Source organism: Mixophyes fleayi, chromosome 8 (genome assembly GCF_038048845.1).
Source record: "Mixophyes fleayi isolate aMixFle1 chromosome 8, aMixFle1.hap1, whole genome shotgun sequence".
Classification (NCBI taxonomy): domain Eukaryota; kingdom Metazoa; phylum Chordata; class Amphibia; order Anura; family Limnodynastidae; genus Mixophyes; species Mixophyes fleayi.
This window is the reverse complement of record NC_134409.1, coordinates 42250481-42394659: the sequence shown is the minus strand read 5'-3', so window position 1 is coordinate 42394659 and position 144179 is coordinate 42250481. Positions and strand designations below refer to the sequence as shown.

The window sequence follows — 144179 nt, the reverse complement described above, 5'->3', positions numbered from 1 at the left end:
ACATGCGCAGACCCTCAGGATGGCGGACGGCCACGGTTCCTGAACACAGGAGAAATGGCACTCACAGTCCGGTGAGTGACAGTGTGCAATAATTGTTATGTTGAATTAAATGCAGTGTGAGGGTATACTTAGCATTCACGGTACATAAATACATATGAATAATATAACAAAAGGAATATTTATTTGACATATATTTTTCAGATTGCTCTGGTCAGAAATAAAATAATGGTAAAAATATGCACATGTTGAAACGAAAAGAGAATCCCGTAATATACATAGGATTCCAATCCGTGCAACTCAGAATACTATGAAAATTGCACAGACACAACTCTTTATCTACTTTGTGGGTGGCTGTGAGTAATACACTTAGGTGTACCAGTCGCAACAGCCCCGTAAGGCAGATAAATCAAAACATAAATAAATTTAAAGAAATGGGTGTGCACTCTTCCACAGAGTTTAATCAACCATAGGGAGGCAGTAGCAAAATTGGGGGGGACAAAACACACCTTTACATGCAAAGCTAGCCCACTACCTCCCCCTGTTCCGCCTATCTAAGGGTAGGTAAGTGCAAGGGGAGATCCGTCTCATTCTGAGTGCAAACTGAGATGGATCGTTGGCTACTGTGCATGCAGTCCAGTTGGTACTTACACATTTCCTGTAGCTGGTGCAAATGTTAATGATTAAAAACATATAGTTAATAAAAACCCAGAACTTGAATTGGCCACATTCGTGTTGGCACACACCTACTGTACATTGCTTATGTTCACCTGCCCTTTACCTCCCCCTTCCTCCCCCTTCCAGTTGTAGGCAGTAGTAAGTGTCATTTGCATTCAGACATTTATTGCATGCAATTGCGTTCATTGGTGTAAAGTCTTCTAAGCATGTGCAGAGCAATTTCAGACAAGATACGGTATGCAAGGAACTTACGTCTGTAGATGAATCAGGCCTTATATGTTTGTCATTAAGAATGCATGCCAAGCAATGTACAATACAAATATAAATAAAATGGAACTGCATGTACAATATAATAATATGGCACTATTCAAGGGTGTCTTATCAATTTAGTGTACCTGCTTACAAGAGAAGTGCTCCAAAATATAGAAAAGGAGAATGGTGGGGGAACATATATGAAATATGCCCTCCCTATTCTCCCCTTGTTACATATGCTTCCCCACCATTCTCCATCTGTCACATATGCTCCCTCTTACATTTTACATAAGTCCTCCATCCCATACACAGGTTCCTACCAGCTGCAGTGTCCCAAAGACAGTAGCTCTGGTCACCACTGCTGCTCCATGTGGGAGAGTGGCAATGACTCCCACTCTGCCCAGGTTGCCAACATGATGGAGTAGCATCGGATATCACACTAGAGTAAGAACTCCTGGTGGTGTGGATAGACTGGACAGATCAGGGCTCCGGACACTCCTCGCCCCATGACCAATAGTTAAAGGGTTGGCATAGGCTCCCATGACTCATTGCCTGTCTGTATTGCACCTTCTCCATCCATCGTGGATACACTGCAGGCACTATATTTATTATGAATACTGTAATCACGGGCCACCATGGAAAACAACAAAGTAGTTGACTCAATCTATTATGCTATAAACACAAAGGCATTCAATAATGCAAAACCTATTATGGTCACAATATCACCGGAGCAGCTGAGTGATACTTTAATGGCAGACACCAGATTCCTTGTTGCCAGAGAAGGTTAGCGCTGCTAAAACAGAGACATGCAGTCTAATAGACCCCTAGTATTCACTAGGGACCCCATAAGAAGATATAAGTTTCCCTTTAGGATGATCTGCAGGTCATGGCCCTCAGAATTGCCCCCCTAGTATGACAAGCTGGTCACAACAAGATGTGGTGCACTGAATCAAAACAGAGAAAATGAGTCAGACTAACCAAGGTCTGGTAGCAAGTTGACATAGAAAAGAGAAATCAGAATCCAGAGTCTGGACAGGTTGAGGTCAGGAATACAGAGACATTTTAAAATGGTGCTAAATCAAGGAGCAAAGGGAGAATCCAACAACAGGGTATGGTACACATACAACTGGCACTCAGGAAAATGCTTGAGTTAGTAGACCTATTGTAACATAGCACAGCACAAATCAGAACCAATATAGATTCAGCCTTAAAGGGAGGCTCAGTATCAGAAGAGGCAGTAGACTATTACAAAGGCCTTTGATAAAGTGCCACACAAGATGTTGGTTTACAAAATAAGGGAACTGGGTTTTTTGAAACAACATTTGTACTTGGATCAAAAACTGGTTAGAGAATATGGAACAGAGAGTTGTGATAAATGGAACATTTTCTAATTGGTCAAAAGTTTTAAGTGGAGTACCTCAAGGTTCCGTGCTGGGGCCGCTCCTTTTTTAATATATTTATTACTGACCTTGGTCATGGTTTAGAGAGTAACGTTTCTATTTTTGCAGATTACACTAAACTCTGTAAGGTAATAAAATCAGAGCAAGATGTAGTTTCTCTACAGGGGGACTTAAATAAACAGGAGGATTGGGCGGCCAAATGGAATATGAGGTTTAACATAGATAAATGTAAGGTTATGCATTTAGAGATCAAAAACTAGAACGCAATCTATAAATTAAATGAAATCAAGCTAGGAGAATCTATAATGGAAAAGGATTTGGGAGTGCTCGTAGACAGTAGACTTAGCAATAGTGCTCAATGTCAAGCAGCAGCTGCAAGGGCAAATAAAGTATTGGCATGCATAAAAAGGGGCATAGATGCAAGGGAAGACAGTGTAATTTTGCCACTGTACAAATCATTGATAAGACCTCATCTTGAATATGCAGTACAGTTCTGGGCACCACGCTATAAACAAGATAATTTGCAACTAGAAAGGGTTCAGAGAAGGGTGACAAAATTGATAAAGGGTATGGAGTCATTAAGTTATGAGGAAAGGTTAGCCAGTTTATGCATGTTTACTTTAGAAAAGAGGCACCTAAGAGGAGATAAGATTACTATGCACAAATACATTAAGGGTCAATGCAGAGAACTTTCATGGGATCTTTTTACCCCAAGAACTATACATAGGACATGTGGTCACCCTGTAAGGTTAGAGGAGAGGAAATTTCACAACCAACAAAGGAAGGAGTTCATTATAATAAGGGCAGTCAAGATATGGAATTCACTGCCAGGGAAGGCTGTGATGGCAGATTCAATAGATATGTTTAAGTAAGGGTTAGACAAGTTATTTGCGGAAAAGTGTATCCAGGGATACGACCGTTAATTAAAATGAAGGATAGTAGTGGATATAGGGTAAAAATAGGACTGCAATTATGAGTCTGGGGGTATTTTCCCAATTGAAACAGATTAGTGGTTGCTTACTCTAGATCAATTTCAAATATAAGTGAAGGATCACAAGAGATCCAAAATAGGTTGAACTTGATGGACTGGTGTCTTTTTTCAACCTCATGAAATATGTTACTATGTTACTATGTTGGTTCTGGACACCACTCTATAAAAAAGATAATTTGGATCTGGAGAGGGTTCAGAGAAGGGCAAAAAAATTGATAAAGGGTATGAAGTCATTAAGTTATGAGAAAAGGTTAGTCAGTTTAGGCATGTTTACTTTAGAAAAGAGGCATCTAAGAGGAGATAAGATTACTATGTACAAATACATTAAGAGTGAATATAGAGAATTTGCATGGGAACTTTTTACCCCAAGGACTATACACAGGACATGCGGTCAACCCCCAGCAAAGGAAGGGTTTTTTTACAGTAAGGGCAGGCTATGGAATTCACTGCCATTGAAGGTTGTGATGGCAGATTCAATAGGAAGGTTTTCGGTTGTCTGAAAATGGTAGAGGAGGTGAAGGGTTGCTTTAACTGATTAAAAGTTTGAGATGCTTTTGAGGACAAAACCTGAGCAGATTTCCAGTGGAGAAATGGTGAGTTAAGCGTAATCAAAAGGCTTGGGGATAAAGTATAAGGAATTGGACACTTTGTACCAAGCTCCCACTTGCAAAAAAGACGGACCATCTACCTGAGAATAGTAGTCTCAACAATTTTACTGCCTTTGAAAGCTGTGGAATACATTGGTTGAAGAGTATCCTGGGTAAAAATATCTAGTCTGCAAACCACGGAAGAAGTGTCAAAGTTCCTGGCTGCCCCAGATCTCAGGAAAGCAGGCAGCAGAATTGATCCTTCAGAAGCATGAAGAATAACTAATGTGGGGAAGCTCTGGCTGAGATTGGTAGAAAAAGAGTAATTAGACAAACTTAGCATGACCTCTCCAGTACCAGCTATTCTTTGGAGTTTCCCAACACCTTAGGCCTAGCTGCAACCGGGTGCATGGCACAATACAAACACAGGTTGTTTTTATACACCCTCTCTTGCTTCTCAAGCGCAACCAAGCTGCATGGGTTTCTCAGGAAGAAGTATCAGCATCTGGAAGTGAGGTGCCAGCATTGTGGTGGAACAGTGAGACTGCTTCTTCACGTGAGCCCTCTTTCTGAATAGGCTATCCATCTTATTGCACAGGGTGATGAGATCGTCCAAGGAAGATGCAAACTCTTGAAAAGCCAGTTCATTTTTGATCCTATTCGACAAACTTTGCTACTAAGTAGCAACCAAGACATCTTTTTGCAATGAAGATCTAAAAAATTGGACCGCGTGTTGATCAACAATCTGGGAATCCTGACAGAGTCGTAAAATGCTGGCAGCAGCAGAGGATACCAAACATGACTTGTCATAGATCCTCTGAAAGGCATAAAAAAGTTCATACTAGTTGTAAAGGAGGGAATCTGTCACTTTAATGACACTATAGATGCCACTGACTGGTATTGGTGCAACTAAACTTGGAGGCACAGAGTGTAACGCACCCCCGGATTTCACCAGGGACCCCCACAAGGAGGTATGGACTTGGCTATGTGAGGCGTGCAGGTCGCGGTTCTCCAAGTTAGTTAACGGTGCAGTGGATAGAGAACAGGGATGGTCGTACAGTCCGGGTCAGATATCAAACAATGGCGCAGTACACAGGGAAGATCCAGATGAAAGGTCAGGGGCAAACCAGGGGTAAGTATCCAAGTGAGCTTAGCAGAACCAAACGCAGGACAAAAGAGAATAGTCAGGAACAAGCCAGGAGTCAGGACCAAACCACAATAACAGGAACAGGGAACAGAAGACAGGAACGCTGGAGCTTATGAACCAATACTCTGGCACCAAAACAGGGTTAGGAGGAGCCTTAAATAGAGGAGAGCAGTCCCTGATAGGTGGCAGATGATTTTGGCGGTCATGTGCATCTAACTCTCTCTCTCACTTACTCTGCACACTAACACTTTATTGTTATCCACATCCAAGAGCAGATTACATGTAAACTGCAATGAGGTTTAGGTTACACTAGATCTAATAGTGTTGTTATAAGAGGAGTTTCAACTGGGACTTACCTTGCACTAGTAAAAGATGTACACATCTATAGGATTATCAGTATCTTCAAAATGACAACAACTTGGCATTAAATGCTGTGTTCCAGTGATCAAAGAGACTGACAGTCAAGTTTCATTAATAGGTGCGAGAACAGTAATTACCACTTTCCATTTCTATTTGCTCAGAGGTATACTGCATGTGGCCCATGCACATTAGATTTCAATAAAATAATTACAGTAGTCTTACTCTAACTTAATCTGCTTTGGAATCACTTCCATCAATTCACTAGTTATGTACACTGCATTATTTATTTATATACTTATTTATTTTTGTAATAAGGGGTTTAGTTACTAGACTCCACCAATAAGGACACAAAAAGAAATTCTGACCTATGTACAGGTTAACTCCTTATTATTGTTTCTATGATAGCACTGCATGATTTGTAAGCATTGAATGACTGCACAGACAATCTAGCTTTTATTCATAGATTCCCAAATTGTCGCTTAAATTCTATCATTGCGTCTGCTAAAGTATCCTATTAATAACTGTACACTATAGTCCTTATTTTAATAAACTTATGAAAGCATCACTACAATCTAAATTGCAACTCAATAAACAATTGTCTTATCTTTAAATTGATTTCTCCGTAACTGCTCAAGTTATAAATCAGTATACTTTAACTGTGCACTGTCAAACGTCTACTACAAGTAAAGGGCATAAGGTAACAAAGTCCATGCCCAAATTGTGATAAGATAGTATATTTATATAAGAATCTCTTCATTTTTTTTTCTTTGGCTCAGTTCCACTGCATAAACACAATGCACTGTAATTACACTTCTGGGTTAGATCCGAATGACTCAACTCAACCATGGTTTTACATAGAAAAGATTGCACAGATTATATAAACACAGATCAGCCACAACCAGGGGCGGATCTAGAAAACTACTGTACCCGGGGCGATTTAGGGGGGGGGGGCGATTTAGGCCCCACCCCTTTCTAACAGTTTAGGCTGTGTTTTAAACACAATCAGAGCAGCCGGGCAGCACACTGTCCCTGACTGTCATGGCTGGACGGACCTGCACATACTGTGCAGCCGTCGGCAGCAAGTGTCTGATAGGGGGGATGATCGCCCCGATCGCCCCCCCCCCCCCCCCCCCTGGATCTGCCACTGGCCACAACATTAAAACCACCTGCCTAACACTGTGTAGGTCCCCCTCTTTCCATGATCCAGTTCAGTCGGTCATGTGCCCATTGTAGACGCTTTCAGTGGTGAGCAGGGGTCAACATGGGCACTGTGAATGGTCTGTGGCTACATAGTCTCTAACGCAGCAAGCTGTGATGTGCTGTGTATTCTGTCACCTTTCTATCTTAGCCAGCTTTAACTTTTTTAGCAATTTGTACAACACTAACTTCTGTGGGATTGGACCAAACAGGCTAGGTTACGTTCCCCATGTGCCTCAATAAGCCTTAGATACCCATGACCCTGGTTCACCAGACCATTTTTGGTAGGTACTAACCAATGCATACCAGGAACTCCCCACAAGACCTATCGTTTTGGAGATTCTCTAACTCAGTCATCTAGATATCACAATCGGGCCCTTGTCAAAGTCCCTCAGATCCTTACAGTTGCCCATTTTCCTGCTTCCAAAACATCAACTTCAAGAACTGACTGTTCACGTGCTGTCTAATATATCCAAACACTTTGACAGGTACCATTGTGATGAGATTATCAATGTTATTCACTTGTCAGAGGTTTTAATGTTATGGCTGCGAGTGTATATATATATATATATATATATATATATATATATATATATAATGTGGAAAGTGCACAATTCTAGTTAAACACACACAAACAACTTCTTGCTTTTTACCTTGTTTTATTTCAGGATGGTAAAGTACTTAACAAGATAAAGATTCCATAAAGTTTCTTGTGACCCTAAACACTAATTGAACAGAAACAGGCGATATTCCCACCTTTCCTTTAAAAGGGAGTTCTCTTCAGCTGCTTCTGTTTGATTACTCTTACTGCAGACAGGCCCTGTACATATGGGAAAAGGCACCTCAAACCATGTAAGTTAAATCGGAATCTATACCATTATTTTGACACACATATGAATTCCACCTGTTTATCATTAAACTAGTAAATGTGTTACTCTGCTTGCATCCTCTCAAGGGTAGGATTATTTGAAATTATCTAAAAAAAATAAAAATTGTCTAAATATATACACCAGCGATTAATACTTTGCTTATTTTTTGGACATACTGATATTATTAAGCAAAATGGTTCATTTTTCTTTATGCAATTTTAATTGTTGATTGTATGTTATGGTATTGATGATTTTGTGTTCTATCGCAGTGACACCAAACAATAATTTACTGTATGTATGAATATTGTTCAGGATTATCAACATTAATAGACCAAAAAGAATGAGAATTAGGTACTATGGGAGTTGGTGTTTTTATACTACGATGTAGAAGAGTCACAATTGTAGTCTAGCAATGCTGATTAACTAATCACACACATATGTGGAGATGTCATGTGATTGGCTTCTAGAAGTTTAAAAAACAGAACTTTTTAAATCTCAACCACAGCTTGAGAAAGATTTTCACAATCGAAACACGTTGGAGGCAGTGGGGGATCTGATACTACAGTGAAGTTACCCCTGGAGTTTCACAGGATTGTGGAGAGGAGCTGCCGGTGTCCTGCTTTTTTATGCTGCAGAGATCTATTTTATCTACACGCTTGTTGTTTTATCAGTGGGGTAAGAGTACATCCACATAAGGATCGGCGACGGCATAGGAATCTGAATAATGAATTGTCTTTTATATGGTTTTATCCAGTTTTATTGCTGGTAATAAGGAACAATTGCTTTTATATAAATATTGAGCTATTTCTTCAAAATATGAATGACATCTATATTATATTAAATTGGGACCTATAATGATGTTGTTTTATGTTTTGATTATTTCTGGTCCGTTTATTGATACAGTCTACACTATGGGGGGTATTCAATTGTTGCTTTTAACGCGCTAAAACAAAAACAAACGAGCGCTCGAAAAATATTAGTTTATACGGTAATATCCGCGTAAATACCATTAATACGGTAGTTTACTCGCTGAAATTTAGCGAGTAATTACCGTATTAACGCTAATATTTTTAGAGCGCTCGTTTTTTTTTTGTTTTAGCACGTTAAAAGCAACAATTGAATACCCCCCCTATGAATTGTTTCTGTTTGATCTTTTACATGTTCTACTGGGTGAAAGAGGAATTCTTACAACAGGAGAGAAAATTTCATCATCCCAAAGAACTTTCTGATTGCTGGAATTTTGATTGTGGACCTTTTTATTGACTTGTTCAAAAAGTTTAATTGATCCAGTTTGTGATAAGACGTGGAAAAAAAAATAAAAAAAATCATAAGCACTATTTACACCTTTTTTGCATTTGTTATATAAACCTTGGTTTATGTTGGATGAAACCCAGTGGTGAAAATTACTGCACATGATAGATGTGCAGGGTAATCTGGTTTCTGGAGTTAGAGCTCTAGTGAAATATGTACTTGATAAGACATGACATGAGAAAGTTATAGTATAAAATCACTTTGCCTGTGTAAAAAATACACAGTATTTGGTTAATAGTTCTATGTGTAGGAGGTAATGTCACAAAAAGTTGTATAAAATAAAGGTATATCACTTTATTATCTAAAATAATGAACCTTTGTTCCTGAACTTTTGCAAACCACTGATATTCATAGAAACTGACTTGTTTTTCTTATCTCTAGACTTAGTTCACAAGCAAACATCTGTCATGATGGATGGACTTAAACCTTTGTCACGCCACCCTCACTTGTGCACGTAAACTTGTTTAACAAAAGTGCTTTAAAATATATTTAGTCCATTATATGTTACTGTTTTTATAACACCCTTTTCCCTCGCTATATGACAGCTTTGTTTTTTTGTGATGATGTCAGATGGGTTCATTGGGCGCAAATTTTTTTCTAGCTGGGAAAGCGCTAGCATTCATTAAGCTCAATTGCCTTTGCGGTGACAGGTTGAAGTGAAAAGTAAAAACGTCTCCCCATTACACAAGAGTAATTAAGCTCTGAAGACGCTGAATACAAAATTGTCTAAGCTGAATTCCTTCCATGTAACAGAGGAAGAATTATCTCCCTTCATTTGAATGTGCCACCATGGGAGAGTGATCACCATGAACACTAGCACTTAGTAGGTGGAAAAGTGCTAGAACGCAAAGCGTCTGTCTTACACAAAGCTTAAATTAAAGGCAGGGGCATAGTGGGAACTTAAAGTTGCTCTAGAAAGAAATCTGAAAATGTCCTCATGCAAGCGGGGCCAAAACAAATTAGAAGAGGGTTAGCACATTGCTACCCTCATAGACAACTGTGGTAAACGGAGCCAATGCCAGAGCTGACAATTATAGAATTGCAGTGGTACAAATATCGCTGAGATCAGGGGCTGGCTGGCCTGGGAGGCAGGTTGTCAACTGCCCACTGGGCCGATCCTTTAGTGGGCTGCCTTCAGTTGTGTCACTGGTCTCCCTGCATTTTTTTTCCTTTAAAATCTCAACATCGAGGCTACAATATATACTTGAGATTCTTGTTAAATAGACTTCCTCATGCAAATGCAATCTTTCATCCAGTGGAAAAAGCCCTATTTATTTATTCATTAAAGGGAGATGGAGAATGGAGGGCATGCAGAGGTGGGAGCAGGGATGCACCGGTGCACAACTAGAGGCTGTGCTGCCAGTGTCAGTGGCCCTGCGCTGCCTCCTTGAGGCAACAGGCAGAGTGCGATCCAGACTTCAGAGGGGTCAAAAAATGTAATTTTGACATCATGTGATATCATGGTTGGGGAATTTCTGGTAAGGTCTATAGCCAATCCACCCCTCACTAAAGGTATAAAGAATACATTTATTATCAATGTTATTGTTGTTATACCTGTGCATGTATGTAGATCCATATAAATCCATAGCATGGAATGGTGGGTATGCTTGGAACAGATAGCTTACAGCCTTTGTCACTAACTGTGGTTAGCCATAGCCTACAAGTCAAGCTTGGTCAACTCCTTGACTGACTTTTTTGTGTTTGTATCCATTTCAGATCACGACAATAATCCAACAATTGACCTCCTTTTTGTATTGTGGATTTTAAACTAAACTATAAAACATATCAGATGAATATTTTATTTTTAGATTGATTGCCTACAGATAAGGTATGTGACATTAGTCTGTTTATTAAAATGGTTAAATGTGTTAGCTGTAGAAGAAAAACTCTAAATAATGTAAAACCTTTAAATTAAACACAACAGAATCATACAGTGTGGTCTCCGCTATGAAGATGCCACGTAATGGTACTAGCACCATTTTTAAAATGACATACCTAATATAGAATTGTTTGAATATTCATTCTGGATTACAAAATGTCTAGCAGCCATGATTGTACTTATATGCTACAATTCTAATTAAGCTAAGTTTTGCAAGAAGTGAAAAGGTTTATGACTTTCTTGCCTCCTGCTTCTCAGGAATGTACCCTTTGCAAGGCTAGTACAGACTTCCCCAGTGATTGTTTAGAATCATAGATAAGAGAAGTTATCTCTTCATACATTAGAGATAGGGCCTATCCTTGACTTATTGCAACAAGGGAGGCACATTCTCTAATTGAGGAGGCACATGTAATAACGTAATTAATAGTTATTCAATCTGTGTAAAACATACGTGCAAATGTATTATCATTATCCTCTGATCTGTCTTAGACCAGTTGGTCAGTGTACACGCAAATTAATAAACTTGACTATATTTCATTATCATATCGTCAGACTCCTTCTTTGAAACAGCTACGACAAGGGGTGAATTCCAAGCTCTGAGGCTCTCTCTACATTCAAGGAGCTCGGTGGTGAGGGTTTGCTCTGTTTGTCTAGAACTAACTAAATAGGTCATTTCTACTCCTATTTATGTCACAGTTGAGCCTTTTAGTCACATTCAGTCAGGTAAACCAAACTACATTTTTCCCCATCACAATTTTTGCTTGGAAAGATATACTTTTGTAAAACTTCACAGCTTTGTTGTTGGATAGATTAGCTCAAAACTCTCAGCTACAAAAAATAATAATGAAGAGGCAAAGCATATAATCTGGAAAATAAGATCAACTTTAGTATAAGGTGTTGCCTTGTGTACTGTATATACTTGGTTTTTAAATTAGAAATCCTGTGTGACCTTTTGCCTGTCCCTTGTTGAATGGTTTGTGTTTTGAAACTGCTCAATGATATACTTCAGTTTTAGGCTGACTTGCATTGTCTGATTCAACAGAAATCTGATGACTTACAAACTGTTAAATCTATTCTCGATTCCAGTAGGAAGGGAAGGTACAACATCAAATGAGTTTCTTATTTTTAGCCTATTTAAGTAGCACTGATGTATTATTAACTTTAATTTGTTGTCAAAGGGTGAAGAAGTGTTGGTAAAGTCAATGGAGCACTTCTCGAGGTAGAATGAAAAATAATTTCTAGAGTGTTATTTATTATTTTTATTTAATTTTTCATTATTTTTTATTGTATATTTGTAAAAAATAAATCCTTATTTTTTCAGTTCAATATTGGAACAAATCCTTCCTCAGTTTTGCTTTCCAAGAGCTTTTCCTTTGCTTTACGCTGTCAAAAACCAAGTTTACATCATTCATAATATTATTGAAAAATGTGTTCACTTAGAAGTCTGCTCAGTGACATTTGTCATTCATTAAATGTGTGAAATGAGGTGGGTAGTACAGAGTATGGTGAGTAGAATTGAAAGTGTAAATTGCACTATTTCAATCCTTCATAAATAGACCCCTATGCCCATTAATTTCACTTAAATGAAAGCTGTCAACAAAAACAGGCTAACCAGTATCTGTAATGGTGAATTTCTCTTGGGCTTCAGTCCTTAAATCTTGTTGAAGTAAGTGCAAACCTTTGTATTCTCTGGCCAAACCCGGGTGCAATCATACTAAAAAATGATTGCAAGGACTATTTCCATTCATCTCTCATTATAGGACACCCTGATGTTTTAAATATCTGTATTGCAAGTCTGCTTAGTCACAATGGTAAGTGCCTACCCATTCCTTCACTGATTCTGTAAACAGGATTTACTATTCCTCCCTACTGCATCTGTGATTGATTACCCCATGTGAGATGTCACTAGAGTTTATTTATCTTTTCCTGTATAGAATTTTAAAGGACTGAGCTCAGATTAGATTTTGCTTATAAATCTATCCATTTACTATGACCTTAGGCTAAGCACTGTGACTTGAAGGTTTGTTATAATAAATTTTACTTCAAAGAAACTTTTATTATGCTGATGACCTTGTTTACTTGAGATTTTCACTTCTTCTGAATACTTCCCTTATTCTCACGGACTCAAGTGATAACATGCTGGCTACAGAGCATGCATAGCCAGAGAAAGTGAGTGTTCTGTATACAGATTGTTCATAGAGGATTCCCTTTCCAGGTGTCCCTAAATTAACCCTGACTGATTGGTTTTGTTTGAATTTGCTCCTGTCTATTTCCTAGTACTGTTGTGGATCTCTTGGTTTATGACCCTGGCTTGCCTGACCCTCCTCCTCTCTGATTCTACCGTGGATCATCCAGTGCCTCCTGCTTGCTCAACTAAATCTGGACATTCCAGTATCGTGTACCTGCAGCTATCCTATTGTGTCTGGCATCCAGTAACTCCTACTCTTATGCTAAAACAGGTAATCATGGTATCCCGTTCCTGTTATTTCTAAGGACTTGTACTAGCTGTTTTTCATTGGTTGCATCTAATTTATACCCATGTGACCTGTGTGTAAATGAAGACATTGTTTAATTTACACTATTCTCTGTGGTTTTCATATTGGGAATCCTAACAGCCTACCATTGAGGTTTCATCTAGCCAGGCTCAGCTGTCCATTCATCCATGGCACAGGTACATTAGTTTCCTTTTACCCAGCTTCTTTTGCTTGAGGTGTTTGCAAATCCCATGCTCACATAATAAAGCTGTAGCTCTGCCAAGGTCCTAAAGGACCTTATTGTCCTGACTATAATGCCAGCATTATATAAATAATTTTATAGCGATGAGAACATGCTCCAAAAAGAGCTGTGATGCAACTGTCAGAGGGGCTGCCTCAAAGAGGCAGCGCACGGCCAACTACAAGACCCACCACTAACCGCAATTAACTACTTTGGGCCTGATTCAAAGTGAGACGTATGCCAGTTTGTGTAGTTTATCTTTGTGGAGTAAGGGTGTGCAATTGTGCACAGATTCAGACTGGGACATAATCACAAGCACGACTGAAGTAGCAATTTATTTGTAGGCAGCTGTAAGTAGCAGATGATGATGATGATGACGATGAACACCAAAACTTGTGAACCGCTAATTAGAGGTTTATGAATCCTTCACAGATGCTCATTGAGAATGTAGTACCCACTAGCACTACACACTATTTTGTAGTGAAGATTATCATATTTTACCATAATTAAACGTGCATAGACGCAACTTAGTATCACCCCCCTATATGTTTAGTATGGATTCTAAACCTGGCAATCTTTGTTGCAGAGCTGCTGTCAGGATTTAATGCGGCTCAACCGCAGTAGCCCTTTTTCACTGGTATAGGGTTGTTTCCGCTCTAGCAATCCACCCTTCTCTTCCTTCTCACCCCTCTTGGCTAGTTGAGTTTTTGGGCCCTCTTGTTCAGTGGGTGTAAGTGAAATGATATTCATGCAAATGCATACCTGAATTCAAGTTCAAACAGTATGTGGACACAGGTGTAAAGATGGTGTGTTTAAGGGTGGAGTGCAAATCTCAATTGTTACAAAGATTGGGCACCAGACAATCTTTTGAACTAACTAAACAAGTTTATTTACATTCAATCTATCCATCACTTATTTGCACTGCACATAATGTATAGGACAGTTACAGAGAGAAGAGTTTACATTTTAACAAATTTAACTCATTTATTCTCAAAGATGCTATTCTGGTTGGCTTCCAGAGTTCCCCAGCTCTCTGTTATCCAGGTCCTCTTGCGATGATGCATAATTAATGAAGGGCTATTTTGGCTGTTTCTGTAATTCACTGTACTTGTTACCTTGTTTTTCCTCCAGGCACTTCTTGGGTACTCACAAACTAATAGACTTTACTGGTTAACTGTGATCTTACACTGGTTTCAGCTGTAAGGCTCTGTTTGGTTACTCTGTTTTGCCTTTGCCAATTTACTCTTAGCTGTAAACCTGTCTCACTCTCTAGAATCTGCCTTTCTATTATAGTCTGTGACTTTATATTGTTTCCTCACCATTTACTTTTATACTTCAACTACGTTTCTGTACAGGTTTCTGAATTATATATGTTGCTCTGTTGGTTTCCATGTGTATTTCTATATGAATTCCTTGTACTTCTCACTGTCCTGGAAAAACCTTGCAGTGCACATTACAGAAGAATTTATGAAGTGGTATCCAGATGAATGCCTAAGGTATTTCTTCCCCAATTTAGTGTCTTTTTTTTAAAATCTGTAGTCTTCTATCATTGTTTTGTCATGTGTTATTAATGCGTTGTCAATCCTCTCATGTGTCAGTTGTTATGTTTTAATTTTTAGGTCTTAGTTATCTCCATACATGCCAACTTTCAAATCTCAGAAGTCATGTGACAAGGGGTAGGAGGGGACATGGCGATGTCGTCGAGGTACCATAGCCCCGCCCCACTATAAAATGCCAAAATTCATGGTAATGAATAGTGAGAGCAGGGCTTAATGACACAATTAAGCCCCGCCGTTCAATACCGTGATTTTCGGTTAATCCAGGAAGTTTGCTTACTCTTCCAGGAGGACTCCCCGAAATTCAGGAGCCTTCCGGAAATTCCGGGAGAGTAGGCAAGTATGGTTCTCTCTCTTGGCCTTTGACCTTTGTCTCATTTTTCATCTTGATCTGTATTATAACCATTGACTCTGAATATCCACTCCCTTACTATTATCTTGACTTGTTTCTGGCTTAACTTTTGCCACTGATTCCCTTTTCACATTCTATTGCTTACCTGATTCCATCCTCCAACACAGCAAACCAGCCTGTTCAGTATATTAGCTGGTTGGTTCTGTTTTTGATATGGCTTAGTCCTGTACTGATATGTGCTTTTAAACAACCACAAAAAACTGAAAATCTATGAAACCCCTATGCACCAGTGCCATGTTTAAATGTATATTCAGAGAGACAGAGATAAAATCACAAAAGGAGAGCACTGAAAGTAGAAAATGGTGTACAAGCAAATAATAAGTGGGAAGTTTATCTTAATGTGTCTTCTTGATCTCAATGCACCACATTCCCGATGTGGATTACTGGGAAGAAAGGACAAACAGCCCAGACAAACGCTGATATTATAGTATTTCAGAACATCAAATTAAAAGAGGTTTTATTTTCTTTCTTTTTCAAAAATGCATACTTTTAATCTAATCCATGATGTTTGCCTTTACAAGCCCTCGCCGATTTACATTTCTCCTGCAAAGTCTCTGATTTCCAGCAACTTGCAGAAATCAGAACTTGATACTTTTACCCCTTGGTTTGCTATAAGGTTACATATTTGAAGTGCCCTTAATTATTTCCAGTTTGTTAGTGGTACTCTTCTCATAGTCCTCACCTAGCTTGTTGACGGTCTTTCTAAACTCTCCCCCTACTACTTTACTCCTCCTTGCCTTCTCTACACCTTTATTTTCCTCCCTATTTCCACTTTTGTTTGGATTTACCTATTTGTCTTATTATTTTTACATACTATTTTTTATCATTTTGAAAAATGGTGAAAAGTTTGTATCAGTTTATGGTTGTTTCTTCTTTCTTTTTTTCACTGCAACTGTTCAATAAAAACAGTTTGAAATCAAGATCCGGTATCTCCTTGACTGTTGATAAAACACTACCACCTAGTGGCCCATTGGAAGATAAATCTGTTTTACTGGAATAATGCTGCCTCCTGGTAGTCATAAGCAGTAATTTGAGAAGATTAACATGTTTGCTTAAATATTATAAAACCAACAATATATTGGGAGCTGACCCTGGCTATTGACATTTCAGTAATACATCTTAATGCACCCGAGCTAATTTGATATTGGTATAGCTGCTGATTTACATTTGTGCACTGATATCTGTTTAAGTGTTCTGTTGTTTTTACATTAACATTCATTGTTTGCCAGATCTGGAAATAAGATATTTGGTATTGGGACACAAGCTTTAGCTTATTTCCAGTGCTATTTAGGAAATACTAATGTAATTAAAGCTTTCTAAAAAAATAAAAATAAATAAGAGATAGAGAGAGAGAAAGAGAAATGTCATTTTATCCCTCTTTTGAAAGGAAGGGATGTGAACCAGGTAAATCTTACAGATGTCATTAGGATATAACAGCATATGTTGTTAGGTAAGCGCTATTCTGGGGCCCAGGGAGGTTGTAGGATATGGAAAGATACCTTGAGAAACCTTCATCTTTTAGATCAGGGCAAACCCCTTCAACTTCTAGAATGGAAAACCAAATTAAAACCAGGGCATATCTAACAATCCGATAACAACGATAAACCTGATATTTTGGATTCACTGTCAGATATTTCTCCAGTAATATCCACTCCTTCAACAGCAGAGATGATTAAGGGAATCTCTAAAATTTTCATTCCTCTCATTGATAAGACAATACAGGACTTAAGACAATATTTGATTCTGCGCTATCCAAAATTGACTATAATATTGCTAGATTAAATACTTTGGAACAAAATTTCAGTGATGCAAAAGCTCAGGGACATTCACAACAACTATGGTGGATAACCAGGCCAAAACAATACAATCATTGGTAGAAAAGGTAGATGACCTGAAAAACTGTCACCAAAGAAACAAACTTAATTTTGTCAGGATCCCTGAGTCAGTCAAAGGGGATCAATTAATGGAATATCTGAGCTATCTATGCCATATGCATAAACTCTATGGTGATTAGATTGGTCATGAGGGCAGGCACACTTCAAAATTTGCAAGACATCATTCCATCATTTATAGAAATTTTTAGTCCAGTTATAAAATCAAATTAAATGATACAATGGGCTTTGGTACGATATTACATGATCGTGGGTACATACTCTCTAATGCCATATCGTTCCTAACAGTCATTTATCACGTGATTGACATGATAATCGGAGAAATGGTGAGAAATTTAGCAAAATAGCACCTTGTACTTGCCAAGTTCTTGGACTTTAGGGCAAGGGAAAAAATATTGGCCTCTTATCATAAGCTTGTGGTGAGTGAGAGGGGAATCCTAATATTTCAGAATTTTTCAAATGTGTTCTCACAAAATATAAAATTACATAAAAGAAAGGAATTTTCACAGGTATGCTCCTACTTACACAACCATAATAAATATTTTACCTTAATGTGCCCAAATAGGTTGTGGGTCACATAAAATGGCCACATAATGTTTTTCACTGATCAGATCCAGGGAAAAAATAATTTCTCTCTCCTCTAAGACAGTCCAATCACCCCTAAACGATGATTAATAACTGAATAATATCAAAGTTCCTAAAGAGATTGCAGAGATATTTTTTTTTTAATATGAACGTCACCTTGTGCCATTGTAACTTTAGCTTCACATCTGTGCAAACTGCTTTTTAAACAGTATGCAACAGGAATCTAGCCTGAGTTCCATATCAAATGCTGCTCATAGTAGACAGGTGATGCGGTTATTATCTGAATGATATGAGGACATACAGCACTCTTAAACTGTCACTGATGTTAACCCTAAAATGTTATACTATCATCTCTAGTGATATATCTCCAATGATACACCTAAATGGTACTCACAACAGTTCTACTATGAGTTGCATTTGATATGGGAGCAGCATAAGGATCACAACAGTTTAAACAAGGACAATAACATTGAGAAAACAATATGAATTGTTTTTTATTTAATGGCAGCATTGTTTGTCCTCTATCAGTATCTGCCATAGTGGCATAGTGGCAATGTGAAATACAATAGACACAACAAGCAGCATAAATCTTATTGTAAGGAAAGCCCTATGCTGCAGTAGAAGCAGCCCTTATTTATATAAGGGGCACCCATTTTGAAAGTAGAAACAACACTTTTCCCAATATTATTCCAGAATAACAAAACTATAATAGATATGGAGGTATATTTACTAAACTGCGGATTTGAAAAGTGGAGATGTTGCCTATAGCAACCAATCAGATTTTAGCTGTCATTTTGTAGAATGTACTAAATAAATTATAACTAGAATCTGATTGGTTGCTATAAGCAACCTCTCCACTTTTTCAAAAGTGCATTTTAGTATATATAACCCATGGTGATAAATGATAATTGATATATATTTTTATTTTAAAATCAAATGATTGCTATAAACCTCCAGGTGGATAAACATATTCTGTCCAATTGAACAATATTGAACTTAATTGAACTATTAAGAGAGTATTGATTGTTAGTTCGTGAGATATTGTATAAGATCAGTAACCTATAACATGAAAAGGTTTTATACACTCCCTCCCCGTAATAGGTACAATTAATAATTTCCTTTCAAGGATTTACATGGATCTCCTAACGTAATATGGCTGTCTTACAACTGATATGTATTTTGTCAGTATTATATCTGGACAATAAATACACAAGGTATATCTGGAATAATTTAATAAAATTGAAACAATATATGGAACCTAAGGAAAGTGAAAAAACATACCAAATACTATAAGCATTTACTATATGAGTGATCCCATTCGGTCTGAAACAATACAAGGTAGAGGATCATTAAGCAAACTAAAGGTTGTGTCTCTAGATCTCCACTGGTGAAAAGTATAACTATATGTTCAGATGAGGAAATTAAATGGAAATGTATATGACAAGAAAAAAATAAATAAAGACACAAGATCAAATTATATATTATATTCATTAATACAAATATATAATACGATTTATAAAAGTGGATACCAACATATTGGGAAACATGTATCTAATACAATTCAACAGCTGAATACCTGCAGATTTTAATACCCTAGACAATTTTTGCCAGCTGCACCAAAGATTTTTATTTGTATTTTATTAGAACAAAATTTCTACCCTCATCACTTTCTACATATTTTTTATTTCTATTTTTGCTACTTTATAGGCATAGTGAACTTAGGAATGTGAACTTTTTATTTTAGTTATTAATAAAAGTGATTTTAAATGTGAATTTATTGGACTAGAAGTGTCTCCTTTTTTCAACTCTAGGCTTCAAGAAAAATTGGTACCTTCTGTAAAAGGTCAGAGGGGAGGCTATTTTTTTCTATAAAGATCTACAATACACTGTTTATAATACTATCACAGACCAGATGTACTTTCATCATTATAAACCTTAATATTGGACAAACAAATTAAAATGCTCCAGTACCCATATTGGTGGGCTACCCTCAATCACTGCCTTCTGCGGACTTTAATACATTTCTAAATTGCAGGTGGATGGAATTCTTGAATGATAATATTGAGCCCTGGGATAATCCAGTTTTTTTCTGGGAGATATTGAATAAGGAAACGTTGGTTCACATTATTAGTTACATATCTAGAAAAAGGAGGGAGGCCGATGCATGGTACCAGCTGTTACAATAATCCCTAGTTACAAAAAAAATAGAGTTGGAACTCAGAAAGATAAACAAAGGCACTCCAGTCCACTAGTTGGGATTGTATAAATTAAATCATTTTTCCATAACCAGCATATCTTTTCTCATTATTTGGCAAACTCGCCTTTATTAAAGAGATCAAATGTTGGTGAAATATTAAAAATATACACAGAGAAAGTGTGAAAGAAAAGAAATTGTGAATAGTAAAAACAACAGAACCTTTCAGTATTCATCAAAACTTCATTAGCAGTATAGACAAATAGTAATAAGAGAGAGTGTCTAAGTCTTATCGCATTGTAAATACTATCTTCATTATAATTCCAATAAAGATTAGTGAACTCTTTCATACATCAGTATCCTCCATAGTGAATTGGAATGTCTAATTGTGGCAAATCAGTAATAAATGAGCAGGCAATTGCTCATTTTTTTGTATTCATCAGGGGTGTCTGAGTTTATATTTATAATGATCTCGATTTTCATTTCAATTATCAGTCCTATTACTGCAATTTTTAAATATCAGATACAAGGAAATTTGTTATCCTATGATGTGTACTCCTACATATTTGATGTCATGAGTTAAAATACATATTGCCTGTTTGTAGCTGATTTGAATTGATCGTGACAATATGTACTTCAGAAATTATAATAATATTATTCACACAGAATAGTCATACACATTCACACTGAATGCTATTTATTATATGAGAGGATATTTCCTTAGATGTTATAGTTTGTTGCCTCCAATTTACTAAAGTGAAACATGTGTGGCTTGCATTTCCCTAGATAGTTAACTATGGGATTTCAAAGTCCTGCAGGTTGGGGCAATTTTGTTTAATCCTAAGAAATTCTCCCTTGGGAATGTTTCAGATCACTGGAGGATAGTGAAAGCTCCAACTATGTGAAACACTGTTGGTTGCAGTATTTTTACAAAACAAATCAGTTTCTAGTTTCCCATTGGGTCCTTTTTTAATAGTAATATCTAAAAAATTAACGTGGGTTTGACTCATAGAGTATGTCAGCCACATATTGTTAATGTTATCAATCAAAATGTTAATAAAATCTTTGAATGAATTAACATCACTACAGTATACCTCTGCAAGTCATCATTGAATACTGTCTCTTTTTTCCATTGTCCCAAATATAGAGTAAAAGTGGGGGCACAGGCTGCACCCATTACAGTGCCCTGAATTTTCAAATAAAATTTATTTCAGAAGACAAATAAATTACTTTTGAGAACAAAATCATGAAGTTCTATCAAAGTTACCAAATTTGTTATCGTTTTTTGTTTGTAAAAAGTATCTGTGTCCACGCCCACTTTATATCCTATACTGGTATATAGGGATTCCATAACCACAGTAATCATCCCCCAAAATAATTTTTTACAACACTCACTAGCCAATGCATTCCATTTGTATGTGTATATGCCAAGACATGACCCCCTTGGAAGCTACAACCATGCTTGAAACTATTGAATTTTTTTAATTTTATCTCAGACAATATATAATTTAGACTATACAAGGCATAAATATTATATATGGGAAATAAAATGGGAAGAATATTGCTGATGATTTCCAAACCTTGGAAGAAAAAATATCATGCTGATGTCAATTTTTTTCACTCAAAAGCTGAATACAAAAATAAAGAGTCTCATGGAATAAGTCCATGAGTATTATTCAAGTCTTTACAATGATAGACCTATTGGGTACCTCACTGCACTCTCACATTTTGAGAGAAGCTAATCTGCCAAAATTAACATTAAACCAAAGAGAAATACCTTAACAAATATAACCATAAAATAAATTAATAGCACTATTTTAGGCTTGAAATATCATAACTTTCTGGGTCCAGATGGATTGTCTGAGGCATATTTTAATATTTTGCAACACAATATAGCCTCAACTCTTCTAGAACTCTATAAATCCATACATAGAGATAGACAAAATTATCACTTGTTTAATTATGTCTACACAACCTTAATCCCTAAAAAAAATATGATCCCTCAGCTATTGTCCTCTTAGCGTGTCATAATATTACTAAATTTGGACTTTAAAATCTTGTTCAAAATGATGGAAACATAATCTGCAATAGAAGTAGTGACAACCTCTCAAAAAACAATCTCACACAATATGCTGTTGAGCTTAAACACCAACAAGGCATTTCATATTGTACGTTGGCCTCAACTCTTTGCAGTTTTGGAGCATACAATTAATTAAAAATTCTGCATCAATCCCTCCACAACAATCTAGCATTTTGGGAATAAAGAGGAAAAAATAACAATGAAAAAAGACACCCGATCATCATGTCCCCTATAACCATTGTTATTTAACCTCGTATTAGACACAGTTCTTCATATATTACAAAATTAGGCAGAAGTGCAGGAAATACTTGTGGGAAATAAAGAAATTAACATATCTGCTTTTGCCGATGATGTAGTCCAGGTGCAGGTAGGTAGCGGGAGCGTCAGTGGTCTGCGGATAGCAATTTGTACCACTGCAGTGATGGGAAGACTTGTCCAGGTGCAGGTAGGTAGCGGGAGCGTCAGTGGTCTGCGGATAGCAAGTTGTACCACTGCGGTGATGGGAAGACTTGTCCAGGTGCAGGTAGGTATCGGGAGCGTCAGTGGTCTGCGGATAGCAAGTTGTACCACTGCGGTGATGGGAAGACTTGTCCAGGTGCAGGTAGGTGGCGGAATAGCGGGTAGTCTGTAGCGGCAAGTATACCACTGATGAGCAAGGGAGACTTGTCCAAATGCAGGCAAACAGCTGAATAGCGAATAGTCTGTGGCGGGTAAGTTACCACTGATGAGCAGAGCAGGCTTGTCCAGGTGCAGGTATGCAGCTGAATAGCAAATAGTCTGTGGTGGGTACGTTACCACTGATGAGCAGAGCAGGCTTGTCCAGGTGCAGGTATGCAGCGGAATGGCAAGCAGTCTAAAGCGGGTATATTTACCACAGAAGAGCAGATAAGGCTTGTCCAGGTGTAGGCATGCAGCGGAGTATAGGTAGTCTGTAACGGGCAAGTTTACCACGGATGAACAGAGAGGACTTGTCCACAGCAAAACCGATCACACGAGCAGAACACAGGAAACACCTAGGAGTCTCAAGGGAATGAGAACCAAGAACAGGCAACGATACTAAAGACACAAGTGCCTTAAATAGTGAGTGGTGATTGATTCACCAATAGGATTAAAAGCAAGGTTTTAAGTTCAAGAGTCCTGCACATGCGCAATCCAGTCAAGATGGCGGACGGCCGCGGCTTAGGACAGGCGCCGGCAGGAATGAGAGAGAGCCACGTACCAGACCAGAGGCACTAACCGTCCGGTGAGTGACAGTGGTGTTGTCAACAGTGATAGAGAGGTCGGTAAGGAGGAGACTCTTGATGGAGGGAAGACAATGAGTTCAGTTTTGGCCATGTCAAGTTTAAGAAAGTGTAAGGACATCCAGGAGGATATGGCAAAGAGGCAACTGGACACCCGAGAGAGGTTAGGGAAGGGGTGAGATCAAGAGATGAGATATATAGATGAGTGTTGTCGACATAGAGGTGGTACTGGAGGGCGAAGGAACTGATGAGTTCACCCAGGGAGCAGGTGTGCAGAGAAAAGAGCAGAGGGCCAAGGACAGAACCCTGTGGGACTCTTACGGGAAGTATTGATGAGAGGAGTAAGAACCAGAGGGAGATACAGTGAAGGAAGGTGTGGCAAGGTAGGAGGTTAACCATGACGGTGTCAGTAAGGCCAATGGTGTAAAGGGTATGGAGTAGAAGAGGGTGATCCATGATCTCAAAAGCTGCAAAGACATCCAGGAGGATAAGCAGGGAGACGTGACCTCTGGATTTGCCCAAGAGATGATCATTGGTGACTTTTGTTAAGGCAATTTCTGTGGAGTGGAGGAGATGGAAGCTAGATTGGAGAGGATCAAGAAAGGAGTTGTCAAAGAGGTAGATGCTGAAACAGTTGTAGATAAGCTGCTTAGCTATTTTGGAGGCAGAAGGGAGGAGAGAAATGGGGTGGTATTTAGAGAGTGAGGTGGGGACAAGATTGGTTTTCTTTAAGAATGGTGAGACAAGGGAATGTTCAAAGGAAGAGAGGAAAATTCCAGTTGAAAGGGACAGATTAAAGAGATGAGCAAGGTGGGAGCAGGCAGTGGGGAGAGGAAGTGAAGGATGTGAGAGGGGATGGAATCTAGGATTCAGATTCAGGGTGGAGAGGATAATATAGGAGATTTGACTTTGTCAACTCTTGTGGGGCGAAAGGAGCACAAGGGTTTTAGCAGTAGGGGTGGCAGAAGAGTGAGAGAAGGAAGAGATTTCATATCTGAATGCCTCAATTTTGTAGGTGAAAAAGAAAAAGTCAGTTGCAGTAAGCAAGGGAGAGGGTGGAACTGTAGGATAAGGGGATTAACTTGAAATTAAGTCAGTCTACTAAGGAATGAGATTTCCATCAGTAGCTTTCAGCTGTGCATGTGCATTTTTCTAGGAACTGGGTAAATTTGGAGTGAAAAGGATTGGGTTTAGAGTGGCGATGGTTGCCGGAAGAAGCAGGGACAGCAAAGTCAAGAGCGCTGGTGATGGTGTGGTTGTAGATGGAGGTTGTCTGGTTGGGCAGGCCAGGTTGGAAAGAGGGGAGAAGAGAGTTTCAAGCAAAGATGCAAAAATAGCAGGATCAAAAGCATCAAGTTTGCTTTTAGAAAGGGTAGATTGGGCATGGGGAGGGGTGCAGGAGAGGAAGAAAGAGTGAAAGAGAGGAGATAGTGGTCCGAGAGTTGGAGATGTCAAAGAGCACATTGACGGCAGAAGACAAGATCAAGGGAGGGACCGAGATAGTGTGTGGGGGAAGAGGTCCATTGTGAGAAGTTTGATGAATCCTGAGTCTTTGGAGTTGTCGATGGGGATGTTAAAATCACATAGAATGATGGAGGGCAGGTCTGAGGAGAGGTGGTAGATCACTGAAACATGGAGATGCATTGGGTAGAAGAGAAGGATAGAGTGGACTTCAAAGGAGGGGAATGAAAGGGAGGGCCCTGGGCGGATGACACGAAATTCTGTAATAGGAGAATACTACGCCGCCGCTTGCATGGTCATCATGTCTGCTGAAGTTGGTGAAACAAAGGCCCTCATAGGAGAGAATAGGGGTGGAACAGAATTAGTGGAAGAAAGCCAGTCTTCTGTGATGGTAAGAAGGTTGAGAGAGTTGGAGATGAAGAGGTCATGGACAGAGAGTGGTTTGTTGCAGATGAATCTGGAATTCCAGAGTGCACAGGTAAAAAGCAAAGAGGGAAGTGTGGAAATATAGATGACTTTGGCAGGGTTGCTGGTGCGTGGGGGTGGGTTTAATTTTATTATGTATCTGTTTGTTTCATCATTATACAGAAGTAGAAAAATGTCAGTTACCCATATAATAAGAGAGTGAGCAATTATATTACTTTAACATTGGAATCACTCCCAGTTTACTAAAAATTGGCCAGTGTATTACCTCTAACAGTGAAGAATACATTATACTTAGCAGTGACCAACCCATTAGAAAAAGCTTTGCCCAGAGTGTTACAACAGTTAACACATTATATTAGATGGTGACCAGAATATTATACCCAACTGCCACAAGGAAATTACATTCAGAACTGCCCAGAAAATGATACCTACTTGAGCTCAAAGCATTATACCCAACTGTGCTTATATTATACCCAACTGTACCAGAAAGTCATTAAACCCAGTTTTCCCAATGACATTATACCCAGCAGTGCACAAATAATTACATTCAGTTGTGAGCAAGTGCCTAAAATATTATACTATATTGGGGCAGCACGTTGACTTAGTGGTTAGCACTTCTGCCTCACAGCACTGGGGTCATGAGTTCAATTCCCGACCATGGTCTTATCTGTGTGGAGTTTATATGTTCTCCCCGTGTTTGTGTGGGTTTCCTCCGGGTGCTCCGATTTCCTCCCACACTACAAAAACATACTGGTAGGTTAATTGGCTGCTATTAAATTGCCCTTAGTCTCTCGCTCCGTGTGTGTATGTTAGGGGATTTAGATTGTAAACTCCAATAGGGCAGGGACTGTGCAGTGCTGCGGAATTAGTGGCGCTATATAAATAAATAGATGATGATGATACTAGTGAGTTCATTTTTTTATCCAAAGCAAAGGAACAATAAGTATACAAATATAATAATTTTGGCTGTAAAATTACAGCATAAGGTTAAAAAGTCAGAAAGGAAATGTCTTTGGCATGAGCATGCATAAGTGACAGAACTTTCTGTATTATCATAAGAGATACTTATGCCATATAATGCAATAAATAATTCAGATTGAAACACTTGACCTTTAGATAAATTGGATCAGCCTATCCTTTCTTATCAGAGTTAGAAAAACAAGATAGAGAATACAAGTGACATAAGACAAGTTAGAGCAGCTAAGAAAAGTTGTATCACTTTTACATCAAAGCTTGTCACTTTAATATATAGAATTCAAAAAATGTATTACTTGATAATTCATAACACTATATATCTGTTTGGACATGAGACTAACTTGCATTTGTACCCATAGTATTCTATATAATTGCACCATTTAGTTCTCATTTTATCGTGAGTATGCAAGGTGTGTTTGGTCTGATAACAATGATTATATCAAGTCCTATTTCCCAGTGTCGATTTTGCTGTAGAAATCTTTAGCATCTAAGCACATACGCAAATAAAAATCATATCAATTATATAGGTAGTCAGGGTCATTTGCAAAGAGCAGGATGTGTCCAAATATACACAGGTTCTTTAAATGTCCCATTGGGTACGTTATTGTCCATCTACACTTTCATTGTGTGCGGCCATCACAATTTTGAAGCTGGAAATCAAAGTGAAAATTTCAGCACTAGACACAGCCTCCATCACATGTGACTTTCCATTTGTCAATTTAAATGCCAGTTTTTCACCAAAAATATACTGCTATATTATGACATTTATGAAAGTAAAGGTTTCCTTTATGTCAAGTGACAAATTTTTGAATCTCCTTTTCTTAAAATTAGTGTTGTGTATATATTTATAAGCATTGTGCACTATTTAGGTCAAAGCAAGGGGCATAGTCAAAAGAACTGTAAAAGTACTCAATTTCACTACCTAAAATTATGATCTAAATTTCAGGTCCATTTGTGGTTTAAAAAACAGGAACGTCTCAAATGTCTCATTGTACAAAAACAAGATCTTGAAGATTTACGAAGATGAGGTACATAGTCTAGTACATTATTGCACCTTAAGAATTGCGATTAAGAATGACCACTCTCCCCTAATGTCTGTTCCCCTAAACAAAATTCTGAGAATTATGAGAGGTTTGACAAAAAGTAAATCCACTTAAAATCAAGTTACCTTAACTACATATTGTATTTTATTAAATTCGTTTCTCAATTTATTTAAAGATGGGTAGGTTTTGGGACATTTGACATCTCTTGGGTAATAATGTCACAGCAAATAAATCAAACTGTCTCGACGGAAGAAATACCAACACTTATTCTGCCAACATGAAAATGCAGACAGGGTAAATGCCAACTTTTCCATTTGCCCGACAAACAGAAAATGCAGACAGTGTGATTGCCGACATGCAAACAGTCACAATGCCGGCTGCCAGCACATGTTTTTAGGTGTTTTGGGAAGGAGGGAGGGTGGCAGTTTTAACTATTATTACTGTTTTTGTTTTTTTTAACACTCGTTATTGCTTATTTAATACCAGCATTGTGATTGTCTGCATTGTCGCTGTCAGCAATCACACTGTTGGCATTGTTGGAATTTCCTAAGTGTCTGCAAATGGAAATGTCGGCATTTACTTTGTTGGCATTTTCACCATTGGAAATCTGACTGCCATCGAAACTAACGAGACAGGATCCAGTGCACAAATCCATTGTAACAAATAGCTGTTGTTCTACTTGATAAAAGGCCAGGAGAAACATTAATTTATTCATTTAGTCATAATTTAATCTCAATTTGTGCAGTTTGTATTTGTAACAGTGTCACATGAAACAATAATAGTAAAATCACATATTATTGTTTTTAATGTATATGAGTTTACATATGGACAAAAAAATTAACATTGTATACATGCAGCTCAGAGAAGGACTGGATTTGACTATTTTCACATATATTACAAACTTACCTAGCATGCATATGTAGGATGGTGTTTACAATAAGATAAGATAAATGATTATCTATGCAAATTTCTTATCTAATTTATTACAAGCTATTGCCCCACATTATCAGCTATTTTAGTGCAGTGCATAGTTCTAGTGCAACTATAGTTCTGATACATTCCTGAAAAATATACCTATGCAATTGTGAATGTATATAATTCATATAACACAACTTACAGTTTAGGGTTAAATGTTCTTTAACATGGTAACTATGATAACACATAGACAGGGCCAGACTGGCCAGCTGGCAGTTCTTGCAAATGGCTGAAGGGATGATGGCTAGATGCGCCGGTGTAGGAACCGGCAAAAACAGGAGCATGTTGGCCATTATTTTCTGTTATAAACTATCTGTCATACCGGAACCCGGCATGACAGTCTGTGAGCCCAGTAATGGGGCCGACCCTACACTGACTGACTTCCTTGTGGCCGTGGATCCTTTGATCCATCCCCCCTCCCTCCCCTATGAGTTGCCATCTGGCTATCAGTGTCACTGTCACATGGGACGCGCACCACGTGACAGGTGTCGTCCCATGTGTGAAGAGATACTACAGAACGCGCCACGGATCGAACAATATAAGGGGGGGTAGTTTATGTGTGTGACAGTCTGTGACTAGAGTGTGTGTGCTGGAGGGGGGGCAATATATGATTATAATGTGTGTGTGTGTGTGTGTGTGTGTGAGTTTGTGTGTGACAGTGTATGAATATGGTATGTAGTATATGTGTGTGGGCCAGTGTATGACTATAGTGTGTGTGTGTGTGACAGTGTATGAATATAATGTGTGAGGGGGCCAGTATATGAATATAATGTGTGAGGGGGCTAGTATATCAATATAATGTGTGTGGGGACAGCATATAATTATAATGTGTGTGGGGGACAGTATATGATTATAATGTGTGCGGGGGACAGTATATGACTATAATGTGTGTGGGGGACAGTATATGACTATAATATGTGTGGGGGACAGTATATGAATATAATGTGTGTGTGAGAGTTTGAGGGGGACAGTATATGAATAAAATGTGCGAGGGAAGGAGGGTATTCATGTAATGTGATACGTAGAATATTAATCAAATGGTGAATTGCAGGTGGGGGTTTATTATTGGGTGCTATTTTATTTGTGGGGTGATGGTGGGGCTATTTAATTTAATAGTGGGGCCTATCAATTTAATATGGGGTGATTGGATTTTTAATTTAATGCTGGGGTGGTTTGGGAGCTATTAATTGAAAGTAGGGCTAATTGGGGAAAATTAGGTCTATTTATTAAATGTGATTATGAATTATTTGATGCCTGGGATGGTTGTGGGAAATAGTTGTATTTATTAAACGTAAATGCTATTTCATTACTTAATAGAGTTGTTTGGAGGGAGGGAAATATATCTATTTATTAAATGTTTATGCTATTAATTAAATGTTAGGGCTAGTTGGAGGGAAATTGATGTATTTATCAAATGTGAATACTATTATTTTAATTTTGGGGCTGAAGGGAGGCCTAAATTTAAAGCATGGGTGCTATATTGGTATAACACCTGAGCTGGTTGGAGTTTTCTAAATTTCATGTACCAATTTCTTTTTTCCAAATAGGGCCCCCAACATTCCAGGATCCAGACAAACAGCAACTGATCGAAAGACACCAGCAGCCACAAGTGGTGAAAGTGACAAGACAGGTAGGAGAGAGCAGGACAGTCTGGCAACTGCCTGAATTTGGTGGGTGACTGTCCTGCTTAGTCAGGATTTGGTCTGACTTCAAGGACAGTTTGGAGATATGGTCTGTTTCACACTGAACTGCTTGTGAAGGCAGAATTGCGTGCACCTAACAGTAGTGCACACAGTATTGCCTGTGTATTTGTTGAAAATGTGTCTAATAACCATATTACATCATAAGAGACCCCCTGTCTTAAGTGCCCTGGGCCCCTCGAGCCTTATACCAGCTCTGGTTAGCAGGAGAAATCCGATAGTGGCTCCCAGTCCCCAGACAGGACACAGAGCAAGCTGAGGAGTTCTAAGTCTCATGAGATTTATTACTCTCGTGAGACTAAGTGCTTCCTTACTCACTCTACAGGAAGTTCCCACCCTTATGGATGTCAGCAGCATAGATAAGTACAGTGACTAGGTGTGTCGTAATGTGTCTGGGGGGGTGGCGTGAAGTGGATGGGGGGATATGATAAATGTAATGTTTTATTATAATGTATGTATCAACGCCCCATATTACATAGTAACATAGTTGATGAGGTTGAAAAAAGACACCAGTCCATCAAGTTCAACCTATTTTGGATCTCCTGCTATCCCTCACTTATATTTGAAATTGAACCAGAGTAAGCAACCGCCAATCTGTTTCAATTGTGAAAATCCCGCCAGACCCAATATTGCAGTCCTATTTTTACCCTATATCCACTACTATCCTTTATTTTAAGTAACGGTCGTATGCCTGGATACATTTTTCCGCTAAAAATTGTCTCACCCTTTCTTAAACATATCTATTGAATCTGCCATCACAACCTTCCCTGGCAGTGAATTCCATACCTTGACTGCCCTTACTGTAAAGAACCCCTTCCTTTGCTGGTTGTGAAATTTCCTCTCCTCTAACCTTGTGTCCTGTGTATAGTCCTTGGGGTAAAAAGTTCCCATGAAAGTTCTCTGTATTGACCCTTATTGTATTTGTACATAGTAGTCATATCTCCTCTTAGATGCCTCTATTCTAAAGTAAACATGCCTAAACTGGCTAACCTTTCCTTATAACTCAATGACTCTATAACCTTTATTAATTTTGCCATCTTTCTCTAAACCCTTTCTAGTTCCAAATTATCTTTTTTACAGAGTGGTGTCCAGAACTGTACTGAATATTCAAGATGAGGTCTTACCAACGATTTATACAGGGGCACAATTTCACTTTCTTCCCTTGCAACTATACCTCTTTTTATGCATGCCAATACTTTATTTGCCCTTGCAGCTGCTGCTTGACATTGAGCACTATTGCGAAGTCTACTGTCTACGAGCACTCCCAAATCCTTTTCCATTATAGATTCTCCTAAATGAATTCCATTTAATTTATAGATTGCGTTCTTGTTTTTGATCCCTGAATGCATAACCTTACATTTATCTGTGTTAAACCTCATATTCCATTTGGCCGCCCAATCCTCCAGTTTATTTAAGTCCCTCTGTAGAGAAGCTACATCTTGTTTTGATTTTATTACCTTACAGACTTTAGTGTCATCTGCAAAAATAGAAACTTTACTCTCTAAACCATCACCAAGGTCATTAAAAAATATATTAAAAAGGAGTCGCTCCAGCACGGAACCTTGAGGTACTCCACTTAAAACTTTTGACCAATTAGAAAATGTTCCATTTATCACAACTCTCTGTTCACTATTCTCTGACCAGTTTTTGATCCAAGTACAAATGTTGTTTCCTAGACCTAGTTCCCTTATTTTGTAAACCAACCTCTTGTGTGGCACTGTATCAAAGGCCTTTGCAAAATCTAAGTACACCACATCTACTGTGCTGCCCTGGTCTAAGTTTGCACTAACTTCCTTGTAGAAACTAAATAAATTAGTTTGATATGACCTATATGTTAAAGGACCTGTGGTAGCGCCTTACATGCGCACGCTATCCTCTTATTCTGTTCTTAGATACACTCGCTATAAAACTCACACTTTTATGCACTTTTCCTTACACAGTGTTGCCTTACTCAGTCTTTTGACCACACTAAATAACACAAGTTTTACAGAACTATTTATCCAATATTCACTGTATCACAGCAGTACTTCACAGTATATATTCGTTATAAATAATCAATACTCACAACATATGTATGTATTTAAATCAAAGTATTTTACTGTTAACACAGAAAAGCTTGTATTCTTAATTCACACATATATCATAACATTGTTCAACATAACATAGTATATCAATATAACATTAACCCTAGGTTCACCACCGTTATTCCTTACACTATCCTAGCTTTGCATATGTATCCTTAATAAGAATCAGTATTTATAATATTGATTTAACTATCACAGATATCAGACAATAGCTACTCAATTATATGTATATAAATAGTTAAATCCACATTACAAATACACATATAGCTCTATGGATATATATATATATTAATGATACTTATCAAGTCCTTGTATCCTCGGTCCGATTCTTATCTGCAGTGTAGGGAACATTCCTGTAGCATGGAATCCTTTCTTGTAGCTTAGTGTAATATATATATAGTAGTGTGTTGTATTCCTTTAGATCTTTTCTGCAGTGTAGTGTATCCCTATTTGTATAATGTTCCTAGTGTATTGTTCCTAGTGTAATGTTCCTAGTGTAATGTAGAGCTCTTTGTCAAGGGGCAGCAGGCATCCAGAGAGAAAGGGGAGTCACGGGTCTGGACTTTTATAGTCCAGACCTGGAAAATCCCAGCAGCAGCGTGTGTGGTGATTCCCCACAAACATGTGCAGCTTCTTGTGTCCAGGGGTGATGATGTCATCACCCCTGTCTGTTCTCCCCACTGTGTATGTGTCCAACAGTAAAAAGCCAGTGACCCTCCCAGTGTCCCAACACCCTCCTTTGTCTATGGTCAGTTTCAGATAACAGGTTTTGATACCTGAGTTGTGTGTGGGGTTTTACAAACACATGCTAAATAGGTAATGTTGCCATGTGGCTGGGAGGATGGGAGATACTTTGAACCATGCATGAAATGGCTTGAGAATCATATCATAGGAGAAGATTCTTCAACAGCCCCCCTGTTGTCAGAAACCCGACACTACAAGTTAGAAGTTACCTGTCCCTAGATTTGGTGGTGAACTAAAAAAAAAAATAAAGAGAGAGGGAGAGAGAGAGACCTCAATATTTTCAACTCTCTTCCTCAACCTACCAACTATTGAGGAGATAAAAAAAAACCTCTTATGTTATTGGCGCACAACAGGAAAAAACCTCCTAGAGGGGGGAACCATAGTGGAAAAAGAAACACCCTTTCCCCGAGAGTGTGAAGAGCAGGAGAGAAGGAAGGAGAAGAGGAAAAGAGAAAAGGTACAAAGGAATAAAAAAAAACAGACATTCATGTAAAGCAGATCCCATACCCGCAAAGTCCATAATGCCCGCAAAGTCCATAATGCCTAATGTCCATACCCCCCTTTCCTTAATAGTTCATCATTTGTTGTCCTTTAGTCTTCATGTGTTACTAATACCAATATAATGAGAACAATTATAGGATGAATGAGAAAATGATACTTTGGCATCATGTTCCAGCTTGATTGTAGCTTGATTCCCAGAAAATTTCTGCAGTATGTCTTCTTCCTTCCCGAAGTCGAGCAGCCAATTCTTGAGTTCTGAACCAAAACCAAGCAGAATTTTCTGAAGCCTCACAGTAGTATCTGGATGGGTACCTAGTCGGTTCTCTGGGGTCGCTGGTGTTCTACCCATCACCTCCGCTACATCCACACCTACAGTGGGAGAAAGAGTACAATATGCTCCTCTGAGGAGTGTCTCTCTTGGAGCGCTGTTAGTTGCATATACAGTACAAGATGTAATCAGGGTAGGGCTCTAGGATTTTCCTTTCCTTACATTTTGGTTCTCAATGATCAGTTAAAACTTTTTTTTCTTAATTTTATTTTATTTGGAAGGGGAATGATTTCTCAATCTACTCATCTCAATAAGCACAGAAGCACTCTACTAAGTTAAGGAGGCTTGCGTGGTTTTTACTTGATCAACGTGGACCCAGAGAACTTTACGTCTTCTCCGAGAGTCTTTCTTTGTAGTCGTTGGCCTTTGTACTTTTAGCATTGTGTCACCCAGGATTTCAAGGACCTGATATGGTCCCTCCCAGTTTGCATCCCAGGGATCTGCCTTTCGGAATGTCTTGATCATTACCAGACTATCTACTGGAGGCATGAGAGTCTTCCCCTGTAGATAGGGTTTGTTCAGCCGGATGGCTGCGTATGGCAGCAGTTCTTTCAGGTTCTAGACATGCATAAATAACAGCGCATATAACATAATAAAGTGTTCATAGTCACAGTAGTAGGTGCTATGAAATTCAATGTTCAGTGTCACAAGATCATCTAAATGGAAATCCAAATGATCATCGAGTGTGTTCTCATAAGCGTTCACAGGATCCGCCACATGATTCATATATATTCAGGAGACAAGAAAAAACATAGATTCCCCAATGGTGTAGTAATCCAATGTAAAGCATTTATAATACAACGGATAAAATTCACTTACATTTAGTAAGGAGCACAAAGCACATCAGGGTATCTTTACCACACAGCCAAATTCCTGCTGGTGATCTATATCGCAGTCAAAGCTCCGTGTAACTTCCGGGTTTGGTTGTCCCGGTATCCAATCTCAACCCTCATTGGAACCCTACGCGTTTCGTCACTAAGACTTTGTCAGGGGTAATCCAATGAGGGTTGAGCCATACCTTATATAGCATCCTAAGTGGAGTTAAGTTATTACTGGTTATACTATTGCAATGCCGATAACAGATGAAAATAAATCGGTGCCTGGAGAGTTATCAGATACCGCTGTATAGTCAAATGACATTTGTTTCAGATGGGCGTGTATCACTGTATGAAAGCACTACTATATAATCAGCAGCAAAGAGAGTGCAAATGTTAAACTAATGTGGCATGCTTAAATAAAAACAATAAAACAATGTGAAAATTAAATCCCAATGGATCTAATATTAAGAGAATACCAATGTATAATTTAGCATTGTGGGATATATATCTTACATGTAGTCTATGGTTCATGAAAGAAAATTATATTAAAGGAAAGAGATTAATTCAAAATCTGAATTTGACCCCATGGGTGTCAGAGTACTTAGGTTAAAAATCCATATTGCTTCTTCTTGATTAAGTAGTTTGTTAAAATCTCCTCCTCTCCAGGGTTTCTGAACCAATTTGATCCCTAAAAACTTTAAACCCGATGGATCCTGATAATGTACCATTTTAAAATGATTGGATAAATGATGAGTTTCTAATCCGATTCTAATGTTTCTAACATGCTTGTTAATCCTCATTTTCAACTTTCTAAAAGTTCTACCTACATACTGTAAGCCACATGGACAGGTGATTAGATAGATTACTCCCGCACAAGATATGTTCTTTTATGCGGAAAGATTTAGATGAAGTCTGGGAGGTAAATTCAACTATCCCTTTTGTCCCCTTCGGTTTCATGGTGTTACATGCCTTGCATTTGAGGCAGTAGAAAAATCCATTTCTTTGTTTAGCATCCCTTAGCCAGTTAGACTTGTTCTTCTCTGCTCTAGGTAGATGGCTGGTTACCATTTTTTGTTTAAGGTTTGGTGCCTTCCTAAATGTAATGATTGGATTAGTAGGAAGAAATTTTGAAAGAGTTTCATCTTTTTTCAAGAGAGGCCAATGCTTTTTAATGATAGTTTTAATGTCTTTCGCCGACTCTGAAAATTGAGTAATGAATGGAACACAGATGTTATTCACAGATTTGTTTCTTTCTTTATATTTGAGGAGGACTTCTCTAGTGAGAGAGCTGACTTCTTCCATTGTTTTTTCCACCTTGATCTCATTGTGGCCTCTCTCATAAAATCTGGATTTGACAATGTTGTATTCGGGTTGGAACAATTTCTCCTCATCCTCATAAACTGGCCTCGAGGGATATTTTCCAACCAGTTTAGATGATGATGGCTGTTCATAGGTATAAAACTGTTGCAATCTACTGCCTTAAAATGAGTTTGCGTTTCTATCTTGCCGCCCTCAATGAAGATATCCAGATCTAGGAAGGTTCCTTTCTCTTGGCTGGAATTGGTGACAAATTCTAGATTCTTCTCTGGAGTGTCCATACTATCAATGAACTTCTTTAGTGAATCTTCCCCTCCCTTCCAGATAAAAAAGATGTCATCTATAAATCGTTTCCAGAGGACCAAGTTTGACACCAAGCTACGATTAGACCAGATGTTATCCTCCTCCCCTTGGCTCATGAAGAGGTTTGCGTAGTTTGGCGCAAACTTGGTCCCCATAGCTGTTCCTCTTTCTTGTAGATAGTGGAGGTCTTGAAACCAGAAGTTGTTGTGGGTGAGTATAAATTGTGTTCCCTTAATGATAAATTCAATCTGAGCGGACGGGATGTTGGAATCTTTTTCCAGAAAGAATCTTGTACTGTTGATGCCATCTGTATGATTGATGTAGGTATACAGTGTACGCACGTCACTGGTAACCAGAATGAAGTGGTCTTCCCATTGGACCTCACTAAGGAGGTTCAGTATATGCGTGGTATCTCTCAAATATGACTGCTGTAGTTGAACCGTAGTTTGCAAAAACTGGTCAATATATTCAGAAAGTGGAGATGTAAGGGCGTTTTTCCCTGATATAATAGGGCGGCCTTGAGGTTTCTTTGTGTCTTTATGCACCTTTGGAAGATGGTAAAATACTGGCAGGATTGGGTGTGCAACTTTCAAAAACTTATATTCCTTATCAGTTAGAATTCCTTGTTCAAAACCTTCTTTTAATAATATTAAGAGTTCTCTTTGGTAATCTAAAGTAGGGTCTTTTTTCAACACTTTATAAGTGTGTCTGTCTTGTAGAAGGTATATAGATTCAGCTACATACTGCTCTTTATCTAAAATGACCAGGCCCCCTCTCTTATCAGCTGGCTTTATTACAATTGTGTTGTCCTTCGACAAATCTTTTAGTGCTTCTCTTTCTTTATATGATAAATTCATTTTCCTCTTTTTCTCCATATTAAGAGACATGTTTTCATCCTCTATCACCTTATGAAATGCATTGCTGTAATTACCTTTCATGTATGTTGGATAAAAGTTGGAACTTGGTCGAAGACCCGTTTGTACAAGATGGATCACCAGTGCTGATCGAGGTTGTGGTTTTTGAGTCTTTCAAAAAATATTTCTTCTTCAATATTTTTTGAAAGACTCAAAAACCACAACCTCAATGATACTTCTGTGTGCCACCTTCTGCAGGGGGCACACGCTGTAAAACCGGCTTGAGAGCTGGGGCTCTGGGGTACACTTCTGCACACACAAGACACTGTTGTGTGACAATTTCCACTGTCTTTGACATCCCTAACCAGTATAATTTGTCCTTTAAGGGGGACATGAGCTTATCTCGGCCAGGGTGTCCGAGGAGCTGATGGTTGAGTCTTGTCAGCTCTACCTGAAGATGTGCGGGAACAACTGGCAGGGGTTCTGAACCCTCATTGTTCGTATGACACAGGATGCCCTCTTTGATTGACCAGGGATCTTGTGGCATGGTAATGTGGGGTATAAGAAGAGGATCCTTTGCTTGTTCCTCTTCAAATGACATTGGGCTTTCATCCAGAATCTTGTTTCGTATCATAAACTTTATAGGATGATACTTCCTTGTAATCTGGGTCTCTGAAAAACCCAGATAAAGAAGCCAGTTTGGCTGCTTCGTCTGCAGAGCTATTACCCAGGGCAAGGGGATCATTTCCTTTCTGGTGAGCAGGAACTTTAATGATCGCAGCCTCTTCAGGATGCATCATTCCCTATTTCCATAACTCTTTGAGCACTGAAACGTACACCAGGGGTTTATTCTGGCTGTCCACAAATCCGCACCTGTACCAGGTATCCAAGTGTAATGTCAGGGACCCAACTACATATGAGCTGTCGCTATTTATAGTACGTGGTCCCGATGGTTGGGAGTAGTAAGACTTCCTTTACTGCCTCCAATTCTGCCCTTTGTGCTGACAGGTGACCAGGTAATTTAACAAGACTCTGAAGCCCTGTAGTCTTATCCAAGACTGCATATCCTGTCACATATTTCCCATCCGTGTGAGACCGAGACCCATCAACAAAGATGACTCGGTCATCCGGATGTGTTGTTTGTCTAAACAAAGTCATTGTTTCATCATATGACATTTATCCACAATCGTGTTCCGTCCCTGCTGTGTTTAGCAGTTGGGACAATACATATTTGGCCTTGCGACTTACTTGGAGATTGTGTCCACTCAAATCCATTATCCATCTCCCAAACCTCTGTTGAGAGACACCAGGCAGCTTGTCCTGGAGTAGAAGGGTTAATGGAGAGTGTGGGGTCTGTATAGTAGGGGGTCTAAAGCCAACAATATGTTCTGTCACTTTGATAGCATATTCTTAGTGCAGAAAGACAATCTTATTTACCTATAGGTTTAAAGAACAATGAGAAAGGTCAAGCTAAATAAAGTGAAGTGAGATTTGCGATCCCAACAAATAAAACAATGTTGGTTTATGTGGTTTCTTTATCTCAAGGTAGACAATGTTTAATATAAACTTTTTTGCCATATTAGCAAACTGTAAATAAGAGTATAGATCATCACATTGTGTAACAGAAGCTGTTAAAATGTATACAAGCTTGTACTTGTCTGCATAAGGGGACACTTCTCTCTGCTTGAGAGATGTCCGCATCTGATGGGAATGCAATAAAGACTTCATACTTACTTCGAAAATACTTTTTGCTTTATCACCTTGTTCCTGTGGATCAACACTGAAGTAACCATTGTACTGCGGATAATAAGTTATAGCATATCTATGAATAATAACAAATAAAATATATTAGATTCATCAATAAAAGTAGAACAATTTTAAGATTACACTATTTGATTTATCTAAATTAACTTAGATCAATTAACTTTTTTATATAGATATAATTGGTTAATCATTATAGCTTACGGTTTTATTTTCACTTATTTTATTAATTTATTTTTCTAGACGCATATTTTATTATTCACATTCATTCGAATTAGCACACTGAACACTGGCATAATATGACACATATAATATAGTAATATATAACTTTCTATATTTTTTCACTATTTTGACACCCTTTTTTTTTACATACTCCTCACTGATTGCACAGTATAAAGTAAATAATGAAATGATACAAGCATTATTCGCTAATTAATAGTCATAATTAATTGCAGAATATTTAAAAATAATTTGATAAACATAGCACAATTTTAAATGTATGAAATTCAATCTTTAATTATTACACTTAAAATATAATCTACATCAATTGATATAATTTAACCAATACATGTTAATAATAATTTTTGTATAACTTTGTAAACTATCGCAATCCAAAGAATAAGCTTTACCATCTAATTGGAATAAGTTAATTTTGTCATCCTAAGAAGCTTTCTTAATAAAATATATGATTAAATAATTTATACAAGCAAATTTTAGATGTGAAATTGATTGATGCTTTGTCAGAACATGCAATTGACTGCAAAATTTACCTTATAGGAAACATCATATCTTAATGAACATAGGATGATAGACATCACTAAATAGGGCCAAATGTGTTAGTGTGGAAACTATGTTTACTAAGACAAATTAGTGAATGATAAAGGTCTACATAGTGCTGATGTCAAGCAGAGTGTTGAAAAACAGGGACGTTTTGCTTTGATATAATTATAGTTTATAGGCTCAAGACAGCGTAATTTATGATGGGGTAGATAAGCATTATATATATGGGAACAAATAGTGTATAGAGTACATAAAAAATGTATTATGAACAATTTAGGTTGTAATGTAATCTATTATCATGGTGAAATCTCCATGAGGTCAATTAACAAAAGTAATACATGACACGTTCCTATTGTATAATACAAATGCAAAATAATTAAATGTATTTCATTTGTTCATGATATTTCTTAAATTTTGTAGGCACCGGATTTATAATAAATACCAATATTGACATGGCATCGGCACAGATATTCAGGCCACATTTAATTTGTATTGAGAATAATAAGTAGTATGTTGCCATATGAGTCAAGGTGAATGTGGATAGATATGTTGCAATAATGTGTACTTGATGAGTAAATGTAACTATTTTCAGACACAATTGTATCTGTCAAAATGAATAAAGTTACTGATATGATATAATTAATGATACATAGTAACATTTCCATAATAGGACATCAAACATCTCACACCAGTATAAAACTATGGTCACAGTATAGTTCTCTTAACTCTTTTAAGAATTAAAAAATAGAAAAACAGAAATGCAGCAGACATTTATACAAATCTGCCTAATTGCGGACTTCATTAAATTCTGATGACATCAGAACTATGCAATAGAATTAGCGCTGACAGGACAGTTTTATTGATACATAATGCAGATCCATCTTTGCTGTACTGTTAATCAACTGAACATTGTCTAACAAGAGCACAAATTATATTTGGATGGGTATTACAATCCCACGGAGAAGACACTGCCATGGTGGATTGCTAGAATTGGAGATTCTCTATTCAATATAATTATCTCTAGTAGATCTACTAAATCATCTTTAACTATGATTAAATAAATATAAAAATGTTATATGTATAAGAGGAATTTATGGAGAATAAGATTAACATATAATCTATATATATATATGCCTAGTGGCGTGTGTTAGTCTGTCGGTGTGTGTGTGTGTGTGTGTGTGTGTGTGTGTGTGTGTGTGTGTGTGTGTGTGGAAAAAATAAAACCAAGCTGCAGCGCCACCTGCTGGTCGGAGTTATACACTGACCTACTAAATTCTTAGTGTGTGTGGAAAAAAAAATTCAGAAAGGGCTGAAACTTGGTATACTAAGATGTTTTTAATTTGTTAATTTAATTTGTTAATTGTTAAAAGTGTTTATAAAGATTTAAAAAATATATATATATATTTCTTGAAGGAGAAGTGACAGTTGGGAGTGGTTGGTGGTTGCCGGGGGTGACAGTGGGGAGTGGTTGGTGGTTGCCGGGGGTGACAGAGTGAGAGGAGTGTGATACTCAGGACCGCTGAGAGAGATCCCTGTGTCTGGATAGACATCTGGATAGATGTGGCGATAAAGATGAAGGATGAGGCGATGGAGAAAAATGATGAGGTGGTGACATGTGGACAAAACCACGTTAAAAAAGGGCGCTTACGTCAGGAAGTAACGCTCTTCCCCTGAGGAGGCCTGGGCTATGGCCCAAATGCATGACAAGAACCTTTTTAACACCTTAAGTAGCTTGATTTGACTAGAATGCATGAGTATCATGCACGGGTTAACCTGTATCAAATATTAGACCATTTGTCATGGTAGGTGATATTAAGATTTTTAATCACCTATACAAATAGGACCAATAGACACCAGCACTGATATGGGTTAATTATTCACGTTGATCTCACCCAATCAAATATCTTAACAACAAACTACTTGATTGGTCACCCGCACTTTAAAAACCCTGCTGGTAACTTCAAATGGGGATAGCTTAGGGAGTTTAGATGTAGCAAGGAGATCTGAAATCAGCGTGGCATTGGATTGCTGTGAGAAGGAGAGGGGGCTGGAAGGTTGTAAAGGGTAAATAGTATTGTTGGAAAGCTTCTCTGATAACAGCGGGGTCGTGGAGCAGTTGGTTGTTGGAATCCCGGATCGATATAATATTTTTGTGGGTCGCTGTTTTTTTAAAATAAGAAATTTTATTTATGCAACTAAGAAAAGTTCAATTTTATCAAATAGTGAATGGTTTACTTTATAAAACACTCAATATAATTATAGGACTGTGAAGTGCACTAACAGAGTTCCAGTATTACGCTTTCTTTCTTTTTTGTGTGAACTTAATCGATGTTCAAGAGAGAGACAAATGGAAGACAGCATTCAACTCTAAGGATTGGCACTACAAATACCGGATCCTGTCATTTGGCCTGTGCAATGCTCCAGTCGTCTTCCAAACCTACATGAATTCTGACTTTAGGGACCTACTGGAAACATCAGTCCTCATCTACCTGGATGATATAATTATCTTCTTGCACTTGCATGGAACATCACAACCATGTGAGAAATGTACTGCAAAGACTACTCGTCAATCTATTATTTGCCGAAATGGAGAAGTGTCCATTCAACCAGTCCAGTGTGAGCTTCCGGGAACACATCATCTCTGCAAAATGCATAAGAATGGAACCGAGAAGCTCTCTGAAATTCTGTGCTTAATTAACTGTTGCAAAGAGAAATTAAGGCCATCAAGGTCCATGGGGTTCAGCAGCTACTATAGATGTTTTATTCAAAACTTTTCAAGATTGACTAGCTCTATCATGGTCTTAACCAAAAAGGGACCCCCAAGGACATATGGACATTACAGACACAACAGGCTTTTGACACCTTAAAAACCTCCTCACTTCAGCACTCATCCTCTGGTATCCTGACCTCAGTTTTGCCTATATGCTTGAAGCGAATTCATCATAGAGTGGAGTAGGAGCCCTGCTCTTCCAGACTGTTGGACGAAACGGGATCACACTTGACTGAGGACTTTTATTCATCACCCGTTTCTCCCAGTTTAATGTACCTTTTAATCCTTGTCCCAGTCTAGGAATATACACTAAAGCATCAGTGTATTATGTGTATGTTATTTCATGTTATTATGTATATTTTACCATTTCTATTACCTGCAATATTGTATGTATTAGGCATATAAAGACTTTGTAGGGAATTAACAATTATCTCAAATATCCATTGCTATGATGTTATGGCCACCAGTGCAGCATAAACTCATAGAACAGCTAGAATAGGTCTTCACCTTTAGCAGCCGCCTTTCCCATAGAGACTGGTGGTGCTCACAGGTACTCAGATGCCCCCAGCTCTTATGCTCAGAGTAGTATGAGTTTATGCTAACACGGCAGCGCACAGATATAGGAGGTTGCACACGGAGTAGTGGCAGGCCAGAGATCAGCGGACTGGACAGAGCACAAGAGGGTATGTCGGATACAGGCAGTAAGGTCAAGGTCACAGGCACAGGTTCAGGATCCAGGGGCAGGCGGTAAGTCAGGGTCACTAGCAGAGGTTTAGAATCTGGGTACAGGCAATAGATTAGGGTCAGAAGCACAATTTCAGAATCCAGGAACAGGCAAAAGTCATACACGCGTAATCAATCACAGGTTTCAACACCAAAGAGAGGAACAGGAGCAGGCAGCAGTACTGTAACAGGACGCTATAACTGGCAGTGAGGCTCAGTCCTCACTGCCTTAAATAGTACAAGGAGCCAATCAGAACAGAGCCCTACCAGCATCCACAGGAATAGCCTAAATAATTTATTTGCCAATGGCCAATGAGGCTACAGGGTGCCCAGCTAAGAATAATCAGCCAGGTGGCTGCATGGAAAATTACTGGCATACAGCCAGTAAATGAGTAACAGAGCCCCCTAAATCAGCCACTATTGGCTGGGTTACTATAGCTCCTGTGCGCACGTGCCCGGCTATCTGACAGCTGGCCGGGCGCTGCGCGATGTAACTAGCGGTGTCCCGGTTGTTGCCTAGGCAACCAGGACGTCAGGGCCATCATAACGGCGGCCAGGACGCCAGGGACCAGGGGCAGGGAGTCACGGCGGTGTAGTATAGTGGCTGAAATAGCATTGGGAAATGTATTAATATGTATCAATATAAATGTTATTGTATCAAAATGTATCTCAGATTTAGATTGTGTAACGCTGCAGATACAATGTGTCAAATGTTTTAATGTTTCACGCAAGCGTGAAGTGTCATGTTATTCCTTGATGTAATATCGCAAACCTTTGCTAAGTGTATCCAGCCAAATAGTTAATTCAATCAAGTTATTCAATTTTATAATCAAGGTAACAAAGACGGTATGTCTAATAGATAATAATTTAAGTGTCCACTGATAGACCCCTGCTGAAAGGGGTAGCATTGGGACATCTTGACCCTACTCCCTGTGTAGACAGCCATAAATATAAGAAGAGCAGAATGTTAATAGATTAATTTTATCTTAGAGGATCCTGGTGTATATAACAGCAGCATAAAGGACTCTGGGCCAAGCATCGTAGTGCCACCGAAGGAAATATTAACAGGACAGGATCTGTGTGAGCCACTATCCCAGGCTGGGCGAAATAGAAACTGTCTAGCTAAATGGTAGCAGTAATATTGCGAGAGGATATGACTCTGAAGGATACTGAGATTCTTACTTTTAAGTGCTGACTGCAAGAGGCTGCTGGAGGATACACGCTACCATTTACACTGTACCTTGCGTATGCCTTATGAAGTTGTGTTCTCAAAATAAAGCCTAATATTGGATATAATCTGGTATATTCAAATTAGTTGAATCCCACGGAAGGTAACCACCATCACAGATAAGGGTGATTTCCTCGCAATCTGATGACAAGCGTGTCCTCCAACCATGAAATTTATTTTCCTGAAATTTCATCTCTGCTTAGGTCAACTTTAACATGGGAAATCATGAGCTGCTGAGCACCTTCCTGGCTGTTTCCAAGTGGAGGCACATTCTATTGGTGGCCAGTTCTCTATCACTGACCACAGGAACCTTCAGCATTTTCAAGAGGCCAAAAGGTAGGACCCTTGACAGGCATGATGGGTGTTACTTCTAAATGGCTTCAACTTTATTATAACACTTGGACTACTATACCTCATTCCCTACTCTGTGATCAGCCCTTCAATAAAATGGTCAAGTCAACCAGAATAATTTATCTCACCTGTTTGTAGCCTTTATTAAGTCTCTCAGTTCACCAAACCTTTGCAGGAGCAAAGCTTTGTTTTGGATCTCTCTGTTTGTGCTTTGAAGAAGACTTTTTTTGTTGGACTGTACATAATGATTCTACCTTCTCCAATCCAATATCTTGACTTTGGCTTTGTCCATCACTATTCTATCTTGTGCAATCCTAACTTATACCTCACAACCACTCCTCTCAGGACTAAGCTGCTTGGCCAGATGGGGTGTGTATCTAAAAGCTGCCCCAGGCAAGTAGTTCTTTCCTGGTAACTGCCAGCACTGGGACACCCAAACCAGAGGTAAAGAATTTTATATGTTTCCCACTACTTATTAGGTTAAAAGCCTTTAAGCTACGCAGCCTTTTTAATAAATGTGCAAACTGGCTTATCAACTTGACAACCCCTAGTGGACCTATCCAATTATCTACTACCCTCAAGAAAACACAAACTGGGAGGAGGCACTGCATTCGAGAAAATTAGGAAAGAGGTGAGAGTACTTTAACTGTGAAATTTCCCACCCCTCCCTTCTATAGGTGCATTGAGATACCTGGCATTGTAGGTGATCTAACAGAAATAAAGCTATTTATCTTCAATGATATAGGGACATCTGATTACTTGATTTTCTAACATTCTGACATTCATCAGTACGATAATTCAGTCTGGCAGTGAATCAGAATGAATGAGCTGCACTCTCTTTCTACAAAATGCGGAAAATGTGTTATGCGGGAGGGGAGTGGAAGAAATTTGTTACTTTGGGGGCTATATCTTACAGGTGGGAGGAGGAAGGGAAGGACTGCGTTACTACAGTGATGAGAATGGGAATGTGTTACAGGGGTAAGTGGGAAAGAAATATATTTTTACAGAGGTCAGGGGGTGGATGTGTTACTGCAACAGTGAGAATGGAATGTGTTACAAAGGAATGATGGAGTATAAATGTTTCTACAGATGTGAGGAAGGATGGGTTACAACAGAGGGACGTTTTTATGGAGAAGATTTGGGGGTGACTTATTGCTTCTGAACTGATGGGCATGCCCCTACTAGCGCTAGGCATGACTCTTCCTAGGTCGTATAACCATACACAGTATAGCCATGATTCTTCGGCTTTATACACACGTCTATCTCCACAGGGAGTTTTTATCACTTCAAAGTGGTTTCTATTTTCCTGAAGTAAATTCAAAATTATTACTTTTTAATCAAGTTAGATTTCATTACAACCCCTTCAAAGTAGTACAATCTCACAATGTATGCAGAACATTTTGGTCCAAGGTGTTGATGTTGTCCATGATTTTCAGATTAAACACAGTTGACTTTACAACCAAAAAATATAAGACAGACCACTTTTTGTTGGGGTCCCACAAGGCTATGTTCTTGACCCTCAACTTTTCTCACTGTACTCCTCTTGTCTTGGGATACTTATTTACTCATTCGCCTCCAGTGCCACCTCTACACTGATGACACCCAAATCTACCTCTCCTCCCCTGACCTTTCCCCTTATTATCTCTCTATTATTATCTCTCTGTTATCACCATACCTAAAATATAATATGTCCAAAACAGAACTTATCATTTTCCCTCCTCCCAGAGTCAACACCTCCCCTCAAGACTCCTTCACAGTCAATAACATCACAAATTCATCAGTCTATCAAGCCTACTACCTTGGGGTCACACTTGACTCCACCCTCTGCTTTATTCCTCCTATCAAAACTCTCTCCTAATCCTGACACCACATTCTTAGAAATATTTCCAGAATGCATCTTTTTCTTTTCAAAAAAGCTACAAAAACTCTTATCCATTTTCTCATTTCCCACCTTGATCACTGCATCTTCTTGATATGTGGCATTTCCCACACTCATCTATCCCCACCTCATTCAATCATACTGATCTCTCTCTCTCACAGCACCACATCTGCCACACCACTTTGCAAAATCCCTACACTGCCTTCCTGTGTCCTACAAATACAAATCAAATTACTTATCCTTGCCTAAAAAACCCTTAACAACCTCACCCGTTGATATATCTCACATCACATGTCTAAATTCTCTCGCTCTCACTATCTTAGACCTACCTCTGAACTACGCCTCCCCCTATCTTTTGTAACCACCTTCCAATCCCACCTACAAGGCTTCTCCCCTGCTACTACATAGTTTTAAATTTATACAGAGTAAACAAAACCTCCCAGGGACATCTTATTGGCTGGCTTAATGTAAACACAAGAAATCTTAACCCCTAGTGGTAAGTGCCTATTCAGAGATCCAACACATAATTTTAAAAGCCCTCAGCTTACTGCTTCACTTTTTATGCACACTCCACCCAACATTTAAAACCTAACAGGGAGATTAGTCTATAAATTATTAATCTTATTTACATTTATAATTAATGTAATCCATTTTATCATAAATGCTCCCTTTATTTTACATTTTTATAACATTAAGAAACACTAGAAGTGTAACACATGGTAAAACCACTGTGAATTATAGTCACATAAATGTGTTCTGCTAAAAAGCAAACTTCTATCCTCAAACTAGAAATCTAAAAGCTGAGGTGTACTATTATTTTGCACTTATACTAATAATAACACTTTGTTATTGATTAATGTTGATCCCACTGACGTGAACTAAATTAAACCTGGGATCAAGTACAAATCTGCCTTTGAAAACAGTCGGTTGAGGTGATTATTTATTATTATTATTACCATTTATTTATATAGCGCCACTAATTCCGCAGCACTGTACAGAGAACTCACTCACATCAGTCCCTGCCCCATTGGGGCTTATAGTCTAAATTCCCTAATACACAAAGACAGACAGACACACAGAGTAGGGTCAATTTGTTAGCAGCCAATTAACCTACCAGTATGTTTTTTTGCAGTGTGGGAAGAAACCGGAGCACCCGGAGGAAATCCACGCAAACACAGATAAGGCCATGGTCGGGAATAGAACTCGTGACCCCAGTGCTGTAAGGCAGAAGTGCTAACCACAAAGGTACCATGCTGCCTAGGTGATAAAAGGGATTAGAAAACAGAAAATCTCTTTACCAAAATAAAGCCTTCGGACTATAGATTGCAAAAAGGACCCTAGATAACCAACTGAAAACATACTTCTATACATAATCCATTACACACTCCATATATTAAACATCGAAAAGCCTGATCTACTCAAATATGAGCCTGTGTTTATTGTAGGATTTAAAGATTCTCAACAAAATATCAAATGTGTAGTATTTGTGTTTTCCCCGTGTTTGTGCGGGTTTCCTCCTGGTGGTTTGGTTTCCATATGCAGTCTAAAAGCATGGTGGTAGTTTAATTGGCTTCTGACAAAATTAACTCTAGTATTTGTTTGTGTGGTAGATAATTTAGACTGTAAGCTCGAATGGGACAGGGACTGAAGATAATAATTATATATTATCTGTAAAGTGCTGCATAATATGCAGCCATTATATAAAGAGAGGATAACAAATAAAATATATAAATATTAAAACTGAGTACTGGCAAAATCAAAAGAGTATTATTCAATGAGCAATGCTCTTTCTTGGTTGGGCTTCCACCAGCCCGCACAGCAGTAGAGTTGTTTGCTTTAGAAAAAACTTGCCCGGGAGAGAGCATCATGCAAAAACAATGCTGTATAAATTGTTTTCTGGAGCAAGCAAAGTCCCTTCTCAAGAAAGCAACAGCTATGAGAACACTCTCAAATGTAGAGTAATGAAGCATGTATCAGTAATAATTTTATTCAAATATTATAACCTAGTATTTTAATTTTGTTAGATATAATTGTGATTTCCCTTCTGGTTCATGCATCTGTGCCAAACCCAGATGAGACAGCAAAGTACTGAAGGCAGGTTGGGACCATTTGTCTCTTCCCATTAGAAAGATGTACTGTGACCATGGGGACTGCTGTCCTATCTTTGCATCTATGAAGAGGCAGGACTACTCAACCCATGAAAAGATAAAGGTCATCCATGGAAAAAGTATAGGGCTAGAAATGCTCTTGCTGTCACCAATGAACCTTATAACAGAAATGATGTCTCACTGTAACAAATATTAGCCACTGGTGTAAAAAAAAAAATGCAAATGTAAAACATATGTAAAAAAACACATATGAATGCAATGCATTTTCACATGCAATTGATATGTAATACATCTGCGGTTGCGGGCCCTTAGGAGAGTTGGGTACTCAAGTAAAGGGCAAATATAACTGACTACTTTTACTCCTGCCTCAGCATACTTAGACATGAACACATGCAGCAATCATTGCAAATATGTCCTGCCTTCTATTTAAATCAGCAATAAATTACACTTTTTCAATCTTTGCTCCACAATGAAAGAAGGAAATGTAAATCTATACAAACCAAACAAATATTTCAGATAACTAATCATTTCCTTATTGTTCTGCGTCCTTCTTTGTGATAGAGAGTTGTTCTCATATATTTGATTAATGTGTAGCAAAGTTCATGTGATAAGATGTTTATATTGCTCTGGATGAGGTTACTTCATTTTTTTTTGCTAATGCAAGCTGTACAATGGCTGTCCGTAATGTGTTTCTTTTACTATTAATCTTTTCAGTGCTGTATACAAGTAAAGGATCTCTCGTAAAGGTTAACAATGGTGGATATGAAGATATCGTGATTGCAATCAATCCAGACGTGAAGGAGGATATCAGAATTATTGAACAAATCCAGGTAAGACAAAATGCCAGAGAGCAAAGAGAACTTTCTTAAACATGGCTTCATTTATGTGGGAAATAATATCCTTACTTCTTATTACCATTGAAGTTCCAGGAGGTTTCACTACATAAATGAATTGTTGTGCTGAACTATGAATACCTAATAGCATTCTGGTGATTTTGGAAGGTTACAATTACATTACTTACCATACGTTGTTACTAGACTGATTTAGTGCTATTATACAGGAATTATTAGGTATGTATGATATTCCTGGAACAGTGCAGTGTTTCATGACATTATAATGGTATATTTAAGCTAAAATTCCATCCAGGATTCTTACTGTAAAATGTATTAGAAAATGGAAATTCCCTATAGATTTAAAGGCAAATTAAATTCTTAACACTTATTTAAAACTCTATGTAACAGGTTTATATGAAAATGTTAAATGCAATGTATAGTTCAGTTATATACCTTCTTCAATCTTAGATTTTGCTATTAGAATGCTGCCATTGCCTCAAAGTTGGTAGAGCTATGCCACATTACCTCGGATCAAACAGAAATCTATGATAACAGAAATTATATATTTTTTCTTTTATGTGAAATGTGAAAAAAGGGAAATGTTTACGATAGTATATATTATTCATAGCAGGGCAAATGTTTTATTGTGGAACAAACTTTTACAGAAATCTGTCAACATTCAATAAAAGTACAATATGAATGAAAAGCACTATGCTGCCATTAAAGGAAATATCATAGAGGTAATCATCCCATCAATGTATTAAATAAACTTCCAGGTTCGTGTTAATGTTAATAGGCTTTCTCTTCTCTCTATACTTTTTCACAATGCTCTTAGGATATTTTCTATTTTTGGGGAAGGGTAATGACAAATACATTAAACAAAATAAAGTGTTTTTAATTGGTATATATAAATAGATTTATAGTACCATAGAATCATATTTACCTCCCTCTCTCTAACTAGTAATAAATTGTAATCAATAATGCATTGAATTGTAATTAAGCACAGGTAGTAGTAAAGTTGGCACAACCAGCAACAATATTGATCTCACCAAATTGGCCCAACATTGTCATGTATATACCCCAAAGAAGAATGAAAATAAACAATATTTGGATCATATCTAGGTGGCAGATAACCGCAACATTTCTGTGCATGCTGTCATCTGCTAATCACACTAATAGTTTTCATATGAGTCATACACTACCATACAACTAGAGCTATCTAATTTAACCACTAATGTATGTAGTCAAATTGGATACAGATCCTGCTATAGAGCTGACAGCAATTGCATTGCCCTGATTTATTTTTATGTATTATCATGTATTTATATATGGCTAATACAAAAATATAAAATATACTTGATAAGCTTTACAGTTGGGACAGTGTAAAAGGTCCTATAGTTACGCCTTAATTGCGCACGCTATCCTCTTATTCTGTTCTTAGATACATTCTTATAGACTCGTACTTTTATGCACTTTTCCTTAAATAATGTTGCCTTATTAAGTTTTTTAACCACACTAAATAACTCTTAAGCCTCGCAGAATTATTTATCCAATAACCAATGTATCTCCGCGCTACTTCACAATATATATCTGTTATAAATAACCAATACTCACAACATATGTATGTATTCAAGTTAAAGTATTTTACTATTAGCATAGTAAAACTTGCACTCACAGTTCACAAATATACCATAACATTGTGCTGCATAACTTAGTATAACAATATAAAATTAACCCTAGGTTCACCACCATGATTCCCTATACTATTTAACCTTACACTTATTTCTATACATGTGTATCTTTAATAAGAATTAGTAGTGATAATACTGATTAAATTATCCTAGATATCAAACAATAGCTACACAGTTATATGTATACAACTAATTAAATCAACATTACAAACACCTATAGCATTACATATATATTATTATTAATGATACTTATCAAATCCTTGTTTCCTGGATCCAAATCTTTGTCTGTATTGTAGGGAATGTTCCTGTAGTATACAGTCATGGCCAAAAGTTTTGAGAATGACACAAATATTATTTTTCACAAAGTCTGCTGCCTCGGTTTTCATGATGGCAATTTGCATATACTCCAGAACGTCATGAAGAGTGATCAGATGAATTGCAATTAATTTCAAAGTCCCTCTTTGCCATGACAAAGAACTTTAGCCCAAAAACAACATTTCCACTGCATTCCAGCCCCACCACAAAAGGACCAGCTGACATCAGGTCAGTGATTCTCTTGTAAATACAGGTGAGAGAGTTGACAAGGACAAGGCTGGAGATCACTGTGTCATGCTGATTGAGTTAGAATAACAGACTGGAAGCTTTAAAAGGAGGGTGGTTCTTTAAATCATTGTTCTTCCTCTGTTAACCATGGTTACCTGTAATGAAACATGTGCAGTCATCATTGCTTTGCACAAAAAGGGCTTCACAGGCAAGGATATTGCTGCTAGTAAGATTGCACCTAAGTCAACCATTTTTAGGATCATCGAGAACTTCAAGGAGAGAGGTTCAGAAGTTGTGAAGAAGGCTTTAGAGCACCCACAAACGTCTAGCAATTGCTAGGACCATTTCCTAAAGTTAATTCAGCTGTGGGATTAGGGCACCACCAGTGCAGAGCTTGCTCAGGAATGACAGCAGGCAGGTGTGAGTGCATCTGCAAGCATATTGAGGCAAATACTTTTGAAGGATGGCCTGGTGTCAAGAAGGCTAGCAAAGAAGCCACTTCTCTCCAGGAAAAACATCAGGGACAGACTGGTATTCTGCAAAAGGAACAAGGATTGCACTGCTGAGGACTGAGGTAAGGTCATTTTCTCTGATGAATCCCCTTTCAGATTGTTAGGGGCATCTGGAAAAGCTTGCCCAGAGAAGGAAAGTGAATGCTACCATCAGTCCTTTGTTATGCCAACATTAAAGCATCCTGAGACCATTCATTTGTGGGGTTGCCTCTCAGCCAAGGTAGTGGGCTCACTCACAATTTTGCCTAACAACACAGCCATGAATAAAGAATGGTACCAAAACCTCCTCCAAGAGTAACTTCTCCCAAGCATCCAAGAACAGTTTGGTGATGAACAATGTCTTTTCCAGCATGATGGAGCACCTTGCTATAGGGCAAAAGTGATAACTAAGTGGCTTGGGGATTAAAAGATCAAAATTTTGGGTCCATGGCCAGTAAGCTCCCCAGACCTTAATCCCATTGAGAACTTGTGGTCAATCCTCAAGAGGTGGGTGGACAAACAAAAACCCACAAATTCTGACAAACTTCAAGCATTGATTAGGCAAGAATTGGCGGACATCAGGCAGTATGTGACCCAGACGTTGATTATCAGCATGCCAGGGCAAATTGCAGAGGTCTTCAAAAAAAGAGGGTAAACAATGCAAATATTGACTCTTTGTATAAACTTAATGTACTTGACATTAAAAGCCTTTGACACTTTTGAAATGCTTGTAATTTTACTTCAGTATACCATAGCAACATCTGGCAAAATGGTCTAAAAACACTGAAGCAGCAAACTTTGCGAAAACCAAAACTTGTGTCATTTTTAAAACTTTGGCCATCACTGTAGAGTCATTTTCTGTAGTGTAGTGTATCTTTTCTATGGTGTACTGTATTCCTATCCTTTTCTGTAGTGTATATTTTCTGTAGTATAGTGTATTCCTATACTTTTCTGTAGTGTAGTGTATATTTTCTGTAGTATAGTGTATTCCTATATTTTTCTGCAGTGCAGTGTATATTTTCTGTATTATAGTGTATTCCTATACTTTTCTGTAGTGTTCTGTATATTTTCTGTAGTATAGTGTATTCCTATCCATTTCGGTAGTTTGCAATAGAATGTAACCTACATTCTATAGGAAAACAAATTTATATTGATAGAAAAGATCAATGACAATAAGAGAATCATTGTTTGTATGTATCATTTTTCAATTTCTGTACAACTTCAGATAAGCTATTCATGTATTTCAGCCATTGCAGTGCTGGCAATGCTGAATTCTTGAGCCAATGGTAACTTCATGGAAATAGATTTTGCTAAACAAAAAACCATATAGCATTTCAAGAAGGAAAAACTCATGTATTGATGGAGACAGTTGTTGGGTCCCGTCTGAATTCTGCTCCCAGCACACATGAGACAGAACTTATGTCCCCCGATTGTCGAACCATATCATAAGAACGATCTTAATTTTTTCTCATCTCATCAACAAAATTTCTCATATTTTTGTATCTCCCTTGAGTCTCTATCAATAATCCAACCATTAATGGGAATCTCAACCCCAAAGTTTTCAAAATGCTATTAGTGTGATCCCTCTTGTTGTAAAAAAAGAGAATTAGATCTCAGTGTCCCCCTCTGCCATTAAGGAACAATTACCTGTTCAACATTAGATATGTGTGACAAAAAAATAGCTGACAAATTGCCCCCATTGATCATATGATTGTCCGATCAATCTATTATCTAGGGCTGCTATTCCTATTGGTCAGACTTATGAATTAGCTGAACCTGAAATAAAGACACTAAAGACATACCTGGTAGAAAATGAGGCTAAAGGTTTTATTTGTCGTTCAAAATCCCCAGTGGGTGCTCTTATTTCTTTTGTAAAAAATAAAGATTGCTCTTTGCGTCCATAAATTGACTATCAAGAACTAAATAAAGTTACTATAAAGAAGAAACATCCACTTATACTCATTCCAGAGCTATAGGAAAGAGTCTGGATAGCTGCTATTTTCACAAAGCTCGATTTAAGAGAAGTTTACAATTTAATAGGCATCCGACCCGGTGATGAATGGAAGGCAGCCTTTTGAATGAAGTATGGACATTATGTAGTATGAAGTATGGACATTATGAAGTATGGACAGTATGGTCTCATGATGCCTTTTGGTTTATGTAATGCCCCTGCTACATTCCAAAATGTTATAAATGATGTCTTTCAAAATTTGCTTGATCTATTCATTATTGTATATCATGAAGAGATCCTTATTTTTTCAAATTCTTTGCAACAACATCGAGAACATGTTCAAAATATTTTACAATGTCTTCGTACATACCAATTATACATCAAGCTGGATAAATGTGAATTCCATCACACACAGATTAGATTTTTGGGTTACATTATATCCCCTCAAGGACTGTGTATGGATTCCTGAAGTCAGTACTGTGGTAGGTTGGCCCATACCTTAAAATGTTAAATATGTACAACGTTTTATGTGGTTTGCTCATTTTTATCGACGTTTTATAAAGAACTTTTCTGGCATTGCTGCCCACATTACTTAACTAACAAAAAAGGTTTCTTCATATCAATGGTGACCTGCAGCTGAAAAGCTTTTCCCATTTTGAAAGCAAAGTTTACATAAACTACTATATTAATTCATCCTGATCCTACACTTCCATTTGTTTTAGAAACTGACACATCAGATTCAGTTCTAGTAGCCGTAATATCACAAAGAGTAAGAAAAGTTTTCCATGGCTTTCAATTGGCAGGCCATAAAGGAGCACAGAAGCCTAAAACTGTTAGGCCATTTATCCTGGTAGCCAAAGTCTGAAGAGCACTTAACAAAATATGTATCATTTTGTAAAACTTGTGCCAAATTTTAGACTTCTTGTATCTCTCCTTTTGGACTCTTACAACCTTTGCCGATAACAATATGTCCATGGGATTCCATTTCCATGGATTTTATAGTAGACCTTCCTCGATCTAGGAAAATGTCCAATATATTTGTAGTAATTGACATGCTCACTTTATAATATGCCAGGGTACACATATGGCAAAATAAATAGCTTACTTAATTAAAATGGAAGTATTTCATCTGCATGGAGTTCCTATTAATGTGGTGTCAGATCAAGTGGTTCAATTCACATCAAGATTTTGGAAACTGTTTTGTAAATCTTTTGGCATTTGGGGGAACTTGGCCACTGCGTTTCATCCACAGTCAAATGACTAAACAGAGAGAATTTACTATATTCATCTACTAGATTTAGCACTTTCTATGCTAATTTAGGATATTATCCAAATACATCCCCAATCTACCTTGTGACTCTCCAATTACTGCTATTGAAGAGCGACTGATTTTAATGCAAAATAATCTCAAATTATTAAATGAGACATTGAAAATTACCCAACAAAGATATAAACATGATGCTGACCGATCAAAAAGAGCTTCTCCAAGTTTTCCTATCAATGATTAAATATGGTTGTCAACTCAACATTTAAGGATGAAGGTACCATCTACTAAATTGGGTAGCAAGTTTATTGATCCATATAAGATCCTTGCATATAAGATCCTAGCACAGATTAGTTCAGTGACTTTTTAAATTGGACCTTCTTGATTCCATGAAGACATACTCTGTTTTCTATGTAAAATTACTAAAACCTTCAGTTCATAATCCATTTCCTGGTCACTCTTTGCACCCTCCTGAGCAAATTTGTCACAGAATTCACGGGGACAATTGGACTCTTTGCAGTCTGCCTGGTTTGACTTCATCCACCATGAAGGCACAAAGTCTAACGAGATGAAGGTGTTCATCAGGGACCACTGCAAGGAGGTTTGGGCTTTGCTGCTTCATCCAGCAGGTCAAGGTCCTCAGGATGGGTACCAGGTCAGATTTACAGGAGAAGATGTTATAGCTGACAAGGGGTGATCTAGGAATGGATAGACATTACAAGGATACCAGAATTAGCTGAGAAGCAAAAATTACTGGTTACCAGGATCTGTAGAATAGGAACGGATTCAGAATACAAGGATATCAGGATTAGGTGAGAAGCAAGTAGTGACAAATATGAGGATTTGCATTAAAAAAAAAAATCAGATCGAGGATATCAGGATTAGCTGAAAAGCAAATAGTGCTGGGTACCAAGTATCACACATCGGGGATCTTAGTCACACTTATCATCTCCGTGGGTGTCATCTTTCAGCCATCAGAGCTTTTCCTGACCACCTGCGGCATTACTGAGCACTGTATCACCATTTGTAAACAAACAGTTCTTGACTGTTCTGCTGCATGGGTGTGTCCATATTGGATATTTTCATGTGATCTTGTGAAGCCAACCAGACTGCAGCAGCTGCACTCACATGACCTTTGCAGCCAATTGGGACTGTGAGTATCCTATTTAAACCAGCTACTGAGTCCAGACTATTGCCAGAACACCTTTCTTTCTTTTCTTGAAGATAGTCCCCTGACTCCAGACTTCAGTTGTTTCCAGTATTGTTCACAAAATGCTCTGCATTTACTAAATTGCCTGTTTCCCAGCAACTGTTCAGCTTACAAAAAGTGCCTATATTCCTGCAAGTGGTTCAAGTAACTGTTGCTCCTGCATCTCTCAGCAGACTCCTGAAGACATTACTATCTTTCTCAAGTATCTCCATTTCATACTACCAAACACATATGGGTGTCCTACAGCACTTCCATTCCTCAGAATCCTGGTGCTCTTATGTTTTCATCAGTCTTGTAGCTGAGGCTAGCTCTAAGACTCAGAGGGCTCATTTCCAGTTGTGCAAATCTGTGTGTGGGTTACAGGTCAGTGTGCCTGTAGCTAGCTTGCAGTCCCGAGTTCTCCACTCCAGGTCGAGAACTCAGGACTGAGTTTTCAGTAGTGGGTTCCAACTAAGTGTGTCTGGATTCAGCTGTTGGGGCAGAGCTCTCCATGAACTGATCTAGATTCTTACAGCTGCAGATTCCAGTTCCATATTCCGGCACAGACCCCAGTTCAAAGGCTCCTTCCTTTCCGCTAATGCTACTCTGATTCTGGCAGACTATGGAATATATTTCAGCATTCCCGAGATGAGCAGAGGTTTAATCAAGGGCCCCAGTTTCACCTATACAGAACCAAGGGTCCCGATGTGGATCAGCAATAACAAATGACTGTGACATCAGGATTAGATGAATAGACACAGATACATTATACCAGGATATCAGGATTAGCTGAGAAGAAAGTAGCTTCTGGATACCAGAACCAGATGAATAGAGATGGAGGCAGGATACTAGAACTCCAATAGACATGGATAAAGGATTCCAGGATACAGAGGAGCCAAATATTCCAGCAGCTTAGAAGGCTACAGGTTTGCCCCATATTGCCAGAATATGAAGTTTATATAGTCTGAAAGATGAAGGGGCATGTACAACAGTCAGTCAATAATAGACAAACAGATATAGCGCTTCTATACAATGCTGCCCTAATATGACACTGAGGTAACCACTTTCCTCTACAATAGCAATACAAATTAGTCAATGGCTGAATAGGGAAAAGCATAAAAGTCCAAGAGGGCAGCCACCACCGGAATATTAGCGGAGGTATTAGCGCCTGGAGGAGGCGCAATGGAGAAGGCCCATTTTGCGCACCGGACCGTGGTAAGTGAGCCGCTGGGTCCGGCACATGACATAATTCAAGTTGATGATCATGAGAAAGTCATAGTTGAAAAGATCCTTGATGTATTTTTCAAATTCTACTACAATATCTTCTTTTTTTTTAAAATCTATTTATTTTCGGCAACAACAGGAACATAAAGTGAAAAACAATTGGCATTAGATATTCAACTTCTAAATAAAAATGACATTAATTGCATATAATTTATATAGCTAGAAAATAGATTATATACATGTGCTACTAAATATATTCATAGAGTAGGGAGCATTTTCCAAAATAACTTATTGCAATTGTGAAATATAGTAAACCTGTTTCTGACAGGTAATGCCTGGAATCCTGGCTGGGAAAAGTACAATGTTGTTGGATTTTTCTGTATAAATGTAGGAAAGGGGAAGGGAAAGGGGGTGGTAAGGGAAGACAAGATATATGTCCATCTAGGCGGGGTGATCTGGGTAAAAGAGACAACACTTTGGGAGAGAAAAGAAAAGAGAAAAATACTTAAATGTCAAGAAGTGAGAGAGTGGCTCAACTAGTACCAGGTAATGGAGTGTGATAAAATGTGTACCATGAATCCCATGTCTTATGAAAGTTTAAAACCTTATCCTTTAAAAGACTTGTGATGTACTCCATCGACACTATATATCACACTCGAGAGATCACTGCCTGGAGACATGGAGGGGATGAGGATTTCCAATCTGCAACAATTTGTAACCAATTTGTAAGCGAATAGCTGCACAGATGTGTTGTACAAGTTTGTCCCTATGTTTATCAATGGTTTTCACAGGAGAACAAAGCAGCATGACTAGGGGGTCAAGGATTATGTCACTGTCAAGGATCTGAGTAAGTAGCGCAGTCACCTGTCGCCACAAAGTTGAGATGTGAGGGCATTGCCACCAAATATGGTAAAAAGTCCCCACTCCCCCACACCCCGTCTAGCAGAGATTAGACGTGTCCGGATAAAGTCTGTGTAATCGAGTGGGAGCCAGATATCAACATGTGTAAACTTTGAATGCTTTTTCCATGATTGAGGTGTTAATTGATACCTTAGATATCCTGAGCCTCAGCTTAGACCAACCCTCCTTGTCCAAAGTCCTCTGAGTGTCACGCTCCCATGTTGTCTAGAACGGTTCCAAGGTCTCAGAGGTCGGTGATAAGATATCATGGTATATGAGGGACACCAATCCGGCTGAGGTTGACTGCCTGATAGTAATGTTCAAAAATCGGTAGCCCATACCCCCCCCCAGATACAGCCGGTTTGGCTAAGCAGGAGCACTGAAGTCAATGTTTTTTACCGTGCCACACAAATTCTTCATATATCTGTTGTAGGGAGGACAGGAAAGTCCTCGGAACTGAGATCGGGAGCGTTTGAAATAGGTATAAAACTTTGGGGATGACATTCATTTTTATCACGTTTATTTTACCAAACCACAAGATGTATAGGGGATTCTATTTATTTAAATCCCTTTTGGTTGTTTCTAAAAGTGGGATATAGTTAGTTTGGAAAAGTGTGTTGTAATCCTTGGTGATGAATATCCCTTGGTTACGTAGAGATTTGGGGTGCCATTGAAATGCGAATTTAGTCTCGCGTAAGGGCCTCCGACTTAGAGTTATTGATTTTATAATTTGAGACTGAGTCATATTCCACCAGCTCCTTAAGCAAGTTGGGAAGTGAGATTATGGGGTTAGAGAGCGTTAACAAGACATCATCTGCAAATAAGGACAGTTTAAAATGGCAAGGTCCTATTTGAATCCCCAGAATATCTGGATTCCGGCGAATTGCAGCTGCTAGGGGTTCTATACAAAAGACGCAGATTAGAGGCGATAGAGGGCATCCCTGTCTTGTACCGTTTCTTAAGGAGAAGGTGGAAGACAGAAACCCATTGGTCAGTACAGATGAAGAGGGGCGATGATAGACAGCTTGAATAGCGGTGAGAAAGGCTCCTTGGAAGCCAAAGTGTCTAAGTGTGCGGAACATGAAGGACCACAAAAGCCTGTCAAAAGCCTTCTCCGCATCTAGACCTAGGATGACCGAGGAAACATTATTTTTATTGATGTGTGCGATAATGGCTATAGTTCTCCTTGTGTTGTCCAGGGCTTGTCTGGTGGGAACAAAGCCTACCTGGACGGGAAAAATTAAAGATGTTAGGTGGGAGCGTAGACGAGTAGCTAATACTTTGGCTAATAGTTTTATATCCGTGTTGAGAAGTGAGATTGGGTGATAATTGGTGCAACACGTCGGGTCCTTGCTTGGTTTTGGAATTACAACTATAGTAGAACGTGTGGTTTCATTATGGAATGCCCCTCCCTGCATTATGTGGCTATAAATCGAAGTTAGTTGGGGCATTAGTTCTTTTGAAAAGATCTTATAATATGACATCATAAATCCATCAGGGCCTGGGGCATTAGAGCTCTTCTGGGATTTGAGGGCCAATGTTACTTCCTCTTCCATGATCTCGCAGTTGAGGGCAGTTATCTGCTGTGGGGAAAGCATAGCTAGGGAGTATTTATCCAGATAATTGTCTATCGTCTGGGTATCTGGCTCCGGGCTAGACTGTGCAGGGTGGAGGTTGTACAGCGCTTCATAATAGGATCGGAATGTGTTGTTGATAACTCTTGGGTCAAAAGACAAGCTCCTTTTTTATCCCTAATTGAGAAAAATGACCTGCGAGGCGCGTTTTGCCCTAATCCTGTTGGCCAGTATTCTGTCCGCCTTGTCTCCCCGTTCATAAAATGTCTGCTTTAACCATCTAAGTTGGCGTTCCGTTCGCTCTAATGGCATCGTTTGGATCTCTCCTTTGATTTTTTTGTATACTTTGAAATAGAGTGTGGCAATCGGTCTGCTTGTATAGAGTTTCGAGATCTCTGAGTTGGTCAGACAATTTATGGACTGTCAGAGAGCGTTCTTTTTTCCGCCTGGCAGCAAACTGAATAATTTCCCCCTGTATAACTGCCTTATGGGCCTCCCAAATTGCGGGCATAGGGACCTTCAAACCAGTATTTAATGTGAATTACTGTATGATGGAGGCCAAAACGGTCTCCTTAAAGTGGGGTAGTTTAAGGAGCGTCTCATTCAGTTTCCACGAGGTCCGTTCCCGAGGGTTTTGAAGGAGGTTGATCATCAGTGATAGGATGGAGTGGTCAGACCACGTATTTGGTATGATGTTCGCCGAAGTAATGTGCCGAAACATGTGTGCGCAGCTCAGAAACATATCGATACGAGAGTAGGATTTATGTGGGAAGGAATAAAATGTGTAATCCCGGGAGGTTGGATACAGTGCACGCCAGATATCAAAGAGACCAGCATCAGTCACCTGTGTTTGAAGGGTTTTCGTATGGGGTAGTGCCTTGGGGGTAGTTCTGGAAGCCGACTTGGCCAGGGAAGGTGACATAACCGTGTGAAAATCACCTCCCAGGAGAAGCAGCCCTCTGTGAATTTGATGAAGTGGAGAAAAAAGTGGAGAAAAAAGGCTGAATGACCTGTGTTGGGGGCATAGACATTGGCAAATGTGATGTCTAAGTGTCCGATCTTCCCTGTGAGTATGAAGAAGCAACCCTCCAGGTCCTCTTTGGTTTCTGATAAGATGAAGGGAATAGAGCTACGAAACATAATTACCACTCCCTTTTTCTTAGAAGAGTGAGAGGCGTACTACACCGTGGAGAAGCAACGTGAGGACAAGGAGGTGTGGCCTTCAGCATTGAAGTGAGATTCCTGTAAGAAGATAACATCACCGTTAAGATTGTTAATGGTGTTATATAACATAGAACCCCCATTTTTGGGGGGTGTTAAGTCCCTTGACATTTAGTGATAAGACTGTAATTGTCATGACTGGTGTGTAAAAATGTCTTTCTTAAAATAAAGTGAATATATGGAGAAGTGGAGTGTGTTGACAGCTAAGTATGGACAGGTGAAGAGAATGAGATAGGGAAGTACAGAGGGAGAAAAGGAATGAGTGGAATGGGGAAATAGGGTGGAAAGGGCAAGTAGGGGAGGAGTGGAAGATGGGAAAAGGGTGTAGACCAAAACCTCACATCAGAGGGGTGGCCTACAAGGGAAGTGCCTAAAGAGTACAGTAGGAGTAAATTAAGTGGGTAGCACCTATATGATGTATTACTATAGGGCACTAGAGGTGGGAGAGCAGCTAAACAAAGATCATGTATGAAATCTAAAGGGAGCCTGAAGACCTCCCTGAGGTCTAGCTCCTTAACTCCCAAAGTGTGTGGGGGTCAAGGCCTGGACTGAAGTGGTCCCCTGCCTGTCCAAGGTAAAAACAAAATACTAGCGAACAAACACTAACTAGGGGTAGCATAAAAGTGAATTAACAACATGCATTTGACTAGAACATATAGTTGCTTAATCAATCAATATCAAGTAACATGAATTTGTAAACATGAGATAACAATCAAACACAGACCCGGCAGACTGTCCACAATAACTGAAAACAATATGTCCCGCTCACAGATCTTATGCTCAACATTCAAAATATAGCTGTGTTCTGCCTCACTCCTTGCTTTCTGGTGTGGGTGCAGCATATGAGGTCTGAAACAACTGTTGTCTCGGGTGGAAGCAACTGCCGGCAGCAGGCAGTTTGTATGACTGCAGGAGATAGGGGTAACCCTGCAGTATAAAGATATGTGCTGCTGGCGTCATAGAGTGGCAAATGGTGTCGATTTGTTCAATGCGGATCCTCTGGGGTTTGTTTTCTTCACCAGAAGCTGCTTGAGGGGTTAAAATTGCTGCAGGTGAGGGGTTTTATGTACTGGGTATATCAGTATTTTTACCACTGAGCATAATAGAGAAGTCTGACCGTGCGTATAACTGTGAATTCCTGCTTGAGGAGGATAAGCATAAGAGCTCTAGCAATTCACAACAATGATGTGATGTGCAGTGTGTAATTAGGGGAAGGGAGATCCCCAATATTGATATAAAAAAGAAGTTTCTCTGCAGAGCTCCACACAACTATGTTCACACTGAAAGGCATCCAAGCCACGCCCCTACAATATCTTCTTCATTGGCAGAGGTATGGTCAAGAAGATGACTCTTGGCAAAATGCTGAAGATGCTCATGCCCCTCTTTAGGTAAGAACATTTCATGGATAGTATTATGGGACACCTGGTCCTAAGACTGCCAGAGGACGTCATTGAGAAGGAGACATCCTATTATGAATTTGCCCTTAGAAAAGCCTTTTCCATGATGACCAGAAATGTTTCATTAATATTAATCCTTGGATCTCATTTCCTGTTTGGGCCTATAAAAGACACTTCCTTACTGAAGCCTTTGCTTGTGTATTGTGTATGACTCTCATCTAGATGCTTTCACTGAACCTTGCTCCCTTTTATGATTAGGATAGCAATTGTTTGATACGTTCACCAGACCTTTCTCTGCCTTGTAATTATTAACTTTGCTTGTTAGATACTTTAGATATGGATATTAAAATCCTGTTTACTTTTGAATTATCAAGCTATTTGACTTCCATCTGTGATAACAGAAGTGTGACAATGGGTATCATCTGCATGGAGGTGTTGCTGAAACCCAAAAGATCTTGTTATATTTCAAAGAGAACTGGTATATATAAATTAGTGCAGAGGAAGAACTAGGGAATGCAGCATTTGAATAAGTAGTAAGTTGTTGTCAATTGCAGCAGAGAGGTCATGGAGAATTATAAGCAAGTAGAGTCATTTAGATTTTGTAGTCATCAAGTTGATGAACACCTAAGACAGTGCTGTCTCTGTGGAGTGTTGGGAGTAAAGGTCTAAATAAAAAAGGTCTAGAAAGATGTATGAGGAAAGGAAGAGTGTAAGGTGTGTTGGGGGATGGTAGTTGAAAGTAAAGAGGGTAATCTGGGACAGAATTTTTTTTTTTAGAATTGGGGTAAAACATTATGTTTGAATAATTATGGGAAAACAGCAGTGGAAAGAGAGAGTTAACAGTTACTAAAGGCTGGGATGTACACAGGAGAGAGCAAACATCCAGGTTTAAGATTTTGATGTTGTAAACCTTAATAGTAAATTGTTTATCTATAAGATCTATAGGTGCCTATTTATGAATAAGTAGTGATTGCTAGGAACCCCTCTAACCGATACAGCATAACCCGGAGTCTACTCTGCCAGTCAGGTGTTCACTGGAGCCCCTGGTGGTGGGGATAGACTTGACTGCAGACTGACAGAGGGTCGTGAAGTGTGTACCGGCTGGGGAGAACCCAGGCAAGCGAAGTGAAGTCCAGGCAAGGGTCAAGGGCCGGCAGCAGACACCAAATCCAATTAACAAGCCGAGGTCAAGGGTCACGAGCAAACAGGAAGGTCGGTAAACACGCCAGAGGTCGGGGTCACAAGAAACACAGGCAGGGTCCAAATCCAGGCAAGGGGTCATACACGGGCAATCCAACAGAATATCCAAAGGACAGGAGCAAGGAGCAGAGCAGGTCAGCAGACTGGTAACAGAAGCTATAACCAGCAATGAAGCAGCAGACCTCACTGCCTTAAGTACACAGATGGACCAATCAGGGCTTGCCCCTGGATTGTGCACACTTGCAGGCTAATTGCCTGCCATAAAGAAAACCAATCAGGGCTTGGCCCTGACATGCACACTTGCAGGCTAATGTCTGCTAATTCAGCCCACAGGCTGAATCTAATGATTACATACTGCGCGTGCGTGCCCAGATTCCTATACTGCCGGGACGCCAAGGTGATGGCTGGGACTCTGGGGAGCACAGTAAGCGAGCCGCAGCGGCTGTGATACCGCCGCGGCTCGTGACAGTGATAGAGAATATCATTACAATTTATAAAAAAAAAGGCAGCTGCGCATATAGTGGTAATGGTTAATTTACCACTTCACTAGGCCAGACTCTGCTGATATGTCATCATCATCATCATCATAATTTTTTTAGATAGCGCCAGCAAATTCCGCAGCAATTTAAAATTGGGAACAAACATTAATATAACAATACTGGGTAATACATACAGACAGAGAGGTAAGAGAACCCTGCTCACAAGCTTACAATCTATGGGACAATGGGAATTTGAAAAACAAGGGCATGTGCTACATCATATTGCACACTGGGCCAGCTAGAATGCAAAGGTAAAAGTATTGAGTGGGCTGTGTATGTAGCAATGTTGGTCAGAGGGTTGTTGTCTTGTGTTAGCTGTGTAGAGGGTGGTAATAGCGTAACCTAGGGAGATTAAGATGGTGGTTGAGGAATATCATAAGCTTGTCTGAAGAGATGGATTTTCAGAGAACGCTTGAAGGTTTGAAGACTGGAGGAAAGTATTACTGTGCGAGGGGGGGATCTCCACAAAGTGGGTGCAGCCCGAAAAAAGTCCTGTAACTGAGAATGAGAGCATGAGAAGAGAGTGGAAGAGAGATGCAGATCTTGTACAGAACGGAGGTGTCGAGTAGGAAGATATTTTGAGACAAGTAAGTAAATGTATGATTCGTTGAAATATAGGCAAACAATATAGAGACTGACAGAGTGGCTCAGCAGAGGAAGAACAGTTTGCAAGGAAAATCAATCTAGCCGCTGCATGCAAAATAGATTGTAGGGCTTCAAGTCTGACTTTAGGATAACCAGTAAGGAGAGAATTGCAATAGTCGATGCAGGAGATGATGAGTGCATGAATTAAGGTTTTTGCGGTGTCTGGTGTAAGAAATGCATATTCTGGAAATGTTCTTTAGATGTATGTAACATGATTTATATATAGAGTTGATGTGGCGAATAAATGATAGTTGTGAGTCATAGATTACAGCTAGGCAGCGAGCTTGCTGGGTGGGATTTATGGTCATGTTATCACAAGAAATAGAAATGTCAGGCAGGAAGCTTCTGTTTTTGGGTGGGAATATTATTAATTCAGTTTTTGAAAGATTGAGTTTGAGCTGGCGGGAAGACATCAAAGGTGAAATGGCAGAAAGACAGTCAGTAACGTGAGACAACGCAGATGGTGAGAGATCAGGAGAGGATAGATAGATTTGTGTATCATCTGCATAGAGATGATACTGAAATCCAAAGCAGCCTATTAGTTTTCCAAGAGAAGTGGTGCAGATAGAAAATAGCAGAGGACCTAGGACTGAGCCTTGTGGAAATCCAACTGATAAAGGAAGCAGAGCAAAGGTGGATCCAGAGAAATTAACACTGAAAGAGCGATTAGATAGGTAGGATGAGAACCAGGATAGGACAGTGCCTTCAAGACCTAGGGATTGTAGTGTTTGTATGAGGAGAGAGTGGTCAACAGTGTCAAATGCAGCTGAGAGATCCAGGAGAATTAGAAGAGAGTAATGTTTTTTTATTTTTGCTGTTATCAAATCATTGACAACCATGGTCAGCACAGTCTCTGTGGAGTGTTGAGAGCAAAAGCATGACTGAAGAGGATCCATTACGTTGTTTGCTGCATGAAAGTGTGTAAGGCGAGTGTAGGCAATTCTCTCGAGAAGCTTGAAAGGGCATGGGAGTTGAAAGATGGGTCTGAAATTTGCGAGAGTTTGGGTAAGTAGAAAGATATAGATTACAGATTTTAGTTAGACTGGTAATGAGCACAGGAGACAGGGATCTACTAATTTGTGATGGAAGGGGATCAAGAGGACAGGAGGTAGAGTAGAAAGATGAGAAGAGAGTAGAAACTTCCTCTTCATTTGTGGGATCAAATGAAGAGAGAGTGTTAGAGGGTTCTACAAAGGAATTGAGCCGATTGCTTGGCAAGGGAGATGATATAATTTCAAGTCTAATCTTCTCAATTTTGTCCTTGAAATAGGAAGCAAGATCCTGTGCACTGATGGTAGTTGGAGGATTTGGAGTGGGAGGATTGAGAAGAGATTTAAATGTGTTTAAATGTGTTTAAATGTGTTTGGGGTTAGAAGCCTGAGCATAGATGAGAGATTGGAAGTATGTTTGTTTTGCAGTGTCCAGAGCATATCTATAGGAGTGGTAGATACCAGTATATGTGATCATTAGAGGTACAAGATTTACGTCAGTGATGTTCTGCTTTACGAGAAAGTTTTTGTAGAGTTCATGTTACTTTAGTGTGCCATGGTTGGCAACGAAGTCTACGCGGAGTATGTAGTGTTGCTGGAGTCACTTGATCAGGAGCAGTTGCTAGGGTTTGGTGAAAATGCCAGATCAGAGGAGGAGAGTGTAGAAATTGTCGTGAGAAGGTTTTGAAGAGAGGTGGAAAACTGTTGAAGATCAATAGAGTTGATATTCCTGCTGTTGTGAGAAGGCTTGGAAGAGTATGACACTAGGGAGGGTAGGGAACTGGGGGTGAGCGAGTAGCTAATAAGGTGATGATCCAAGAGGGGGAAAGGAGCGTTAATGAAATCAGAAACTTAGCATAATCTAGAGAAAACAAGATCAAGACAGTGGCCATCCTGATGAGTAGCGGATTCAATCCACTGGGAGAGGTCAAGTGAGGAGGTTAGAGAGAGAAGTTTGGAAGCAGCATTGGAACGTGGATTAGAAATAGGGATGCCATTCAGAAAAGTGTTCAAGAAATTATTGGTGCGGTCCAGGGGGACGAAAGATGACAGCAACACGCATAGAGAACGGGTTAAAAATCCTAACAGCATGTACTTCAAAAAATGTGAACGTGAGTGATCTGACATTTGGTAGAACTGTGAACGTGCATTGTGGGGGGATAAGTAGTCCAACCCCCCTCCCCCTCCTTGTCTGCCTTCTGGTCTGAGGATGTGGGTGAAATGGAGACCACCATGTGAAAGGGCTGCAGGTGAGGCAGCATCTGATTGCGTAAGTCATGTTTCTGTTATTGCTAGAAGGTTGAGGCTGTTTGAGAGGAAGGGATCGTGTACAGAGGTAAGTTTGTTATAAACAGAGTGTGCATTCTAAAGGGCACATTTAAAGGACTTTGTAAGAGAGGGGAGACAGGTGATGCATTTGAGATTTGCTGGATTTCTGTAGTGTTCAGATATATGCGTGTGTGAGAATTGAGGGGGACCTGGATTAGGTGATATATCACCAGCTAATCGAAGCAGGGGGGAAGAAAGGTAGGAAAGATGATTGTACGATGGGTGTCTTTTTAGTTTCTGGCGACAGGATGAGGCTGTTAAAGTTATAGAATTTAAATAGGAAAAGAGTGAGTGTTACCTAGAGGCGAGGGAAGTATTGAAGGGACAATGTGGACAGAGGTTTGTGTTGCAGGATGGGTGAGGGATGATATAGTCCTAAAGATATTGCCATGTAAAGAGGGAAAGAAAAATATTTTGGCAAGCATTGGGATTTATGAGTCAAATCACAAAAATGAGGGAATTAAAGGAATTACTTAATTGCAATGTCCTGTGTAATCAGAGAAGTAGTGCAGAGCTAGGCTGTAGCAAATGTAGTTTATTCATGGATGTCTGGATAGTATAGAGTATTGATGTGGGGAGCCATGTGGGGGAGCGGGTGGAATTGTTGAATGGAGAGTAATAAAGAGCAGGTAATGGAGTAGCTGAGTTCTTGTAGAGCCATGAGAGAGAAGAGTGGTTCAAAGTCAGTATCATTTCTTCCTACTTGTGATGGCAGACAAAGCCTTTAGTAGAATTGAAAGTACAATGATGAGATAGGGGACTGAAAGAGCAGTAGCATGGGGAGGGAGTGGCTGAGCAAGTAATACAGCAGGCTGATTAAACAGAGGGGATTTTGCAGGGGAAATAAACTAACAGATAAAACAAACGTTCATTAGCTGAGTAGAAAATAAGTGCAGAGACCAAAAGCAGTCCTCATGTTGCGTGAAGCTTATAGCCAGGGAGAGATGGAAACATCAGGAGTCGAATATGGTTTTACAGGTGAAAACTGACTGTTGTCCTTGTGTAGCTGTGTTAATAGGCAGAACGTTCTTTTCCTGTTTAACTCCGGTATAACTCTGAATTATGCTAGTTACATTTTTTTTACTCTTCTAACTATATACACTAACTATTTAGCCATCACTGGCTTGCAGCCATTCTACAATGAATATATATAGTTTACAAACACATGTGATCAGTAATCTTCAATCAGGCCCTCAATAAACTTCCCCCAACAAAAGCAATAAAAGGTTTAAACAAACAAACAGTGAAAGGACAGCATACCATTAGAAATAAAAATGCACTTTCTTAATTCAGATCAAATTCTGGTGCAATATGGTTGAAATAATTATTTGTTGATTAAAGGGAGGAAGCAGAGATTAGACGCTTCTCATAGCCTGGTATAGAGGTATCAGATAACTAATAAGATGTCCGGTATAACTCCCAATTATGCTAGTTACATTTTTTTACACTTCGAACTTTACACATAGAACTATACACACTAACTATGTAGTCATCACTGACTTGCAGCCATTCTACAATGATATGTGCATACATAAACAGGATTGCATTTCATCTAACCTTAAAAAAAAAAAAAGTGCTATTATTATTATTATTATCTTTAACTTATAATGCGCCACAAAGGGTCCTTAGTGCTGTACATTACATATACATAAAACAGAGAACCAAGGCACAACATGATACAGAAAGAACAAAAATACATACAAACACAGGTAACAAGGTAAAGCACATCAAATTATTTCTGGGTAGGACAGTTAGTGAAAGGGATGGTAGAAATCAGCGATAAGTAGGCCGAAGCTTAAGAAAACAGGGTTAGCGAAGCCAGCCAAGAGGTACAGAGGTTGATGGAATAGTAGAAGGAGCACACAAGGAAAGAGGGCCCTGCTCCTGAGAGCTTACATCCTAAGGGAAAGGGGGAGACACAAACAGGGTGGTACTAACTTGGGAAGAGAGCCAGGACACAGGAGTTAGGAGGAGGGCTGATAGACTTGAATAAAGAAATTAATCTTAAGGGCACGCTGAAGCCTTTGAGAGTAGATGCTAACCTGATGGAACGTGGAAGATCATTCCACAGCAGGGGAGCAGCCCAGGCAAAGTCCTGAAGATGGGAGCGAGACAAGGTGATCAGTGAAGTAGTGAGGCGGTGGTCACAGGCAGAGCGGAGGGGGCGTTTAGGAGTGTAGGTAGATATGAGATTGGAGATGTAGGGAGGGGAAGATTGCTTATGAGCTTTAAAGGTGAGGGTGAGGAGTTTAAATTTAATTCTAGAGGCAGTGAGAACTCTTTGATGCAATAAAAAGCCCTATCAGCAGCAAAAATAACCATTTATAGCAACAGAGCTTTCCACCCTTTGATATATTGGCACCTTAATGTGTGTAGAGTATTTTTTATGCAATTTTGGGTTTGGAGATATGCAAATATTGGTAATAATACAGTGTAACATTTGGTTGCAGTTGATCCTGAGGTTTAATTGAGGGATATTGCTAAAATTTAATTATTTGTCCCGGTTAGATAGTTTAAAGCCTACAAAATTTTTGAATTTGCATCCCCCATAACAGCAATGTAAATGGGGAGGAGTAGTCTTGAGTAACAAGCACTATTATATGTAAATGATAGAAGAAGGCATAGTCAACAACAAATCAAGGCTGTATTTCTACCTCAAACAGACTGTACCACAGGCAAATTGTTGTGGTGTAGTACAGTATTAGGCAGGTTACTCACAACACAAACAATGAACACTGACCAGTTCTGGAAAACTGGAGGGTTCTTTAAACACAAATCAAAGACTTAGTATAACCTCCAGTGACTCTGCTCATCATAAGGCAGTATAAATAGGGTATCAGCATTGGCAGCAGCAGGAAACCTAGAAACATTTCAATGAGACAGGACAAGCAGCAGACATATGGGACACTTCTGGGGGTATATGTATTCTGCTTCGATTTCTGCAAGTTGCCGATATTCGGTGAGTTTGACAGCTATATTTAATATGGTAATGTCTTTAAGAAGCATAATACAATGGGCTCCATAATGTCAAGTATATGTAGCATTCAAGTTAAAACTAACTATTTTTTTTGTTTTCCTTTCTAGAATATGGTAAACGAAGCAACAAGTTATTTATTTCTGGCTACCAGGAAAAGGCTTTTCATAAAAAGCGTTAAAATCCTCATCCCGTCTACTTGGACATCAGTAAATAATTATACAAAACCAACAACAGAAACATATGACACGGTAGGTATTTATAGAAAAGCCACATCTTAATACCTCATCTTGGGCATGTACTGCGGAAGTAATTAAAGAAGATATTCATCTAATAATATTTAACCTTTTCCATGATTTCAGAATTTAAAAACAATTGCTAAAGATTTTGCTTTTCACTTTTTTCTTTTAAAAAAATGCAATTTATTCTGCCCAGACTTACAACTTACCTGTTAAGTCACCGTGCTGTCAATAGTGCAGATGGAGTACATTTTAGTGTACTTTATATGGTGCACTCTTGTGCACATGTCTCAGTACACCTTGTTTACTCCAATGGAGCAAGTGTGATAATAATAATGCTAATTTGTGAGGTAAGTGGGCTAAAGATATTACTCAATAAAGAATACTTCATCTTTATGTTTCACCAACCCTTGCATCCTGTAATGAGACAATATATGTTTAAAGCCAGTGGAGGCCATTTAAGAGGCACATTACAGCTGAGGGATAGTACAAACTCCTCTTTGCTGGAGTTTGATTTTTTGGGAAAGTGAATGTATTTGTGCAGCAGGTTTGTGGCATTTGCAGAAGAGCAAAACCTCTACCCTGGATGATGGGATATATTAACAGGCGTGAGAACATGCAAGTACAAAGTAGGCACACTAGTACACCTATCTTCTTGGAGTAGGGCAAAACAAATTTTCATTTTGCACAGCATTAAAATAAGATAAAGTGGTGGAAATTTAGGAGCGGTTCTTGCATTGCAGATAAATGTACAGTTATTTTCACTTCTTCATAAACACTTGAATTTTGCACCAGCTCAGAGCTACTGGAGATCACATCTTGTTTCTTATACTGGAGTGTACATTGCACAACTCTTTGGCAGATCCAGACAAGCACATTTTTCTGGTGCACGTCCAGCAATGTATGTGATGTCACCTCATTCTCATTATTAAATGAATCTATAAATAATGATTTATTGAGCAGCATTTTAGAAGAAAATGTAAAAAAATCTATTCGCTGAAAAAGAAGGTTCTTTAGTTGCAGCAAATTGTGATTTTATGTCAATAAAAAAATTGATACATATTAAATGTTTGTAATTATATCTCAGTATACCATAGCAACATCTGACAAAAAGGTCTAAAAATATTGAAGCAGCAAACTTTGCGAAAACCAATGCTTGTGTCATTCCCATTTATTGTAAGCTTACGAGCAGGGCCTTCTTACCTCTACACATGTATGTATTGTTTTATTACTGTTTGTTCCCAATTGTAAAGCGCCACTGAATCTGTTGGCGTTATATAAATAAATGTTGATGATGATGATTATTAATCTCAAAACTTTTGGCAATGACTGTACTATTATTCTGCATTGATCATTTTAAATTGATTTTTAGTAGGATGTCTAGTGATTTGAAGTTGATTTGAAGTTTATTTTTTCAAGTGTATTTTAAGTGATTTTATGAAATTTCACACTGTGGTTTCGTAGTGGTTTTATTGTGATTCTATAGTGATTTATCATTGATTTCTCTGATGTCAGTGATAAATCACAAAATGATTTTAATAGTGATTTTAGAGGGGTTTCTAGTGAATTATTTCATAGAGACTACAATTTGATTTCTTAGTGATTTATAGTGATTTGAAATTGATTACAGAGAAATTGCAGCATGCTTTTTAATCATTTCAAAGGGAGCTAATAGTAATTTCACATTACTTTATTAGTGATATTATTGTGATATAATGATTTCAAATATATATCACATTCATTTCAGAAATTGAGTTTATGGCAAATGTATTTTGATTTTAGAGTAATTTAGTATTGAATTGATAATGCTATTTCAGAATGAGTTCATAATTTCTTGAGATTGTTATAGAGATGTTTAGGGAATTCACATGGATTGTAACATGATTTCACATTGAATTATTAAGAAGGGTATTTTATGTTAATTAGGTGATTAGAAATTATTTCACAAATATTTATTTGAATTTTTTAGAGTGATTTTATAATTGGTTGCAGAACAAATGCAGCAAAATCAGATTGATTTTTAGAGTGATTTTAATGGTTTCTCATTAATTTCATATTGTTATAGCTGATTTTTTTTATAATCAGTAAAATTCATAGTGATTTTAGTTTTATTCTCCACTTTCTTTGCAATGATTTCTTAAAAGATTTATTTGATTTAATGTTAATCCTACAAGGACTCTATATATATATATATATATATATATATATTATTTCAAATTTACATTTTCAGGATTTTACAGTATCACTTAGTATGTAAGCTCCTATGAGCAGTGCTCTCTTCCCTTATGTCTCAATTCCATTTTTTCTTCTCCAACGTCACTGTTCTTGCCGTGCCTGGAGCTTTTGCAGTCTTGGTTCTACTTGTTTTGCTCTGTCTTACCCTGTACTGTTTTGGTCTACTGTCTCTTTTTGAATGTGTACGGTGCTGCGGAAACCTTGTGGTACCATATATAAAAAAATGATTTTCTAACAAGATTGATTTTTATGTCATTGTGATTTTATTTTGATTTAAAATTGATTTCATGTTCAGTTTATACTGATTTTATACTGGATTTACAGTGACAGTTTACATATATTTAATATTCATATTATTCTCATTGTGATTGCTAAGGATTTTAGAGATTTTATAATAGTAATACTCATTTATAGTGATTTCATTGTTATGGGACAAATTAAACTGATTTTCATTGATTTCAGAATGCTTTCACAATGATCTAACATTTATTTTATAAGCATTTATTTTTGTATTGATTCCACATTAACCTCCAATTTATTTATCAGTAATTTTATAATTATTTTAATAGTTATTTAGTAGGCTGTTTGAAATACCTTCTATAATGATTTGTAGTGTTTATAACTTAATTCCAAGTTATCTTACAATGATGCGATATTGATATTACAGTTATTTATTTAACTTTATAGTAATATTATTGTGGAGTCATTTTATATAGGTTTTGAATAGTTTGATAATATTTTTATAATTTAAAACTTAGAATTATTTTATATTGAACTCAGGAGTGAATTTAGTGATACAGGTATAATTTATTTTTTATTTATGTTATTTATTCAAGCTGATTTTAAATTGATTCCATCTTTATTTTATTGTATAATTTCCCAGTTGAGTTATTATTTGTCTTCTTTATTTCATCATTATTTTTTGTTGATTTCATAGCAATTTTAGAGTAGCTTAATATTCATTTCACTTTCAATCATCAGTCATTTCACAATGATGTATGTCAGTGATATCAGTAAAAATACTTTAAAATCAACTTAAAATCACCCTGAAACTAAGAACACATTGTAAAATCACATTGTAATGATTGTAAAAAACATGGAAGTCACTAAAAATACTGTGAAATTCCCCTGAAACCACAGAGCTAACTTCATCAAAGGATTTAATTAGTTTCTTATGCATGTGTTAATATGTTACTTTGTGAACCATGTTTTCTAATGAAGATCTATTTACATTTTTAAAGCTTTCTTTCAAAAAACCATTAAAGTCTGAATGTCTAGTATGTTCTTTCTCATGACAAAAAACAATATAAACATAACTAAACATAAGTAAACAGATATTGTCACAAATCACCCCACTAGCTTAGTTATCAGAACCTGTTTTAGACGAAAGCTTCACATTTAGCAACCCCGTTTCCTATGGAACCAGATATGTTTGCTAGTACTTGGTTGTCCCCAGGACTTATTCTCGAGTAGTGATAACAAAACTCAGGTGGGTGGGCACCACAGGGGACTTGGTAGTGGAATGCTGAGCAGAGATCTCTGTGGAGTTATGCAGGATGCACCTGGACCAGAATAAGCAGATATACTGAGTGGCAATAAGATTTAGTACCAACGTCCACAATTATAACAACTTGGCAGTGTAGAGTTGAGGATGGGTCTAACACCAATGGTGGTCTGTGTGGAAATTGTGCTGGAACGCAACACAAAGTGCAAGGGAAGGTGCAGAAGCAAGATCGAACTGCAAATCTGGATGGTGAAACGTTGCTGACACATGTGAGTCCGATGGAGCAGATAGTGGGTATCACAATCTTGAGGCTGGGAAGTGGTATCACAGATAATAGGTGGAGTCATACACCAGGCGAAAGGGTTGGTCCAGTATGCAATATATGTAGTCGTGGTCACAAGCAATAAGGTCAATCCAGGCAGTAATCAGGGCTGGTCAGGTCACAGGCAGAAATCAAAACTGAGTATCAGAAAGGAGCAGAATATTCTCAGGAACAGGAGCACAGAGAAGCAAGTGTGTGAATGCTATAACCGGAAATGGTTCAGTGAACCTGGCAGAGATTTAAAGCAGTGGTAGCCATTCAGGGCAGGTGTCAGATTAAACAGCATGTGAGTGGAGTTCATGCGATCACGTCCAGGCTGACAACAACAATGCAACAGCAAAATGAAAGCAGCATTTGAATGCTGTTCCTAACAATAACTCCCCCACCTTGATAAGAGGTTAAGGAACCCCTTAATCTTGGCTTATCTGTGAATTTCTGATGAAGAGATTTTATTAAATCATTAGCATGCAAGTCCGTGGCAGGTATTCAAGATTTATCCCAGTGGGCTAAGTAGTGGAGTTGGAGTTGTACCCATTTGGAATCAAGAATTTTCTCGACCATATATTCCGTGTGACCATCCACTGTCACTGGAGAAGGTTTACCTGGCTGTTAACTGGGAAATCTCCAGGATGTATGAGCTGGCTTCAATAAGGATGCATGCAATGTATGGGGTATCTTCATTGAGTTAGGCAGTTCCAACTGAAAAGTCACTTGATTATTCCTTTTGCTGATTTTAAATGCACCAATGTATCTGGGTCCGAACTTAAAAGAAGGCTGACGGAGTTTGATGTATTTAGTGGAGAGCCATACCCTGTCCCCTTCCTTGACAAGGATGTCTGAACTGATCCTTAAATAACTTGAATCAAGACACAGCTTGCTTTAAAGAGATGTTTAATTTTTTCATATTCTCTTCAGAGAATGAGCAATATGTCCGATCTCAGGGTGATTGGTGGAATGATGTCAGAGAACGAAACAGACTGAGGATGTTTTCCATAAATGCAGAAAAATAGGGCATAACCAGAGGACGTGTGTGGCGAATTTTTGTAGGCAAAATCTGCCCACAAGCAGGTATAGCAAACAGTTGTCATGTAATTCAGTGATGTAGCATCTGAAATATTTTTCCAAAGACTGGTTTACCCTTTTTGTCTGTTTGTTAGTTTGAGATTGATAAGCCGATGAAAAGCCCAGTTGAATGTCTAGCAAGGCACAAAATGACATCCAGTACTGGGCCACAAATTAGGCTCCTCTGTCTTAAACGACATTGGTGGGTATGCCATATAATCTGAAGATGTGTTGAATGAACAGTGAAGCCAAAGAAAAAGCAGTGGGTAGTTTTGGTAATGGAATAAAGTGAGCCATCTTAGTAAAGCGATCAACTATCACCCATAATCAATTATACCCTTTAAACTAAGGCAAATCTGTGATAAAAATCCATGGAAATGTGGGTCTATGGAAGATTGGGCACGGGTTAAGGGATCATCTGTCCCATGGGTAAATCTCTGGGTATTTTCACCAGGGGACAAATTTCATAGGGCTGAACAAAGTCTCTTATGTCTTCCTTCATGGAAAGCCACAAAACACAATGAGAGAGCAATTTTAGTTTTAGTGATACCTGGATGTCCAGATATTTTGCTGTCATGGACCTCAGAAAACACAAACTGTCTTAGAGCAATCGGCACAATCAACAAACTGAAAGGCATGGAAGCTGGTTCATGATCCTGAACTGCCTGTAACTGGGACGCTAAATTCTGAGTCAGCCCTGAGACAATGGTTTTAGAAGGAATGATATGGGTTTTAAAAAAGGGCAATTTCATGTTTCTGAAGGTAACTTCTGAATAAGGCATCCATCTTCATATTTTTTTAGCAAGATATGTGATCACAAATCTCGAATCAAGAGAATAAAATATACCAATTATATTATCTGGGGTTCAACCTCTTGGCTGTCTCAATATACTGGAGTTTTTTGTGATCCGTGTATACCATAATGGTATTCTTAGCACCCTCCAACCAATGTCTCCATTCTTCAAATGCCCATTTAATGGGTAACTACTTGCAATTTCCCATTTCATAATTAATCTCTACTGCTGCGATTTTCTTACAAAAGGATGCACAAGTGTGTAACGTCCCATCAGAACCAGACACTTGTGACAGCACTGCCACAACACAAACATCAGAAGTATACACTTAAGTTATGGAAAGCAGCTTTGTATCTGGATGCTTAAGGATGGAAGCAGAAACAAAGGCCTTTTTGAGAGTCTCAAATGCTTAAAAAGTGTCATAATCTGCCTGTGACTGCAATTCTACATCTCCTCACTAGATACTGCTGTGCCTTTCCCTGATCTGGCCTGCAAGGGATTATGTCTGGACTGTCATTATATCTATCCAGCCTGCAGTACCGCTGTAGCTACAAAAAGACTGCTGTTGCACCTGGTAAATTCTCCTTCCTACAGGTGTTTAACTCATTACCCTTGTTCCATTGCACCTGTGGTTGGCCTTTATAAGATTGACTCTCTCTGCAAACTGGGCCAGTTCAATTGTTTTCTTAACTGCTTCTGGTTCTCCTGTGTATGGATCCTGATTGACTTCCTGGTATTGACCTCTTCTTGTTCCTCATCTTATGACCCAGAGTCAGCTTCGTTGTGACTTCGCTACTGCTTTCTCCCTGGCATCGTGATGGACCATCTGGCTTTAACCCTTAGCTTGTTTGACCCTCCTGTTATCATGTGCCTGCAGTCTATTGCACCTCTAGTAATCCAGCACCTGCATTATGTTGCACCTCCAGCAATCAAACTCCTGTCTCTGCAGTCTATTGCACTTCTAACAATCCAGCACCTGCAGTCTGTTCCACCTCCAGCAATACAGCTCCTTTGTCTGCAGTCTATTGCACCTCTAGAAAATCAGCTCATAAGCCAGCAGTCTGTTGCACCTCCAGCAATCCAGCTCATGTGCATGCAGACTGTTATATCACCTGGTATTCTGCTTTAAGCTTCTCAGTTTAACTGGACCTCTGTATACTTTTGCCTGCAGACCATTACACCTCCTCTGATTCAGTCATCTGGATATCTGCCTACCTGGACCTCCGTGTACTCCTGCCTGCAGACAGTTATACTTTTTCTGTCCCAGCCATCCAGCTATCAGCTTCCCAGCTATCTTGGTTACCCTGTTACCTATACTGGCTCTACCTTCCTTACCTTAACCTTAACCCCTAACCCTAATACCCCTAACCGTAACCCCTAAAATAATACTTACATTACATAAATGACAGCCGGGTTCGTTCATCCACCGCTTTAAGTGGAGTTGCCGTTTGACATGACGTCATTTTCCATAGTTGGCAAGAGATCGGGTCATCACATGAAGCCATCTGGATCTTAATAAGTAGTCTTTTTTTCAGGTTGGGGTAGTCCTTCTTCGGAATCCTCATGTCTTCTTAATCCGTGTTGGGGTAGTCAGTATCGTTAATAGGTACTACACCGGCAAGAACACTGCAGCAGCAAAACGAAAACAACAATTTCCTGCTGTTTTTAACAAATGTATACAGTAAATATCTGTGCAGAAAAAAATAATAGATATACGCCCTGACAAAAGTGCTAGTATCTACGTACTTTTTACAGGATCCCCGACATACTAATTTCAAAAACAAGGTATTGCTATTTTCTCAAACAATAGAGCTACAAATGCAAATGCAGTAGCCATACTGGTGGTTACAGAAGTCATGCAACAATCAAACAAGCTGCTCTACATAAAAGCAAAAAACGAAAACACTGTACTTTAAACTAGAGTCTAGGCAATTTCCCTGGGCAGATATATACTGTAGTTCTATGGACTATCTGTATAATAAAAATAGGATACATACAAAAACATGTTTTTTTCTAATGCCAACACATGTTTAATAAATAATATAGCTGAATGCTAAGGATATATATTTTAACTAAGTATTGTGTATATGTTTTTCATTTTATTAGGCAGAAATAATTATTGGTAGCCCCTACCTGAAATATGGATATGATCCATACACTTTGCAGTATGGACGTTGTGGAGAACCAGGAAGATATATTCATTTGACACCCAATTTCTTACTGGATGACAATCTGCTCTCAGTGTATGGACCTAGAGGTGAATTTATTTCCATTTATATAAGGCTGCTTTAAATATCTGAATCATGTGATAAAATGCATTTGTATTTTCATTTACTAACACCTTTTTTTATTTACAAAATATGCATTCATGTCTTATCTGCAGTCCCCCTTTAAGTTTGAGGGTTTTTATTATTATTATTATTATTATTATTATTATTATGATTTATTATTTGTAGGGCTCCACGTGAGGTCCCCAGTGCCATACAGAGGGCAAACAACAAGACAGTACATGGTATAACAGTACAATACAGTAAACAAATAACACTACAACTCACAACACAGCTAGTGGTAGCCGGAGAAAAAAACATTACAGGTAATGAGAACAGGAAGGAAGAGGGCCCTGTTCACTAGAGCTTACAATCTAAAGGGAAAAAGGCAGACAAACTATTGGGGTGAGCTAATGTAAGGGGATGTGAGGACAAGAAACAAGAGAGGGAGAGATGGAGAGTGAAAGAGGGTGATATACTACATGCTGAAATGGTTAACTGGAGGACTGGTAAGCTTGCCTAAACAGGTAGGTTTTGAATGACTGTTTGAAATTATACAGGCTAGGGGATAGTCTGATAGAATGAGGGAAATCATTCTAGTGGATGGGTAAGGAGAAATCTTAGATAAGGGATTGAAATGTCATTACCAGAGGGGAGGAAAGGAGACGGTCATTAGCTGACTTAAGATGGTGGCAGGGAATATGTATGGAGATGAGGTTGGAGATGTAGGGAGCAGTGGAGTTGGAGAGGGCATTGTACGTGAGGGTGTGAAGTTTGAAGAGGATTCTGTAGGGGAAGGGGAGCCTGTGTAAGGTCAGGCAGAGAGTGGAGGCAGATGTGGAGTGGCGAGAGAAGAAGATAAGTATAGCTGCAGCATTAAGTATAAGGAGAATCTTGATGGAGGGAAGACAATGAGTTCAGTTTTGGCCATGTTCAGTTTGAGAAAGCATAAGGACATCCAGGAGAAGAAGGCGGAGAGGCAACTGGACACCAAGAGAGGAGGGAAAGGGAGAGATCAGGAGATGAGATGTAGAGTTGAGGGTCATTGGCATGGAGGTGGTACTGGAGGCTGAAGGAACAGATGAGTTCACCCAGGGAGAAGGTGTACAGAGAAAAGAGCAAAGGGTCATGGACAGAAACCTGTAGGACTCCTACAGAAAGGAGGGATGGGGAGGGGAGGAACCATTGGTAGAAACAAAGAAGGAGCAGTTGGCAAGGTAGGATGTGAACCACGAAAGGACGATGTGAGAAAGGCCAGAAAGGCCAATGGTGAGAAGGTTGTGTAATAGGAGAGGGTGGTCCATGGTGTCAAAGCCTGAAGAGAGGTCAAGGAGAATATGCAGGTAGAAGTGGCCCCTGGATTTAGCCAAGAGAAGATCATTGGTGACTTTGGTCAAGGCAGTTTCTGTGGGGTGGAGGGGGTGGAAGCCAGATTGGAGAGGATCAAGGAGGATCCCCTAGGATGATGGAGGGGAGGTCTAAGGAGAGCTAGTGGGGAAGTCAGACAACAAAATGATCAAGAAATTGGGAAGTGGGTCCAAGATGGTGGTAGATGACTGATACACAGAGATGGATGTGGTAGAAGAGACAGATAGAGTGGACTTCAAAGGAGAAGAATGAAAGGGAGGGCTCAGGTGAGATGACACAAAAGGTACAATTGGCGGATAGGAATATTTCCACCCCACCAGCTGGATGGTCATCAGGTTTGACGGAGTGGGTAAAAGAGACTCCCCATAGGAGAGAGCAGCGGGGGAAGCAGTAGGGTTGAAGAGTACTGGTAATAAATTACCCAATGTGCTATTATACAGCTAGTCAGCTAGTTATTGTACTTCTCTGCATACTTTAACTCAGTTACCATGATTAAGACTGCTGTCAGAGATTGTTTTAAAGCACTTAAACATTTATTGTTGCAGGAGAATAACTGAAAAACTTAGTCTTAGTGCTGTGAAGACCAAGGTCCCCCTGGTCTAGCTCCATGTAACTACAAAACCTGCTCTCTTTGTGGTATGCTGGATACCGACACCTCATCTACAGCACTGCCTAGAGGTGTCTCTGTTTATGTCTGTAGCCTCTAATCGGTTGAGCCCAATCAGTTCAACCAACTTTGGATATACCTTTGTTTGGATGGCTTAGCTCAGCTTACGTGACTGGGGTCATGCTTCCCCCCCGATGACCTATTAACCATATGCTTTGACCCAAGTACCTGTGATAAGGGTGGCTTAACAAATTGGAGCCCGTCTTTCCTTTTATTTATCTAATCCCCTGAAACCAGGTGACACTATGGTTCCAAAGAAGATTAAGGCCTCAACCAGGGCGGTTCCACCAGTCCACTTCTTCAGCATCAGCATCTGGTAATTCCAGGTCACTAATAGCAGCTAAATCTCTGAATACGGGTTTGATTTCGCCATTATCGGATTCCAGACAATCTCTCTCTTCCCCTACTGAGAACCTGACACCTTCTGAATTGGATGGTCCTGTTACCCTTCGCTCCAGCCAAATTCTACTGACATCCCTGAAAGCAGACATCAGTTCTGAGTTCCGAGCAGCACTAAGGAAAGTAAAATCAGTAGTGTCAGACGTGGTGCCCGTACAGATCACATTGAAACCAAAATGGAGGCACTGGCTCTTCTCATAATGATTTAATCTCTGCCCACGAGGCTCTTCAAGACGATTTACTGACAAACAAGACAAAGCTTGCTGACTTAGAAGACAGATCTAGACACAACGACATAAAAATTAGGGGCATTCCTGATTCAGTTGCCAATGCTGATTTGTATGCTTATAAAACTTCTCTGTTCCATAAATTGCTTCCATCTGCATTGACTTCCCACCTCCTCATCGATTGGATTCATAGACTGACGAAATCCCCCTCAGCTCCACCCTCGTCCCCGAAAGATACCCTCCTCCACCTCCATTTCTTTCATATTAAAGAGCAGATCCTCAAAGCGGCTATGCTCTCCGCTCACCCATGTTCTTTTGGATGACCTCCAACTATTCTCTGACATTTCTCCAGCCACCCTTACAAAACTTCGACAGTTCCAATCTGTTACCTTGGTCTTACGGAAGGCTGATATCCCGTATAAATGGAGCTTCCCGACTCATCTTTATCATACACAGAAATGGAGTCCACACGGCAGTCTCGACATCGATATTTGCTTTATCCCTGTTGGAAGATTGGAATATCCAAGTTGACCAATTGCACCCTGCTGCCCCTCAACCAGTCCGGAAGGAATGGACTCTTGGGTTCATGCTTACTTTAGGCACACTCCTATTGCCAATGCCAGGGAATAGTGCTGGATCAAGAACCTTTTCTTTTTCAGGGTCCACTTAGTTCATGTTCCCAACTATACCATCACTCAACGCGGCAAGTGGAGTGAGCTGCATATTCTGACTAGTTCGGGACCACTGATTTTCTGTTCAGTTATCTATGTTGTTGCTTAGTCATGTGCTGTTTTGTTACACACCTATATAGTAATGAGAATGGGCACCAGGCAGAAAGATTTGTTCTCAAGTTTGGGTAAAGATCCATGGCTATGTCCTGCATGTCAACATCTTCAGCTGCCTTGAGCCAGTTCTATTAGTCTTTTGTAAATTATCATACAATTATATCTCATATATGTATGTTGCTGTCATACTTGATTCTGATGTTTGACTGGTATAACACATTATGCATAAATATCTGCTCACAGGCTTCTATCTCAGATATGATATGGTGATTCTCAATTAGGTTTTTATGGTCAATTTTCTTAGCTGATCTGCACTTGGTATATTGGAAAAATGTTGCCACAGTTGTTATTATTGGTTTTTCTTATACTTGGGTTAATTATAGTGCACTTATGGTGCACTCATGTAGTATTTCATTTTCTCTATAGGTCGTTATGTGGGGCCAAGCCGTGCTTTTGCCCCTACCTCATTAACTACTTTTTTGCTGCACTGTCCTTGCAGCGAAATCTCTAGATTCCAATATGGAAACTATTTCTGTTCTTTTTACACTCCTCTCCCCTTCCCTTTGTTTTTTCCCTAGAGAACGTTTCCACTTCCCATCCTGTGATTTGGTACTAAGACTCAAACCCTTAGACTATTGTTATGTACGTCTAGCCACTATCCAATGACGATTGTCCACTTCCAATTATGTGGTTCCAAAACACAATGCGATTTAATAGCAAAAAGCAGTAGAGTAACAATTTATAAGTACAGCTGATTACATACGCAGATGCCCTGGATCCAGCATACAGTCGATCAGTCCTGAAGTCTGTGGTTGAGAAGAGTGTCTGTTGGGCCCAGGGTTCCTGCTTAAATACAGTCAGTGATACAGTGAAAACAAAACAGATGATTTGGCATGTTTCCATAGGTTCAGGTTTAAGGATGGTCCAGTGTAATGCAGGTCATTGGCCAGTTCAAACGACGACCTCCAAGGGTGGGGGTCAGCTCTTCAAAGGATGCATACTAATCTTCCCACCGAAAGCTAGTTCAAACTGGTTTATTTACATTTTACACACAATACAATTCTGATCATTTATTCCCTATAATCGATAACTTGCATAAGCAAGGAGCTATATCTTAGCTGATAGAACAGGACGTCTGCGAATAAATAGGGAGTTAGAATGATACCAAACAATATGTGTTTCCTGTAACCTGAACCTTAGATCTCAATAAAGTGTATATAACATTATAATATTTAACTATAAACTCTGCTACATTTCATTATAAATATCTATGTGTTGCAACTATTTTTAATATGAACTAATTAGAGGTGTATGTGTTCGTATAAATGTGTGTATAAGTGTATGCGTGTGTTGTGGTTAATTACGCTCCTCCACGCCGTAGCATGCTATTCACATAATTTCAGACTTAGACAATCAGATTGATAGCTAATAATTTGAAATGACCATATCCAATTATTTGACTTCGACACTATCATGTCATGACATCACTAGATCTTCTTCATCTCTCCATATATTGTTATAATGATTTGTTTTCTCTCCCTTAATGCTAAGGGTTTAAACTCTCCTAATAAACCAAGGTTAGCACTGCGATATTTTGCTCTCCACAAAGCTGACATTGTTGTCCAAGAGACTTATTTCTCCACTACTTCAATCCCTAGTTCTCTAACCCCATGTTCCTGATGTGCCACATGTCCACAGGTTTGTTCAAGTGAAACGGAGTTGCCATTCTTTTCAGTAAATCATGCCCATTTAAATTGACACAGAAAATTGCGGATAAAACTGGTATATTAGTGGGCTCCCTGGGTAGTAGAAACGTCATGCTAGTGTCTCTCTATGCTCCCAATTCCAATCAGTTACCTTTCCTTTGGAAGCTATGTCTTGAGATTAAGAAAGTTAGAAGTGGCACCCTGTTTCTCATGGGTGACTTTAATTTTGCCCCTGACCCAAGACAGATCTTCCCACACCGTGGCCATGACTTCCTCCCTTGGCACTGACACCACCTCTGCTTTTTTCCAACTTCTTGCAGAGTATGACCTGTATGACGCTTGGAGAGTCAAACATCCAAATTTGAGGGATTGTACTTTTTTTTTTTTCCCATGTGCACAGCTCATACTCTCGCATTGATCTGCTTCTTACTGATAAGTGGTATCTGCAATCTATTTCCTCTATAGACATATTTCCAATCAGCTGGTCCGTTTATGCCCCCCTGAGGTGGCACTTGAAGGTTATTTGTAATCCTCCCCCTCCCTGTCCTTGGAGACTGGCGCCGTCAGTTTTGTTGGACCCAGAGGGCCTCCATTTTATGTCGGAAGGTTTATCCTTTTATATGCAATCTAATTCACCAAAGGATACTTCTTTGCCTAATTACTGGTGCACTCTGAAGGCTGTTATGAGAGTTGGGGCTATTAAGGCCACTGCCCGACTCAAATCCAGTAATTCAAATTTACAGAAATCATTTGAGGATCAATTGGCAGCTTTATAGATACAGCATTTAAGAATGCCCAGAGACTCTCGTCTCAAAGCGAAACTACTCAGTATCCATAACAAGTTGCAATCCATCTCCATTTACCAAGTTCAAACTGCTGTATCTTGGCGCCAGAAATTTTTTTATACACTAGGGAATAGGGCAAGCAGACTTTTAGCATGTAGGTTACGGGATAAAAATGCTATCAACCGTATTAAACACCTGTCTGACGCCAGAGGCCGACTGGTCTCAAATCCCTTAGATATTGCAAATAAATTTGCTAGCTATTACGAAAAACTCTACAATTTACATACACTTTGCAACCCACACTTAAATCTATCAGTAGTCCCTTTGTTTTCCTCTGAGTTGTTAGACACTTTGTCCTCTCAGTGGACTATGGCTAAGGTAGAACAGGCCAATAAGAGCTTAAAAAAGATAAGGCACCAAGCCCAGATGGTTTCACTAACAATTTTCATCTCAAATTTAGGACTGAACTGGCCCTATCTCTTACTGCCCTACTTAATCATGTTACTTTGACTTCTGTTTTTCCTAAGGAAATGTTGAAATCCCAAATTATTATTATCCTTAAACCAGAAAAAGACCCCAATAGGTGCCAAAACTATCGGTCCATCGCATTATTAAATTCGGACATTAAAATATTCACTAAAATCATGCACTGCGTTTAAACCCGATCCTTTCCCAATTGATCAACCCTGATCAAGTGGAATTTGTTCTTGGCAGACAGGTCCCAGACAATGTCAGATGGGTGTTTAATTAAACGGAATACCATTTTATCCATAACCGTCCATTGCTGTTACTCTCTCTGGACGCGGAGAAACATTTGACAGGCTCCACTATATGTCTTTATCCAAATTTGGGTTCACTGGCTTTTTCTTAGATGCCATCTCGTGCCTTATACATGGAGCCTTTGGCACATATTTTTAGTAATGGCTTCTTATCCGCTCGATTTGATATATCTAACGGTACCAGACAAGCGTGCCCTTTATCTCCCCTTATATTTTCAATAGCGATTGAACCCCTAGCAGAAAAATTATGGCAAAGTCCCTTTGGAAGCAGGTCCTGTCATTGGTGACATGTGTCATAAACTCTGCCTTTTTGCCGATGATGTCTTGCTGTTCATGTCCAACCCCGAGACCTCATTACCAGCTATCCATCATATTCTTCAACAGTATTGTGAAGCATCTCTTTACAAACTCAATGTATCAAAAAGTTCTAGCTATTGTCACCCCCTCTGCTTTCCAAGATGTCCTTAACGTGAAATTTAATTACAATTGGCAATCTTCTTTACTGATGTACTTAGGTATACAAATTTGTCCACTTCCCTCTGACTCCTTGATTGATAACAACTTTTCCCTTTAACCCACTTTATATCACTGATGAAAATGTTGCCTAACTATGAGGTCCCATGGTTGGGCAGGGTAGCAGCTTTAAAAATGATGCTCCTTCCAATAATTCTATTCTTCTTTAAGTCAATACCATACTTGTATCCTCACCAGCTACTGGCCAAATTTTACAAGGTGTCCTTGGAGTTTATTTGGAGAGGTAAACGACCTTGAGTATCGCATGCTAAAATTATGAGATCTAAACTAAAAGGAGAATTAGCATCTCCCAATCTGGAGTTCTATCAGTTTGCATGCTTCCTAGTCCAGCTCAGGGACTGGTTGGGTGGCACACCTCCCAAGTCTTGGGTCTCTATTGAAAAACACTCCTCCTGTCTGATACCTCTGACAGACTTTTTGTTGTAGATGCTAAAACAAGGCTATTAGAGACCTCTGCACTAACAAGCATCCGCGATTCACTGGTAAAGCTATCCCCTCATCATCATCAACATTTATTTATATAGAGCCAGCAGATTCTGTAGCGCTTTACAATTGGGAACATACAGTAATAAAACAATACTGGGTAATACATACATATGTAGAGGCAAAAAGGCTCTGCTCGCAAGCTTACAATCTATGGGACAATGGTTTTATACACAAGGGTAAGTGCTTCATCATATTGAATATTTATCCAGCTAGAATGCAAAGGTTAAGTAGTTAGTGGGCTGTATGCTCAGCCACACAACTATGTTGGTCAGAGGACTGTTGTCTTATGTTAGCTGTGTAGAGGGTGGTAATAGGGTAACCTAGGGAGATTAAGAGGGTGGTAGAGGAATACTATAAGCTTGTCTGAAGAGGTGGGTTTTCAGAGTACTCTTGAAGGTTTGAAGACTAGAGGAAACTCTTGTGGTGCGAGGTAGTGAATTCCATAAAGTGGGTACAGCCCGAAAAAATTCCTGTAACCGAGAATGGGAGGAAGTGATGAGAGTAGAAGAGAGACGCAGATCTTGTGCAGAATGGAGGTGTCGAGTTGGGAGACAAGTGAGGAGATGTATGTTGGTGCAATTTTGTTAATGGCCTTGTATGTTAGTAGAAGAATTTTATATTGGATTCGTTGAGAAACAGGCAACCAAGGTTTCCTCCTCTTTGTAAAATCAACGTAACACTACCAGCTTCTGAAGTACAACTTTTACTATTGTCTGAAGTACTTATTTGATGTTTGTTAATGTATCACCACCCACCCCCAGTGTCTTTCCCTACATTACTTTCCCTAATATTACGTATGTTTATTATTTTGTTGTTAACCCTAAAACTCTAATAAAAATTGAATTTGTCCAAAAAAAAGAAATGCACTTGCTTTACATAGATGGACAGAGATACACTGCTTCACAGTTTACAGACAAGACCACACTTCAAATTTTATTTTTTTATACATATAAGAAATAGAAAAAACACTGTCTATTCATTTTGTTTTCTAGGTAGAGTATTTGTCCACGAATGGGCTCACCTTCGTTGGGGAGTGTATGATGAATACAACAACGACAAACCGTATTATGTTGCAGGACACTATAAAGTAGAAGCCACAAGGTATGCAGTATATATGAACAGGACTGTCAGCTCAACATTCTAGGAATGTGGCCCTAAATAATATTTTTGCTACTACAGCAATTGGCCCCAATATGGCAGAAAAATATTAATTTTCAGTGGGAATTTCCCTTATGTGGTCATGTCATTGTTCCTTGTGTGCGCATTAACATTACATGATCCAAATGTGTCACGTTTCAATTAGAGTTGCAACCAACCAACACATACATTTTCTATCTATAATAATAAATTTTGTGTCTGTTTTTGCCAGGTGTTCTATGGAAATCTTTGGGATCAATATAATCCAAACGAGTCCATGCCATGGAGAGGACTGTCCAATACGGGGTTGCATCTTTGATGTAAACACTGGTCTTTATGAAAAGGGCTGTGTATTTTTGCCTGACATATTGCAGTTTGTTCAGCATTCTATAATGTACGCACAAGCGCTGTCCCCGGTGAGTATGCAGCCTGTCAATTCATCTCACTAGAAACGGGTGATCTCTGGGTGACGGTTGAGAATTGTACATTTTGTGTCTACCATCCGCACGATGTTTGTTTGTATGTTTTCTTTACATGTTTGAGTTATACTGAAGAAAGAATATACATCGTATGGATTGATACGTTTCCCCATATAAGGTGAAAACTTGTATATACCGATTGAGTGTTAAAGAAAGCGCCAAATGTATGTGACTATTGTTTTGTAAATATTGTCATATTGTGAATTTATAGTGGGGTTCACAGTCACATATCTAGGCTGCATATCTTAGTGGAGCGCCTAAATATACTCTTATCTCTGTACTAGTGAAATCACTAAGGAACAGTACATATATCCATTCTGAGCTCTGAACTAGTATTCATAACAATCATTTCACTAGTTTTACTAGTATAACTTAGGTCACATTCCCATTAATTTTGTATAAGCCTACAAAATGGCTGCCACCACTCTGCATTGGCAACAGATGCAGTTCACGGTCAGGTGATGTGGTGTACAATGTTATCATCTCTCAGGGAAATAAAATGCTAAAAAGCAAAGCTTTAACTTTTCAATTACCTTAATGGAGAGTTCTGAGTTAATTACTTTGTTATAATACAATATCATTTTTTCTTGCAAATATATATATATATATATATATATATATATATATATATATATATATATGTATATATATATATATACATATATATATATATATATATATATATATATATATACATATATATATATATATATATATATATATATCCATAGAGGCGATCCCCAAGAAGGGGTGTACTCACTCTGACGCCAGGACAGCCAGGATGCCTCACACTGCTGCTGCGTCCCGGCTAGTGACAGGCAGCCACAGAGCGCAGCTGTGGTTAACTTATTGCTTCTGTACTGCCAATTCCTGCTCATAAGCTTTTACTACATTGAGATAAGTCCTGGAGGCGTTTGAGTACCTCTGAGTGCATCCAACTCTACGTGCTATAGGTGAAGACCTCTCCTGCTAGTCCTAAAATCTTATGACAGTTACTAGGAAGCCGTAACATTGTAAAGGATTATTTCCTGGGACTAGTGGTGTAATGGCAATTTGACCTTCCACTGTTTGGTTTTGCTATTAGTTGTTAGCTGACTAATATTGCTCTCTCCACCACCATTTTTGATTAAATTAAAACACTGACCCTTTGCCAAATTTACATTGATGTCCCTGTATTTATTCATTTATTCAATTACAGTAATAGTAAGTCTGAAGATGTGAAGAAGGTTTGGGTGCAATGAAAGGGAGATGTCAACACTTTTTTGGTTTAATATTTTTTTTAATTGAATCAGAAAAAGCAAATGCAATGATGGCAAAGTTACGAAATCCTTCTTTAAGACTGCTCACTGCAGACTTTGTAGGTAGCAGAATATATATATGGAAAGCTTTATTTTACAAAAATACAACTTCTAATAACAGCAACCATATCATTCCTTACATCTAGTATTAAATTTCTACTCATAGTTCAATCTGATCTTAAACATTTAATGCCAGCTGACTTGTGTTTACAGAGGGTGGGAGTAAGTTTTATTCCTTGCCACTGTGTTTTTAATGGTGACTAGAAATGGTTCCTGCACACCTCGAACCCCGGAGACTAGCGTTAATAGCATTTCCAGTAGAATACTGTGCAGTATATGCAGGATCAGGAATTCAGAATTCGGACGCTCCCCCGTGATAATATGATGGATTAATAAGTCAACTCTTTCTGTAAACAAACACGTGATCTAAAAATTAAAATATATTTGTAATGTGCTCCAAGGTTTGTTCTGTCCTACAGGGGACACTAAAAACAGAATAAAAATGAAAAAGAAAGCACACCCTCATTTCTAGGTCCTATAAAATTCCACAAACTAGAGATAAACAGTATTACAATAAATAGGAAAACTGTAGGACATATTCATGAGCAGACTTATGAAAAAGGTGTTTTACTTATTTTCATTAATTAAAAAAATGCACTTTAATTGTTATAATGAATAATATAACTTGAACTGTGTAATTTACAAGTATATTAGAAGTCAGAATGACATTCTATGACCTTCAAAGATATTTGGTGATTTTAAATATCCTCATAATCTACAGGACAGGTCTGTCAGGCGCGAGCTGGGAGGTATCAGCCCGGGGGGCGCACAGGCGGCCGCATCGCGTGTTATGTGATGCGGACGCCTGTGCGCTGACGCGGCCGTATCGCGTGGCACGCGATGCGGCCGCCTGTAATATAAAAAAAATAATTCCATCCACGGCGGCGGATGGGGGAGGAGGCCCGAAACAGCCGCTAGAGTGAGCGGCCCGGGTGCCCGCTGGCCCCCTGCCCCCCGGTCCAGCCCGCCCCTGAGGTCTGTCCAGATTACATTATGTAATTTTTTGCCATGCTATATTATCTGATCCTTCGTTTAGTAGAAAATGACATCTAACCTAAACAAATTGGAAAAAATTAAAATATTATTCACAAATGATCATAAATGATATTTTAGTATTCATAACGTAAGTTTGTGTATATGCCAGGAATTTGCATTTACTAAGTGTCAGTGCATTTTTTTTTTACAGATAACTGAATTTTGTGATTCCAGTAACCATAACACAGAAGCTCCAACTCTACAGAACAGAATGTGTAACTCTCGCAGTACATGGGAAGTTATCATGAACTCCGTCGATATAAGCTCCACTCCACCAAGACCTCACACTAATATTCCTGTGCCCACCTTTTCACTGTTGCAGTACAGAGATAGAGTCCTTACTCTTGTCCTTGATGTGTCTGGAAGCATGTCTTTGGTGTGTATTGATTATCAGTATACCGCTGTTGACTCTCATTTAAGTTTTAGTCCAAATATTCAGGAGATAAATAAGTAGAGTCGACATTGGTATACATTTCTGGAAAGATGACCAAGTAATAGCTTATCCATGTGTGTAAAACAATCTAGTATGACATAGACATATAGGGCTCCAGTTATTAAGAAGAGTAAAACATAAAAATGGAGAAACTTTGCACCTGGGCAAAACCATTTTGCATTGGAGTGGGAGGTAAATTTTAAATATGGGGAAAGATTTATAGCTGGGGTAGGGCATATCCTTGATCAACTTTTAATTTCAGTGTAAAAATAAAGCTATCAAGTATCTATGTGCTAGATGAAAAACCCGTTGCATTGTAACATGACTTGTTCCGGAGAACATTTACTCCTTTTTTTGCCTTATTTTCCTTAATGACTCAGGCCCATATTATAAAACAATGATGTTTTAGATAGATTTATTTATATAAGAGACTATCATTGTTTCATGAATTCTATTCTTCAAAGGTTGTTGCGTTGTTTTGTTTTCTGTTTTTTTTCACCCACTTCCCTCATGACCTTTTACAGCTAATAGATAAATTAATGTGTGTGTATAATCAATGTGTATATATTTCTTGTGGACAAACATTGTAATTGAGCGCTATCAAGCAGGTCCCCACAGCTCAGTGGATACAGATCATGCCATTTTTCCAGATGGAAAACTCAAGACTGGCCCTACAATTAGGCAAAGTTAGTCACCTAAAGCACTGATATTTTGGGGCTGTCTAAAACACTCAATGAGTGGTCATATCACTTGTTTGTGGTTTTTTTCATGGGGCTCCCTAAGGTGCCCAGTACCCTTTAGCTGGGTCTTAGAAAATATGAATGGTCTATGGATTCTCCATGGTACTTTTCAACCTGCAACTGCAAAGAAAAACACAATGTACAACAGTTTGAGCAAAGTGTAAAATATACAGTAAGCTATATAATTAAATGCAAAGTGGTGTTAATTAGAAGATGCAGACAGAAATACAATAATGAAGCATTTTACTGTTTATAAACATAAAGACTTAGATTTAAAATACACATATCTTGGCTTGAAAATATCCCATATGATTTTTTTTATATTTATTCAATGCCTAACTCATATAACACTATATAATGAGCATATGTCCTCAATTGCAGAATGACCGTATAGAGAGACTACACCAGGCAGTAGATGTCTTCCTTACAGAGGTAATTGAAACATCATCGTATGTTGGGATTGTCCAATTCTCAAGTTCTCCATCAGTCATTTCTTCACTCGTGAAAATCGACAATATGCAACGTGAGAAGCTGAAATTACTGGTTCCAGACTCAGCAACAAAGGAAGGAACAAACATTTGTTCTGGAATTCTTTCTGGACTTGAGGTAGTGTGCTACTTTTAATGAATTTTAGAAGCATTGGCACAATGTTTAAGATTTGAAAGTAATGAATAATTACAAATGAACTTTAAGCACATTACATGTAATCAAACAATGTGGATGATTGGTTTTCGAATTTAATTAAGGAAAAGGGAAAAAGAAAAGAGAGACATGGGGGGCGTGAGTAGAGGGATTTCTCATGGATTAAAGTAAAATACAATAATTTGAAGGATGCATCAGCCAGATAAGAGTGGAAGCTAAGAATAGAGAGAGGATACATTATAAAATTGGGTCCAAAGGAACCAGGTTTTGAGGAAGGAAGCAGAAGAGTTCACTCAGTATGCTGCCCATATGTTCCAGGTATCAGCTCCTTTTCTTAAGGAGTGAGATTGCCGGTTTGAGACCTCTAAAGTTGTACTAAGGTAAATATGATCCGTGGCAGCACGATAGCTTAGTTGTTAGCACTTCTGCCTTACAGCACTGGGGTCATGAGTTCGATTCCCAATCATGGCCTTATCTGTGTGGAGTTTGTATGTTTTCCCCGTGTTTGCGTGAGTTTCTTCCGGGTGCTCCGGTTTCCTCCCACACTCCAAAAATATACTGGTAGGTTATTTGGCTTCTATCAAAATTGACCCTAGTCTCTCTCACTGTGTGTCTATGTGTATGCTAGGGAATTTTGACTGTAGACTCTCTTTCTCTCTATGTGTATGTTAGGGAATTTAGACTGTAAGCTCCAATGGGGCAGGGACTGATGTGAATGAGTTCTCTGTACAGCGCTGCGGAATTAGTGGCGCTATATAAATAACTGATAATAATAATAATATAATCAAGCTGCGATTCTTTGGTATGTTCGTGAGTGGCTTAATACCCGAAACGTTTATGTCAATTCGGAAGTCAATATTTCTTTTGTATCTCCTTGCAGTTTGGTTTATTTTTTACATTTATCTAGACAAGATCTATTGGAAGAATGGATAGACAACTCCTTATTATTTACTACATGGAAAGTTTGGCGTATAACTTGAACAAAATATAAGCTTAATTGTACTCATTCGCTTTATTTACCATTCTATAAAAACCCTGACTTTCAAGAGGGGAAAGCTATGTATCCATTCATTATATGGCAGAATATGGGAATCTCCAATATAGGATCATTAGTAGATCAGCAAGCTAGGAAAATACTTACGGTCGATTAGAATAGTGCGAAATTTGATCTGTCCTATACTCATATTTTCGCAGTACATCAGGCTCAACATTATGGTTTTTTTGGTTATTAAACAGCTCTTAGCCCAAGATTGGATTAAAGAATTAGATATAGTAATTTCTAAGCCAATACTAGGTCGGGGGGCCACTTAATTATAAAGTTTTACAAACAATGTTTGATTATGGACTGTCTTATTGGGTGGATCTTTTTCCTCAGGTGACTTTGGATATGATCTTTAAAACAATTGTATTTTCTATCAAGGCATTACCAGCAAATACATATAGGGAAATGTTTTATAAGATATTACATAGGGGCTTCTTGTCCCTACATCGAGGTTGTATTATCGGATTGTTGCCCGAAATGTCATAGCTCAAAGGCTACGTTTTTTCACTGTATGTGGGAATATCCATACATTAGACAGGTCTATCATTATGCATCAACATATCTTCTATGTTCCTTTATCACCGGAGTGGGCTGTATTGGCAATTTTGACGGTGTCTTCTCGAATAACGAGGGGAAGCAGAAAACTACTCTTGATTATTTCGGCTGTTACTTGGAAGAGTGTTTTGCAAATGTGGACAGATGAACAACCGCCATCCTTAGATCTTTTTCAGAAAAAAATATTTTTTGCATTCAGAATGGATTGGCCAGAAACTGTTTTGCATAAGGAAAATAAAGTTAACTCCTTTTTTGAAATATGGGAAAGCTTTATTAATTTATTACCTAATACACTTAAGTTACACATGTTATCATGTTTCAAACTTACAAGATGGTATGTGAAAATGACAGGTTTAAATAATCCCCCTATTTAATTATCAATTAAAGCGGGTTCTATGTAGAATGTGGGTTTTGGAGTAGGTATAGACTCCATTTAGATAAAATGACCGCACCTGGATAATGTATTTAAAAATGCATTTAAAAATGTATTTAAAATTGAGTAAAAATGTTCATTGAATATGTAAGGAAATTCAATTATATTTTTAGTATTATGTTAAGTTGTTTATGTATTGTATAGTCATGTTGTGTTACTTAATTGTAATTTATATTCTATGTTTTAAATTCATAAAAAAAAAGAAAAAAAAGGTCCAACAGAGCTGCAATTATTAAGGACCAAATATGAATTTACTGATAGTTTATTAAATCATCCTACAGTGCACTTGTAGATGTCACGAGACGCAGTGGTACGACACATCCTGGCGTGATCTAGCAGCCGGGCGCGTGCTCTAGTTTCTATGCTCTGTATCTATTCTTTGGGATTATCCTTGTGGCATAGATATAGGAGGGTGTAGGGACATCCTCCAACTCCAGGGGGAGCTCTCATATGATTTAAACTGGTTAATTTATATTTTTATACATGCTTCCTGGTTTATGTTATTACCTATGCCAGTTCTAGCTAGTAATTAATTAGCAGCCTCCTGAGGCTGATTGTCAGCCCTGTTCTCCTCTGTCCTGATTGGCTCTTAGTACTATTTAAGGCAGTGAGGTCTGAGCCTCACTGCCGGTTATAGCTTCCAGTTTCCTGTCTGCTAACCAGCTACTGTGCTGTTTGGTGTAAACCTTCTGGATTGAACTTCTGTGTATGTCCCTTGCCTGTACCTTGGTCCTTGCCTGCTTGCCTGTGACCCTGATTCGTTTGCCTGTACCTTGGACCCCGCTGTATTGCCTGTGACCCCGACCTTTGGCGTGTTACCTGATTATTCTGCTTGCTAGTGACCTCTGACCGCTGCTTTCGTCTGACCATCCGCTGCCATCTACGCTGCCTCCTGGCCTGCCGCTACGGTTTTGTATTACAAACTTACACTACATATGGAGTTAAGTCCTTTGGGCATCTGAGTACTGGTGAGCGAATAAAGCTCTATGGGAAAGGAGGCTGCTAAAGGTGAAGACCTCCGCTAACTAGTTCTGTGAGTTTGTGAACAGACCGTCAGCGTAACAGTAGGTAGAAGCTTCCATCTATGTCATTTACATTTGCTGCCTCCAAACAATAGTGGACACACAGTCAAATAAGGAGGATTGTATAGTCACTCTCATGTCTCCACTTTGTATGGGAACTAATCCACTGCTGGTACCCAGAAACAAGTATTTCGCTTTCTTTTACTTTTTTTTTATTTAGTGGAATAATTTGTTTTGTTTTTTATTAAGTGATTTATATGACATTCTTTAGATCTGTGGTGGTATGAACACTTGGCATGAAAGTTTTGCGCTTTTCATAGTTGTTGGTTGTGGCTGGATCACTTATAAATATCTTATTTTATTTTTTTAATTTATTTATTTTATAAATATATTTAAAAGCGCTGTTCGCCAATTTATATAATTGCATATATACTAATTTTTGATACTGTGAATTAGAAATGTTCTGAGATATTGATTTCTGAGACAGTATGTCATGTTTGGGATTTGTACCTGTTCTATAGGAAATCCCAAGTAAGCATACAGTGAGTGAAAAAAGTATTGAACACATCAACATTTTTCTCAGTAAATATATATTTAATGCTATTGTAATGAAATTTACACCAAATGTCAGCAACAACCCTTGCAATCCACATTCAATATAAAACCTCAGACATTGTAGTGCCGCTAGCAGCAATGTAAAAAGATATTAAACCCCTCCAGGCTTATATATTTGCACGGTGCATGAAGCTCCTGGATTGGTTAGAGGGGCAGAAGGCTTAATTACCTCCTACCAACGTATCTGTGTAAATCTGTATAAAATGAGCACTGTTTGACCATGTAATGGAGCATCACCATACCATCTGTAACTTCTGAAAAGATCTCCTAGAACCACAGACTGGCATGTAACTGTCCTTATTAGGACTACTTGCGCTAATAAAATAGCACTGCTTCAAGATCCTGCTTTGACGCCTACTAAGCCACGGCAATTCCTGTGACCTACAGATTAGACCAATCTAATCCGTTATTTGGCTGTTCTGAGGTTGGAAACCAGCATTCAGTAGCATGGCTTTTCCTGCTACCCTGCAGCTCTGGCCAGTGTGATAGGCTAGGGGGAACCTTCCACAGCAACCCTGATCTGAAGGCAGATGCTAGTGAACGAGCCTAATGATGGCAGCAGGCCCCTTTTACTGAGGTTAGAGGGGTACAATTTGGGATAAAGAAAGGGGACAGTGGCAAGACAAGCTCAGCCGGTCCCCAGCAACATTGACAGGATGGCATAGGAGGTCCATCCTGTCACAATGGCTTTCTCTTTTGTAAGTATTTAGGTATTAATAGACCAGCAATTATCATTACCAAGTTTATTTATTTGTGGATCTTTTAGAACCGTTTTATATATATTTTGATCTGTTGAATTTATTATAATAAATTATGAATTAATACCCCTATTGCGATTCCACAGAAGCGCCCAATATTATCTATCCTTTTGGACAGGATAAAAAATCTTTTTCTCTGTCATGACATGCCCAAAGAGAGCTGGAGGCCTGCCCTTCCCTGACCTTATTAAATATCAGGAAGTGACCGACCTAGCCCAGATGCAAGACTGGTTTCTACCTACCAGCTGCAAGCCCTGGGTTGACCTGGAGAAAAATCTTACCCATGCTTTTCCTCTAGCCGGTGTTCTCTGGGTACTTAAGTCATGGCGTCCAACACCCCTCCCCAGACTCACAAAAAATGCCCTGATGGTTTGGGACAAGACTCTCAGAGTGACAGATGTCTTGACTCTTCTTAGGCCCAATCTCTCATTAACTGATCTGGCAAAAACTATTCCTGGCCTCCACATCTCTCTTTGGGTTAGCAAGGACAATACCTCACTCAGACCTTCTATTCTGACCAGACTTTCCTACCTTTCACACAACTGAGGGAGCATTTCAATATACACAAGAATGACTTTTTAAAGTACTTACAAGTCCGCCATTGGCTCCTCTCTTTTTGTTCCCAACATCTCATTACAACATCCCTCTCCTCTCCTCCACACTAGACTGATGACGGGACCAAAAAGGGCAGCTCTCTCCTTTCGGTATGAGTATTTGTCAGGTTGAAACTAATTTTTGAAAACCCATTCCCAGCTTCTTTGGGAGAGAGACATCGGGCAGGAGCTTGACTTAACACAATTGGAGTCTGTCTTTTGCACAACTCACCACATGTCTTGCTGCTTAAATCATACGGAGATGATGTATAAAGTACATGACTCCGGTCAAACTCCATAAGATTTGCCCAACACATACTAACTCCTGTTGGCGCAAGTATGGGGCAACTGCTGAAATTGTACACATCTTTTGGAAGTGTCCTGGGATTGGCCCTCTCTGGACCTCAGTATTTAAGTTGATTACAACTGTCACTAAGCTCACTATCCCTCCCACCGCAGATGTCACCCTATTACACCTCTTTTCCTCCCAGACTTCCTTGGAGACCAGTTTCCCATTGGCCATATATTCATCGATACTCGGGCTGTGAATGCCCAGACTTGAAAGATGCCATACCTCCTCCCAATCTCCAAGGTTATTTCTAAGGTCCAATTGAGTTGTGAAATGAGAATATTAGGGGTTACTTACTCCTTCTCAGCCTCATCCCCTCACATGAAGTGGTTTGCTTTGTGGGAATATATATCTTCCCACCCTATCCATCATAGCTCCCAATCCATACCGGGAGCCCTCTCGCAGTAAAATCCATTTGCATATGCAGTGTCATGTTGATGAATATTTAGTTGCTCTGGTTTGATTACTTTATTCTGTATAGTATTACACTTTTGTATTACACTGTCTGACTTGATATATGTGCACGGTACCAACCCCCACACCCACACCCAATGTATTTCCCTCTCTATATTCTCTTTATTTTCTTTTTGCTTTCTTTACCCTTAACTACAAAATTTTTAATAAAAATTATTGTTGAAAAAATTTACAACAGGACAGCTAACAAGCACTAATGAAGTGGAACGATTGTTACATGATAGTCCATTTAATTGAAAACAGTAGAGTGAACTAGAAGAATTGATGTGAAGAAATTGCTAAACTGGCATGTATGGTATAAGAATAGAAAAAAAATAAAATAAAAAAAGTGTACATAAGAAAGGATAGCGATTAAGAAGCCTTTTTATAGGAATAATCAATAGTATTAATAATATTACATTGAAGACTTTAATTTAAGCTCTTGAGGATGGTAAAAAAAATATGTATTGTACAGTTTTCTTACGTGTATTATTGCATTTCCTATTATTCACAAATTAAGGTAAACAAACATCTTGATGGTTCAGCACATGGAACTGAAATAGTGTTACTGACAGATGGAGAAGACAATTATGATACCAGACTTTGTTTTCCTGACATAACAGCAAGTGGAGCAATCATACATGTTATAGCTCTTGGGCCATATGCAGAAAAAGAACTTGAAAACATTGCAGAAATGACTGGTAAGTGTGTACAAATTAAAAATAATATGAGATACTGATGTATCACAAATATCAGAGCTTATTTGGACAAATTTAGATTTGAGTGCCCCCTCGTGGCCCGAACGTATATTTAATATGTGGGGCGCAAAACTGAGCTCTTACATAGTTATTTCGAGTCGGAAAACACCTTATAATACATGCAACTCAAAATAGTGAGGAGGAATGCAGCCACATCCTGAGTAGGAATACTAAATAAATGTGCAACCTCATCAAAATATGCTTAAACTGTATCAAGTTAAGCTTTAAACATATCAGGATGCAACCACATGCTACAAATGCCAGTCATTATCATGAATCCTATAGTTAATAGTTTTTTAGTTAAAATAAAAAAGACAGGAGACTTGCTCCACAGCATGGGAAAGCAACTCAAGTGTGGTATGAAAGAATAGTAATGACGTGGACGTGGGGTCTATATACAAGTAACCAATCAGAACTGCCACAGTTTGAGTAACTCATTGCAGGGCCTGATGATCCAATAGGGTGACTAGGCAGCAGTCTATGGCACAAGGCTTTTTGGGGGAGAAAAGGGCAACATTTTGGGGATGCAGAAAAGTGACAAGGAGAGGTTTAAACTGAAATTCATTTTAAAATATAAGCGACTAGTTGTTCTCCAAAGTGAAGAGAAAACTTCAAAGAAAAGTGTTGTAGGTTTTTCATCTTGATGTATTCCCTAGGGCTGAAGACAATGAATTATCTTTGGACAGCCATTTGTGGATAAGCAAGTAGGAGAGACAAGGACAGCGACAGTCTCAGGTCTGACAGCCCCTCCTCTCCACCTTCACGCCTTTACCCTCAGAAATCAGAAGAGATCATTCACGTCTCTATTCTGTTACACAGTTCTGATTTTAATGAAAACAAAAATGAGTGACCCATTTAAAAAGCCAAGTAGGAGCTTAGTTTCGAAAGCATGAGAACATAAAAATAGATTTGGGGAATGGCGAAGAAAGATGGATTTTAAATTAAAGTCAAAGTCGCTTTTACCTTTAACTTGTCGTGGAAGATGAGGGGGCACTACAAGTGTATTAGCCTAGGGCAGCCTAAACCTGTAATCAGGCCCTGACCGAATAGTGTCATTCGTATTGTGACTCCTAGCGGAACAAGTCTCTTGGTGTCTATGAGGGCTTTTTTATTAACCATTGGATTAATGGAGAAGAAAAGAAGAAGTAATAAAAAGGAAAAGAAGGACAAAAAACTTTAACGGGTTAGACAAGCAATAAAAAGGACAAAGAGGAAGAGTGAGTCTTTATTTTAATTAAAGCAGATTATACACAGTGTCACAGTGTTTATTTCTCAGTAATTTTTATATGGCATTACAGGTCCAATCAGGCTCTGGAGCATACTGGTACAAGTATTCTCTGGCAGTTATGAATATGTTGGTTCTACAAGAACCAGCACTAGAAAGCAGTTAATGGCTGCCAGGGTGTGTATGGGTTTACAGTAGTACATACTAAAATACCACACGTTGTTCATCCGTCTAATATGAGCATTGAGACTCATTTCAATTTGGGGGGGTGGGGTACTGCGCTGGGCTTTCTAATTTAGTTATTTATTTTTTCCATTTTCTTCTATTCAGAGCAACAGTGAATGCATTTACCTACCAACATTCTGGCCCAAGTGAGACAAAGCTGTCCCAATCAGGACAGAGGGGCAGAGTCCACAAATAGGGATTGTCACACCTAAATCGGGAAAGTTGGGAGGCATGGTTTAACTATAGGCAAGCAATCTGCCTGTGTAGGTGGCCTACTCAAAATATGTGCACGTCCCTAAATATGTGCACATATGCAGTAAAACAAACAGGAATTTTAAGCCTGAGAGTTGGACATACATCCAACTCTAAATGGGTCCCATCCTATGGAAATATGTCCAGACAGCTAAACAGTTTCAATTTAAGGGACCACTAAAATGCAGGTGGCATTGTTTTGATATTCTGAAATATAATATATATATATGTATAAGCAGCTTCCTTATTCTAGCCAGGTGATAATGCTATTTCACGTACTTTACCTGCTGACTGTAACTCCATCCTGCCTATTTTTGCTTGGGTAAGACCATCAACGGATTGATTATATATGCTACAATTTTGGCAATAATTGTCAATTGACATCGCTGGCCACCTTAACTATGCTTGCAAAGTATGCTATATACTAAGCAGACATTGTTTTAGTCTTTGTCATGAACATCTACTTGTCTGCTTCTCAACACGTGGTAATCCACTCCCAATGCAACAGAATGAAAGTGTGGCCCAGCAACAAGGCAGTGGAGTTTACATCATTAGTATAATATTACTTGGAGCATAACCATGTCAGAAGAATTGGAAAATGAAACAGCATAAAAAAAAGGGAGAGACACGCACCCTGCTAAGTCTCTTCATAGCCTGTATATTACATATTACATTTAATATATACAATATACATATATACATACAATATACATTTAATATATACATTAAACAGATACAATTTTTGAGGCAAAACTGTCTTAAAGAACCTTCTTTTTTATTTATGTCTTGTTTGAATTAAATACTTATGTATATTTTAAAGAGTTGACTTGGAGGTGAACATAGCACAAAAGGTGAAATGGAACTACCTACAGGAATCATTGATATCAAGTACATTTCCTCTATACAGACAAGTAGTCATAGTGTACATTGGACAATCCATGGATGCAGCATGCTCCATTTTCTTTTATGCAATATGCCATGCCTAGAGCTTGATTTGAACGTGGCTGCGTGTGGTTGAGTTTATCACACCTTTACTGTAAATTGACTACAGCCAAACACCCCTTCTCTGCCCCATTCACTCCCCGAAATTGTAGACTGTAGTAAATGGTCTTTGCGTTCAAAGATGGAGTGAACAGGGCTGTGTTTTCTGGCGCATTTCCCAGTTCTGGGCATGTGCAGAGTGATTTTGCGTACAATACACTCAAAATCTGCAGTTACGTACTTTGATCAATCAGGCTCTTTATGTCAGTCCCAGACTACATTTGATAGATCCCAGTCAGATACTGATTGGGATCATGGCAGTTTTAGACCCCTCACACTTGTGACCAGTTTTGACTGGGATCAGGGGTCTTCTTTAAACTAATTTATTAGGGTTGCATACAAATTGCCAAACCTCTACAGGTTTGTGATTTAGAAGTCATTTTACACATCTAATTATTCATTTTTATTTTATTTATTTCAAAAAACTGATTTTATTATTGGTTACATTTGTGATTATGAGGGTAAATGATATACAGTTTTACCCATATAATAAGATTGTGCTCTTCTCTATTAAAATTGGTATAAATTGAAATATATACAGTATATCAGGCTGAATTAGTAGCAGTGTAAACTTTACTTGACATTGTAAGAGTTTGTATACCTTCACTTGAAAAGAAACAAAAAAACATAAAATGCTAAAACTTTAAAGTTTGCAAAGTATGTTGGTTAAGGCAGCCACAACTGGGAACAAATGAATAGTCCATTGTGTGAGCTCCTAACCTATCTCTACACCTGATAAAATGCATATAGTGTTTATTTGGCCCAGAAAGGAAGTCAGCATGTTTTTACTGTTCCCTGGTCCTCAAGGAAAACCACTGACCAACTAAATCTGATCTGAGCAATTTGGCCATACAAATGTTGTAAAATTGTTCACTGATCCAGGCTTATGGTAGTATTGTCTAATTGCTGTATTAAAATATTAGAAAATTGTTGAGGCATTTCTCCCAATGGTTCTATATCTTGGGGACTATCTCATCATTCTGGCAGCTAGGACATTTGTCCCCACTTGATGGGGATGTTTGGAGGTATCTCACATTCACTACTTCCCTGCATTTCAGAGTGGTGGTGAACTGTGAGGTGTGTTGTTCATGCCCCTGGGGTATAACTACTTCCACTAACAAATGGGGCATGGCCTTATCTTGATTTAGAAAACTGAAATATTGGATGGTATGTACTGCTTCTCAATTTGGCTGATATCAGTTATAAGAAGGTACCATTGAAAAACAAAACCATATTTAGTGGTATAACTCAAAATCAATACATTTTTAGGAGGACTACAATTTGCTGCATCAGATAATCGTCACACTAATGGTTTGATTGATGCCTTCAGTGGAATTTTATCTGCAAATGGACGTGATTCACAAAAGGCTCTTCAGGTAATGTATCCGAAAGTGCTTTCTGAATCAAAAGATAATATTGTATATTAAACTGAGTAAACTGATATGCCTATAATTCTATTCACCAGTTACCTATAAAGTGTCAATATAATCTCCCTTGCCCTGCTACTAATACCTCTTCTGAGGGTGTAAACCCAGTAAAGCAGTAGGAGGGTGCCATGCTTGCTGAGGCACCCTGCGCTGGCAATGGGCCACCTTGTGTTCCGACTCCTTGCTCTAAACAGAAAAGGATTCGGAACAGGCACTGTATGAGGCCTGGCAACAGCTCAGTGCAAGGGGTGAAGAAAGTCCTAGCACCAGCGCTGCCTCTTCCTATACAAACCAAATATTCTTCTAGCTTTTCCCACTGCTTGCTTAACTTTCTACCATCTAAAAATATAACTGCAAGATTGATTTCTTCTGTTGTTGTTATCATTACGTCTCCATTCATTCTATATACTGCTTACTAATTTCTGTATCTCTCAAAATGAATTGTGTATTTTATTTTTCACAGCTGGAAAGTACAGCTCTAAATCTTCAATCAGCAGAATGTTTGAAAGGCACTGTTTTTGTTGACAGCACAGTGGGGAATGACACATTTTTTCTAGTCACGTGGCAGACTGCGGTACCAAGTATTCATTTACAAGATCCAAAAGGAAACATATATAATGCCATGCAATTCACTAACGATGTAACATCCAAATTATCTAGACTTCAGATTCCAGGAACAGCAGAGGTAATATTATACTAAAAACACTGCCAATTGTATGTAAAATTCAAGTGAAATTCAGCAGAAACCTATTTCCATGCCAGACAAAACATCAGGTTTGGAATATGATTAGCAGTCCAATTTTAATGTTTATAAAAACAATTGATGTGTAATAGACAAGCAGACTTCTCATAAACTGTTTTAAAATATCTCCTTTAAAAGAAAATTAATCAGAAAGTCTAAAAAACAAAAACATACAATTCTACCTGATAATGTTTGAGGACAAAATCAGCTGTGTTATATAATTTATTTAGGGTTATCAAATGTTGTTAATTCCAAAACCAATGTGGTGTGGAAAATTTTACTTTATTTTTGTGTTTTTCAGGACTGACAGAGATTTATTTTGATACAGTAATGGAATAAAACATATTTACGCCGAATTAATTATAAAATGAAAATAAATATGCAAAAGCTGTAAAAAACAAAACTGGAACCTATATAGCTTCCTAGGATTATTCCCATGGTTAATTTAGCTTGTTTAGTTCAACTCCGGAGAGTTTCCCCTCTTCTATACACATAATTTTACATTTGTTATTTTTCCCTTTTCTTTTATCAGGGAACACCATAATGTAAAGATGCAATTTTATAAAGGAGGTGTAAGCAGGCAGTAGAGTTGAACTGTCCTTAAAACAATAGTTAATGAAATCCATATTTTATCACAAATACAAATCCCAGAACTTTTATTTTCAATTTACCACAACTTTTTGGTGTTAAACTGAAGATGAAAATGTGGTTGGCTTATAGCATATAGAGTTAATTGAATGCTAATTTACTTATTTATTTATATATTTCAAAATGATCTAATATATAAATGCTTAGTGGCGTCTGTGTGTGGAAAAAAAAAAACAAGTTGCAGCGCCACCTGCTGGGCAGAGTTATACACTGACCTACTAAATTCTTAGTGTGTGTGGGAAAAAAAATTCAAAAAGGGCTGAAATTTGGTAGGGCTCAAACTCATTTTCGTGAGGTAATTTTACCTCATGAACACATGTGTAGAGGCGTGCGTTAGTGTGTGTGTGTGGAAAAAACTATTTTCTCAGAAAGGGCTCATCCAATTGACCTGAAATTTGGTATACTGACATTATTTGACAAAAAAATTAGAATAGTCAAGTCAGTTAACTTCCATCATCCCCCCTTCCCCCCGTGGGAGGGGTAGTAAAGGCTAAATTTACGAGTTGAGGGGTCGAACTCATTTTCGTGAGGTAATTTTACCTCATGAACACACATTAAAAAGGCCGCTTGCGTCGGGAACTAACGCTCTTCCTCTGAGGAGGCCTGGGCTAGGTCCAAATGCATGACAAGAACCTTTTTAAGACCTTAAGTAGCTTGATTTGACTAGAATGCATGAGTATCATGCACGGGTTAACTTGTATATTTATAAAGTGCTAAGATGCTCTGCAGTGCTTTAAAATGTGAACATACACTATAATAAAACAAGTCTGGGTATCAGCAGACAGGGAAAGAGGTAAGATTGCTCTGCTTATAAGCTTACAATCTAGCTCAACTGTCTGCATAACTCCTCATAGTACGATGTACTATAACCGGAAAAAGCGTAAAGGCCCAGACACTGGAACCTATATTGGGAAGCAAATGTTTTGCGATGATTAAAATGCAGAATGTAATTAAGGCCTTGTTGAAGGCTACAGATTCTCAACAAGAGGCCACATGGGTGCAGACCATTGAAGAGAACTGGAGGGAACAGCTCCAACAGCAGAAAACCTTGAAAGAAATGGTGCAGCAACTGATAGCAATAGCTGGAAATGCCTCCACAGTAACCATGGCACGCTCAAGCTTCATATGGGCTAGTTACTTTTTGCAGAAGTTAGTGAGTTACATTGTTGCACCCTGTTTAACAACATCTGAGAGAATAGCAGAACAAGAAGGCTGTCCTAAAGCGCAATGAGCAGGGTTTTTGGCACCCATCAGTTCTGGTGACCCTCAAAAAGCTTATTTTGATTTGAGCCATGCTGATGCTTGGTACTATGACAAATTGAGAACTGAAACTTTGACTCAGGCACAACACGTGCTCCGCTGTGTGTATTAAGTGCGCAAGCCTCCCCAGTCCCAGGTGCATCAACTAATGCTCCCTATTAAGAAGTGGCTATACCCCAAGATCATGATAGACTCACAGATTGAGGAAAGGGTCATCATGAACCAATATCTGAGATCCCTGCCTGCTACTTTGTGCAAATTTGTGAGTCACGAAGACCCTAGAATCGCTACCAATTTGGATAGAAGGTGGAGTCATATATGTTTACAGAGGAAATGATGAGCAAACTACAGCACCTCCTAGTTCCAAAACAGAGATTTCAACTAACTTCTGGTAAGACTTTTCTGTGGGAACAGGGTGCTAGTAGATTAGATGGACATAAAACAGAGAAACTTCGGGCCCAGGACCTAGAAACTGGTAATTCATACAAGGAAAGTCCCCAACTCATAAATGCTTTGGTAAAAAATTGGATAAAATATATCAGATGTGGTGTGTTAGGACATATTGCTGCAGATTATCTACGCACTCATAAATATATGCAATACTGCTTATGTAAACTAGTCATTCTCTTTTAACATGTATGCATTGCAAAACTGATTCTGGCAATGTCTAAAATTCTTCAAGAGGAATGCTGAAAAACACTCTTTAACCCACCACTCCAGAAAATTCCATGAATACTCAATTGGGTTCAGATATGGTGACTGAGAAGGTCATGACATATGGATAACATCAGTGTCATGCTCAACAAACCATTCTGCTCATGCGCATCAAGCCTTTATGTACATAGGGACATTGTCATCATGAAAGACACCGCTCCTATCAAGGAAAATTGCTGTAACATGGACTGAAGAAGATCACGCAGTACCAATAAGTAGAGATTATTACTGACATTGCCTTATAGGAAGATACATATATATCACAATGTTAGTTGACAATCAGAACCCTTCACTGTTGGGGAAGCAAGCACTCTGGACTGTAGAGGTCATTAGATTAGTGCCACACATGTACAAATCCATTTGGCAAGAACATGGCAAAAGAGAATTCTTCTGACTTTATCACCTTTCCCCTACACTTCTCTGTTGTCCATTGTGTCTGTGTTCTTTGCACCACTGAATGTGCAAATCTATATTCCTATAGATGAGTTGTTTATGCACTGAATCCCAACTATGAAGTGTCCAGCTTAATATTTCATTAGGGCTCAGTACAGTCGTTTTGTTAATGAAAAATCTCATGCTCATTAGAGCTATGGGTTATGCATCCTGCCATTTTAACCCTATTTGTGCACATATTTTCGCAAGTCTATTTTTCAAATCATCATTTGATTTTTCTACTTTTACCGTAACTTGAGGATAATATGAACAATGACATTTCTGAGTGATTTTAAGAGCTTTACAAACTTCATGTGTTTTTCGCCCAGTGAAATGTGTACCTATATCTGAATTTATCCCTAACAGTATTACAAACCTAGATATACATTCTTTGAGTAACTTTTGACTTACTGTTGTAGTGTCTGGTATGGCACATGGGTAGGTCTCAACCCATCCTAAATACATACAAAAAACTACCAAAACATATTCAATATTGCTAAATTTTCTTCTCTCAAAGTCAATTTGCAAATTAAAAAATGGGTCATATGTTGTTATAGGCAACATCTCCGCTTTTTCAAACCTGCACTTTAGTAAATATACCCCTCAGACTATTATCTCAATCAAGAACATATGGTTTTTGACTGACCATGACTTGCTCTGTGACAAATCGGATTAGCCTCAATTCATTCAGGCCTGATATACAGGGAAATTGGGAACAAATATGAGTAGCATGCATAACGATGGGTCACAAGATTCAACAGGACAAACCTGTATATAGTACCGGACCTGGTCACCACACTCACTTCTCACAACACCCACAGATGAAAGTATCTTACCAAGTGTGCACTTTGGTTTGACTTAGAACGGTCCAGTGTACTGGTTCTCCCTGCCCTAGCTATCTTTATCCCACTTTTACACCAATTAATTGCCTGGAATTTTTCAGAGTTTAAATCAGAAGTCTTGTGTTAAAAAGCAGAGCATACATGATATAAGAGAGCTTAGATTAAATGGTACATACAAATTACAGGATAAATAATGCATAGGACAGCATTTGAAATTAATTTGCTGTAAAGAATAAACAGAAGTTAAAACAAGTTATATTTTGATAACAATAATGAACAACTATCCATAGACTAATAACTATCCAGAGTCTGTTAAACAAACTAACATGTGTCTCTCCTTGACATTTAAAAATTCATAACAGTCTAGTATATTCTAATATACAAAAAATGTATTTCCTTCAGCTAATGCCAATATATCAAATCAATAGATATATCGAATTAACCCTTTCAAAAGGCACTCATGTCTCCACTTTTAGCCATGCTAGCTATAATTTTAGGCATTCAGGACAATCCCTCAAATTTATACTTGACCCTCGCTATGCTGAGATGTTATTTGATTAGTTAATGCATGAGCCAAACCTGTGTGGAAGCCCTTGCTTTCAATATGCTTGTTATCCCTCATTTAACCAGATATTTCAATATTTTGTCAACTATGTACATCTGAAGTTCTTACACATTAGGGGACCTTTACATATATAAAGATGCCATTTTAAATTTAACTAACTATTTTAGCATTAGTTAACAATAGTTTTCAACTGCAATAATGACTGATTTTTTGCTTTTAGAGAGGTCCCTGGGATTACAGTCTTTGCAATTCATTTACATCAGACCAAGTCATAGGCATAACGGTGACATCCAAAGCAGCAGATGAAAATGTACCACCAATTATTGCAAGCTGCCACATGAATAAGAACACAAATAATTATCCAGACCCGATGGTTATCTATGCATCTGTAAGCCAGGGCCTGCTGCCTGTGACAGGAGTGAAAGTGACTGCCATCATTGAACCAGAGAGTGGGAACTCTATGACTGTAGAGCTTTTAGACAACGGCGCAGGTAATTTTAGCTTTGCAGAGGCTGTCATGAAAGCAAATGTTGCCATTATGTGCAATTTATTTTCACAAAATCACATAAATATTCTTGCACAAAAATTTTGCATATGGCTGCTTAAACGGGACCTCCATTGAAACTTAGCAAAGCCTTGAGTAGGTAGTACAGAATCATAGAAGCTGGTGTTTGAAAATAATAGGTCAACATAATAAGCCATTCAATTATGGCGGTGTTCTATAACCACTTAATGACCAGAAGATTTAGCCTTCTAATGACCAGTATAAATTCCACTTTTTAGCATGCATCAGTTTAAGTAAGAATGGATTTGTTTTTTTAGTCTACTCAAATTAGTTTTATATAGCTTTTATTTGGGACCGATAGGGCTTTCTTTTGATAGCAAAGGGGAAAGTAGGCAATTATTAAGAATAAAAACTTGAATGCAATTAGTACTGCTCCTTAAATTTACCTCACAATATTAATAAGGTTTCCAGATCAACGTATTTTAATCAACATTTGAGGTATGACAACAAGGTATCATGGCCCAACAGTGAAAGCACCCACATTAGTTTTGAATGTCTTATGCCTTCCCCCAATGGCATTCCAAATCTGCAACAAGTGCCAAGCAGCTGTTTTCAGAAATCTTTAGAGTGGGAGTAAGAGTAGATGATAAATTATTTAGTGGTTTGGAGTAGCATATATTCTGCATTTCATGAATGTATTACTGCATAAATGTGTTATACAGATGCAAAATGTGTCAACATCATGCAGGGTGGGTTGACATCTTTAATTTTTTATTTTTCCCATATTGTATTAGTTAATTTAGATTTAGACTTTTTTTTACATTGTATTTAGCCTTTTATTTATTTATTTTTGCTTTGGGGGGCCACAGACATGCAGAAGCAACTTGATTCATGTTTACCCTGATCCTCAGTAATATCAGGTAACTTCTAATAGTGATTTAACACCAACTTGGTTGCAGCTTGAAATAGATCCCTATTATCAGATATCATTTTACTACTATGAGACAAGTGAGACAAGTGAGAAATAGATCCTCTTGAAGGTAGTCCCAGTGACAATTTAATAGCATGTCATCCAATGCGGAAGAAACACATCTACATTGGCGGGACACAGCTCAGATTGAGTGCTATTTTTGAAAAATTGTTGGACCAGGAGCAAGATTATGGCCAGGCCAAAATGTAGAGAACAGTTCTCAGTCTAAGATGTAGTGTTTAACTGGTCCTGAGGTAATTACCTAGACAATGGAGCACTCAGGTCAACCAGCCATTTCTCACAATTTAGTCTCTCTAGCCAGTCTTTTGATCCCATACACTCCAATGTATAGCCAATCAAATCAAAATTCAATTCCTGCCAACTTGCTGTTTCTAGCCAAAACTCTCTACCAAGATGGTAGGGATTTGTACCCCCCTTTCTTCCCTCAGACTCCCTACTTCAGCATACACAACAGGTGGACAGATCCACGAGCAGCTCCCGGTGTAGCAGAGATTCTAGGTAACAGGTTTGGGATCTGGTCACCCTCTATATCTGGTTGGAGACAAAACTCCAAACTCAGAGTCAGAAAAATAGCCAACAACCCCTGGGTCCTCTTGCAGGGCCTTTGTAAACAATCTATCTTTCCCATGGTTGAAAACCAACTCCAGAAGGTAAATCTAAGTTCATAGATGATGTTATTGGAGGTTAAAAATAGGAGTATCATCCCCACATTGGTTTCCCCCATGATGGTCTGGTACCTAGGAGTCTGAAACAATTACAGGGAGAATAATAGCTGCTCATACAGCTGCTGATTGAGTTAATCCCAATAAGTAAGAGATCCTCCCTATTTGAACCCTTTCCATGCTTTGTGAGATGGAACGAGATTTAAATAATCCAGACTTCCAGTAAATTAAGATGTCATCTGATGCTATGTCCAGATAAGTGTATGTAACAACCCTGGTATTGTTTAAGTATAAGGTGGTTATATTTAAATACATCCACAGTCAGAGGTTGTAATGATGTGCTTAATATAGTTCAAACAAAGTTCTATTCAAGTTGACAGTTACCACAAGAATCATGCATTTTAAAAGTTTATGACAGATGGGGAGGATAGTGCTTGTCATACCGATCTTGTCACACTCATCTTTGCTGCCCTTGGTGTTATCCCACCTGAAAAAAAATCTAATTTAACCCATTCGAATGAATGGCCCTGCCAGAATCCCTTTGGTTCAGCAAAACCAATGCAAACCCTCTACCCAATGTTTCTCCAGACTTAACATTCTGTAGTAATGTAAAAAGCACAGAATGGTTATAGTTTCATCTTACTGCTGTGGGGCCTGAGACCTACTTATTAGCTCTACTTGAAGTAAATTGGCAGTTTCACTGTGGCCACAATGACCCACTGATAGGCTGGTATTTCAATATAAAGTGGCCATTAACAAGATCCAATATAAAATAGAGTGAAAAACATAAGAAATATAACTGATTATAAAATATATTATAAGATTTTCTAATTATAATGTATCATTTAACTAAGGCATTATATATTAGCTATATGTATTTAAGTGAACAATTTAGTATAATTATTTCAATACACACAGTGCTGGCCACTTCTTATGCCATTTTAATTATAACTTCAGTATTTTGTTGAATGTATTAAGGTGTTGACATAGCAAAGAATGATGGAATCTACTCAAGATATCTCACGACTTTCAGTACCAATGGAAGATACATTCTGAAAGTACGAGCTATAAGTGAAGAGAAGAAAAGTCGACTGACATTGCCCAAGAGTAGTGCTCTTTACATACCTGGCTTTAATGATAAAGGTGAGAAGACAGTTTGCATTGAAAACTAAATAATATTTTGCATTGAAAATATTTAAATAAGTACAGTTAAATTATATGTATTCCATTTGTGCTTAGAGAAGAAACATGTACCCATTCCCTCTCCATATACTCCTCACCAATAATGGGTGTCTAACAACCTCCAGGTATTACAGAGTGATAGCTCCAAAAGAGTGGTACTGTTCTTATTATGATTGGAAGACAAAAGCATCTATACTGCATACTATGCTTTGTTTGTGTATAATATATAATATACCTGCAGTATATTCTATATGGAGAAAAGTATTTGACCACACCTGTTAATTATTGACTTGAGGTGTTGCAATCAGACCTGGTGCCAGAGCTGTATATAATCAAGCACCTAGCCATGTAGTCTCCATTTGCATAGCTTTGTGATACAAAATGGGTCTTTCTGAAGAGCTCAGTGACTTCAAGCATGGTACTGTGATAGGATGCCACCTTTACAGTAAGATGGTTTGTGAAATTTCATCCCTGATGGATATTCCACAGCCAACTGTAAGTGATATTATTAGAAAGTGGAAGCGTTTAGGAACAACAGAAACTCAGCTACAAAATGGAGGACCACATAAAATCACAGAGCGGGGTCAACAACTGTGAAGGCACATGGTGCGTAAATATCGCCAATGCTCTGCTGATTCCATCGCTGAACAGTTCCAAACTTCCACAGGCATGTGTGGAAGCACAAAAACTGTGCAGTGGGCGCTTAATGGAATGGGTTTCCATGGTCGAGCATCTGCATACAAGCCTCACATCACCAAGACCAATGCCAAGCGTTGGATTGAGTGCTGTAAAGCACACCAACAGTGGACTGTGGAGCAGTGGATTCGTGTTCTGTGGAGTGATGAATCACGCTTCTCTGTTTGGCAGTCAGAACACCGAGTTTGGGTTTGGCAGATGCCGGGAGAACGTTATTTGCCTGACTGCATCATGCCAACTGTGAAGTTGGTATAGGGCTGTTTTTCAGTGTTTGGGCTAGGCCCTTTATCTCCAGTGAATGGCAATCTAAATGCTTCAGCATGCCAAGTCATTTTGGACAATGCAATGCTTCCAGTTTGGTGAAGACCCTTTTCTATTACAACCTGACTGTGCCCTAGTGCACAAGGCAAGGACTACAAAGACATGGTTTGATGAGTTCGGTGGGGAAGAACTTGACTGGCCCGCACAGAGCCCTAACCTCAAACCCCATCTAACACCTTTGGGATGAACTGGAATGGAGATTGCTAGTCAGGCCTTCTTGTCCTACAACAGTGCCTGACCTCATAAATGCTCTACAGAATGAGTTGGCACAAATTCCCACAGATACACTCCTTTATCTTGTGGAAAGCCTTCCAAGAGGAGTGGAAGCTGATATCGCTGCAAAAGGGCAACCAACTCCATATTAAAAAATATGTATTCGAATACAATGTCATTCCTGCCCCTGTTGGTGTAATAGTCACACGTCCGAAAACTTTTGTCTATATAGTGTATTTCTCCAAGATTATTCTATTAGGTCTTTAATTTCAAACAGTCTTATGTTTAAATTGTACTTGATTTTTTAAAAATACTTTAATCCAAAAAATAGGTTCTTTGTAAATTCATCTGGATAAGCAACATTTATTCTTATATGTGATAAGATCATTTCTAAATGCACTTTAGGTGAGCCCTTTTTGAATTGTATCAATTATTCTATTACAAAATGTATTAGTAAACATGGAAATGGAAATTGTTAGAATGTAGCAAAATTCATATATAAAACACCTTACATGTTTACTCTAGGTAAGATAACTATAAATCCTCCAAGACCCACTGTGAATGAGGATGATCTTCAGGTTAATTTTGGGGCATTTAGTAGGACAGCCTCCGGTGGCTCTTTTTTGCTGTCCAATGTGCCTTCAGGAGAGCAACCGGATCTCTTAAACCCTGAGAAAATATCTGACTTGGAAGCAAGATTAGTAAATCGAAGGATTGTGTTGTCTTGGACAGCAACTGGTGATGATCTGGACCATGGACAAGGTATTAATAATTATTCAATTATTATGTTATAGCTACAAATTAACTCCAAACAATAAAATAATTTAGATTATTTTGGGTGAAATGTAACAAGTTAAACATGTATGTATTTGGTTAATACAGGCAAAAAAGGGAGTTGGAGCCATCAGGCAACAAATTCAGACAGGAAATGAAACAATGTATAACATGAGGACCTGGGGGTAAATTTGCTTACACCTGCTTTGCAAAGAATTAATATGTACACAGATCACTAAACACACAGTGCACCAGATGCCCCCTGGAATCTGTGCCATAACTGCATTGTACAGAACACTAATCGCCTATTCGCAAAACTTGAATCTTCACAAAACTTACCCTCTGCACTTTCTGTCATTCCCAACTTTATATTTTTTCACTCCATATGCCTGTGAAGCAATGCCTTCTTATGGTGAAGGTTAAGCCAGTCCTTGTGGTTATTAACACCTGCTTAGTCTTTATGGTGGTCAAGACACACACCTTTAGCTGGTTGGCAAGCACTCCATCTGGGTGTACGTTAAGCCGCAATTTCTTCATTGCCGTAATGAGACATACCTCATTTCAGTGCCAAGGCTCTAACTCCATCGGGTGCTGTAAAAAATTGCTTCTTAACACCCCTACCTTCACCTATGCATAGTGGCTCTCAAGCTCTGTTCTGCTCCCAACCTCCTTCTAGTGGCCTCCAGGTACATGTTAAACAACAGCTGCTTATGGGACCTGATGAGACATGTCTCTTTTCAGTTGCTGTCAAGCCCTGCATCTGCTCAAGACCACTCCCATCCTCCTATTTTTTCCAAACATGTGCCTCCTTCTAGTCCCAGTGGCTGTCAAGTCCTCTCCTATCTCTCATCCCCACTCCCGGTGGTTGTCAACCTCCCACCTACTGTTTGCTGTTGTGCTTTTGTTCCCAGCCCAGAATCAACTCTTGTCCTCCTTCATCTGCTCAGCACTTGCCTAGTGTAGAGGACTGTGATATCCTTTAGAGCAGGGTTGTCCAACCCGTGGCCCGCGGGCCACATGCGGCCCAGCACGTCTGTAAATGTGGCCCAGAAGGAGTTTTGGTTGTGGCAAGGGGGCAGCACAGTTAATGGAAAAAAAAAATTCTGCAAAAAAAAGAAAAGAAAATACTTACCTTGAGGTCACGCGGTCACATCAGCTGGTACTCTGGCTCCCTCCCTTGTTTCCTCCGTGCGGTGCTCGCAGTGAATGTCGGGCGTGATATCATCACGCCCAACATCCATTGCGGAGCGCAGCACAGAGGAGTCACCCACGCGAGAAGAACAATCAGCAGCACGGAATTGGAGAAAAGAAGAGAAGAGGACAGGAGAACAAGCCGATTAAAAGGTAAGTTAAGGGGGATTTTTTTTATTATTTCAAGGGACGCTGACCAGTGAATAAAAGTCACCTGGTCCTGGAGCATCATGGACCTTATCTCCCTGCTACATACTTCTACTTGTAATACTAATGGGGCATTATATATTATTCTCTTTGGCCCATTATAAGTTGTTATCCCTTAACTAACATAGTGGTGTAAATAGCAAAACAGGTCACAATTTGGGGTCACAGTGATGTATATGTCAGTTACCGCAGGCCTGGTCAGGGCACCCTGATATACAATGCCTGGCTTAAATGCACTTTATTGATATTGCATCGAAACAATACAAAAAGTGATTATAGTATAATAACTAGAGAGGATATTTTGAACAGGGCGATTGAAAGGTAAGTATAGGGGGATTTGAAAAAAAAGTGATATATATATATATATATATATATATATATATATATCACTTTTTTTTCTCATATATATATGTTAATTATGTTTTCTATGGTTTTTTGGATGATCAGCTATCGTTATTGTTGGTGTATCTTATGTGCAGCCCAAACCAACTCGTTGTCTTCCAATGTGGCCCAGGGAAGCTAAAAGGTTGGACACCCCTGCTTTAGAGTGTATATTAAGCTGTGTGCTGTACTGCACAGTGTATGGGGGTTACGTGAGGCACTGCAGACACAATGGGTCTGTCCAATACTGCAGATTGTATTTTGATTGACATTTGTTATGTGTTGCAGACAGTATGGCAGTTGCTGTATTGTAATTAACTGGACAACTAGCAACATTTTTAATGGGCCCCAACTCCTCCCATCTTTTCTTCAGCTCTAACCCCAACATTACTAAAGTTACCAACACCCAATTTTCTGCATACCAAAACAAAATGCAGCTTCAAGACACTACTTGAATATTTATCACTGAACCAGCTGATAAGACCACCTTAAAAGGAACAAACACACAAAGAATTCCCCCAGCACACTGCTATAGCCAGCAAAAGACCTGATATTTCTACTGTAGATTAAAAATACAAAAGTCTTAGTAGCACAAATTTGCAAATGTATGTTAAAGCCACCCACCACTCCACGGCGCTTTTGCTAATAGGGTGGTCCTAACTCTAAACAGTGATAGTCCCATATATTTGGGTCATACATATGTGTTTTTAAATTGAGAGCTAACCTACCGAAGAGTCCAATATGTATTTCCACATCAAAGTGGGATCTATACTTGCGTTTACTGTAAGGTATTGCTGATGATACTGTCCCGGGTGTCTCATCCGATGTACTGGCAAGCAGGCTTGCAATGTGTAGATGAAAAGGGAAGTAGGGGGTGATCAGTCCCGCTACTGTAGATGGTAGAGGTTGCGGTCCACGTGCAGTAGCAACGTACTTCCGGTCCTAACTTCCGGGTGTGATGTCACATCCGGTGATGCTATTGGCCAATAGAATAGTGGAGGGCGGAGACCCAATGCGTTTTGGCGGAATTACTTTCTTTTTCCCTTGAGAGAGTCATTCTGACGAAACGCATGTTTATTGTTCTTGTTAATTTCAACATACACAAACATACACTACCCCAAATATAAAAATGCTATAACACATATGAGTCTCCTACAATTTATTACTCCAGGGGGTAAATGTATTAAGAGCCGATTTCTGCAGTTTGCCGGAAATTGGCAAGTGAAAATTTAACGAGGCAATGGCTTTATATGAAAAAACAATGCCTTTAAAGCCATTGCCGGTTTAAATTTCACTGCAAATTCACTGATTTCTGGCGACTTGATGATATCGGCACATAATACATTTACCCGCAGAATTTTACATGTAAAATTAATTATAGCAAAATCTAAACCTATAACTAGTTAAGGCAATTACAACACATATACTTGAGGTTTGTTATAAGCCAGCTAGCATAAACAATTTTACTGAAATGTAATTGTTCTTAAAATATTTTGAATATAAATGTATAATAAATGTAAAAACAAAATAAACAATTAAAAATATGGATTACTTTTTTTCCTATTTTTTCAGCTTCATCATATGAACTAAGAATGAACACAGACCCAAAGGAAATCAGAGATAACTTTGAAACTAGCACTCTGGTTAACACTGCCAGCCTTATCCCACTGTCAGCTGGATCAAGAGAAACCTTTACATTTGCACCTGAGAATGTTAAAATAATAAATGGCACTATCCTGTATTTTGCAATAATTGCCATTGACAAAGTTTTTCAGAAATCAGATATGTCAAACATTGCACAGGCTGCTTTCTATGATGTTCCAATATTACCTACTAGCACACCTCTGACTAGTACACCTCTGACTAGTACACCTCTGACTAGTACACCTCTGACTAGTACACCTCTGACTAGTACACCTCACACCACTACTACTACTGATGTAATTACAAACTCCAAAGACTCTGGGGGACTGAATGTAACAACAATCACTCTTATAATATGTTGCACAACAATTATAATTTGTCTACTTATATGTATTGTTATTTGTGTTGCCTGCCATAAGACTAAAGTACGTCATAAATAGAATTATAAAACACAGTGAACTAAAATTGTGCATGGTATGTTAATAACAAATCATTTGTATATTCTCAACAGATGTGATTCATTTTCACATAAATCTGTGGGATCATTCATGACCAGACAACACATACCTGTACAGTTTTTATAGACTATCATTCTGTAGCAATAGGTTTCCCGATTACTATCACTCGCATGAACCCCTTGATAGATAGGGAGAAGCCCTATTTCCAGCAAAAAAACAAATTTTCTCCCTGATATAGGGCTTTTTTCCATTTAATAAACAGAGACCAAAATAAGGAACTTCTTACAGATTTATCTTACTACCAATGAAGACATTAAAATTTGTGTTAAACAAAAATGCTGTTCTGCATAACATAAAGAGAAGTTCTATGTGAGTCCACAAAAGCTGTCATCTTGCTTCACAAAGCCTTGCTTGCTCATTCTAAGGCAGACACAAATTTGGTGCATGATGTCACAAAACAAGAAACATTAAAGGCATTATTTGATTTCTGTGTTGCAAATGACTCCCATTGTCTGTCTGTTTATTGTTTATATGATTGTATATTTATAGCTACAGTTACCAATAAAGAATTTGTAAACCCCAGGAGTATTGCTTGTGCTGATAAAGGGGGTGGCGACTGTACCACCCACAGTAGTACACACAATTTAATTTTAAAACAGACTCTACTGTATCTTTTAGGAGAGTGCTAACAAAAAGAGAAAATGACAAAAAGAGAAAATGACAACAGAAATATAACACAATAGACAATTTTCACATTGTTTTAAACCAGCAGAAATTTGGATATTAATAATGAATGTGTATGTGTACACTTATTCAGTCCACCCAAATGAACTTGTCCTTCACTCGCTGCAGATTGATGGGACCCTTAGGTCAAGCTCTATCTTCAAAGAAAGTTTACACAAGTCTCTCCTTGTGAGACAGCATTCATTTATTATTATTTATTATTTGCAAAGAAAGTTTACTTTAATTATAGAATTGAACAACAGGTTAGGTGGCCCTAGAAGTCTTAGAATTAAATAACAACAGATATCACACTTACAGAAACCTTATTCTCTCTGTAATGTCTAGGAGTATTCAGCTAAAGCTATAAAGAGATTTAGGGGTATATTTACTAAACTGTGAGTTTGAAAAAGTGGAGATGTTGCCTGTAGCAATCAATCAGATTCTAGCTCTCGTTTTGTAGAATGTACTAAATAAATTATAGCTAGAATCTGATTGGTTGCTATAGGCAACATCTCCATTTTTTCAAACATGCAGTTTAGTAAATATACCCCTTAGAGTTCAGACTTTAATATTCAGTTTGCTGATGTATCAGGGACTGGCTTGAAAAACAGACCTGCAGTAATGCCGCACAGAGGAAGGAGGGAGAGTGCCCTGCACTCCATCCTCCTTCAGATATGCTGTGTAATCTCCATGCACTGTGCAGAAGAAGTCACGTGACACGAAAAATTGGCTGCTCCCAGAGCAGGTAGGAGACATTGCAGATAAATGTTCCATGAAAGTTGACAAAACGTATGAATCTTTGTGCAGCTTTTACTGATGTTGGGACTGGCCAGTGACAAATGGCTTCTAACTTTTTTTGGATGCATCTCAACACCTTTGAGGCAGAATATTTCAAAGAAAATTATCAGTTTCACAATCAAAACAGCAGTTTTAGAATTTAGCCATAAGCCTGTGACTGTCTGAAGCACATGCTGACAATGTTCCCTTAAGTTATCAGAATAAACTAAAATGTCATCTAGATAAATAATTCCAAAATGGTCCAATAAGTCACAAACAACATCCTTAACTTTACAACTTTGAATACTATAAAGTTGCAGGGACATGTGCTCCAGCAGTTTTGGAATCTAAGGCAAAAAATACCTGTTACAAATAATGACATTATTTAAAGCACTTAGTGTTGATAAACCCCTGGTGAAGATTGAGACAGAAAAAAGATGATGATGACTTATTATAAACTAAGCACATATGCTGCTGATGCAGAGTTAGATGCATCCTGAGTTGCTTACGGCTCTAAATACGGACAGAAATATACACATTTTCTGTGCTCTTTTTTTATGAGTAAGTTACTTCTGTTTTGCGTACAACTTTGCATCAGCCCCTGTGTGTATTATAACAAAAAATGGAAGTATATAATGATGAGCAATATAACTGCTCACCTTTGGTTAATATTTTCATGCTTCCAATAAGATGAATTCTCTTTTCCAATTAAAAAATATAAAAATAATTAGCTTGCTTGAAGCAAGTTGAAAGATTTACTACATTTATTGTAAAAGAGAATTAACATTATTGGAAGCATGAAAACTTTTTCAATAGGTTAACAGTTATATTGTTCATCATTATATACTTGCATTTTTTATTATAGCACGCACTATGGTGGTACTAAAAGGCTAGAGCACTCTTTCTAGATATATATTTTATGCTGCTCCTCGTCTAAAAACACAATTTATATAAAAAAGAAAAAAGCGCAATTTAAACAGTAGTATCAGTAAATAGTCTGTTAAAAATGCAATGAAAAATGACGTGGCATTTGGAGGACACAATCAAAAAAGAAATACTAATGGTCATAAAAAGAAAATATAGTTTGATAAAAGAATAAACAATAAAACATAAAATGGCACATACCATAAAAAGAAAAAATAACTAAAATAGCACATATTAATAGATCTGTTTAGGATTACTGGCGTAGTGAAGCGGAAAAGGACTGGTATCATAAATCAGGAAGTGTCAGTAGACCTTACCTTATTATGCCCTAAGAACATGCATAATTTTGATTATTGATAGAGATCTTCTACTAGTCCCTTGGAACTCCGGATGGCACTTGATAATCCTTTAGCTTGTTGATAGCATGAGCCACGTGAAGGGAATTTAGATAGCAAGGTAACAGAAGCCATCATGGGTCAAAAAGTATAATGCCAAAAAGAATGTTGTGGTGTGCTTTGCTCCTTCCTACTCATTTTGTCTGTAACAGACTTTTTCAAGGATGATATTTAGAGAGGCTACTTGTAGCATATCTTTCATTTCTATTGGATGGACAATTAAGTCTTTAATTAAAAGTTAAAATCAGTATATAAGGATAAAATAATTTCAATAGAGAACCATGCGTCAAAATGAAATAAGATAAAATACATTCTTAAAACATTAAAATAAGTAAGCAACAAAAATATAAAATAAAATAAGAAAAAAATAAGAAAAAATCATAAAAATAAAAAATAAAGATAAAAATAGGAAAAAACAATAACAATAAAGTAAAAAATGGAAAGATGTACTAATTAAAAATGACTATCAATTATCAAAATAAAATCTATTCTGCATCCTTTAAACAAACTTTAAGACCCTCAAAAAATAGCTGATCATTTCCGTGAATTTTACTCCAAAGTATATGATTTGCATGCTGATAATTCCCCCCCTAAAGACCTCCAGACCAGGATCGGGCAATTTCTAGAATCTTGTCAACTACCAACACATTCTGAGGCACAACTAGCCTCTTTGAATGGAGAGATAACATCCAAGGGACTAAAACTCACCATCAAAGCTCTTAAAAATACATCTGCCCTTGGCCCAGATGACTTCACTGCTATATAGTACAAAAAAATGCTACCAGCCCTATCCCCCATGCTCTTAGTTGTATTTAAAACTATACTTCTAGGCAGGAAGTTTGACTGGGCCACTACCAGAGCAAATATAGTTGTAATTTCTAAAGAAGGGAAAGACCCCAACCAATGTGTGAGTTACTGTCCTATTTCCCTGTTAAATGTGGATCTGGGGCCTGATTCATTAAGGATCTTAACTTAAGAAACTTCTTATTTCAGTCTACTGGACAAAACCATGTTACAATGCAAGGGGTGCAAATTAGTATTCTGTTTTGCACATAAGTTAAATACTGACTGTTTTTTTATGTAGTAATAGTTGAGTACTCTCAATTTTAAAAGATATTATGTTCAAGCAAACAAAAACGTTTTGGAGTAAAACGATGTTTACCAATTACATAAAACAAAATATGGTTCTGAGGGGCCTCAGACCAAAGGTATACCCAGCTTTCGAATTAATCAATGAGGACCTCAAAAGGGATTGGGAAATAACTCTAACAAAATGCTCTAATGAGCTGATTCAAATTCTGATAAAGCATGATGGTCTATTACTGGAGCAGTATACCAAAGAGATAACTGAATTAAGTGTCAAATTAAAACAATTTGAAAATCTAGATAGTTTTCAGAAAGCATACGACAAATTTGAGAAGGAGTTGGATCAATTTGAGAAAACAGTGATGGATAAAAAAACGCATTAAATTTACAAGCGATCGTAATTATTACCTTAACAACACTGTTTTCAAATGGAACTACAAGAAACCGATCAGCAAATCAATCTCCTTTAACAGTGTTTCAGAAATTGATTAATCGGAGGGTGAAACAACAGATCTATCTGTATCCTCAAGAGAGGATTCCCTATATAGGAGAGATTTTTTTAAGGCTGCGCCCAAGAAATCGGGACGGGGGAACAAAGTAAAATTAGACAGATACACAGGGGGGGGGGGGGTTGAAATCCAGAAAGAAAGAGGAAAACAATGGAGGAGCAGGAAACCCCTTACCCCCCTCGGAGGAACCACAGACGAACCAGGGTTTAGAAGATGGCTTAAGAATTATCAATCTTACAGATAGACAGCTGTACCCAATCCACATCAAACTTTTGAGTAAGGAACTATCATTCTCTCCATCATACCAGTTCAATAGATTCGAATGGGAGAAGGACTTAATGCTCTTCTCTAGGAAATTACTTATACACACAATGTACCTCGCTCAATTGCCAAAAATGTGGATATACACTGATCAGATGTTATTGAATGATAGATGTAGGTGCATATAACTTGTATTATTGGTGAATATACATCAGAATATAATGAAATTGAAGTGGTCAAGTGTATGACTCAAATTGAGAGAATGGTATAAGGAGGCTATATGAATATGAGACAATACCATTTGAAAATAAAATCAAATAAAAAGTAAAAACGATGAACAATATGAAAAGTAAAAACCAAAGGTTTAATCAGTGATTGGTCATACACATAGTGAACTAAATAACATAGCTCTGTAACATCATGTGCCAACAGATTAAAAATAATAAGAAATATGTAAAATTATACCAATAAAAAAGTCAATCATAAAATCCAGCAGGGTTCCAGCGTCAACCCTTTCACAGGGAATCCCAATGAAATTGAAAATAAGCTTCCTATCCAAAACATCACAATGAGATAAATCCGATAGATGGAAACAAACTTTTGGGGATCAGAGAGCCGGTACTCACACTTCCAGATCACAAAATATATGTGGCAGGGTACCTGACCAAAGACATCAGGATCCAGGGACCGCGGTCCAGATGATATCCAAGCGGCAATTGTAACAGTGAAGCTCGCAAACCATGTGGGTAATGAAACAGAACAGCGGGGAAAAACGGAGTGCGTTCCAGCGTGGAACGCAAAATCCGGATATCCTGTTGTGTCTAGCGGATGTGGGTGTGTCCAACGCGTTTCATCTGCTCTGCAGATTTCTTCAGGGAATGTAGGTAATGGGTTGAGATTGTATAGTCGTTTATATAGTGTAGCCAATAATTGAGTGAATGGATACCCTTGAATTGGTCAGCTGTTAATCGACCATAATGTTAACATTGCCAGCAAATGCTTGTATGGTTAAACAAGCATGCTGCAATATAATAAACATAATATAATATTACAGGTGAACATATATATATAAAGCTTGCAAAATACAAACAAGGATAACAGCGCTAATAATCTTAATAAAAATATACATTTTACAGGTGAAGAAATGATATTACTTCTGGGTATGTCAATAAATACTGTAGGTGTATACAGATAATAGGATGGACAGTATGCCTAATTGAACCAATATTAAACTATACAACAAAAAAACTATTATGTAACTGACATATACCTCTGTTGGAATGCATATATGATGGAATGTCAGCAATCGAAATACAGCAATAAAGTTATAATTTGCAATTGTTCTCATCAATCATCATTTCAATAATAAAACCGTAATGATACAGATATAGATATATATTGTGTGTTGGTACATAGGAGATGACGTGCCTTTACACTCAATATCACCGTATTGGGATGTTTCTACTACATGTACTCTACTGTACCGGATGTTCCCGGGAGGTCGCCCAACCCGGTACTAGACCAGCTCCACTCTGCTTGGCTTCCAAGTTCGGTGGGGATTGGGCATTTCCAGGGTGGTATAACCGTAGTCTACATGGAGACACAATACCCAAAGGGACAAAGGTGACATAGGCACTGGATAGTCATCAACTAATAACCAATAATTCACAATATCCGAATGATATGACACCATATTATAATGAGACATCATATTCCATATTAAGTCCTCGTGGTGTTAATGTGTTAAAATAAAAAATCAGTCTGGTTTCTTCCCTGTTAATATTTTTGATTGGGTCTCCCCCTCTCCAGTTGTTGTGTACACACTTAATGCCGAAAAAAGTCAACCCTTTTGGGTCACAATTGTGGGTAGTTTTAAAGTGGCTAGAAAGGTGATGCTTCTCAAAACCATTACGTATATTCCTGACGTGTTCACTAATTCTGACCTTCAGTGGTCTTATTGTGCGGCCGATGTATTGTTTTCCACACGGGCAATTAATGAGGTAGATGACGTTCTTAGTGCTACACGTGATAAAGTCCTTAATCAGAAACTTCCTATTATCATGGGATGAAAAGACCTCAGTAATCCCATGTGTGTTAATTTGTTGGGTGGTACGGCAATTGACACATTTGCCACAGTGATAAAAACCTGATTTCTGTTGAATCTGGGTCAACCAGTTGGTGTGTGTGTGGTACTATCTTTAATATGATTTTTAACCAGAACTTTCTTCAAGTCTGGAGCTTTCCTGAAGACAATTTTAGGTTTAGCATGAATTAGAGGACCTAAAATTTCATCCTTTTGTATGATGTGCCAATGTTTATAAATAATGTGCTTTAAAGAATTGGCTTCTTTGGAGTAATCTGAAACAAAATATACCTGGTCATTACCAGTGTTAGTGTTATCTGGAGGAGTCGGTGGTATTGATGTTTTGTACCTCAATAGTTGATCCCGATCGGTACTAAGAAGTTTGTTAAATGCTGTATTGATAGTGTGATGATCGTATTGTTTCTCCTGAAAGTAAGATTTCAATTCAGTCCCCTGAGTGATGTAATCCTGTATGTTAGTGCAATTACGTCTAATCCTTGTAAATTGGCTGAATGGTATGCTCTTGAGCCACTGCGGATGGTGGTGACTGGTCGAAAGAATGTAACTATTGACATCTACTTGTTTCCTATAAGTTTTGGTTGCCAAGCAATTGTTTTGTATGAAAATTTCTAAATCAAGAAATTCTACAGATGATTGGCTGTGATTGGCAGTAAATTGAAGACCGTATTGATTGTCATTGATATGACTCAGAAATTGTAGAAGGGTGGATTCAGGACCATCCCATATGATAAGAACATCGTCAATATATCTACGCCAGAGCACCAGGTTTGCCTCCCAGTCATTATTGGACCAGATGTTATGGTCTTCCCAAAAACTCATATAGAGATTTGCATAACTGGGGGCAAACCTAGTGCCCATAGCTGTCCCTTGTGTTTGTAGGTAGAACTTGTCCTGGAACCAGAAATAGTTATGTCTAAGGATAAAATCAATATTTGTTAGTATGAAATCTGTCTGACTCTTGTCCATAGTGGGATCTTGTTCTAGAAAATAACGTGTACTATTGATGCCTAGGTCATGTTTAATGATAGTATAGAGCGAAGTCACATCGCAGGTTTAGAGAATCAGATCAATATTATAGACGCAGCCATTTGTCCCATGAAAAATGAACCAGCTTATCTAGAATTATCACAACTATTCAAGGGCAGATTGGCCCGTAAAGAACATTCAATTATTGATATTAAGAGATCAAAATATATGAGAGACAAATTTGGAATTAAATACAAAAAGGATAAACCTTCTAAAATAGTACAGACTATACACCAGATTCCCTCTAGATCTGATCACACTGTCAATCATATTCATAAACACTTACAAAGAACATCCGAATTACCATATAAAAAAATGGGTTTCACATACCAACAATACATGGCTTTCATACACCAGAAACCCACCAAAGCTATGCCTCAGATGGCGATATCCACTCATAAGACACCAGACAGCTCAAGATCTGATTCTGTTTCATTTTCTGTACATGATGACCCCAGTCTTGATTATGAACATCTAGCCATCCAATCATTTGAGGATGGTTGGAAACATCGGACACCTAAAGCATATAATGCATTAGGAAGTGACCTTACTCCAAATTTGGTCACTCCACCTTCAGGACATATTGATACCACCAATATCAATAAGGACAATACACTCTATGCGACACCAGGATTGGCCTTAGACAACCCAAATTTTGATCTAGTCCCCACCCAGCATGACACCCTTTCACAAATAGGTCATTTTTTAGGACTGGGCCCAAAATTCATGAGTACACACCTAAAACCCAGTCAGTCCCAGTCAGTCAAAAGGAAACTATACGACTCAGAAGAGGAAGGAGAGGAGGTCAAAAAAACAAAGCAATAAATACAACTAGAATTGATTCCAAACCTATTGGAATCTTCAATTTGAGCGATCACATTCTGTCTGAGTCACAGAATAATGTATTAAGCAAAGGACTCAAATATGCTCCAACTAGGTCCCTTGACAAATTTGACACCTATAGAGACGTACAACGCTTCATTAGGAAACTAACCCTTAAGAAATATTACGCCAAAACCCCCTTGGAACGTCAAGTTCTCAATTCCCCTGACACATATAAACATACCAATCTTAAACCAGAGTCTACTTTTTATCCGCGACAAATTAGGGTAGTCTTATAAACACATTCAAAACACTAGTTCTAGCAGATATTGATACCATTATTCCACATAAACAGAGAAACAAGACTGTTAATCTAACTACATTAGAAATGCAGGCACTCAAACAATTACAGGTTTTGGACAATATCATCATAAAACCGGCAGACAAAGGTGGGGGTATAGTCATTTTAAACACTACTGACTATATAACAGAGATGTATAGACTCCTATCTGATTCATCAACATATAAGCTCTTGGACACAAATCCAACAATGGAGTTTTCTGAGCTACTCAAAACTATCCTCACCCATGGTATAGAATTGGGCATACTTACCAATAAAGAATATAATTATATTTACAACTCTCACCCTGTAATTCCTGTTATATATTATCTCCCAAAAATCCATAAGAGTATCACACAACCACCAGGCAGACCAATCATTTCTGGGATTGGGTCAATTACAGCCAATCTTTCGCATTATTTGGACACTTATCTTCAACCGTTTGTTAAGATACAAAAAGCATATTTAAAAGACACTACACACATTTTACAGATTCTAAAAGGAATCACTTGGAACTCTAGATACTGGCTGGTCACCTGCGATGTGACTTCGCTCTATACTATCATTAAACATGACCTAGGCATCAATAGTACACGTTATTTTCTAGAACAAGATCCCACTATGGACAAGAGTCAGACAGATTTCATACTAACAAATATTGATTTTATCCTTAGACATAACTATTTCTGGTTCCAGGACAAGTTCTACCTACAAACACAAGGGACAGCTATGGGCACTAGGTTTGCCCCCAGTTATGCAAATCTCTATATGAGTTTTTGGGAAGACCATAACATCTGGTCCAATAATGACTGGGAGGCAAACCTGGTGCTCTGGCGTAGATATATTGACGATGTTCTTATCATATGGGATGGTCCTGAATCCACCCTTCTACAATTTCTGAGTCATATCAATGACAATCAATACGGTCTTCAATTTACTGTCAATCACAGCCAATCATCTGTAGAATTTCTTGATTTAGAAATTTTCATACAAAACAATTGCTTGGCAACCAAAACTTATAGGAAACAAGTAGATGTCAATAGTTACATTCTTTCGACCAGTCACCACCATCCGCAGTGGCTCAAGAGCATACCATTCAGCCAATTTACAAGGATTAGACGTAATTGCACTAACATACAGGATTACATCACTCAGGGGACTGAATTGAAATCTTACTTTCAGGAGAAACAATACGATCATCACACTATCAATACAGCATTTAACAAACTTCTTAGTACCGATCGGGATCAACTATTGAGGTACAAAACATCAATACCACCGACTCCTCCAGATAACACTAACACTGGTAATGACCAGGTATATTTTGTTTCAGATTACTCCAAAGAAGCCAATTCTTTAAAGCACATTATTTATAAACATTGGCACATCATACAAAAGGATGAAATTTTAGGTCCTCTAATTCATGCTAAACCTAAAATTGTCTTCAGGAAAGCTCCAGACTTGAAGAAAGTTCTGGTTAAAAATCATATTAAAGATAGTACCACACACACACCAACTGGTTGACCCAGATTCAACAGAAATCAGGTTTTTATCACTGTGGCAAATGTGTCAATTGCCGTACCACCCAACAAATTAACACACATGGGATTACTGAGGTCTTTTCATCCCATGATAATAGGAAGTTTCTGATTAAGGACTTTATCACGTGTAGCACTAAGAACGTCATCTACCTCATTAATTGCCCGTGTGGAAAACAATACATCGGCCGCACAATAAGACCACTGAAGGTCAGAATTAGTGAACACGTCAGGAATATACGTAATGGTTTTGAGAAGCATCACCTTTCTAGCCACTTTAAAACTACCCACAATTGTGACCCAAAAGGGTTGACTTTTTTCGGCATTAAGTGTGTACACAACAACTGGAGAGGGGGAGACCCAATCAAAAATATTAACAGGGAAGAAACCAGACTGATTTTTTATTTTAACACATTAACACCACGAGGACTTAATATGGAATATGATGTCTCATTATAATATGGTGTCATATCATTCGGATATTGTGAATTATTGGTTATTAGTTGATGACTATCCAGTGCCTATGTCACCTTTGTCCCTTTGGGTATTGTGTCTCCATGTAGACTACGGTTATACCACCCTGGAAATGCCCAATCCCCACCGAACTTGGAAGCCAAGCAGAGTGGAGCTGGTCTAGTACCGGGTTGGGCGACCTCCCGGGAACATCCGGTACAGTAGAGTACATGTAGTAGAAACATCCCAATACGGTGATATTGAGTGTAAAGGCACGTCATCTCCTATGTACCAACACACAATATATATCTATATCTGTATCATTACGGTTTTATTATTGAAATGATGATTGATGAGAACAATTGCAAATTATAACTTTATTGCTGTATTTCGATTGCTGACATTCCATCATATATGCATTCCAACAGAGGTATATGTCAGTTACATAATAGTTTTTTTGTTGTATAGTTTAATATTGGTTCAATTAGGCATACTGTCCATCCTATTATCTGTATACACCTACAGTATTTATTGACATACCCAGAAGTAATATCATTTCTTCACCTGTAAAATGTATATTTTTATTAAGATTATTAGCGCTGTTATCCTTGTTTGTATTTTGCAAGCTTTATATATATATGTTCACCTGTAATATTATATTATGTTTATTATATTGCAGCATGCTTGTTTAACCATACAAGCATTTGCTGGCAATGTTAACATTATGGTCGATTAACAGCTGACCAATTCAAGGGTATCCATTCACTCAATTATTGGCTACACTATATAAACGACTATACAATCTCAACCCATTACCTACATTCCCTGAAGAAATCTGCAGAGCAGATGAAACGCGTTGGACACACCCACATCCGCTAGACACAACAGGATATCCGGATTTTGCGTTCCACGCTGGAACGCACTCCGTTTTTCCCCGCTGTTCTGTTTCATTACCCACATGGTTTGCGAGCTTCACTGTTACAATTGCCGCTTGGATATCATCTGGACCGCGGTCCCTGGATCCTGATGTCTTTGGTCAGGTACCCTGCCACATATATTTTGTGATCTGGAAGTGTGAGTACCGGCTCTCTGATCCCCAAAAGTTTGTTTCCATCTATCGGATTTATCTCATTGTGACGTTTTGGATAGGAAGCTTATTTTCAATTTCATTGGGATTCCCTGTGAAAGGGTTCACGCTGGAACCCTGCTGGATTTTATGATTGACTTTTTTATTGGTATAATTTTACATATTTCTTATTATTTTTAATCTGTTGGCACATGATGTTACAGAGCTATGTTATTTAGTTCACTATGTGTATGACCAATCACTGATTAAACCTTTGGTTTTTACTTTTCATATTGTTCATCGTTTTCACTTTTTATTTGATTTTATTTTCAAATGGTATTGTCTCATATTCATATAGCCTCCTTATACCATTCTCTCAATTTGAGTCATACACTTGACCACTTCAATTTCATTATATTCTGATGTATATTCACCAATAATACAAGTTATATGCACCTACATCTATCATTCAATAACATCTGATCAGTGTATATCCACATTTTTGGCAATTGAGCGCAGTACATTGTGTGTATAAGTTTGATTTACATGAAGGGATTCCTGAGTATTGCTGTCCTTGCCTAAATTGGGGTTGAGCGCAGCCCTTCTATTGTTTTCACTAGGAAATTACTGCTTAAAAAAATTTACTTTAATCAATCTAACACCATTTGCCTTTCGGATTCTCAACAAAGAGATCTGACAATAGATTTATTTGAAACAGAAGAAGAGAGAAATGCACTCCTCATATTGGAGGAACTGAATACTGAAGACCATTCCCTAAATAAAGAAATTACGCCCCCCAAATTCAAGAAAAAAATCAACTTTCCTCCCGGACATATCTATCTGTCACCAGATTAAGATCTATAGGGAGTTGGTCTCCAAAGACCTGGACAAAGTACATCATACATGCTCACATAACGATTTAGGTGAAGGTAATATGAGTAGAAAAGAAAGAACAGCCTTAAAAGAAATTAAAATGTGGGATGATACCATCATTAAACCCTCAGACAAAGGGGGGAATATCGTCTTGTGGCCCAAAGAACAGTATTTAACAGAAATGTACAGACAGTTGAATGATGCAGAATGTTACCAACGCCTCATCTTCAACCCTACAGCTAATTATCTGTCAACCTATAACAAACTAATAAGACAAGTTTAGGAAGAGGGAACAATCTCAAAAGGAGATTATGAATATTTAGAGGTTCACAATCCAAAAATACCAACAATTTACATTATCCCGAAGATACATAAAAATGAATCCAACCCCCCAGGAAGACCAATAGTCTCAGGGATAGGCTGCCTTACAGAAAATGCAAGTAAGCGCATAGATCTACATCTACGCAAACATGTAACAAGCCTTGACTCTTATGTGAGGGATACACTAGATGTATTATCAAAACTTAATAATGTGATAATTAATGATTCCACAAAGCTAGCCTCTTTAGACTTTGAATCACTGTATACTAACATCCTACACCAACAAGACATTAATGCTGTTCATCATTTTCTGAATATGGAGAAACAGAACAACTTTAATGAATTTCTCCTACAACTACTACAATTCACCCTAAGAACTACTTGATATTTGAAGACAAATTCTTTTTTCAAATATGGGGGACGGCAATGGGGACCGCATGTGCCCCCACATGTGCCAATTTATTTTTAGGCTGGTGGGAAAGAGAATATGTATTCAATGCTCAGAATGAAAAGGATACAAGCCACGTACATCTGTGGCTACACTACATCAATGATGTTCCAATATTATGGGATGGTCATGACTCTCTCTTTCTGGAATTTGTAATGACTCTTAACATCAACAATATAAATCTTAAACTAACTTCAGAAATTAATGAGACTACGATAAACTTTTTAGATCTCACAATTATGAAGACTAAAGATGGAAGACTAGATACAGATATTTACCGTAAAAAGACAGCAACAAACAGTCTTTTACATTTCATGAGCTCTCATTTTCCCCCAGTGATTAAGGGGGTCCCAAAGGGGGAACTGTTAAGAATAAAGAGAAACTGCTCTAACAATACAGTATTTACACAGAGAGCTGGAGAACTCAAAAAAAGATTAATCGATCGTGGGTATAGTAGAAAGGTGATAAAACAAGCAGAGAAGGCTGTAAGTACAAGAGAGAGAGAATCCCTAATATATCCCTCTCCCAACAAGAACAAAAAGAGGATGCAAAATAAGGACATCAGAATGATAGGTAGGTACTGTACCAAATGGAAGAAGATAGCAGCTATCTTCCAAAAACATTGGCACATTCTCACATTGGATGAAGACCTTAGAAAAATTCTTAAAAATAAGGTATCAATCACATGGAGACGTTCCAGAAACCTTAGGGACCAATTGGTCCATAGTGCATTTCTGTCACAATGAAAACAATTATCAACAAGACCAAAGGGTTTCTTCCAATGTGGAGCATGCAAAGCATGCCAATATAAAATCCAAACTAAGGAATATACAGACACATTTTTGAAGGTATGGGGGATAGAACAATTCCTTAACTGTAATACACCAAATGTAATATATTGCTTATCTTGTCCTTGTCAACTTTAGATAAACAAATAATAGTGGCGCTCAACCCTATGATAAGATAAGAGCAGCTATTACCAAAAGGGAATATCCTATCCCTTTAAAATCTTAGACAAAAAATAAATGGTAAATTGTGCTCAATTATCTTAATGTGGATAGATATATAAAATTGCAAGTGATGGATCAAAGTGAACTAAGATAAAACAACATTTAATGGACCATGCACAATAAACAAATAAAAAATTCTGCAATAAAAGAAATAAAATAAAGGGATAAAATGACCAGTACAATCGATAAAACAAACACTGCTAAGAATCAAATAAGTCAGTGAAAAAGTCAGTAGACAAAGTTCAAAATGCACTTCTAACGATGTACTAAGAAAATGCTTCAATGAATCCCACGAAGATAGTAAATTCTTTGGAGCCCAAACAGATAGCAAGGCAGCGGGATCCAATAATCAATAATAAGTCTACCAACCTCAGTAACCGTCAGATGTAAAGAAGGTACAGCCTAGAACTGATTGAGCGGTGCAGGGATCCCTGTTAGTGGATAGCGCTAACCGCGCTCCTGGAGATCCTAGATGCCGACAGGCAGAGGGGAGAAATGGCGTGCGTTCCACAGTGGAACTTAGGCGAATTTCTTCTGAAGAAATTTGCCTAAGCGAATGAAACGCGTTGGAACACGCCTACACGACTACACGACTGACGTCATCCGGAAATCACCTTACCCGGAAGTCACGTGCGTTCCACTGAATTCTTTTATTGCAGAATTTTTTATTTGTTTATTGTGCATGGTCCATTAAATGTTGTTTTATCTTAGTTCACTTTGATCCATCACTTGCAATTTTATATATCTATCCACATTAAGATAATTGAGCGCAATTTCCCATTTATTTCTTGTCAACTTTGCTACATAGGGATGACCAGCAGACCATTTAAAAAGGGAATCCTTGAACACGTGGCAATATTTGCAATGCCATCAGGGACAAAGCTAGGTTGAAACCACTCTCCACAATAGCAAAACACTTTTTACAATATCATGATGGTGATCCAAAAAATCTCAAGGCTTATGCCATGGAACAAATAAACCTAGGCCTCAGAGGGGGAGATATACAAACTGAGCTCCTAAGACACGAGACCAAAAAATGTTTCCTGATGGGGAGCTTGATCCCTAATGGTCTAAATGACAATAGCAATTATATGGTTTTTACTTAAATAATAGCTAACAATATGTCTTTATCTAAGGATCCAAATATTCTGAGTCCCACCACAAATTAGAACTATTATATATTTGAACTATAATTTGTAATAGAATCGAACACATAATAATCACATAATATATGATAAGATTATCAAAACATTCACAATTAGTTTATTTGGAATTATTGTTTTATTTGTTTGCAGTTTCACAACAATTTTCATGTTTGCACACATTACGTTTTATCATCTTGCACTTTCTTAATAAATGTAATAGTATCAAAATTATACACACATAAATTATTTGTTTCTTAAAAACTCTTAATTGTTTCACTTATTTGGAATATATTATTCCCAAAGCGATTTATTAACACCACTAACACAATATGCTCTAAATCAGCGTACACATCATACCATAAATTATTTAAGGAGCACTTTATTACAATAGCAAATGGTCACCAATATTAGTAGTACAGACAAATAAGATGACAATAGATATTCACCGTAATATTTATACAAATTACTTTATTGATCTAAAGTACTCAACTATTATCACCACTATAATATACTATAGGTAGAGTTAGGATTACATCGTGATCTAATTGAATTAAACATTCTATCCGTATACAAACCTCACTAACAATAATAGAAAATCAAGAAACCCTCACATATCGGCATTGATAGCAGCTCAGAAACCACGTGATATATGGAACCAATGAGAGAGTCCCAATACAAACAAGCCTCTGAATCTGAGGATCAGCTGAGATAACCGCGTCATATTGGGGGCGTGTCAACCCCTTTATATACCCAATCTTGCTGACCATTGGGTTGCCTAGTAAAAGCTCATAAGCGAAATGCGCGTCGGCGTTAGCTGAGCTTGCTGACTATGGGGCATATTTAAGAAAGCACGATAGTGCTTTTACCGAGTAATTAAGGTGCTTCCGTGTCCTCCGCAAATTTATTAAGGGTGCATCGCAGCAGATATCATGGATATCTGCTGCTTTGCATTCCTCTTCGTTTTTGGGAGCAGTCACCATTAAACAGTATGGTGACTGCTCCCAGCTGCAATCTAACAAGTTCCGAAAAAACATTTCTGAAGCTGGCGTACATTATCAGAAATGAAAAAACCCAATGCTGTCAGCTCTGCTCCGAAGAGCAGAGCTGGACAGTGCATGTGTGGAGGGATCACATGATCCCTCCCTGTCACTCACCGCTCGCAGAATTGCAGACAGACCGGGATCTTTGTGGAACTGCACATGCGCAATGGAAAGAAGAAGAGGAACGAAGATGACGTGAAGGAGATCCTAGAGACAGCGCGTCCCGAAGTGGGGGGGTAAGTATGATTTTTTTTATCACAGAAACAGCAGTTTTTCGGAACTGCTGTTTCTGTGTTCCATTTTTAATAAATTTGAGAAATAGATCAATCCTTATCCATGCGATAAGGATTGATAACTATTTCTCATTTCTGCCGATGAATGATAAATGTGCCCCTATGTCTTGAATTTTATTAATAAGCTGACAGTCCGATAACTATTGATAGGGAGAGAAGGCTAAGGGATAGCGGTTTGACTAACTGATGCATTTAGCTATATAGTGGCAATTTCAAGAGTGGGCATTATATATAAAAAACTACCAGGGAATAGTTACAACCATACTTGCTATCCATTCATAGGTAATGATTGGTGGGGTGTAGCTGCTTATAATGACTACAACATAACTAAGCAGCATGAATTGATAGATACTTACCATCTTAGAAACTTATACAAGGGACAGATTAAAATCAGAATATATTACCTGTCCATATGGTGGTAAAGCTTTTATTGACAATTAACCACTAGAGAATATATGACTAATACACCTAGCCTTATCACATCGGAGTTGTTTATCCAGCTTGAACAAGGGTCTCTGCATTAACCCCATGAAGTCAAGTTAGGATTAGGGAAGATATACAGGACCTTACAAATGTAATAATAATTTCACTATAAGACATTTATAGTATCAGTATGTCACTCACCGGACTGTGAGTGCTACTTCTCGTGTGTTTAGGAACCGTGGCCGTCCGCCATCCTGAGGGTCTGCGCATGTGCAGCCCTTTCAAGCCTTCAGTACCTGTTCCTTTTCATTAATTGGCTGATCAGGCAACACTCCCTATTTAAAGCACCTGAGGTTAATACCTCGTTGCCTGATCTTGGAGTCTCATTCCTATGAGCCTCTGAAGGTGTTCCTGTGTTTCCTCGTGTATTCAGCTTCTGCTGATTCCTGTTACTCGTTTGTGGTTTCCAGACCACTTCAATTCTCCTGTGTTCATCGTGTCTGCAGCAGCTGATTCCTATCCGCTGCCTCCGTTGTGTCTACAGAGTTTCCAGTCTTACTTCAACTCTCCTGTGTTCATCGTGTCTGCACCAGCTGATTCCTATCCGCTGCCTCCGTTGTGTCTACAGAGTTTCCAGACTTACTTCAACTCTCCTGTGTTCATCGTGTCTGCACCAGCTGATTCATATCCGCTGCCTCCGTGGTTTTCCAGAGTTCCTGCTCACCTCAACTCCCAGGTGTTCATCGTGTCTGCAGCCAGCTGATTCCTATCCGCTGCCTCCATTGCCTCTACAGAGTTCCAGCTCATCTCAACTCTCCTGTGTTCATCGGGTCAGCGCTCCGCTGCTACCATCTCTGCTACTGGAGTTCAGACCGCCTCAACTCTCCCGTGTTCTTCATGTTCCAGTTCCTTTTACTACTGCTTCCAGAGTATTGCCTCATTCATGCTGGTTTACTTGCCGTGCGCTGCACCAACTTGATTACCGCTCCCACCTTCCAGTGGTCTCTCCTCCTGCCGGCCTACAGCCGTTCAGGTATCCCTGCACGTCTCTCTGACAGCCTGCTCTCCTGAATCGCGGTATGCATACTTCTCATTGACTTTGCTTGTGACTGCATATCTAGCTGGACTGAGTTGTGTTCTCCGGAGTCCTTTATCCACTGAGACTATCGCTACCATTGACTTTGTTTCCTATTTGCCTGGATTGTTATTGTGACTTTGTATACCTTAGCAGTGCTGCTCTGTTATCATTTGTATTGTGAGATCATCGTGGGATCAAGTCCTGTGTGCCCGTGTATACTCTGCATAGCATTCATCTCCTCGTGCTCTCCTCACATATATATTTCAGTGGTACAACTTGCTAGATGCAGACCATTGATTCATGTTCTCTGTGACACCAGTTTCCAGTATCCTCTCACATAGCAGTGGTACAACTTGCTATCCGCAGACCACTGACTTCCCTGTTATCTACCTCCACCTGGATTCCATTCCTTCACCTAGACAGCGGTACAACTTGCTATACACAGACCGCTGACTCTCACTGCCTCCTCGTTACCTCTGGACATTCCTCCTCACTATAGACAGCGGTACAACTTGCTATACGCAGACCGCTGACTCTCACTGCCTCCTCGTTACCTCTGGACATTCCTCCTCACTATAGCAGTGGTACAACTTGCTATACGCAGACCACTGACTACCCTCACGTTTCCTTGTCCATCTGGTTCCTCGTGTACAGTTATATACTCATTACCAGTGCTGCTAGTCATAGACTTTTCCTGAGCATTCTCTCACCATCTGCTGTTCTTCCTGTTCCGTTGTCACCCTGCTACCAGAGTACCTATTACCATCTATATTACTCTGGTAAGCCACTATCTGGTGATTTCCTGGGTAAAGACTCCTAGTGCCCGTGACACGGTAAATTTAGACCTATATCTACAAAGAGCAGCGAGCCAGCAGGGTAGAGTTTCTACCTTTTAACTGTTTATTAATCAGTCAAACACAATATCTATTCTTTTTTAATATTTCGCATTACAATATTTTAAACTGATTTCAATAAAGGTGAAAGATTTTATATGTTCACTATAGATAAAATCATTTGTGTAAAAAAGTGCCCTTTTAATACTTATCTCTTTTCTTCTTTTCAAACAATAGTTATTATATTAGTATAGGAGCACCTCCCCATATTTAATATAGCAATTATTAATAAATTAATAAATATATATATAGGGGTTTGCTGCTTGGTGCGGTGTACAAATATTTCTTTCATCAAACAAATGCTCACTGGTGCCTCTAAATAGAATAGATCTATGGTGTTAATCCTGTTACAGCTGGATGAATTGTAAACAGTCCTGAGATGACAGATATCTATTATTATGTGCTAAGTAATTTATATAGCTGAAATTTTTATCTCATTTTCTTATTCTAATGATTTCAATCCAGCTTTTGTAATGCTGAGCATGTTACTAAATATAGCTTTTTCAAATATGTGATTTCAAGTTGCCAGAATCTGGCAGGTAATTAGTGCTGCCTGATATGGTTTTAGCTAGTTATCTAAACCAATTTGGAGGCACCAAACAAACACTCCTTGATGCCTCTAAATAGATTAGAAATGTAATGTTAATGCTATTACAGAGTTAAGAGAGCTGAATGATTTGTATACATGCCTGAGAAGGCAAGGATCTGTTATTGTGAGCTGTATTGTAGCTGGAGGTAAATATCCTAAATCCTCCTTTAATAGACACTACCTATCTGAGCTAAATCATTTAACAACCACTTGCTAAAAACTTGATGTATGTTTCGCTAAGGCTTCTAAAATGAGACAACCCGTTCCTAATCTGGGCTGAATATTTAAACACGTCCCACCCAGCCAATGAGCATTAGATCATGAAGATAGGCACTCATACGTGCCAATGAGAATTATGGTGTATTGACCATGCAGATAACCTCATAAATGAGAATTCAACTATATATAAGACAGTGTGCAAAAAGAAGAATTCTGGAGAATCTCTATATAGTAATAATGTAATCTGATATTTAGGAAAATAGGGAAAAGGTTAATTATGTATTTGATAAAAAAGAGATGAATTATATATAGATCATATCGTTATTTTTATGCAATGCTATTAAATATGCAGAGAAAATTAACTGAGAACAATAAATAAATATATATAGTGTATATAATATGACAACTGAATAAGTGAGTTGCTTTGACAAAGCAAATAGCAAAACATACGTTGGTGTCTGCCTCACTACTGAAACTATCTACTCCACTCATTACTACTGACTCCTAAATAATAATACTTTATATTATGACTCCTAACGAAAAGGGTCTAAATGCTAGCACATATGATTGTGTGGCAGGACTACCTTTGTATGAATGAGCCAAAAAGACAGGAATCTTTATAACTATATGGGCATTCCCATCCAGAATTTATTATCAAACAGCTATACAATAATTAAAGTCGCCACTTTGCCTAAAAGTGCTTTTATCACATATTAATTTGGTCTCTACGAGAGTGAAAAGCTAAATTGCTCTTCACAAAATGAACACTATTTAATTAACATCCAGTCATTTTAAATTGAGTGTATAAAGACTATGATTAAGTATTAAGAGTATACTCCTAGTAACAAACCCTAAGTAATATTTGCTATAGAGAGATAAAATATATGCTTGTATGTATGTGATTTTGTATCTGGTCAGGTAGACTGGGTTTATATTAAGTTGAATTCTGAAGGGATTAGATATGTTCTCAGTAATGAACATGACCCTAAAACAATTATTTAGTATATAGTTATCCTGTTCCTTATAGAAAAGGAACGCTAATAAGGAAGCCATTATAATAAGGAAGCCAGTCAATCTGTCACCTTTACTATAATAAGGAGGCCAGTGATAACAAGGACACCATAACAACAATGAAGCCAGACAATTTGTCACTTTTATTATAACAAGGAAGCCAGTTTGTTATGGAGTAGTTTATTAATATAAACAAGTGGAATATCATAGGGGTTATTAAAAGGATTATTTAATGTATATTAAGTAGCGAGGCATAGCAAATTTTGCAATTTTTTAATTCACTATTGCACTTTAATCACTGCTTTTGCATTTTAAAATATTTAGCTAATTGAATGGGTAGGAAATGAATTTATTTTTATTTTTATATGTACCAATAAAGAATTTAATTTGATTATAATCAGATCGCAGAGTGCCCCAATTAGCACATTTCCCTCTTTTTTTCTCCTTTGATAATACGTACATTTATGTTTGGGTGCACCATCCGAAAGAAATATTACTGAGGCGATAATTATCCCTCAAAGATAATTAATAAATTGGAATAGTGATCACCTGGTATGGTGGTAATCTTTTGTTTTCTAATGTTTACAGATAACCCTGCTGCCCACTAGGCAGCTTCATCTGCCCTACTTTTGCCCACTGATACTGGGTCTTCTTCATAAGTGTGGGCCTTGCACTTGATGACGACTACAGCCTTAAGTAAATGTATTGCTATCAAGAGTCCATTTATGCGCTGTGAGTGTGCTACTGGCGTGACTGCCGTTGTCATAAAGTTTCTAAGGCACCAAAGGGCCCCGAAATCATGCACTATTCCAAAAGTGTACCTAGAATAAGTGTATATATTAGCTGATTTACCTTCTGCCAACTCGCACGCTCTCCTTAGTGCCATGAGTTCGGCCACTTGGGCTGAGTCGGGTGGGCCAAGGGGTTCAGCTTCTATAATAACCTCATCAGCTATGACAGCATAACCGGTACATAGTGTCCTGTGTCTGTCTGTCTATGATAACTCCCATCCATGGAAACTTAAAATCTACATTTTCTAAGGGGGTTACATATGTCAGGTCTCACAGTAAAAGTCTGGTTCAGATATTCCATACAGTCATGTGTATCAGTATACCTGCAAAATTCCCATTCAGCCAGAGTCTCATCTCCTTCCACCCTTTGTGCACCTTGAGGCACATATGGTAGGTATGTAGCTGGATTTAAAGTATTGCACCGTTTGATGGTGATGTTTGCAGGTGCCATCAAGGCTAGTTCCCACTTTGTGAACCTTGCTGAGGAGACATGTCTAGTTTGAGCTGAACACAGAGCAGATACTGCATTTGGTGTATAGACAGTTGAATCATGTCCTAATACTACGTCCTCGCTCCTACTTACCAGAAGAGCAGTTGCTGCTACACTTCTTAAACACGTAGGGAGAGATTTGCCACAGTGTCCAATTGTGCACTGTAGTATGCTACCAGTCTGATAGCGTCACCATGTTTTTGTGTTAAGACACCTGCTGCACAACCATCAGCTTCTGTACAATATAACTCAAAAGGCTTTTCATAATCAGGTATTCCCAAAGCAGGTGCTTTAGTTAAACTATTTTTAAGGTTAAAGAATGCCTGATCTGACTCCACTGTGTAGGTAACACCCTCAGGCTTTGAGGCTGAGACTAACTCCTGCAATGGTAATGCCAGAATAGAAAAGCCTGGAATCCATGATATACAATATCCACACATCCCAAAGAAGGTACAGATCTGATGTTGATTCTTTGGGGTCAGGTTTTGTTTTGCTTGAATTCTGTCCGTTGTGAGGTGTCTTAGCGCCTGAGTGAGATAGTGTCCCAAGTAATTAACCTTGGTCTGACATGGCTGTAATTTATCCTTTGCAACTTGCGTCCTGTTTGTGAGAAATGGAGCAACAACAGTTGAGTATCATGCACAGATGACATAAAGGAATCAGAGCACAGCAACAAATCGTCTACATATTGAATTAGAACAGACCCATTGCTTGGTTGGAATAATTGTATACAGTGATGTAAGGTCTGAGAGAAGATACTGGGGCAATGAACCCCTTGGGCAATCTTGTACATGTATATTGCACCCCCTATTGGAGAATGCAAAGAGATATTGACAGCTAGGATGTAAAAGGACAGAGAAGAAGGCAGAACAAAGATCAATGACAGTAAATGACTGGCGGATTGTGGAATCTGCATAAGGATGACACCTGGACTGGGCACTATGGGGAATTGGCTCTCAACTACTTTATTAAATCCCCTTAGGTCTTGGACTAGTCTGTAGCCCCTGCCCCACATTATTCTTCACTAGGAAAATTGGACTATTGGCTCTGCTGGATGTGTGAATTAAAGTCCCTTGTTGCAGCAGCCTTTCAATTACAGGATACACCCCTAGTTCCACCTCCGGTTTTAATGGGTAATGTGGCATTTTTGGAGCTTGCCTGCCACTTTTCAGATTAACCATTAGACGAGCTACATTTGCCATCAATCCAGTGTCCTGTCCATCTTTGGTCCATAGCGAACCCCGTATTTTTGATAACATTTCCTCTACTTGAGATGGACTTTCTATCTGTTCTAGAATAGTAGAATGCAGCATTAACCTTTGTGGGGTGTTTAATATGTCCTGTACCTTATGTGCAACCTTCCCTGGTATGTCTAGAGATACACCATCATGGGTGCATCCCATTTAACACAATAAGTCCCTGCACAGTAGGTTAGTAGGAGCCGCTGCAGCCAAAAAAAATAAAAGATTGGTGTGCAGGGGCCCGATTGTAACCTCTGTGAGTTTAGTCAAATGGTAATGTAGCACTCCCCCATTACTCTCATAGCTGGAACAGTTATGTTTGTAACCTGTAGACTTAAAGGAGAAGTTATCACTGACCTGGCTGCCACTGTATCTACAAGAAAAGTTTGTGTTATACCAGATAAATCAACTGTCACTGTAGGTTCTTCCCTAAGATCCTAGGTTAATCTAACTGGTTGTAGGATACAGGTATGACCTAACCCCTAGTGTTGCTTTTTGATAACCCTCAAAGCATTTGCTGCTATGATGTGCGCATGCAACTGTTGGGAAACCTCTGAGGATTATGTGTGTCTTATTTGTTGTTGGTACCTATGTGGTTCTTTCCCAGGTGGGCCAACATTTCTGTTGTTCCTATATTCCCCTCTACCTTTATTAAATTTTTTTACCATGTGTCACTCCTGGAGACATCTAAAACACTTCACTGTCTCCTTCCATTTATGCCCCCCATAATTTGTGTAGTGAGCTCATATGTGTAGTCCTTCTAATGCCTGCATACTCACCATCATCAATCTATCACTCTGCGCCTCCTTTCTCTTACCTATATTTTTGTCATGGTCCACAGCAGATTCCCTAGGAGCATATACAGTGATTTCCCTCCAATTTGGCAAAGAGTTCTGCACCCTAGTCTTAAGATTTTCCTTGAGACCATCCATTAGTACTGTAACAGCCACCTCCTATGTCTGATATTCCCATTACTAAAGTAATTTCATTGCTTACCAATAATCATTGTCCGCTGTGATTTGTGTGGTATCAAATTATTGTGTGATTTGGAATTCTATGTCCGCTGATGTTTCTGCCAAGATACATCATAATTAATCCTCACATATATATATTCAATACAACTATAAGACTCACATCATATATTTCAATAACTCTTTCTAGAAGTGGTAAACGTGGTTGGGGCCCTAAAATTGCTTTTTAATACCAAATAAACTGGTGATCTTTTCTATAAGTTCCTTTACACAGTCTCTTTCCTCTACTGAGAATAAATTTTCTTTTATTTCCTTCAAAAACAGCTTATATTGTAAGCCCGTTGGACTTTATGAATAGTCATTTTATTAAATAGTTGCAGACTTTCACAAGAAGACTTTGGTTAAACACTGTTTATGTAGTTTTCCTGAACAACTGATTCTTTTTTTTATTGTAATTCAAGTAAGAAGTTCAAGTAAATAGGCATCAGAAAAATGTATCTAAGTAACTGCTGATTTTTTCAGTTTCAGTGATGTAATGGTGGGAGTTATGCTGAACTGTGTCTGTTTAACTGTTAATTTACAACTCCAGCTTGTCTCTCTCCTCTCACACTTTTTTGTGCCTGTGTTCACAGACCACTCTACTTATTAATAATTATCAGTACTTTTCTTTTTACTCACGCCTCTCTTTTTCTCACTTCTCTTCTTCCACTTTCTTCACTTTTTATCTGCTTATATATCACTTTTTCCCAGTCCTTTCTGTTCCTATTTTTTCGCTCTCGGTTTAACCAGAGACAGGGATTTCTCTCATCGGTTCTGTGTATCGCACGCCTCTCTGTCACCCCCGGCAACCACCAACAACTCCCAACTGTCCCTTCTACCTGTAGGAATTATATATATGTATTTTAAATTTCTTTATAAACACTTGAAATAACTTACAAATGTAACCACACCCAAGCAGGCAGGTAGATGAATATAGCCATGGGCATACACATATATGTACATATGTTTACATATAGATACACCTCGGGGTACTCAGATTTTGGGGTATCACACTGTAGCTAGTGCAAGTGATATGACTGAAATCACGTACCTTTGAGATGCCCAAAGCTTGAATCTGGAACTACTGTGCGCGTTCGAGCTTTGCACGCCCATACTGTTCATTGCCTACGTGCATACCCCATACCCTTCCCTGTTCTGCCCCTGAAATCATAAGCTGTTGTATGCATCCTTTTCACTCGAAGATGAATTGGAAGCTGCTGTGTTCTGTGGCATATGGAAATAGTGTGCATTTTACACCCATGTTTGGGCAATGACATCATATAGCACACAGAGTGTAAAGAGCTCTGGGAGTGTAAGTATTGACTTTATAAGCCCAGCCTCAAGCCTTTGTTCTCTCGCTTTTGTTTTTGTCTAGTAAGCAAAGCTCTGCCTCTACACTTCATACCCAGGACACAAGCATCTACCTATTCATATATCTCTTTGTGCTCAAGGATGAATCGAAAGCTGCTGAGTTCTGTGGCGTATAGTCCAATTCTGGGCATGCACAGATTAATTGTGCATTTTATACGTAATATATCACCATTTATGATCCTTAATTAATCAGACCCCATAAGTGGCCGATGTGTGAATCTCGTAACTAGTAATAGATGTACTTGTGTGTACAGACTGTGCTCTCTGCTCCGTATCCCTCCACTCACTGAATAATTGATAATAACGGGCTGTAGCAGACTAACA

At 38.4% G+C, this 144179-nt stretch overlaps 1 protein-coding gene and 2 pseudogenes across 1 annotated transcript; 2 read left to right on the top strand and 1 right to left on the bottom strand.

Annotated features, from left to right (window-relative positions):
* Window positions 1-49143: 49143 nt before the first annotated feature.
* LOC142100229 (calcium-activated chloride channel regulator 1-like) lies at window positions 49144-126215 on the top strand. The gene is made up of 15 exons (XM_075184162.1): window positions 49144-49302; window positions 70537-70677; window positions 78689-78839; window positions 87578-87686; window positions 87955-88138; window positions 90746-90970; window positions 92149-92373; window positions 98750-98930; window positions 103000-103106; window positions 103621-103842; window positions 108581-108851; window positions 111497-111661; window positions 113456-113692; window positions 117056-117552; window positions 125376-126215. Exons 1-15 carry the CDS (start codon window positions 49144-49146, stop codon window positions 126213-126215), a joined length of 3714 nt encoding a protein of 1237 aa, XP_075040263.1.
* LOC142100464 (5S ribosomal RNA) lies at window positions 123733-123851 on the bottom strand (annotated as a pseudogene).
* Window positions 126216-128652: 2437 nt separating the features above from the next.
* LOC142100463 (5S ribosomal RNA) lies at window positions 128653-128771 on the top strand (annotated as a pseudogene).
* Window positions 128772-144179: the final 15408 nt, after the last annotated feature.

Excerpts from the sequence above, each read along its gene's own strand:
- LOC142100229 (XM_075184162.1), top strand. The coding sequence starts at position 49,144 with ATGGCTGTCCGTAATGTGTTTCTTTTACTATTAATCTTTTCAGTGCTG. Across the intron at positions 49,303-70,536 it reads GAATTATTGAACAAATCCAG|AATATGGTAAACGAAGCAAC; the intron begins GTAAGACAAAAT and ends TTTCCTTTCTAG. Across the intron at positions 90,971-92,148 it reads TGTCTGGAAGCATGTCTTTG|AATGACCGTATAGAGAGACT; the intron begins GTGTGTATTGAT and ends CCTCAATTGCAG.